The following is a 143,368-nucleotide window of genomic DNA, read 5'->3' as shown; positions in this document are numbered from 1 at the left end:
CCCAACGATTAGTGAGCCAGCCAGGGAGCCGAGACAATTCCCGTGAGCACCCGAGATGTGGGGAAATAAAAACAGGGTACGGGAAGTTGCGGGGGGTGATCCCGAGGAGGCCGTCCACTAGCCTGTAGGGCCCTGTGGCAGCTGACCACCACGGGAAATGTCTTTCTCTTCCATCATAGTGATGATCTCCTATTAACCTCAGAGTCTCTTTCCAGTTTAAAAGTAGCAGCCCCATACTCGTGGCTCATCTGACTGCACGAGGGATGGCTGGTACAGACAGACAAAACCCAAGGACCTGGATTATCTATCAGATATTTGGGTGTTATTTGGTTGGGTAAGACAAGCATACTCCCAACCCACCACCCCTAAACAACTACAGTCACAAGCTTTAGGGATATTAACTCAGGGATAGGCTTGTGCATTGGACGTGGCCAGTTACCCCGAAGGGCTTAGTTGGGGCCTGTGACAATGGCAAAATAATAAGAGTACCGTTGGGCTCCTGGTCCCACCTGTGGAAGGGGCAGAGCAATGATACAGTATAATGGAAAACAGCTATACGCCGTCTGTGATGTGTTACAACAGGTGGAAGACGTTACAAAAGGTCTACCCAAGTCGACGAGCAATGCCCAAAACCACCATTGGGGGTCTAGAACAGCTGTGCCCGATATAAAGGACCCCCATGGACATTGATAGTGACCAAGAAACCCACTTTACCATCCATGAAGTTCAGGCACGGGCCAATAAAAGTGACATACGCTGGCATTGCCACCTACCCTACAACCCCACTGCTGCTGGGCTAATTGAAAGGATGAATGGACTGCTTAAACGACAGCTGAGATGGGAAACCGGTTCTCTCCACACGTGGACACATCCCAGGAGCAATGGTCCCAGTGCCTGCCCTTGCTGCAGGATCTACCCCCAGGCGAATACATAAAATGGCCCTGGGATGGGCAGGTAAACCCCTGGTGGTTTGGGTTTGCTGCCCCATGAGGAGTAAGATTAGAAAGGCGCTTACAGATTTCACCTGTCTTCTACCCCGGCCACAAATAAGACTACTAAGGTAATTAATCTGAGCCCCCTACGGGAGAAAGGCAACATTCTATCAACCCCGTGGTCAGTCGTTTTACCACCGCTTCGGTATCTGGCACTGGCTGTGGGACCTGAGGGTGGACAGGTGGTATGGAACCGTAGGCCAGGACAAAACCACTGGCAGGGGTGGTGTTATCTCAGAATGCTGCTAGTGCTTGTATTTTGCTTAATGGTCTTGATCTTCCCTGCATTGCACCTCTTAAACATCTTACATTTTGTCCCTAGTCTGAGCAACTGGGCGACAGTGGTGGCCTCACTGCTATGATTGCTGGGTCTACAGCGAGATGCCGCTGTCATCCTCCTTTGGACTTGCATGAAAACTTGACTCAGTAAGCGCTTGGCTCCAAAGTCTGCCCACCCCTTGGACTCTGTATTGCATTTGTTTTGTATTTGGCTGCATTGCACCTCTACATACCCGACCCCAGGGATTGTAGGAGGAAGGCCAAGGTGGTAAGGGTCATGCAGGGTATGTAGGGGTGAAGTGTACGGTCAGACCACTCGAGATGGCTGTTCTCTTGCTCTCTGTGCATCCCCCGCTCGACCAGTCCCGGCTTCACCTACACCTGCTCACGTGAACGTGCTTAGCTCGTGATTGATCTAATCCTTAGGCCAGAACGGCTCCTCCTGCTAGCTTATTAAAGGGAAACATCTGCCCTCGTGATGCTCGTTAACCCGAGGGGCTGTGCGGGATATGTCCCAGCTGCTGGTTTCCCTGGTAACTGATGAACTAACCTGACCGTCAATTCCCCTATAAATGTGAGCCGCCTTCTTCCCTGAATAGCAAAGATGGCTGCCGTGACCTGCTTGCGTGCGTTACAGGCTGGAGTGGGGCTCCAGGACCTTTCGCTTCAGACATGTAAGAACCCCTACACAATAAGCCTTCGATGTCTCTGTCACTGTCTCCAGGCTCTTTCTTCGCGCTCTCGAGGCTGGCCAACTACAAGGCTTGCAGGCCTGCCGGGTGTAGCCCACCGCCCTCCCTCCTTCCCTCTCCCCACTGGTAATCACTAGTTGGTTTTTTGCATCTGTGAGTCTGTTTCTGTTTTGCTATATACATTTATTTTTTAGATTCCACATATAAGTGACATTATCGTGTTTGTCTTTTTTTTTTAATCTTATTTTTGGCTGTGTTGGGTCTTCATTGCTGAACGCGGGCTTTTCTCCGGTTGTGGCGAGCGGGGGCTACTCTTCGTTGTGGTGCGCAGGCTTCTCATTGCAGTGGCTTCTCCTGTTGCGGAGCACGGGCCCTAGGCACACGGACTTGAGTAGTTGTGGCTCGCGGGCTCTAGAGCGCAGGCTCAGTAGTTGTGGTGCACGGGCTTAGTTGCTCTGCGGCATGTGGGATCTTCCCGGACCAGGGCTTGAACCCATGTCTCCTGCCCTGGCAGGCGGATTCTTAACGTCTGCGCCACCAGGGAAGCCCAAAGCGTTTGTCTTTTTCCATCTGACTTATTTCACTAAGCATGGTCCTGTCTAGGTCCATCCACGTTGCTGCAAATAGCTGAACTGCATTCTTTTTTACAGCTGAGAAATATTCCATTGTGTATATATACCCCACACCGTAATCCATGTGTCTGTGAATGAGTACTTGGGTTGCTCCCATCTACTGGCTATTGTAAATGGTGCTGCTAGGAACATTGGGGTGCATTTACCTTTTCGAATTAGTGTCTTCATTTTTTCCACATACACACCCAGGAGTGGGGTTGCTCAATCATACAGTTGTTATATTTTTAGTTTTGAGGAGCCCCCATGCTGTCTTCCATAATGGCTGAACCAATTTACATTTCTACCAACAGTGTATGAGGGGAGGGTTCGCTTTTCTCCACATCCTTGCCCACATTTGTTATTCGTTGACTTTTTGATGATGGCCATTCTGGCAGGTGTGGGGTGTTATCTCATTGTGCTTTTGATTTGCTTTTCTCTGATGATGAGTGATGTTGCGAGTCTCTTCATGTGCCCATTGGCTAGCTGTATATTGTCTCTGGAAAAAAATGTTTAGGTCTTCTGTTCATTATTTGACTGGGTTGTTTGCTTTTTGGGTGTTGAGTTGTATGAACTGTTGTACGTTTTAGATGCTGACCCCTTGTTGGTCGTGTCGTTTGTGGGTATTTTCTCCTATTCAGTGGGTTGTGTTCGTTTTGTTGATGGTTTCCTTTGCTGTGCAGGGGCTTTCGAGTTTGGTTCGGTGTAACTGGTTTGTTTTTGCTTTTGTCTCTTTTGCCTTGGGAGACCAGGGGAATATTGCTGTGGTCGTGTCAGGTGGTGTTCTGACTGTGTTCTCTCCTGGGAGTTTTGTGGTTTAGGTCTTGCTTTTGGGTCTGTAGTTCATTTTGAGTTTATTTGTGTTTGTGGTATGAGGGAATATTCTGGTCTCTGTTCTGCATGTGGCTGTCCAGTTTTCCCAGCATTACTTAGTAAGGCGGCTGTCTTGCTCGTGTCCATTGTATATTCTTGCCTCCTTCAGTTTTTCCTCTTTAAAAATGCGTCTTTGATAAATAGTGATCGTTTCAAAATCTTCAACTTTTTAGTTGTCTGAAAAGTTTTTAAGTATGTTTGAGCTTTTGAAATGTCTTTTAGTGTAAACAAAACAAAACACACACACGCACAAAAAACCCATGAGGGAACACACCCCACTTCATTTTATGGTAAAATAATTTTGATATCAAAGTTCAATAAGGACAGTAAAAGAAATGTAAATTGCAACCCAATCCACTCATACACTGATGCAAAAAATATCCTAAGCAGGGCTCCAACATCCCACAGCCAGGGCCTGCTGGCACTGGAATTATTTTGAGCCCATGTGCTACAGACATCTCCTCTCTGTGGGTCTAGTCTGGGCCCGAGCAGGTAAGGGACTCGGGCCTGAAATGACCACGGGCTCCCTCTCTGAATCCTCCCATGCCAGAGCCAGGCCAGAGTCAGTGGAAAGTTCCAGTGGCAGTTTTTCCAGAGATGCCTCACCCAGGTGAACACCGGAGAGAGAGAGAGAAATGTCTCAGGGTGACCTTGCTGGCCCAGTCCTGCCCACTGGCACTGTGAGCCCAGGCCTGCATCCCAGGGGCAGCAGACACCTGCAGGAGCTGAGCCAGAAGGCTGTCTGGGTCAGATGTGACATGCAGACCTTGGACTGGCCATAAGGGCTGAAGCTTCCTGCCTTCTGCCCTGCAAAGGCTCCAGCGTCCCAGGGCAAGGACGTGGCAGCCATGGGAGGCCAGGCTCCTTGGGAGGGCAGTGTAAGGACAGTCTCCTGCAGAGAGCGGGCCTCCTCCAAGTTTACCCCCTCACAGGGAGGGAATGGCCTGAGGGTGCCCAACCCTGGGAGGTGGGGCAAGGGCATCCGGGAAGGCTTCCCAGAGAAGGTGCTGTCTAAACAGAGCCCTGGAGGAGTGAGCGGGCCAAGGGGAGGGTGACCAGGTTCCAGGCGAAGAGACAGAGGCAGAAGCTGGGTAGGGCCAGGGCGGGGGTGACTGCTGTAGGAGCGAGGACGGTGGAGGCCACAGGGTGACAGGCCCGGGGAAGCAGGCCAAGGAGCTGGGCGTGGAAGTCTGAGGTTAGCCTGGTGGAGACAGTGTTAGCGCCGCCTTAGGGGCCTGCGCCATGGAGTCAGGAGAACCTCGGCTGATTCCTGGCTGCCCTGCTCACTAGCTTTGTGACCCTGGCTACCTCCTTGACCTCAGCTTTCCCACATGTGAAATGGGTTCATAACAGAACCTACGGAACACAGCACTTGGCATACTGTAAGGGCTCAACAAAGGGCTACTATTTCTGTTTCGTTATTTTATCGGATCAGAGTCGGTCGGCTCCCCCGGGCGGGCTGGCGATGTGGAGCTGCCACCATCAGCAGTATGTGTCCTCCGAAGAGATAACTGAAGCCCAGGGGTGGAGGCGGTGATGGGGGCAGGGGGGAGAGCAACAGAAACGGACTCCTGTGCTCCACGGATGGCCGAGGAGTCAGAGGAGGGTCCAGCAGATGTGCTTCCTATGGGGGAACAGACTGCACACGGCTGCTAGTGCGGTCAGATAAACTGACTCCCAGCAGTGCATAAAGATGGGTGACAGTAAACATGAGGGGAAGGAAATACTTGAATTGGGGTTTTTAGTTCTCTTTGTATTCCAAACTTTCCACAACACTCCATCTTTATCACTTTAAAAAGTGGACTTTGCTCCTCTAATTTAAATTTTTTCTTATTTAATACTCAAATACTGTATTATAGAAAAATCATAAAGTACAGAAAAGACAAAGAAAGAAAATCACCCATTATTCTTCTGTCCAGTATAACTACTGCTGACACGTGGTGCAAATCCTTTCAGACTCTGTAGCTCACGTTGTCACCTGTGTTATAAGCAAGCTCTCTTAGGACTTGCTGTCCAGACTGCACAATAGATCACACCCGTCCTTTCCCGTCAGTTCCTTTCTCATGGGCTCATCATGTTCTGCTAATAGGGACCTGCCGCAATGTGCCTGACCAATCCTTGATTTGGGGGTATTTATTTTGTGTACTACCACATCCTATTAGATGTATTTACGTGCATACCGTTTATCCTTTCCTTGGGATAAATTCCACTTTTAGGCCCATGGGTGGGTTTCTGTGAAGTAGCGTACAAAATACTATGTGTACATGAGGATGTGCAGACTCTCTAAGAAGAGGGAGCATGGCCATGTCAGGTCCTTAAGGGAGCACATTTCCCAGAGACAAGAATCTCAGCTACAGAAAATATAATCTGCAGAATGTGACTTGTCTCATTCTTCATTCTCATACAGAGCAGTTTGGCAACTGGGACCCATAGGGCTTTAAACAACTTCATTTCATGGAAATAATATCCCATTTAATTAGTAATTATTATGTGCCAGGTACCATCTCACAACAACCCCATGAAGTCAGCATTACTGTTATCCCCATTTTACAGATGGGAAACTGAGCTCAGAGAGGTTAGGTGCCTGGCTCAAGGTCACACAGCAGGTCAGCAGTGAACCTAGGAATCAGACCCAGGCAGGCAGCCGTCTCAAAGCCCACTCTCTGAGCCATGGACTTGCCCCAGCATCACTGCCCAGTGTGGCAGTGCTTCCCAGAGCCAGGAAGCAAGCCCTGAAGCAGCAGTTCCCTCGCTTCTCTAGATCAACCTGTCATGGCTCTCTGGGCTGAGTTTCTACCAGGTACCCGCCCGTAAAGAGAGGCTGCGGAAAGTTAAGATCTGCCTGGTTGAAGACTATCTGCCTGATCCAGGTGGGCAAATGTTATCATGGCCTGGCTGGTCCTGTTGAAACCACACTAGCTACCCCTCTACCTGCTCAGAACAGCACCCTCTCTGGGAGTACAAGGTTGGCTGTCAAAATTCTGCTGATCTCAGACCAGGAGGGGGAAGTAGAGTGGATGGAGCGGATGCTGGGGGTCTTTGGGCAGAGCCACATGCTGTTCAGCCACCTCTTTTCACGTTGGGGCTCGTGTATGCAGCAGCCCAGACTGAGGACAGCATTGTCTGGCACAAAGCAACCAAGCCCAAATGCTGGGCAAAGGCCCAAGTTTCCTTGAGCGAAAGGAGCCCCAGTTCTGCCTGCCACGCAGGGGCCCTTGGAATTTCAGTAAGTCCTCTGGGAACAATATCAGTGATAACTTATTAGCAGTTGGATTTACTGAGCACTTACTATGCCCCACACCTAAACGGGTGACAGAGCTAGGAGATGTCAGAGTAGGGATCTACACAAAGGCAGCCTAAATCCAGAGCCCACAGCTTTCTCCCCCTAACCCTCAGCAAACTCAAGGAACTTGAAAGTTCCAAACTGGGGCTTCTGCCACCAGGCGGTGAGCTCCCTGGGGGCAGGGACCGGGACCTCCTCACCCCAACAGACTGAGCCTCCTGGATGAGGGATCCTGCATTGGACAAACCTGGGATAAAGTCCCTGTTTGCCACCTGCCAGCTGTGTGTGCTTGGGAGAGTTACTTAACACCTCTGAGCCTTAGTCTCCTCATCCGTGAATGGGGACTAGAGATAACCATTTAGTGTGGTGTCTGTAGGCAGCAAGTGAGATGATTCTGCAGAGCATCTGGCCCCCAGTGCTGTGCCTGATAAAAGGAAGTGGCTGTCGTTAGTGCTGTCGTGACTTCCATCCTGCAAGTGATTCAGCTGCTGTTTCCTCAAGTTCAGTACAAATCAGTCTCCACAAGGGAACGGGCTCAGGCTGTCTAGCTCCCAACTAGGAATAATAACGATGTAATAGTCATAGAGGCAGCTAAGATATATTGACCACCCACTGCGTGTCAGGTGCCATTTCTCAGCGCTTCACATATTAACTAGTCAAGACACAGCCCCGGGAGAGGGCAGCAACTTCCCACATTGACCCTCCAGGGAGGAGAGTCAGGGGTCAACAAGCCAGGCCCAGGCCAGCCTGTCTGTGCATCAGGCTTGGGGGATGTCCTGCCAGGAGACTCCAGGCCTCACATCTGTGTCTGAGTCCTGCAAAATGGCTTTCCCTCCCACCAACCCCTCAGGTGGCTCGGGGTTGGGGGTTGTCTGCAGAGGGCTGTAGAACAGAACGTCGGGGGGTGTTGAGGTAACCTGCTTCTAAGCCACCCCATGGCCTGGGGCAGTGCTCGATAAATACTGGTTGACTAATATTTGTTGACTGCAAGCGAGGGTTCCATTTCTAGAGCACAGGGGCTCAGGGATTGGGCTTTACCCGTCATTTTTTTACATATGCATAGAAAGAAAGACTGGAAGGATATATACCAAATGTTAACCCTGATTATCTTAATTAGGGGAGATGGGATATAATGGTCATTGTGTGTGGTGGTTTTTTTTTTTTTTTTGCACTTTCTACATTGTTGACAATGAGCAAGTGTTAATTTTATGCTCAGAAGAAAGTAAAACATTTCTGTAAGTTTAGGACTTACCCCATTTTACAGAAGAAATGAAGTCCCAGAAGGGCTAGGCCATTTGCCCAAGGTCACACAGCAAGAAGCAAGAAGGACATGGTGGTCTCTCCTTTTCCCATGACCGTGTCCTGAAAACAGCCCAATCCTGCCAGTTCCCCCAGCTCGTGAGAGAGTCCCCTGAGAGAGCTAGGGAACCCTGCAGATCTCAGGAACGTGGCCAGTGGAAAAAAACGCATGTAAGCCCCCATTCCAGCTCCACGGACTCACTGGTTATTCATAAATAAAAGAATGCCCAGGCTATTCTGGGCACCTGTAATTTTCTACTTGAATAACCAGGGAAGTGGCTGCCTGCCCGCTTCTCTGCCCTGCTCATGGCGCCAGATCGGGGGAAACGCGATCTCCCCTGGCGTAATGGGATCTGGGGCCAGGCCTTGCTGCTGATTTCCTTGCCCTTGCCCCGTTCCAGAAAGCCCTGTTGTCCCCCAGACCCCCATGGGGGGTCTGGGGGAGAATCCAAGCCAGGTTTGGATGCTGTGGACTGGGTGGTTCCTTGCAGGTGTGGGAGGCAAATCCCAGCTCTGCCACTTGGCAGCTGTGGGACGTTGGGCAAGTGACTCAACCTCTCTGAGCCCTAGTTTCTTCATCTGTACAATGGGGATAATGATAACACCTTGCACATTTGGTACAGGTGAGGTGCCTGGCTCTTTGGGTAGTTGTTGTTGGGCTGCTATTGTTACTCCAGGTATGAGGAAGGGGATGTTTGGGAAAGAGACCCGCGTGGGATTCTCGGGCGGTCATCCTGCTCTACTGTTGACCAGCTCTGTGTTCTTAGATAAGTAAATCCCCTTAATTGTTTGAAGCAAAATTATCTTTTCTATATATCAAAGTAATCATGATAAGTACTAAAAATTTAGAAAAATGAAGAAAATTAAGCATAACTCTTAACTGCTATTTATTGAGCATCTACTGTGTTCCAGGCTGGCCCCGTGCTGGGTGCTTTGCGTGCGTTAGCTCTAATTCTCCCAATTCTGCACCTGTTCATAAAGGAAAAAGCTAGGGGCTTGGAGCAGTGATGTGACTCACGTTAAGGTCACACTGCTGGCAGGTGAGGCAGAAATAAAACTCAGATCTCTCTCCAAATTCCATTGTACTGATTTTCTGTTGTAGTGTAACAAATTACCACAAAATCGGCAGCTTCAGACAGCACACATTTATCACAGTTTCCACGGGCTGGAGTCGTGGCCTGCCTTAGCTGCATCCTCTGCTCAGAGACTCACAAGGGGTTGGTCAGGCTGGGCTCTCATCTGCAGGCTTGACTGGGTGGGGAAGGATCTGCTTCTGAGCTCATTCAGGTTGTTAGCAGAATTCATTTCCTGTGGTTGTAGGACAGAGGGCCCCAGATGTTTGCTGGTTGTTGATTGGAGGCTCTCCTCAGGTCCTTGAGGCCACCCACAGTTCTAGAGGCTGCCAGCAGTTCTGGCCATGTGGGCATCTCAACATGTCTGCTCGCTTCATCGAGTCAGCAAGGAGAATCTCTTTGTCAGTGCATGCTAGCAAGACACACACACACATACACACACAGTACCATAATTATGAGAGTGACATGCCATCACCTTTGCCACAGTCTATTGTTAGAATCAAGTCACAGGTCCCACCCACACTCGGAGGGAGGGGATTACACCAAGGTGTGAACACAGGAGGTGGGATATCTCATGTTTGAATTTTCCCCACCCATTTCCTCAACCCCACCCTCCAGGAGAAAACTCAGAGCTGGCAACTGTGAAGTTACTTTCACATTGCCAACATCTAGTCATATGCTGGACCAAGAAAAGTGGCCTTTGTGGGACAATGGCTCATGACATTTAAGAAACACCTGAACCCCAACCCTTAGTACCACGGTCCCGAGGCAGAGCAGAAACGGACAGGACGTAGTGCTCAATCTCGGAAAACTTATCAGACGGTTGGAAAAATGTACCAGCCAAGTGCTCTTTTGGTTGCAGGAGCCCTGAGTTAAAAGGGAAGAAGAGAGAATTTATCAGCTCTAATAGCAGAAAGTCCAGGAGTAATGGCTTCAGGCAAGGCTGGATCCAGGGTTTTAAATTAAGTCTTCAAAACCTAGTTCCTCTCTTCCTCATGGCTTCATTCTCCTTTGGTTGATCCCGTTTCGGGGCCAGTCCCCCCTCATAGAAAGTCGGAGCTGCAGGCTTATATCATTCTTACAGCTAGAAGGGATACACAGGTATGGGGGAGAGCGTGGCTTGTGACAAGAAGTTGTGGGAAATGAAATTGAGACAGGAGGTTGAAATGTAGAAGGACGGAAAGGCAGACAGAAAGACTAGCCTTGGCTCTGTGGTCCAACATTTTCCAGTGTGTTCCACAAGATTTTAGTAGGATTCGATGAGCTAAGGGTTTTGGGGCCAGCAATCTGGGTTGAGTCTGGTTAGACAAGTTTCTTTCCTGCGGTGCCGCTACATGTTCACACTTGCAGCTGTGGGTCTTCGAGAGCAGAACTGTGGGCTCCAGCATTCCCTAAGGTGCAGGTCTTCATTCTGCATTTTGAGAAGTGCCGCTGTGGGTCACAGGGAGCCACTGAAGGCAGTAGAGCAAGAAAGGAAGTCAGCCAAAGTGTTCTGGGAAGAAAACAGTGGAAGCCCCCTTGGAGATGGCTATACTCATCCGTGTGAAGGGTGAGGATCAGCCAGACCAGGGGGTCAGTGGCAGAAACAGGAATAAGGTACACGGTGAGAAATGGGACATAGGGAAATGTATCAATGGGCTCAGAAAACGCTGTTTTGGTGATGGTGACAGTGAAATTTAGTTTTGATTTTAGCTTTCCCACTGAAAGCAGGGGTAGTACTGGGACAAAACATGGGCTCTGGAGTCCAGAAAACTAGTTTCTGGCTCTAGCGCTCTAACATTTGGGAAAGTTACTGCACCCATCCGAACCGTGGTTTCCTCACTTGTTAAATGAGGATGTCAAGTCCTTTTTCTCAGGGTCCTCATGAGCATTCCAAGATAAACATAGGGAGACTGTTCAGCTGTGAGTTGGACTTCTACTTCTGGTCATGATGAAGAACCTGGCACCAGACCAACACAAAATATTGTAACACTTGACAAAATAAAAGGCAACGGTTCTCAGGCAGTGGACCACAGGCACTGTGATTCTGAGGGAAGGGAAACTCACAAGGTGAGTCCCTCATCCCGTGGACTTTCATTCTGGGACGGCTTCCCAAGCACGGCACAGTGCAAGGGAACCCACACAGAGCACAGCAGTCCCTCTGAGTGCAGGAGGCATTGAGCAGAGTTTGGGACCACTGGGGCAACAGAAGAAGGAATGTGCAGGACAAGACACTGGAGAGGAGGGAGCTGCATAGCCGGGGTACCTCAGAAGTCTTTAAGGGTCTCCCAGGACCCACAAGTCCTTGCCCAAAGGCTGGGCTATGCATGCACAGAGTGGGACCATCCAGGGTTTACCAGAGGGCAGCTGGTAGGGGGTTGAGACCACACTGAGATACTACAGGTCAAGCAGTGCTGGGGGACATTGGAGAGACCTTAATCCCAGGCATCAAGCTGAGACATGAGAAAGGCCAAGCCCTAGAAGTGAGGATCATACTCTAGTATAAAAGCTGCTCTAAACCAGCCCGAACAGAGCCTAAAGCCAAATCTTTCAAGATCCTCAGAGGAGGGAGTTGGGAGGCAAGTCCTTTCAAGTTAGGGAGGCTTGGGAAATAGCTCGGGCTTTGCCCCTCCCTAACAAAGCATAAAACCACACCCACGGGACTTCAAAGTGTTCAACCAGTGATTGAGCTGCCTGCTAAAACCAAATGTAACACTCTTCAGAAGAAGAAAACAGAACCCAGAGTCCCTACGACACATCACACATGCATGTGCACAACGTCCAGTAAGCAAAGTTGTCTAGACGTACAAAAGGAAAAGCGAGCAGTAGACACTGATCCCGAGACGCTCCAGAAGTCAGATTTAGCAGATGAAGACCCTGAAGCACCTATTCCAGGGTTTGGCACACAGTAGATGCCCCGTAAATGCAGCTGCTCTTCTCCACTTGAGCAAAGGAATCATTTGGCCCCCAGAAAGCTTTGAAACCCAAGGGTTAATCAAGGGAAATGTACCAAGTCTTCATATACTGAGTTCCTTCTGTGTCACCACACAGGGCTTGGGGTGGGAGGGCTGCCTCGTGCAGTAATGAGAGAGATGAGTTGTGACCCCGCCACTAACTCAGTGTGTGAGTCCCTCAATGCCCTGTGCCTCAGTTTCCCCAGTCGTATAATGGGCGGGGCAGGCAGGTCATCTCAAAGGGCCCTTTCTCTCCAGGATTCTGAGTTTGTCTGGCACAGGAACTGTTTTCAGCCAGGATGCACTCTGAGCTAGGGCCCGGAAGAACCAGGCAGAGAAGGAATTGGATCTATTCCTAATACCTTGGGGGAAACACGTGCTGGGATATCTCTCCCAGGTGCAATAACTTGGGGCTGTGGGCAGAGCCTGGGCTCATTTTCCAAAGACATTTCTTGAGAAACGTCTCCTAGCAACCAGCTCTACCGATACACAGGCTTCAGGGACCTCAGCAGGAACACAAAGGCTCTTTGTGGCTCCCTTCTTCAAAAGCCCAGGTTAGAACTGCTTATCGGCCAAGATGCTAATGTGAAGCACAGGGAATAGATGGTGGGGGCACTTGGTGGGGCAGGGGATATAGGGAGAGTACCCACCCACAGCCTCAGTCCCCTTTCCCTCTATGAAATTAGCAGCAGTCTAGTTTTAAGGCTCAGAGCTAGGACTTCAGATCTGAGTTCAAAACCTGCTTCCATCTCTTATTAGCTGGGTAACCTTGGGCAAGTTACTTAACCTCTCTGAGCCACAGTTTCCCCATCTGTAAAATGGGGATGATGATAATAATATGTGGGAGGTTAGTGATCACCCACATCCCCTTTACTGGCCCAGCATACCCATCCCCCAGCTGCTGTGAGCATTGGCTGCTGACAGCTGCACTCTTCTCAAAACAATTGCCCCTGGCTGATGGGAGGTACCTCACCCGGAGATACTTGGGAGGTTGACCCCATCTCCCTGGTTATCCTTGCCCATTGGCCTCAGCCAATGACAAACTGATATGGGGGGATAAAAGCCCAGTGTCCTTGTCTCAAAGTGGGACGATGCTGTAGTATCATGTACAGTCCAGAACTCTCCATGGGGTCAGGCTGAGACTAGACTTGAGCTGAACCAACAACTTTGCTTAACTTCTCCTGCCCTTACTCTTTTACAGACTTCCCATGAGAACTCTCCCTCAACAAATCACTTACACAAAGTCCCCATTTCAGGCTCTCCTGGGAAATCCAAAGACATGAGAGTACCTATGTCTTAGGCCACTGTGAGGATCCAGTGAGAGAATGTGTGTGAAGTACCAGCCAGTGTCTGGCACGCAGTATGTGCTCAATAAATGGACATCATCATTCTCTTCCTCTTATGTTTATTATTGTAATTAAAGACAGTCCTGGGATCAGAGGGGGTTTCTAATGTGGACAAGAGCTGGGGACCATCTTGGTATGGTGGGATAATTGCTTTCAGATTGGCTAATACACTTAGAGCAGAGTTATTAGCTTTCTTTGTTTCCTAAGCTAATATTAACAATTTATTTGTTCTATTATAAAAACAACACAAGTTGATTGCAAAAACAAACAAAACCCTCAAGGAAGCAGAGAATTACAAAAAACAAATTAATGAGTAAATAAAATTCCCTATCAGTTGAGTTTAATCACTGACGACATATTCATTCATATCCTTCCAAACATTTTCCACATAAATTCACATAATATACATATATAGATACACACATATACAAATATCTAAACATGCAAACATATCATACTGATATGTGCGTACATATATAACACTAAACCTATAACCTAACAGTGCATATGTAATAATATACACTTAACCAATTTTGTTATCAAAAAATGGTAATCACAAATACTATTCTACAACCTGTTTTTTTTCCACTTGATTTTCACATATAGGAAGTGGGTATCTTCCATGTTAGTAAACACAGATCCACAGCATCAATTTTAGCCACAGATTGTTACATTTTATGGGGATAACACAGCTTATTTAACCAGTCCCCTATCTAGACATTTACCTCGTTGCCAATTTTTTTTTTACTGGTACGAACAGTGCTGGTAAATGCAAATCCTTGACCGTGTTTCTTTGCGCATGTGTTCAGTTACTAAAAACAGTTCCTAGGAATGGAATGGTATAGCTGTTGGGAAGCACGTGTTTCCCTGCAGGAGGACTGTACTATAACTCCCTGCAGGAGTGTACCAGCGCGGCCATTTCCCCACGTTAGGTATCTAGCAATCTCCAACACTAGGTATCATTTTGTTTTAATTTTTGCCAATCTGATAGGTGAAAAACAATACTCCATTGTTGCTTGAGTGTGCATTACTTGGGTTTCTGGAGAGGCCAAGTATCTTTTCTTACGTCTGTGGGCCATTTGGATTTCACTGGCTGACATGTGCCATTGTCCAGTCCTTGGCGAGGCGCTTGTGGGTGTCTCCTCTCTCTCCCCTTCCCCACCCCAAGCCACAGGCTCAGTGGCTCCCCTGGAGTGTGATTTCGTAAGCAGCAAAGCCCTGCTTGCTACAGGATTGGCCTCCCAGGGAAGTTGAGTCCTCATCCTCAGATCCCCCTTCCAGCCGGAGCTGGGATTAGTGGGGTCCAGTTCCTTGACCTCCAGGTGCCCCCTCACAAAGTCCCCTCTCTTGGCCCTGTCCACATCCCTGTGCCAAGGAGATTTTAGAAACCAGATCTGCTTAAAGAAAAAATCTTTTCTCAAATTCCAAACCCACCCAGCAAATACATTCCAGAGGTGATTATTAGCATGACTTGAGGAGTCTTTTCAGAACATTCCTTTAGAGTCCAGTGCTCCTGGGAGGTTTAAAATGAGATTGCACATATGCCAAGGTCTATCACTATTGAAAATACCCCAACTGTTAACCTAGGGATTCTACTGGTAAAAATGCTCACAACAACAAAATAAGTGGTAACATCCTAAACGTGCACCAGTAAGGACCTGCAAAAAGAGTTACAAATGACATTTACCAGGAAACATCGTGCAAACAGTAAAATAATGCAGTGAAACTGAATGTGCTTGTGTGGAAAGATGCCCTCAAGACGTGGTAAAGTGAGAAAAGCAAGTTAGAGAAGAGTGTGTTTCATGTTTGCATTTTTCAAAAGGAGAGATCAGAGTTGTAGATGTTTATGGAAGTGGAGACGATTCCTGGGTGGGCGGGTAGGAAACTACTTAGAACAGTTTCCATTTAGGAGGGAGATTTGGTATTAAAATATTTGGAGATTTTTAGGTCACACTTTATACCCATCTGCATTGTTTAAATTATTAGCATGCATATGCTCTACCTTTATATAATGAAAAAACTTAAAAGTGAGCCTATGATCAATAATAATAGTTGTGATAATAGTACGACTGTTAAATAGCTTATCAAATGCCAGTTATGTGCCGGGTACTGTGTATTCTCTCATTCACTCTTAAAACCAGCCCTATTTTGATACCCATTTTATACATGAGGAAACTGAGTCCTAGGTTAAGAGGCTTGTTAAGGCTACATCTGATTACAAAGCCCTGGCTCTTTCCTCAGGGTGTGGTTCTTGTGTCCTGAGACCTCATTGTGTGTGGGCTTTGTCAGGACCTCTGCAAGTGGGTCCCTCCTGGTGGGCTGGATGGTTTCCCATAGGGGCAGCTGCTCTGTTATCTATGCCTGTGCTCTGCAGCTCTTCTCCTTCCCCCACCTCACTCCTTAGAGTTGGACTGTCTAATGTAGGTTACCTAAATTAATGAAAATAAGACTAAAACTTCATTTCCACGATGGCACTAGTCGCATTTCACGTGGTAGACAGCCACGTGCGACTAGTGGCTACCATACTATCAGCACAGATATGGAACATTTCCATCACTGTGTAAGACTGTACTGGATAGCACTGTCTTATCACAGGTTTAGAGTCAGGTAGACCTGGGCTCAGCCCTGCTCCTCCACTTACTAACGGGGTGAGCTGAGCAAGTTATCTAACCTTTCTGAGCCTCAGTGTTCTCATCTGTAAAATAGGATGGCAATATAGCTACCTCACTGGGCTGTTGCAGGGATTGAGCTCATGCCTGTTGCACGGTTAGCCCAAGCCCTGTCACATGAGCAGCTTAAAGGGTATTGAGGCAGGTAGAACTCTGCAGTCAGACAGTTGCATGACCTTGGGCAGATCACCTTGCTGCTCTGAGCCCCTGCCTCCTTGCCTATAAAACAGGGTGGATGGCACCTACCCTGAAAGGCTGTTGTGAGCGTTAGCACATATAGTCAGTGCCCAGGGAAAGGCAAGGCCCCTCTCCCCTTTCTGAAAAGGGGTTTCTTCTGTCAGGTAAAGCATTCTCATGAGACCTGGAAATAAAATATTCCAGAAGAAGGAATCCAGAGGCCAATGTACCAACAAAGGAAGGTTCAACCCTCAAAATAAAATGATCATGCGACGCTGTTTTGTCAGCTATCAGATTAGGGAAGGGAGGAAATAGTTTGAACTTTTTATTGAAAAATACATAGAGAAACTGCACTATCATAAGTATACCACTCAATGAACTTGGAGAAACTGAAAATACCTGTGTAACCGCTACTCAGATCAAGAAACAGAATGTCAACAGCACCCCCAAAGCCCCCTCGTTCCCCTCCCAACCACTGTCACCCCCCATAAAGGTAACCACGATCCTACCTTCTAATACCATAGGTTAGTTTTTAGTACACAAACGTAGATTCATAACACCTAGAGTTCGTGTGGGTGAGACCATCCAGTAATCTCAGACACTGATGATGGGCATTTGAAATGGTACAGACATTCTGGAGGTGGTACCAAACCAAAATTTGGGTCCACTTGCCAGCTCGCGCAGTAAAGCCAATCTACTGACGCTGGGTTGTGGTGAAGGAAAGTGTAGTGTTTATTGTAAGGTACCATACAAGGAATCTGGAACAGCTAACACTCAGAAAGCCCAAACCCTCTGATGGGTTTCACTGAAGGATCTTTAAAGGCAAAGTGGGGTGGGGAGGGGGGCGGTCCCAGGGTATGTGATCAGCGTGTGCCCAGTTCTCTGACTGCTTGATGATGAGGTAAGAGGGAGGTGTCACAGGAGTCAACATTACCAATCCTTCGGCTCTGTAGGTCTGGGGGCTATGTGCTCATTGTCATTAGGTAGTTAATTTCTTCGATTTGGTGGGGGGTTTTAGCATCTGTAAACAACTCAGGAAATGTGCATCAGAGACTATCATCTAGGAACTTCAGAGAGGAGCTAAAGCTGAGGATATGGGCGGGTGGGGAGTCTGTCTTAGGAAGGCCCCACAGGGTCCTGCTTGGTTACAATTCCCCCCTTTTCTTTGATACGCCTCAATCCTGAGGAGGGGAATGGGGCGATGACTGCTATGTCTACTTCCTGCTGAACAGGGGTGAAGTCAATTTTTCAGGATTAGAGAAGGGAAAGCCAGTGACTTCCATTTCAATGAATTCTAGAGTCCCAAGCTTAGCATCAATATTTTATTTTGAAAACATTATCTCTGTTTTTGATGGCTTTGTCATAGCACCCAGACATTTGAAAATTAGTAGACATATCACAATTAGGGTAATGATCAAAATGCACCCTCGTAGTATTTCCCAAAGGAGTCTTCGTGTTCCATATGGCAAACCAGGACAATAAGTTATGGAGTGCGTCCTCTCTACAAATATCTTGTAACCAAGCAGCCTTTTGAATTATTCTGTTTACTTGGGTTTCAGTTTTTCCAGGGGTATTAATATATACCTAAAGAATCTAGTGCCTTCTGCTGGGAATCTATAGCTTGAGCTCTCTTGTCACTACTATGCTCAAAGTTAAGCGAAAAGTTTCATGGTTATAAGAGGAGACCTTCAGACAATAAGGTTGCAGTTGGCAGCAGCTAGCAAATATTGTTTTGAGAATGACTGGTGGTGTCCTTAAATCCCATACAGTTCAGAAAATTCAAGTTCTCAGCAATACACAAACATGTCTGAAATCACAGCCACAATGGCCACCTAGCTTTATCTTGGATGTCGGAACAAAAGTTATTCTATTTTGACTTTTAAATGCATTCTCCTCCTCAGTGGCCAAACCAGATGTACAAAGTGTGTTTAATAAGCCACAAAATAGGCTACTCCGGTCAGTAAAGTTTAAGTTAAACCACGTATAAGCCAGAAGGACATCCCCATACCTCAATATATGAAGATTTTCCCCTCATTTCCCCTTTTGATTGCAGATCTTTTTTTTTCTTTTTTTAATTTGAAGCAAATTTTATTTATTTTTTAAAATTAATTTTTATTGGAGTATAGTTGCTTTACAACGTTGTGTTAGTTTCTACTGTACAACAAAGTGAATCAGCTATATGTATACATATATCCCCTCTTTTTTGGATTTCCTTCCCATTTAGGTCACCACAGAGCATGGAGTAGAGTTCCCTGAGTTATACAGTAGGTTCTCATTAGTTATCTATTTTACACATAGCATCAATAGTGTATATATGTCAATCCCAATCTCCCAATTCATCCCACCACCACCCCTTCCCCCTTGGTATCCATACGTTTGTTCTCTACATCTATGTCTCTATTTCTGCTTTGCAAATAAGATCATCTATACCATTTTTCTAGATTCCACATATATGTGTTAATATATATTTGTTTTTCTCTTTCTGACTTCGTTCTGTATGACACTCTTCTCTTTCTGACTTACTTTGCTCTGTATGACAGTCTCCAGGTCCATCCGTGTATCTACAAATGACCCAATTTCATTCCTTTTTATGGCTGAGTAATATTCCATTGTATATACGTACCACATCTTCTTTATCCATTCCTCTGTTGATGGACATTTAGGTTGCTTCCATGTCCTGGCTATTGTAAGTAGTGCTCCAGTGAACACTGGGGTGCATGTGTCTTTTTGAATTGTTTTTCTCTGGGTATATGTTCAGGAGTGGGATTGCTGGATCATATGTTAGTTCTATTTTTAGTTTTTTAAGGAACCTCCATACTGTTCTTCATAGTGGCTGTATCAATTTACATTCCCACCAACAGTGCAAGAGGGTTCCCTTTTCTCCACACCCTCTCCAGCATTTATTGTTTGTAAATTTTTTGATAAACCCCATTCTGATCGGTGTGAGGTGGTACCTCATTGTAGTTTTTATTTGCATTTCTCTAATAATTAGCGACGTTGAGCGTCTTTTCATGTGTTTGTTGGCCATTGGACTGCAAATCTCTTGATAGACCAAAGTATTTGGCCCCTGATGCCATGGTGGCCCACGCCTGCCCTGGGTCCATCACGTCCCTCAGTGATAGGCCTTGCTAGGCCTACTTTTTGTTTACATATATTTGCCCAGTTATCCACGTTGCGGGGGGGGGGGGGGGACTAATCAGACATAGTAAATAGCTCAGAGGTATGTTAACAGGGGAATATTACACAGGCTATACATTTTATCAATCATACCCAATTGTCACACAAGCATTGTACATGTGCCTTCAGCAATAGACTTAAAGCAAGCCGTGTTACACATCATGAGTAGTTATACTCTGTGACAACTCTACTTCCCCTGATAAACACTGAGGACAACAGTGTGGTTAAAAGTAAAACAATAACTTTCAGTGTTGATAGGGAGACAAACATTTGGTAAACAGTTCAATTAGATTGGTATGATAGGTCTTACAGGCCTGGTCCAGACTCCTGGGTCAGCTGCTCACCACTGCTGTCTTCTTCTCATCCTGGTGTGGATGTCTGTTGGGGTCAACAGTCCCCTTGGCAGACCAGTGCAATGCAGAGGCTCTCCTCAAGTGGGAAAATACGAGTCCAAGAGTCAATTCCATTTAGCTTCACTGCACATGAGCTAGTTAAAAATACCTGACAAGGGTCCTGTTATCTAGGTTGGAGAGAGTCCTTTATGATTTCCCTTCCAGCATGCACAATCCCCTAGCTGCAAATCATGGGGCATCCAATACTCATCCAAAGATAGACTGCTGTGATGAGCTTCAGGAACAAACTTAGAGTAGCCTCTTAGTAACTCAACCAAACTTTACAATAATAAAGCAACAAAGAGCCATCTGGGAAGTGAGTCTTAGGCAGTAAATACTGACCTCAATTAATAAAACTAGAATATAATGTCCATTGAAACATAATCTTTTTCTAAAATTACCCTCATTTTTATCAATATGGCCGAGTTAAAAATACTTTGTTTACAAAATAAGTCTGGTTAATTGATCACATAGGCTCTTTTATATTGGCTGTGCTGGAACTTTTCATAAGGAATTTCAGATTGAACTTTTAAAAGGCCAGGAAAGCCACACCAAGGGCTTGTCATATATTTTATCTTACAGATTTGGGTGAATTCCTCCCTTTCCAAGGTCCCAAAAACACTTTGAGATTCTTGCACCCATTAGGAGGTGGCCTTCCTTATTTACCTGATAAAGCTTCTGGGAACCTAAAGAGTTTTCCAATTTCTGGAGGAATAAGGTAGAGAGAAAAGATAAATGTTTCAATTCTACTTACAAAGGTATAATTGACCAAGTTGCTACAAGTCATAATTAGCTTAAGGGGAAAGGTCACCTACATTTGGAAAACACATTAAAAGCCAGTAATATTTCAGACAAAACCAAAAAATTATAACCACATTCTTGAGTTTACCTAATCCCATGTAACTAATCCTTTTTGCTAGGTTTTATGAAATCAGAGTTTCCATTAGACTTTTTAAGTTTCTTACCCAAGTTCAGCAGTATGATCTGTAAGTTATCAGAAATGTGTACTCATGAGAAAGTCCTTTCTATGAATCTTCTTGAAGATGAAGCATTTTTGCAAAGCATCAGCTTAACTGTCTGTGAATAACAATACTTAAAAAGACAGGGTTAAAGATCTGATGACAATGTTATTCACAAAAGAAGCATAAACAAGTTGCTGTGACATATAATATTTTAAGGTAACTAGGTTTATGACTGATAACATTATACCAGGACATATCCAAATTTCATAAACTTTATATGATTTCTAGAATGTCTATATTAATAACATTTACCTATAAAGTATAATATGAGGAGGTTTATCAGTCATTTGACAATGCTTTCTGTGTAATTTAACATACCAAAGAATCCTAGTTAGTTTAATATTTCTCTCTGAGATGACTTAGGGGCCCTCTGAAGCATCCCAAAGTTAGCTGAGGTCAAAAGAACTTTAGTTAGAATTTGATAGGAAGTTTGTCAAAAACATCAAAAAGTTTCAAAACACTTGGTCAAATAGGATCAAAGGTCACTGTGAATATTTATTCACTTAACCGAAGTGACAAAAGATTTCAAAAGCAGGTACAGATCACTTAAAGGCAAGAAAATTCATACAATCTGTTACCAAAAGTGACATTCTAAGAAAACTTTGTTCTCTTAACTGAGAGAAACCAAATCTAGTCCTGCACCAGCCTACTTTTAATAACAAAATCCATTTACCTAATTAAATTTAATCTAATCCCAGTCCGACCATGCACAAAACTCCTTTTTCAGGGCTCCCTTTCTACAAACCTTCCATAACTTTCTGTACCCATATTAGCTTGTCCCTTATTTTTACATCCAGAAACAACCAGCTCTAAAATAAAATTACCTTTTTTTCCCCTTTGACAAAAATGTATTTTCATTTTTCACACCTTCTTTAACTGAAAGTATACATCCTACCTTCCTGGAATACTGAAATATTTCCTTTATTATTTTAGTAGCTTTCATTACATTTATTATAATTTAAAATCTTAATCTCTAGCAAACACCAAGAAGCAAGCAATTTTTAAAAATGTTATTTCCAGTGTACTTTTTTCTAAAATTAATTAATTAATTAATTTTTGGCTGTATTGGGTCTTCATTGCTGCGCGTGGACTTTCTCTAGTTGTGGTCAGTGGGGGCTACTCTTCATTGCGGTGCGTGGGCTTCTTATTGCGGTGGCTTCTCTTGTTGTGGAGCATGGGCTCTAGGCGCGTGGGCTTCAGTAGTTGTGGCGTGTGGGCTCAGTAATTGTGGCTCGCGGGCTCTAGAGTGCAGGCTCAGTAGTTGTGGTGCACGGGCTTAGTTGCTCCGTGGCATATGGGATCTTCCCAGACCAGGGCTCTAACCCATCCCCTGCATTGGCAGGCGGATTCTTAACCACTGTGCCACCAAGAAACAAGCAATTTTGAACTGTCATACCAGCACTTCCTGATCGGGACTTATGAACATATTCCATAACCTCTGTTTGAAATGACCTAGATGTTCAATGAATTAACGAACAATGAATGTTCATTATTTAACTTAGCAAAACTTAGGTTACCGAAAGTCTGGAGAAAGTATTTTAGATAGACATACCTACAACATAATTATTCCTAAAAAGAAAAAGTTCACCTGAAAACTCTTAACTCATTTACCTTTATTTTATAACTTATGAAACTCATAGCAAGTTAATATTCTGACAAACTCTGTAACAAAAATAACATGAACTTACTGGCCATTAGTAAACCTAGGAACAATAAAAGTAAGACATGTCTGTATTGATTAAATGAACAAGTTTAAGCTAGCTTTAATATCAGATACCAATTTCATATTGAATATTTCCTAGATCATGTGAAATTGAAACTTTTTCTGGCCAGTTTCTGTTATAGTTAGAAGTATTTAATTTGTAAGAGCTTACTAAGTCAATTAAATGAGCTCATTTACAAGTTAATTTTTACATAAAGACAGAACCAGAGATCTCACAGTTTTTCTGCTTCAGATTAAAAATACCTCTCTTTTTCCCCTTCAGTCTCAGGGACTACAGAAGATCAGATAAATTCCTGAGAGTCCAGGCAGAACATTTACATTTTAAAGGCTTAGGGAGAGAAATGCAAGTTCCTCATAGAAAACAAGCTTCCCCTAACTGCATATGCAAAAACCCGTCATCATGGCCATTTTCAGGGATTTTTTTCCCTCCGTTTCCAAATACTCAATTCAGTTTAAACAAAGAACAGTAATCGACAATAATACATCTTATTCACTCACATGCACATGCCTCACTTTCAGAGGAATATGAATCAGCATTCAAGTTACTAGACCCTTTAATGAAGGTCAAAACCAGGAAGAGAGAACAGGATTTGGACTCAGGTACCAAAATACTCATGCACACACACCCAAGATAAAAGTCAAAGCAATTCCAAAAGGCTCACTTTCATATAATAGCAGAGCCATTAGGGGCCATTGTTCTCTAGATATCAGGGAGTACTGAGGCCAAACAGAGTTACAATTTAAAAAAATCATTTTCTTTCATTTATGGGAGCATAGCTGAAGGTCTTCCAGTTTTGCAAAATCCACCCTAGGGGCACTATGAGATAGAATAGTTATGCTTATCCATACTTAATTATTCATGGCAGGTGTTCTCAACACTCAAGCAAACCAACCAAAGCAATGCAGAATAGTCTCTCAGGATCACAGTTCTTTAGCCCCAGAAAGGGAGATTCCCAACCGATGCCCCATCAGTCAGAGACAAAGCCAAATGACTGTGCTTGAGTCCGAAGGGGAGAACCCCAGCCAATGCCCCGTCAGAGATGAAGCCAAAATGACCAAGCCTTAGTCCAGAAGGGAAAATCCCAACAAATGCTCCGCCGTACGCAAAACCAATGCAATAGGGAAGAACACCCTGGTGTTGCCATATGCGAGCCCCATTACTTACCAAAGATGTCTCAACCCGGCTGGCGGCAAGTGCTCAGGTCTGTCCCTGAGACACAGGTGCTCAGGCAGCTGCTGGACAGGACCCGGGAGCCACCTGTCAGGGCACGATATGCCACAGGGGAGACATCCACTCAGGACTACGGCCCCACATTGGGTGCCACAATTGTTACTGAACCAAAACTTGGGTCTGCTCACCAGCTCGCAGTAAAGCCAATCTACTGATCCCAGGCTGTGGTGAGGGAAAGTGCAATGTTTCTTGTAAGGTGCCGTATAAGGAGTCCAGGACAGCTAATGCTCAAAAAGCCCGAACTCTCTGATGGGTTTCACCAAAACATTTTTAAAAGCAAGGTGACAGAGGAGGGTCCCAGGGTTGTGATCAGCTGGTGCGCAGTTCTCTGACTGGTTGATGGTGAGCTATCAGGGCGGTGTCACGGGAGTTAACATTATCAATCCTTAGGCTCCAGTAGGTCGGGGGCTACAAGCTCATGGTCATCAAGTAGTTAATTCCTTCCGTTTGGTGGGGGGTTTTAGCATCTGTAAAACAACTCAGGGAATGGGCATCAGATACTATTATCTAGGTACGTCAGAGAGGAGCTAAAGCAGAGGATGGGGGGGGAGGGAATCTGTTCCAGGAAGTCCCCATAGGGTCCTGCTCGGTACAGGGGTAGTTTGGTGGCATCTGCTAAAATTTAAAATATATGTACCCTTCGGGCCAGCATTTCTACGTCACAGTGTCCGCCCTAGGGAAACACATCCATGCACATAGAGGCAAGCACAAGGATGTTTGGAGCAGAATTATTTGCAATAGGGCCAAACTGGAAACAACCTAAATGTTCAACTAAAGGGGATTTGTTTAAAAAAAAATTACGGCATCATGCTGTACTGTATGCTGCGGTAGGTAAAAGAGGAAAGTGGATATACATATATTAAAATAGAAATATCTACAAGACATATTGTAGAGCTTAAAAAGCAAGCTGCAGAAAAATGACCCAAACACACATACGGCGTCAAAAACAGTGATAACTCTGGGGAAGGGGTGACATTGAGGCTGAGAGGGGATAGAAAGGAGAAATGTTTTAAATTTATATGCATTGGGTTGTTCCAGATGTTTAAAGCAGCAATGGATTTATATATTGCGGGAACTATTTTACAAGCTTTTAAGGCAAATTAAACAGCCCACCTGCCAAGTGCAGGTGAGGAGAGGAAGGTACTGGCCCAGTACCTCAGCCTGGTTCCAGGAGGGCAGTGCTCTGGGTCTCTGAGGCCTGAGGGGCTGGAATGAATGGACAGTGAAGAGACCCTGGAGGCTGCCTTTGATGGAACCCAACACCAGTGTGATGTAAATGGACCCCTGGAAAGGAACAGGTCCCAGGGTTTCACACCTTCTCCAAACAGTGCCCAGCACTTTAAAGGAAGGATGGCTGGCTTTGATTCTCTCTGTCCCTGGGGATGGAAGCGAGAAGCAGCAGGTGTCACCTCACACAGCTCGGTGGCTTTTAGACAGTGAGGCAGAGGCTCGTGGGGTGTGGGGCGTGCTGTGAGCCCTGTGTTTATGGGCTCAGGAATGGGGAACGGGAGGAGGGTGTGTAGGAGCCAAGGGTCACGTTAAAAATACTCCACCTTTGGGGCTTCCCTGGTGTCGCAGTGGTTGAGAGTCCACCTGCCGATGCAGGGGACACGGGTTCGTGCCCCGGTCCGGGAGGATCCCACATGCCGCGGAGCGGCTGGGCCCGTGAGCCATGGCCGCTGAGCCTGCGCGTCCGGAGCCTGTGCTCCGCAACGGGAGAGGCCACAACAGTGAGAGGCCCGCGTACCGCAAAGAAAAAATACTCCACCTTTAAGAATTAGATTGGTGGGGAGGCTGCTCCAGCTGAATCCACGCAGAAGGGTTCCTTAACCTCTCTGAGCCTCAGTTTCCTTTTCTGTAAAGTGGGTTGCAGGCTCTTGCCCACACCCCGCCCCCCCGATTTGTGAATGTGGCTAAGGCCGCAGGCTCCCGAGTCAGACTGCCTCCAGTCTAATTGCAATGCTGCCACTGCCAGCTGTGTATCTTAACCTGTCCAAGGCTGCAGCTTCCTTCCTGATCCACAAAACAGGACCCCAACTTTTCCCTAATCTCAAAGGACTATGCATGATGAGATTTAAGTGAGACCACATCGGTAAAGTCTTAACACAGTGCTCAGCTCTAGGACGTGCGCAAACATTTGCCACAGTCATTAAGGTGGTTTTTCTTTACTAAGCACCTGTGTGCCAGGAAATGTCCTGAGCATCGAAGATACACGCCTGAATAAGTCACAGTCCGTGTTCTCATGGTGTTTCCAGTTTAATGGGGGCTAAATAAAGACATGCAGAGACACACCTCACTGTGATTCACTCCAGGCTACAAGGACAAATACTCTGAGGTCCTACCCTCATCTCTCCTAAAGTCAGAATTCAGGCCCTTCTATGTTTCTCTAAGATGCCATTTTGGCAGTTTGCCCCCTCTCTCCCCCACCAGTCCAAAGGCAATACGCCAGCAAAGATCCAGGCGGCTTTGCCTTGGCAAGTGGAGCGTTTTCTTGGTCCCCGAACTCCAGTCACTTCAGGGAGAGGACTCTTCTGGGGTCACTGAGTTTTACTGAACACAAGTCGGCCTGACTTCCAACAAATCTTTCATGCAAGGGGGGTTGGCGGGCGTGCAAGGGACAATTCTTTGAACTCCAAGTCCAGGGAGCTGCTCCTTAGGAGAGTCTGGCTTTGTAATGCTAACGTTGCCCTTGGGACCCAGCCTCACTTCCCTGGTGTGTGTGGGGAGATGTGAGAAGAAGCTCAGATCCCCCTCCAGGCCTCTGGAGCATGTCCTTTTTCTTTGTCCCAGAATTTTCTTCTACAGATGAGGTTACTTGTCCTCTTACTCTTTTTGTTTAAACCATGAAAGAGGCTTGGCCAAATCCCAGACACCCTCCCTTTTCTATGCCCTCCTTGGTGGCAGAGCTCAAAATTGGAGCACGCCGGGGGAAACATCGGGACCCCAGGCCCTTCTGTCCACCCCGAGTAATCCTTGGGCAGGCAGCAGGGGGCCTCCCTCATTCCAGCCCTGATTAACTCACTGTGGAATCACCCACTTTCCTCATAGAGCCCGGGGTTCCCAGTGTGGGCGCATTCATTCATTCACTCATTCACTTCATTCGTTCTTTTAATAAATCATTATTGGGCATCCAATCGAAGCCCAGCTTTGGATCAGGCCTTGGGGAGACAGCTGTGAACAGGTTCCAGCTCCCCCTCAAGGCGAGTACAATCTGGTGGAGGAGACAGGGCTCAAACAATCACAACTGAGTGGTGACTATTAATATAAGGGCAATCTGGGGTGCTGTGGGATCATGTATGCGATCATGGGGGACTTCCTTGAGGAAGTGGCATTTCAGCAGAGACTTAAAGGATAAAAAGGAATAGCCAGGCAGAGTTGGGGAGTGCCCCCTGGGTAGAGGGGCAGCTTCTGAAAAAGTGGGGAAGTTAGAGACAGCATGGCTTTCAGGGAGCCCAAGTGGTTCCCGGTGGCTGGAGTGTGGGGTATGAGGGAGGCGGCCCCGTTTCCTCGCTGACCTTCCCTCCTATCATGGTCCCTGCGTTCCCTCCACTCCAGCCACTCTGGCCACCTTGCTGTTCCCTGAACTTCTGGCACACTCCAGCCTCAGGACTCTTGCTCTAGCTGTTTCCTCTGTCTGCGACCTGCTTCCCCAAGACACTTGTGTGGCTAACTCCCCGGCTTCCTACAAGTCTGTGCTCGCATCTCGCCTTCTCAATGAGGCCCCCCAGCAGTCATTTATTACCGCGCACTGCCCCCATTTACCACTTCCCACTCCTCTCCAACTCTAACTTTCCTTCTTTCCACGTACCTATCACCTTTTAACACACCATCTACTTATTCATTATGCTCATTGTCTATCTCCCTCGCTAGAATGTCAGCTCCACAAGGTCAAGGACCTTTGTCTATTTTCACCGAGGCATCCCAAGTCCTTGAACATGTGGAGGAGCAAATAAATGGGATTTGAGAGGCTGGCAGGGAGGGGACAGGCTGCAGAGGCCTTGAAGGTCAGGGGGAAGGCAGGTGAGTTTGATTCCAAGTGCAAAGGGAAGGAACAAAGTGTGGTTTGAGTAGGGCCGGATAGAGTCTGTGTTACATTTTAAAAGCTTGCTCTGGAATCTGTGAGGAGAATGGTTTGAAGGAGGGCAAGCTACTGCAGACATTCAGGCATGGGGTGGGGAGGCACGTGGGCTAGGGTGGGGGCATTGGAAGAAGTGGGTGGGTTGAAGAGATCCCAGGAGGCAGCTGGGTGAGCTGAGGACTATGGCGTTGCAGGAAGACAGGGCAGGGCAAACCCCAGACTCCTGCCTGAGCCGCAGGGCTGGAATGGGGCCACTTGCTAAGATGGGAGGACAGAGGGGGAACAGGTTGGGGGCTGGAGTGGTCAAGAATTCCATTTGGGCTCTGGTGAGTTGGGCCTATTAGACTTTCAAGGGGACATGTCAAGTAGCCTGTTGGACAAAGTTTAAATAAGCTCAGAGTGAAAGTCTGAATTCGAAATAAACATTTGGGAATCATTGGCTTAGAGTTGTTTTTCAAGTCATGACAGAGTAGAGGGAGAAGAAAAGGTGCCTAAGAAATGACACTGACCCTGAAGCCTTCTGAAATTGCTCTTGAAGCATGAGGAGTTTGCCAGGAAGGCAGGGAAAAGGCAATCCAGGTAGAAGAAACAGTGTGGATGAGATCTCACATACCAGAACGTGGCTCTCCGTACTCTTCAAAACTGTCAAGTTCATCAAAAGCAAAGAAAGTCTGAGAAACTGTCACAGACAAGAGGAGCCTAAGGAAATAAGATAACTAAATGTAATGTGGTATCTTGGATAGATCCTAGAACAGAAAAAGAATATTAGGTAAAAACTAAGGATATCTGAATAAGGTCTGGACTTTAGTTAATAATAATGTTATAAGCGATATCATATGATATCGCTTGTATGTGGAATCTATAAAAAGGGGGTACAAATGAACTTATCTACAAAACAGAAAGACTTACAGATGTAGAAAACAAACTTATGGTTACCAGGAGGTAAGCAGGGGTGGGATAAATTGGGAGATTGGGATTGACATATATACACTACTATATATAAAAATAGATAACTAATGAGGACCTTCTGTATAGCACAGGGAACTCTACTCAATATTCTGTAATTGGGAAAAGAATCTAAAAAAGAGTGGATATATGTATATGTATAACTGACTCACTTTGCTGTACACCTGAAACTAACACAAGATTGTAAATCGACTATACTCCAATAAAAGTAAAAAAAAAAAAAAAAAGGCATCCTCACACCCAGTCAGACTCAATAAAGTGATTTCCATCATGAATTGGGGGGAATTCAAAAATAATAATAATGTTATTAGTTAATAATTAGTTAACAGTTTAATAATTAGTATAATTAGAAAAGATATGCCATACTGTGTACATGTACATCTACATATATGTAGGATTTTAATAAGAGAGAAATAACAGAAGTTGGATGCAGAGTATAAGGAACTCTCTCTACTATCTTCTCGATTTTTCTCTAAATCTAAAACTGTTCTAAAAAATAGTCATTTTAAAAAAAGAGCATGAGCCTCACAAATGATGCACACACACACACACACACACACTCACACACTCACACTCCAAGGACTATAGTACTTTGTTTCTCTGGAGAGGACTTTGACCCTGGCCAGGGTCACTCTGAATATCTCTTCACTCCTCCCCCTGGCAAGGAACAGAGGGTCCTCACCTCCACCTACTTTCTTTCTGTTCACAGAAAGAATACTCTCCTGGGGCCATATTTCATAATGAAAATGAGAAGCAGAGACTAAATGGATCAGGTAAGTCAGACCCGCCTAGAATTCCTTGGGGATGCAACCAGAGTTAATCTTTTGGTAATGCTCTGTCAAAGCACATTCCTCAGTCATAATTTTCCTAAACCCGCACCTTGTTCAATAGCTGGCTTGGTTTTCCTCCTGCAGTAAAAGCTTTGGCACCATCTGGGTTCAAATTCCTTCTCCACGACTAACTAGTTATGTGATCTTGGGCAAGTCACTTGAGCCTTATTTTCCTCATCTCTAGAAGGGGCATAACCATGCTTGATCAAAGAGTGGGTTAAATGAGATGAATGGTACATTAGATATAATTTCATCCTTTGAAGAATGGATATGAGATAGTGAATGCCAAATGTCTGGCATGGTGCCTGGCACTCGTGGTGGCTGGTTGTTGATAAGAAACATGATCAGTCTGGCCAATGACTGAGGTATCCAAAGATCAAAGTGTGTCACTTTGGTCCTTGGGATTCTGTGTGATGACAGGGACCTCTGAGTCAGAGCAGAAGCTGGGCCTGGGCAGTGCTCAAGGGAGAGCCAGAGACAACTTGGTTGGCAGCTGGCCTAGGTGGCACCAAGGCTGGAGAGGACCCAGAGGCAGAGGGAGGTGGTACTGTGTGGCCAAGGCCCCGGCAGCCAGCTCAAGACTGATCCACAGACACAGCCTTAAACAGAGGCCATCCAGTACCCTGGACAGCTCCGGGGGGCGCCGGCGGTGTGTGTGGAGAGCAGTCTATAGATTTCAGGGGCATTGGTTTTGTGGGTGGAGAACTGAACTGGATGTTGATTCCTCCAACTAGCTCTTTGAGCATGAGCAAGCCACCTCACCTCCCTGAGTCTCAACTACATCATCTCTAAGGTGGTATCTTGGATGGGATTCCTACATTCATGTTAACATACTTACCTTTCAGTGTTTTCGTGAAGAGTAAATAAGATAACGGAGCGGCAACAGGGTGGCCCATTTCTGAGGTCAGACCATCTGAGTTTGTATGACAGCTCCACACTGTGTGACCTCAGATAAACTGCTTAACCTCTCTGAGCCTGTTTCCTCTTCTGTAAATTGGAAAACTAATAGGCCCTAATTCATAGGATTGTGAAGATGAAACAAAATAGGACATAAAGCACATGAACATTAGTTTTTGTTTTAGAAGAAACTTAGCACCAGACACAGGGTAGATAATCAAAGTTGTTGTTCTCTTATATTTTCCAAACTATCTGCTTGACTTTGCCCCTCCACCTTTAGACTCTTGGTTGGTCCTCCCATTTCTGGATGTTAAAGGAATTTCACAAAGCCAGAGAAATCAGTCTTGTGGAATCCCACGGGCTTCCCATCCTAACTTTCTTCCCCCAGCAAAGCCCCCACTTCTCAGTGTCACCCACCACAGGATGCCTTGGAACACTTTTCAAAAAAATACCAATATATAGTGTTCTGTGCTAGCCACTGTGCTTAGAGATAGAGATAATGTGTTGGTTACCCTCATACCTGAGAGATGAGTACCATGGTTATCCCCATTTTACAGATGAGAAAACTGAGGCTCTGTGAGAATAGATAACTAAATCGTAGGGTCACACAGCTATTAATTAGTGGCGCTGGACCTGATCCCAGGGGTGGCACTTCAGAACCCCACACCCGCTTGTAGCATTCAACAAGGCCAGCGGCCAGGGAAATAGAGAAGAGTAGGTAGGAGACCGAGGCTGGAAATCAGGACACCGGGTTCTCACCTTGGCCCTGGAACCCTGAAGCTAGGAGTCCTCATGCCAGACGCTTACCCGCGCCCAGTCTGCTGCCTGGGCAGGGATACCTACCTGGTCCCTGCCCCTGTCCCTCCCCCGCGGGCGCCTCTGGGCCTGGCCCTCTGGCAGCCACTGTAACCTGATCCGCGGCGGGGTTTGGTTCTCGGGCAGCGTCACCGTCACGGAGGCGCTCCGACCCGGGACTGCACTCCGCGGTGCGCTCCCAGCCTGCAGTGCCGGCTCCGCAGACCCGTGCACCGGCGCATGGCGCAGAGGCTGAGCGAGCGGGTCCGGGGGGCCAGCGAGGCCACCGGCCTCTACCGGGCCGTGCTGCTCAGGTCCGGTAAGTGGGGGCAAGTCTACCCGGCCCCCCGCCTCCGGGAGAGCGCGAGGAGGGCATGGCGGGAGCACTGCCCTCAGCCCCTGGCTAGCAGGGCGCCTCGGTCCTTCTTTACTGGTCTGCTTTCCTCCTTTCCTTTCCTTCCATCCTCCGTTCTTCCATTCTTTTTAATTACTTTTTTTCTTCTTTCCTTACTTTCATTCCTTCTTTCCTTCCTACATTCGTCCTTTTGGGGATCTACCCTTATTAGATATATTGCTTTATTCCTTTGTATGCACTTGCGGTGCGCGCGCACATACGCACACTCAGTGTTCCCTGACTACAAAAGTCCCGCAAGCTTCCACCTCCTGGCCAGCCCCTTAAGCAGAGACTCACACAAAGTGGGGGAGGGAGGCATTGGTAGGCGTGGGAGAACGGACATGGGTAAGACTGGTAGCGCGCGGTGGGGCGTAAAGAAGCGCAAGCCCGCTGGTGAAGGACTTCCAATGTCCAGTGAGGGGAAAGGGCGAGGGGAGAACAAGTTACAGGAAGGTGAGGAACGGGTTTTCTATAGGTATGCATTTAAGGAGAAAACGATTTGGAAAGAAACGCCTGGTGATTGTTTTCGAGTATGCGAGTTGGATAAGTGTTTTTTTAATTTGTGTTTTTACTCATTTGCAGTAAGCACATACTACTTTTCTACTCTGGACAATAGTTTGTTTATTTAGGAAAATGAAACGAAAGTAATATAGGGCCAGTGTGAAAATAATTTGGTACGTACAGGGATGTAGAAAGAAGAAAAATCATGCCCACTGTAAGCATCTGGGGTGTTTCCTTCCGGACTCTGTGCTTGGAGAGAGACGTTCAGAGGGGGTGAAAATCGGTCTCCTGCCGGCTCCCTGCCAGCTGGGGGTGTGTGATTAGAAAACCTCAAGGGCCTTGGGCTCCCGAGGCAAGCTAACCTCTGCCTTGGGCAAGGAACCTACCCCACCCGGTAGTCCTGCCCACTGACGCCTGCAGCCGAAAGCGCTAGGCGAGCCGGAGCGGCTGGCCGCGGGCCTGCAGGAGCGGGGCTCGCCCGCCGCCCGCGCGTAGTCGGCTCTGGGACCGATTGGCGTTTCTTCCTTAGGTTGGCCCCGCCCCGGGGAGATCCCGCCGCGGAGTTACTGCTTGGGAGCTTTGAAACAACGGTTCTCTAAGTCCAAAAGCACGGTCTAGGCAAGACTTCAGGACTGGCGGCGCCTTCCTGGAGCGGGGTACCTTAAACCTTGGCTGAGCCAGGGCAGGCAGGAAGCGAGGAGCTCGATAATTCGAAGAGGCTGATTTCAAACCTCAGCTCCAGAAATGTCCCTACAAAACACTCTTCCTAGGTGTCCCTATCCAGTTCCTTTCTTTTCACTGAGAATAGGGTATCTCTAACCTGAAGATCCTGTGTTCCCTCAACCTGGAACTGCAGCTGTGAGGCTTCCTCAAACAGTCACATTTTCCACTCGCAACACAGCCAGAATAGCAGACATACCAGAGTCGTTCCAGGGGCCACATGCTTGCCCGGCAACTGTACCACACACAGCTGTAAGTCAGGAAGGCAGCAGAGGCTGGTTACTGGCGCCTCATGGAGGGACCGCTTGCACTGTGCTACTGACTCAGTCTTCACAATCCTTCAAAGTCACTGCTGATTGTCATCCCCATTTCATAGATGAGGACACTGAGGCTCAGAGAGCTCAAGCAGCGTGCCCAGGGTCCTGCTACAGGAACTCTTCTATCCCACTAACATGTAGAAAGCACGTTCAAACTTTGGTCCATCTATGCGAAGTCTGCCCGTCTTCTGAGAATAGTAATAATGGCAAATGATTGCTGGTCACTAGCTATTGCCACTCTCTCTGACAAATACTGTAGATCTGTCTTCTCATCAACTTCATTCATTTATTCATTTAACCAATATTGTTGACCACTATTATGCACTAAGCCCTATGCGAGGCACAGGGATGTGCTGATAAATTAAATGGATAAGTCCCTCCTCTCAGGGAGGTAAGTACTATTAACCTCTATTTTAAAACATGAGGAAACGGAGCCTCAGAAGGTAACTTGACTTGTCTAAGGTCACACAGCCAGTCAAGGGTGGAGCTGAGATCCAAACCCAGGGCCATGTGCCTCTGCAGCCACTACTCTGGCTTGTCTCACACAAGGAAGAGCAAGAAGTAAGAGTGGGGTGAGGAGCCAGCTGGGCCATTTACTGAAAGAGGCAAGAGCCTCCTTCTTTTAGAAGCCCCCAAGGATGGGATTATAGAATCAAACCCAAGACGGCAGCCATGTTCATTTACAGTAGCCTGGAAGCATGCAACAAGTAATACAATGCTTCGAGAAAATTTTTCATTCCAAGTTACTTTAAAATAATTTCTTAGTATTAAAGTAATACATGTTCATCATGAATGTTCTGGAAAATGGAGACTGAAGAGGGGGAAGCCTTACCCATAATCACACTCACCATGAGCACCACTGGTAATATCAGGGGAGGTCTCCTTCCAGTTTTGCTGTGCGAGACTTGTGTGGGGTTGTGTGGTTCACATTGCTGAGATTGTACTGACTAATTTTTAATCCCATTTTTTTTCACTTGCATAAAAATCTTACTGTTTTTAAAAATCTTACTGTTTTTAAATGGGTTACTGAGATAACAGCTACCACTTTGGAACACTGACGCTGTGGCAGGCACTGTGTGAAGGGCTTCCCATGTCATACCTCCTTTATTCCTCAAAAGAATGCCCCATTTTAGAGACGAGGAAACAGGAAGTTGAAGGTCACCTAGCTACCCAACAGTGGAGCCAGGATCGGTATCTGGGTTGACACCAGAGCCCATGTTCTTAACCACTAAGATGGAAGGGTCACCTCTGGGGAATAACTCATGCTTGGCCATGCCTGGTAAGCTATGCAGTGCTGTAGTAAAGGTCCACCTGAGACTCGTTTCCTACCTGGAGCTCAGCCCAGGTTCCTGCTAGGGAGGGAAGCATCTCTCTGCAGCATGGACTGAGGGACACCTCCCCAGATGCCTGTGGGCATCAGCAACTGTGCTTCTCTGCACCCAGAAGGGTGGTCATAGCTTCCACTGCTGCCTGCCAAGTAGGGATGCCAGATAAAATAGTTAAATTTGAATCTCAGATACACAATGAATATTATTTTAGTGTGTGTCTCAAATATTATATGGGTATGCTTATGCTAAAAAACTATTTGTTGCTTATCTGAAGTTCAAATTTAACTGGACATGCTGATTTTTTTTTTTTACCCATATATACACTCTTTTTTATATTCTTTTCCATTATGGTTTATCCCAGGAGATTGGATATAGTTCCCTGTACTATACAGTAGGACCTTGTTTATCCATTCTATATGTAATAGTTTGCATCTACTAACCCCAAACTACCAGTCCATCCCTCCCTCTCCACCCCTCCCACTTGGCAACCACAAGTCTGTTCTCTATGTCTGTGAGTCTGTTTCTGTTTTGTAGATAGGTTCATTTGTGTCATATTTTAGGTTCCACATATATAAGTGATATCATATGGTATTTGTCTTTCTCTTTCTGACTTACTTCACTTAGTATGATCATCTCTAGTTGCATCCGTGTTGCTGCAAATGGCATTATTTTGTTCTTTTTATGGCTAAGTAGTATTCCATTGTATATATGTACCACATCTTCTTTATCCATTCATCTGTTGATGGACATTTAGGTTGTTTCCAGGTCCTGGCTACTGTGAATAGTGCTGCTATGAATATAGGGATACATGTATCTTTTTGAATTATAGTTTTGTTTGGATATATGCCCAGGAGTGGGATTGCTGAATCATGGTATTCTATTTTTAGTTTCCTGAGGAATCTCCATACTATTTTCCATAGTAGCTGCACCAACTTACATTCCCACCAACAGGGCAAGAGGGTTCCCTTTTCTCCACACCCTCTCCAGCATTTGTTATTTGTAGGCTTTTTGATGATGGCCATTCTGACCAGTGTGAGGTGATACCTCATTGTACATTTGATTTGCATTTCTCTAATAATTAGTGACGTTGCACATCTTTTCATGTGCCTACTGGCCATCTGTATGTCTTCTTTGGAGAAATGTCTTAGATCTTCTGCCCATTTTTCAACTGGGTTGTTTATTTTGTTGTTGTTTTATGAGCTGTTTGTATATTTTGGAGATTAAGCCTTTGACAGCTGCATCACTGGCAAATATTTTCTCCCATTCTGTAGGTTGTCTTTCCCTTTTTTTATGGTTTCCTTTGCTGTGCAAAAGCTTTGAAGTTTAATTAGGTCCCTCATTTGTTTAGTTTTGTCTTTATTTCTATTGCTTTGCGAGACTGGCCTAAGAAAACATTGGTACGATTTGTGTCAGAGAATGTTTTGCGTATGCTCTCTTCTAGTTGTTTTACGGTGTCATGTCTTATGTTTAAGTCTTTAAGCCATTTTGAGTTTATTTTTGTGCATGGTGTGAGGGCGTGTTCTAACTTCATTAATTTACATGCAGGGACATGCTGCATTTTTGTTAGCTACATCTGGCAACCCCACTGCCAGGCATTATGGAAGTTTGCTTGGCTTGACAAGCCATGGTCTGCCCAGGTTCCCCTCTACACACACCCACTCACATACTCACATCCCTTTCCCCGTGCCTCGATCTACTGTCCATATTTTGTCTAGCTACAAGTAAATTCAAATATGCTGGAGGTCGGGGGCACCCCAGGGTCCTTCTGCAGCTAAGAGACCAGATTAACCATGCCTGACTGCAGCTGGGTTGAGAGCCAGCTTTCTGAAATAAGACTCTTGGTTCTTCCCCACTCCCTTGCACTTTCCTGTTTCCATGCTTGAAATCCCTCCACCGGGTAAATTCTTCCTGGTTCAAACTCGTTGTAAAGGCAACGCTCATTCCTTTTATAATCTCTCCACGGATCCCATGACAAGTTTTCTTGCCAGTACAGCTTCTCCTGCCATGTCCTTTGAAAAGAGCATGTTGGGGGTGGGGGAAGGTTGGATCCTAAGGCTATTTTGTGGGTGGCTTCTCAGAAAGCTCATTAAGGCCTTGAAAAGGGGCCTTGGAGATATAGACTGAATACAGGGCTGAGGAGGAAGTTTGGAGTTGCCATGGAAACTTCTTGTCTGATGTTTGTAGGCCCAGATAAGCTGCTGCAGGTGCCTGTCAGCTGGGAGAAAGGGGGAGCAAAAATTAAAGGAAAAGAGGTTTTCGGAGTTTTTTAATGCAAGCTGCAGCCCTAGCCCACTATAGCTACAGGAAAATTCCTCAGCTTCCACACATGAATGCCTCTCCTGGTCTTCACTACCCCCTTCTTTTTAGCTCCTCTAGCTCCCAAGAAAACGAACTTCAGAGGGACAGGAGGGGAGTGTGGGACAGGTGTGCTCAGCCTCCAGGATCCCCTTTCATTCCTCCAGGGGCTGAGCAAAAATTCAGATCCTCAGGCCCCTGCAGTCCAGGGTCCTACCTTATGGGAGAATGGGAGGGCCTCCGTCAAAAGCCACACAGACCAAGGCAGGAGGCAGGAACTGGGGTTGAATTTGGCCATTACCTGGAGTAAACTCTTAAAAGCCTCATTTGACCAAAAGGCCTCTATTTTCCAATATGCAAAATGTACATGACTGAACCAGATGTGACTTTTAACTATGGTTGGTTGGAAAAGGTTGCTCTTTCCCATATTTTTCACCTTTATTGTTTTGTTCTGATAACAAAAGAAATGTATGCTTTTTTTTTTTTTTTTTTTAAGCTACAAACGTTACAGAAATATTGGGACAAAGGATAAAGGCCTGTCATGTTCTGCTGTAGAATAGTGGTGCTCAGACTCCTCAACGTAAGCAGATCCCCTGGGGACATGTTAAAATTCCAGACTCCTAGGCCCCTCCCTCATGGATTCTAATACAGTGATCCAGAAACATGACCCAGTAATTCCATTTTAACCCTCATTCTGACTGAAGGCTAGTAATGACATTTGAGATACGTTGGTCTAGAACTGACTTCCATTAAACAGTTCAGTGTATATGCCTCCAGATTGGTTCTCTATGCATATACTAACTTTTTTATCTTGGAAAAAAAGGGTAGAGGAATCAGACTATATATGATTTTGCTCTTTGATTTTTCACCAAACATGTAGAAGACATCTTTTTAGGGTAATAAATAGATGTGCTATTGATGGCATCCCATTATGGGCCGTAGCATAATTTCTTACTGATGGGGTATGGCTTGAGAAATGGTGGCTTGACCTCATATACAGTTACATGCACACACACGTGCTCACACACATGCACAGACACAGCAAGATGATGCTGTCACAAGCTCAGGGACATCAACATCTTTGGTGTCTGCAAGTCAATACTAGTTATTGAGCACCTTGCTACTGGGACAGGAATACTAAGAGGAATAAGGTGAGGCCCCGGCGCTCAGGCTGGCGGTCTGGTGGGTGAGGCTGGTGGGTTTGTGCACAGGTTGGACCATGAGAAGAGCTTTAGTGGAAGAAGTACAGTGAGTCCCAGCTGCCTGGGGAAAATGGCACCCAACCTTGCGGGGTTCCTGCCCAGCTCTCCTTGGTTCTCAATTGCTCTGGGGCTGCCATCAGAATCTTCCAAGAAAGGGAACACAAAGTGGGGATGGAGGACATGACTGGTATGAGGACTGAGAGTCTGCTTCTCTGGAGTGAGAGCGACTGTGGGGTCTGTCTGCCTCAGGCGGTGAGCAGAGTCCTCCCGCCCAAGGATCCGTCTTGTTCCACCACCTGTCAGAGGACACTGGGATTGGTTCAGACAAGCCACTGTGGGCCCTGGGACATGCCCCAAGTACTAGTCATTTGCACAGCAGGACAACACGTGGGTGGGGACCAGAGGCAGTGAAGAGTGCTTGACAAGAATTTGGTTGCGGTCTTCCACCATCAGAATTCAGTGAAGTTAAGCCACAGCAGGATGGGGAGCTGCGGGAGGCACCATTCAAAGTACATTAAGAGAAACAATTAGGAAGGAGAAACAACTCGAGGATTTGGGACCCTGCAAATTGAAGTGGCTCCAGAATGGGGGGCTTGGCCACAGCTCCCAGGTCATGCAGACCTGCCTGCCCCTTCTTCCTTCCATCTCCCTCATACCCCGCACTCCACCCCACCGGCCTCCTTCCATCATGCCCAGCTCCTTCCCTCGCTGGGGCCTTTCCACTAGCTCTTCCCACTCTCTGGAATGCTCTCCTCCTCACCATTCCAGCCTCCCTAAAATGTCGCCTCCCCACTGTCCACCCTACCTGAGTTCCCAGTCCCTCCCTTGCGCCTTGCCCAGTCTTCCTTTCATCACAGTGTTCATTGCAGCTCTACATTTTCTTGTCTGTCTCCTTATTTTTTTGTCTGAACCCCATCTTGAAAGTAGGTTACCTGAGCACAGGGATACTGTCTCATTTACACTGGGAACAGTGCCAGGAACACAGTAGGTACTCAATAAATGTTGGTTAAATGAATAACATAGGCCAAAGAGGATCAAAACTGCATTTTTAGAGTTTATTTACAATACTGTGTTAGTTTTAGGTGTACAGCAAAGTGATTCAGTTATATATATAATATGGCTGAATACATGTACACATAAATCTATTCTTTTTCAGATTCTTTTCCATTATATTATAAGATATTGAATGTAGTTCCATGTGCTATACAGTAAATCCTTATTGTTTATCCATTTTAAATATAGTAGTGTGTATCTTTTAATCCCATACTCCTAATTTGTCCCCCCACCCCACCTCATTCTTTGGTAACCATAATTTTCCTTTCTGGGTCTGTGAGTCTGTTTCTGTTATGTAAATAAGTCCATTTGTATTACTTTTTAGATTCCACATTTAACCCAACAATATTGGGTTGCCCAAAAAGCTCGTTGGGGTTTTCTGTAACATCATAGGAAAAACCCAAATGAACTTTTTGGCCAACCCAAATATAATACGGCTCTTTCCCTGTCTGACTTACTTCACTTAGTATGATAATCTCTAGGACCATCCATGTGGCTGCAAATGGCAACATTTCACTCTTTTTTTTTTTTAAATTTTTATTGGAGTACAGATGATTTGCAATGTTGTGTTACTTTCGGGTGTACAGCAAAGTGAATCAGTTATACATATACATATGTACATATACATTATATATTATACATATACATATATGTATATTATACATATACAGTTATACATATACATATACATTTCACTCTTTTTTTTTTTTAGATTCTTTTCCCATATAGGCTATCACAGACTATTGAGAAGAGTTCCCTGTGCTATACAGCAGGTTCTTATTAATTATCTATTTTATGTATAGTAGTGTGTATATGTCAATCCCAAGCTCCCAGTTTATCCCTCCCACCCCCATCCCCTGGTAACCATAAGTTTGTTTTCTACATTTGTGACTCTACTTCTGTTTTGTATATGTTTGTTTGTACCCTTTTTCTTAGATTTCACATATAAGTGGTATCATATATTTGTCTTTCTGTGTCTGACTTACTTCACTCAGTATGACAATCTCTAGGTCCATCCATGTTCCTGCAAATGGTATTATTTCATTCTTTTTTTATGGCTGAGTAGTATTCCATTGTCTATATGTACCACATCTTCTTTATCCATTTCTCTGTCAATGGACATTTAGGTGGTTTCCATGTCTCGGCTGCTGTAAATAGTGCTGCAGTGAACACTGGGGTGCGTGTATCTTTTTGAATTATGATTTTGTACGGATGTATGCCCAGGAGTGGGATTGCTAGATCATATGGTATTTCTATTTTTAGTTTTTCAAAGAACCTCCATACTGTTCTCCATAGTAGCTGTATCAATTTACATTCCCCCCAACAGTGTAGGAGGGTTTCCTTTTCTCCACACCCTCTCCAGCATTTATTGTTTGTAGACTTTTTGATGGTGGCCACTCTGACCGGTGTGAAGTGATAGCTCATTGTAGTTTTGATTTGCATTTCTCTAAAAATTAGTGATGTTGAGCATCTTTTCATGTGCTTTTTGGCCATCTGTATATCTTTTTCGGAGAAACGTCTACTGAGATCTTCTGCCCATTTTATGATCGGGTTGTTTGTTTTTTTGACATAGAGCTGCATGAACTGTTTGTATATTTTGGAGACTAATACCTTGTTGGTTGCTTTGTTTGCAAATATTTTCTCCCATTCTGTTGTCTTTTTCATTTTGTTTATGGTTTCCTTTGCTGTGCAGAAGCTTTTAAGTTTAATTAGGTCCCATTTGTTTATTTTTGTTTTTATTGTCATTACTCCAGGAGGTGGATCAAAAATGATATTGCTGTGATTTCTGGCAAAGAGTGTTCTGCCTATGTTTTCCTCTAAGAGTTTGATAGTATCCAGCCTTACATTTAGGTCTTTGATCCATTCTGAATTTATTTTCGTGTATGGTGTTATGTTCTAATTTCATTCTTTTCATGTAGCTGTCCAGTTTTCCCAGCACCACTTGTTGAAGAGACTGTCTTTTCTCCACTGTATATTCTTGCCTCCTTTGAAGTAGATTAATTGACCATAGGTGCATGGGCTTATTTTTGGGCTTTCTGTCCTGTTCCACTGATCTACATTTCTGGATTTTTTGCCAGTACCATAAAATTTTGATAATGTAGCTTTGTGGTATAGTCTGAAGTCAGGGAGTCTGATTCCTCCAGCTTCATTTTTCTTTCTCAGGATTGCTTATGCTATTCAGGATCTTTTGTGTTTCCATATAAATTTAAAAATTTTTTGTTCTAGTTCTCTGAAAAATGCCATGGTAATTTGATAGGGAATGCACCAAATCTGTAGATTGCCTTGGGTAGTATAGTCATTTTGACAATATTGAGTCTTCCAATCCAGAAACACAGGATATCCTTCCATCTATTTGTGTCATCTTTGATTTCTTTCATCAATGTCATATAGTTTTCAGAGTACAGGTCTTTTGTCTCCTTACGTAGCTTTATTCCTAGGTATTTTATTCTTTTTGATGTGATTGTAAATGGGATTGTTTCCTTAATTTCTCTTTCTGATCTTTTGTTGTTACTGTATAGGAATGCAAGACATTTCTGTGTATTAATTTTGTACCCTGCAACTTTACCAAATTCACTGATGAGCTCTAGTACTTTTCTGGTAGCATCTTTAGGATTTTCTAAATAGTAAATAGTATCATGTCATCTGCAAACAGTGGCAATTTTATTTCTTCTTTTCCAATTTGGATTCCTTTTGTTTCTTCTCTGATTGCCATGGCTATGACTTCCAAAACTATGTTGAATAAATGTGGTGACAGTGGACATCCTTGCCTTGTTCCTGACCTTAAGGAAATGCTTTCAGCTTTCCACCAATGAGAAGGATGTTAGCTGTGGGTTTGTCATATATGGCCTTTATTATGTTGAGATAACTTCCCTCTACTCCAACTTTTTTTTTATCATTAATGGGGGTTGAATTTTGTCAAAAGCTTTTTCTGCATCTATTGAGATGATCATACGGTTTTTATTCTTCAGTTTCTTAATGTGGTGTATGTACCACACTTACTGATTTTCAGATATTGAAGAATCCTTGCAACCCTGTGACAAATCCCACTTGATCATGGTGTATGATCCTTTTAATGTGTTGTTGGATTTGGTTTGCTAGTATTTTGTTGAGGATTCTTGAGTGTATGTTCATCAGTGATATCTTTGTGTGGTTTTGCTATCAGGGTGATGGTGGCCTCATAGAATGAGTTTGGGAGTGTTCCTCTGCAATTTTTTTGGAAGAGCTTTAGAAGGATAGGTGTTAACTATTCTCTAAATGTTTGATAGAATTTGCCTGTGACGAAGCCACCTGGTCCTGGATTTTGTTTGTTGGAAGTTTGTAAGTCACTGTTTCAAGTTCAGTACTTGTGATTGGTCTGTTCATATTTTCTATTTCTTCCTGGTTCAGTCTTGGAAGGTTGTATCTTTCTAAGAATTTGTCCATTTCTTCTAGGTTGTCCGTTTTATTGGCATATAGTTGCTTGTAGTAGTCCCTTATGATCCTTTGTATTTCTGTGGTGTCAGTTGTAACTTCTCCTTATTGATTTCTAATTTTATTGATTTTTTTCTTGATGAGTCTGGCTGAAAGTTTATCAATTTTCTTTATCTTCTCAAAGAACCAGCTTTTGGTTTCATTGATCTTTTCTATTGTTTTCTTTATCTCTATTTCATTTATTTCTGCTCTGATGTTTATGATTTCTTTCCTTCTACTAACTTTGGGTTTTGTTTGTTCTTCTTTCTTTAGTTGCTTTAGGTGTAAGGTTAGGTTGTTTGTTTGAGATTTTTCTTATTTCCTGAGGTAAGACTGTATTGATATAAACTTTCCTCTTAGAACTGATTTTGTTGCTTCCCATAGGTTTTGGATCATCATGCTTTCATTTTCATTTGTCTCTAGGTATTTTTTTATTTCCTCTTTATTTCTTCAGTGATCCATTGGTTGTTTAGTAGCATGTTGTTTTGCCTCCATGTGTTTGTGTTTTTTACAGTTTTTCTTCCTGTAATTGATTTCTAATCTCAAAGCATTGTGGTTGGAAAAGATGCTTGATATGAGTTCAATTTTCTTAAATTTACTGAGACTTGCTTTGTGGCCCAGCATGTGATCAATCCTGGAGATCATTCCATGTGCACTTGGGAAGAATGTGTATTCTTCACCTTTTGGATGGAATGTTCTATAAATATCAATTATGTCCATCTGGTCTAATGTGTCATTTAAGGCCTATGTGTCCTTATTGATTGTCTGGATGATCTGTTCATTCATGTAAGTGGGTTATTAAAGTCCCCCACTATTATTGTGTTACTGTCAATTTCTCCTTTTATGGCTGTTAGCATTTGCCTTATATATTGAGGTGCTCCTGTGTTGGGTGCATATATGTTTACAAATTGTTATATCTTCTTCTTGGATTGATCCCTTGATCGTTATGTAGTGTCCTTCCTTGTCTCATGTAACAGTCTTTATTTTAAAGTCTGTTTTGTCTGATATGAGTATTGCTACTCCAGCTCTCTTTTGATTTCCATTTGCATGGAATACCATTTTCCATCCCCTCACTTTTAGTCTGTATGTGTCCCTAGATATGAAGTGGGTATGTTGTAGACAGCATATACACAGGTTTTGTTTTTGTATCCATTCCGCTAGTCTACGTCTTTTGGTTGGAGCATTTAATCCCTTTACATTTAAGGTAATTATCGATATGTATGTTCTTATAGCCATTTTGTTAGCTTATCGTTCTGAATTTATTTTTGTAGGTCTTTTTTCTCCCTCTTTTGTTCTCTTGTGATTTGATGACTATCTTTAGTGTTGTGCTTGGATTGCTTTTTCTTTTTTTGTGTGTGTATCTCTTGTAGATTTTTGGTTTGTGCTTACCATGAGCTTTTTTTTTTTTTTACCATGAGCTTTTGATATAGCAGTCTCTCTCTCTCTCTGTCTCTCTCTGTCTCTCTCTCTCTCTCTCTATATATATATATATAATTTCTCTGCTGTCTCATTTTGTCAAACTTTCTGTGTCTGTGGTCTCCTTTCCAGTCTGTAGGATCGTAGTTCCTCTTGCTGCTGGTGTCTGGCCCCTGGTGTGTGAGGTTGGCGCAGGGGCTTCCTGCAAGCTTCCTGGTAGGAGGGACTGGTGCCTGCCCACTGGTGGGTGGAGCTGGGTCTTGTCCCTCTTGTGGGCAGGACTGTGTCAAAGGGTACGTTTAGCGGTGCCTGTGAGCTCAGTACAACTTTAAGCAGCCTGTCTACTGATGGGTGGGGCTGTGTTACCCCCCTGCTGGTGGTTTGGCCTGAGGCATCCCAACACTGGAGCCTGCAGGTTGTTGGGTGAGGCCAGGTCTCAGTGCCAAAATGGCAACCTCTGGGAGAGCTCATGCTGATTAATATTCCTTTGGCCTCTGCCACCAGTGTCCTTGCCCCCACAGTGAGCCACAGCCAACCCCCGCCTCCCCAAGAGACACTCCAAGACCCACAGATAGGTCTAGCCCAGGGGCCAGTGAAGTCACTGCTTTGTGCTGGGTCCCAGGGCACATAAAATCTTGTGTGCGCCCTCCAAGAGTGGAGTCTGTGTTTTCCCCAGTCCTGTGGAGCTCCTGCATTCAAGTCCTGTTGGCCTTCAAAGCCAAATGCTCTGGGGGCTCCTCTTCCCAATGCCAGACCCTCCGGCTGGGGAGCCCGACGTGGGGCTCAGAACTCTCACTCCTGTGGGTGAACCTCTGAAATATAATTATTTTTCAGTTTGTGGGTTGCCCACCTGATGGGCATGGGATTTCATTATATCACGTAAGTGCCCCTTCTACTGTCTTATTGTGGCTGCTGCTTTGTCCTTGGATGTAACATATGTGTTTTGGTAGGTTCCAGTCTTTTTTGTCAATGGTTGTTCACCAGTTTTTTGTGATTTTGGTGTTTTCATGAGAGGAGGTGAGCTCAGCTCCTTCTACTCCACCATCTTGTCTGGAATCGAGGGGCTGCTTTTAGTTTGGATGCTTGATGCCTCTTTCCTCAGTATGTGCTGGCTGTTATCCCCTTGATATGGGGTGTGTAGGTGCAGTGGCCCCATGCACACTCCCGGTACAGTGGAGGTGGTGATTGGCACCTGTGTGCAGGTCTCCCAGAGGTGTCAGTGGCCTGCATGCCCCTGGGACAGCAGGGGCAGCAGCTGGCACCCACTCCCATGTCTCCCAGCAGTAACGATGGCCCACATACTCCTGAGACAGCAGAGGCAGTGGTTGACGCCTCTTTGCCACCCATGCACACTCCCCAGATGGCAAGGGCAGTGACTAGTGCCTGCTTCTGGGTCTCCTAGCACCTGCTCTGACTCTTCTAGCGGCGGTGGCAGCAGCCCGTGCCCTCCCAGGACAGCAGGAACAGTGACCAGAGCCCACTTGCAGGTGTCTTAGCAGCGGCCATGGCCATGCCCACCTCTGGAACCCACCACACAGGTGGTGGCAGCTTGCACCCACCTCCAGAGCTCAGGTAGGTAGTGTCCTATTGCCTGAGAGAGTGATCACAGGGAAAGAAGCTCCTATGGCAGTCCTGCCCCTGTTCTCACATGCCCTCCAACATGATGCCTTGCCTCTCTGGAGGGCCCAGGCTTCTTCCGAGTGCACCCTCAGTTTCCACACTCCAACCTCTTCAGGCTGTCTCCATGCAGCCAACCCCAGTCCTCTCCCTGAGTCTGACCTCCAAAGTCCAAGCTTCAGCACCCAAACCCTGCCCACAGCGGCAGACAAGTGTCTCAGGCTGCGGGGTGCAGGGCAGTGATACTGACCATCTGTGCAGGTCACTCTCCATCTTGCCTTCCACAAACCGGTTGCTGTGCTCTCCTCCGAGGCTCCCCCTCCATCCAGGTTGATCTCCCCGCTGGTGAGGGGACTTCCCAGGGTGCGGGAACATTTCCTCCTTCTCAGCTCCCTCCCTGGGGCACAGGTCCCATTCTGATTCCTTTCCCTCTTTTTTTTTTTTTTTCTTTCTTTTTTCTTTTGTCCTACCTGGTTACATAGAGGTTTTCTTGCCCTTTCGGAAGTCAGAGATCTTCTGCCAGCGTTCAGTAGATGTTCTGTGCGAATCATTCCGCTTGTAGATGTTTTTTTTTTTTTTTTTTTGCGGTACGCGGGCCTCTCACTGCCGTGGCCTCTCCCGTTGCAGAGCACAGGCTCCAGATGCACAGGCTCAGCGGCCATGGCTCACGGGCCCAGCCGCTCCGCGGCATGCGGGATCCTCCCGGACCGGGGCACAAACCTGCGTCCCCTGCATCGGCAGGCGGACTCTCAACCAGTGCACCACCAGGGAAGCCCTTGTAGATGTATATTTGATGTATCTGTGGGAATACATGAGCTCCACGTCCTACTCCTCTGCCATCTTGATTCTGCTTTTCTTTTGCCTCAGGAAACTAATCTAAGAAAATATTGCTACAATTTATGTCAGAGAACATTTTGTCTGTTTTTTTCTGTGAGTTTTTTGGTGTTTTATGGTGTCATGTCTTGTGTTTAAGTCTTTAAGCTTGGGTTTATTTTTGTGCATGGTGTGAGGGAGTGTTCTAACTTCACAGCTTTACGTGCGGCTGTCCAGCTATCCCAACACCACTTGCTGAAGAGACTGTCATCTCCCCATTGTATATTCTTGCCTCTTTTGTTGAAGATTAATTGTCCATAGGTGTGTGGGTTTATTTCTGGGCTCTTTATTCTGTTCCATTGATCCATATGTCTGTTTTTGTGCCAATACCATGCTGTTTTGATTATTGCAGCTTTGTAGTATTGGGAGAGTTATGCCTCCAGCTTTGTTCTTTTTCCTCAGGAGTGTTTTGGCAATTCTGGGTCTTTTGCTGTTTCATATACATTTTAGGATTATTTGTTCTTGTTCTGTGAAAAATGTCATGGGTAATTTGATATGGATCACATCAAATCTGTAGACTGCTGGACTTCCCTGGTGGTCCAGTGGTTAAGACTCTGCACTTCCACTGCAGGGGGCATGGGGTCAATCCCTGGTCAGGGAACTAAGATCCCTCATATGCAGTGTGGCTAAAAAATAGAAAAAAAAAATCTGTAGATCGCTTTGGGTAGTATGGACATTTTAAGAATATTAATTCTACTAATCCAAGAGCATGGGACATATATCCATTTCTTTGAATCATCTTGATTCCCTTTATTAATGTTTTATATTTCTAAGCCTATAAGTCTTTCACCTCCTTGGTTAGGTTTGTTCCCAGGTCTCTTTTTATTTTATGCGATTTTAAATTAGATTTTTTTAATCTTTCCCTTTCTGATATTTCATTGTTAGTGTAAAGAAATTCAACAGGTTTCTGTATGTTAATCTTGTATCCTGTTACCTTGATGAATTCATTTATCAGTTCTAATAGTTTTTGTGTGGAGTATTTAGGGTTTTCTATATAGAGTATCAAGTCATCTGCATATAACGACAATTTTATCTCTTCCCTTCTGATTTGAATACCTTTTATTTCTTTTTCTCATCAGAGTGTCATGGCTAGAACTTCCAATACTGTGTTGAATAGAAGTGGTGAGAGTGGGCATCCTCCTCTTGTTCCAGAATTTAATGGGAAAGCTTTCAGCTTTTCACTGTTGAGTATTATATCGGCTGTGGGTTTGTCATAAATGGCTTTTATTATTGAGATATGTTCCCTCTATACCCACTTCGGCGAGAGTTTTTACCATGAATGGATGTTCAATTTTATCAAATGCTTTTTCTGCATCTATTGAAATGATCATATGGTTTTTGTCTTTCGTTGATATGGTGTACCACATTGATTGATTTGTGTATGTTGAACCATCCTTGTGACCCTGGAATGAATCCAGCTTGATAATGGCGTATGGTCCTTTTTATGTGTTGTTGAATTCAGTTTGCTAATATATTTATAGAAGCAAAATTGCATTTTAATGCCTGCATTCATACTTGATGTATGTCCTGGGCCTAATCACTTCCCAGCCAACCAAGACTCTTCACGAGGCAGTAAAGGTGGGAAGAGGGCCAAGTTTAACTGGTAGATGCCAGCTTCCTTGCTAGAGGATTAAGAATGACAGCAAAAGCCAGAAAACACTTCCACGTTTTCAGGTGAACACTGATTCTGAAATTAGGAGAATGCCTTTGTTATCTGTAAGTACCCATGTTGGCCTTCAGCATCTACACACGTTCTTTATTTTCAGACTCACACATTGACTTATTGAACCAAGATCTATGGAACACAGATTCTGCCAAGCACAGTGCTGCATGCTGGGGCCCTGCCCTCTGATCACACTGAGTCCAGCTCTCTCTGTAGGAAGAGTCCTACTTGCTGAGCATTGACTACATGCTTTCACAAATGTCATATCATCTGTGTTTCCTCTCAATCACCCTGTTCTCCACATTTGACAAACACAGAAACCAAGGCTCAGGGGTGTTAACTGGCTGCCAAAGGGGCTGGTGCCCAAGCCGAGCAGGGAATTACACGAGGACCAGCCTGGCCCAGAGCCGGTCAGCTTCTACTGCCCTGCTCTCTCCTGTGCAACGTCCTGTTGGCTCCTGTCTGATGTTCAGTTGAAGTTCAGGGTAACGTGTAAATAACATGGATGGAGTTTCTGGCCCATAAGTGGATTACCTGGACCTGACCCAGCATACTTTCCCCTCCTTTTGCACTGACAGCCATTTTCTCCTGAAGAGTTGAACACTGCGGCAGGAAGCTTGGCTCCCTCTCCATCAGGGAAATACCAGAATGCATTCTTGCTGACTCTCCCATTAGAAACAAGGGAAATGCCTCTACATGAGCTAGGTCGCTCAGAACAAAGCTTGGCGCGTTCTTATTCCTCAACAGTCTGACAAAATCAGTATTTATTTGTGCCTCCCCGGCATGTGGCCTGGACACGGTGTTCCACATCAGGGAAGTGGCCAAGTACCAAGTGCAATACCCGTTACTATAGTAACAGTTCCTTTTTATTGATACCAGAATAAACAGGAATGTGGAGCTGCCTCACTTGGTGGCACGTTTCATCCCCAGGGCTTTAGGAACCGCCCTTGGAGGCGGCCCTCCTTGCTAGTCTGGAACTCTGGTGGAGTGAGGACCCAGCAACACTGCGCCCGAGTTCCCTTCCCAATGGCACAGGCACAGCTGAGAAGTAAGACGGTTTCTTTTCTTTTTCACCTGCTGCTGAGCTGGGTGCAGTGCAGGGAGGAGGTGTGGGGGATGGAGGGCAGCCTCGGAGCACCAGGTGGGCTGTCAGGGGAGCAGAGCTCTTTGAGCCCAGGTACCTGTGCTATGTCCTCTCTCTGTAAAATGACTTGGTGGTGCCCCCTGGCACCCTGGGTTTGGGAAAAGGACAGGAGATGAAGTGCAGGGAGTGCCCAGATTCAGCCCACCATTCTGGTTGATCTCTTTCTTCTAAATGCTCAGATGACTCTGAATTCATGCATGATGTGACCTCACCTAAGTCTATTTTCATACAGTATAGCAGTTTTAATTAAGAACTGATAGATAAAATGCCAGAGTGTTGCGGGTGGCACAGTGGAGAGAAAACTGGTCAAGCATCTTGGCTCAGACTCTAGAGCCTTTCTTTGCTGGCTGTGGGATCTGGGAAAATTACATGACCCCTTGGAGCCTCAGCTTCTTCATCTGTAAAAAGGGGTCTCAAGAGTACCCATCTCCTCAGTCTATTGTAAGGATTTCATGAAATACGGCTGCAATGCTGAGCACAGTACATGGCACGTGGTGAGTGCACGGCAACGTGTTACCTGCTTGCCTTCCTTGGTGGAGTTGGCTTCAGCACTTTGCAGTATGAGGCGAGGCTGGTATTGGGCCAAAAATCAGAAGTTATAGGATTGGGTGTGTCACTTTTTTGAACTGCTACCAAACCCAGTGGTTTCCCAGTTGTGAGCCAGCCCCAGTACCTGTGTCTCTGGTCAGCCTGGATCCTGAGTGGCTCTTAGCTCTGTTGGTGCTAAGTCCTGCCGGGATCTCCCCCTGGAGGCATTTGCCAAGTGGAGTGGCTGGCATCATGCCACCGGTGGGCCAGCACGAATATCTGATCTGCTGACACGGTTCCCTGGCTAGCTGCACAATACTCCCCACCAGCCTCACTAGCGACCTCCCATGTCCAGCCTGGGACTCTGCTATGGAATTGACTTGAAACCCTGAATGCCCACCCAGACCTTCTCACAAACTAGGGGGTCACAGTGGACCCAAGCCAACAGGTTCAGGAAGTTTGTCTCGAGTCAGTTTCTCATGGTGTGGGGAGGCTGCATCCCAGTGAACAAGCAGCTCTGACAGGGGCTTGCAGGCATTGGCCACAGGCAGCTGGAGATGTGGAGGAGGTTCCCAGATACGCTGTTCTTTGGTTGCTGGCCAGTGAAATACAAATGGGTACTTTCCCCACTGGGAGGAAAAAAGCAAGAAGGGTTAGGAAATCCTGTGGCCACGCTTGTCACTTTTACTGAATGCCTCTTTTCTTTGGTCAGTAGTTATTTTAAAAGGATCTCTTCTCCTCTGCCCCTCCACCCCATGAAATGTTGAACCAAGAAGATCCCTGGTTGTGTTCTAAACACAGCAGCTTGAACAGTAATAAGGAACAAGGGCAGGGGGAGGGAGGGCAGAGGAATGAAGACTTTGACCAACACCCTCGGGAGGAAACACCATCAGCTGGGCCCCCTCCTAACAAAAATCAGCCACGGGCAGACAGGCCTGTGGATTCTGGCTTAAACCCAAAGCAGCTGGCGCCCGGCTGGGGCTCCCCAGTGAGAGGGCGAGGAGTACTCCAGTTACCGCCCTCCATTTTCTCATCTATATAATGGGCTCACACTGCCTCTTTATTGGGGTTTCTCAAGTGTGCAGAGAGAAAAGGGATGTAAACCTGCTTTGCTGACTGAAAGATGCATTGCACCTAGAAGACAGTGGAGTGGTAGAAAGAGCACTGAATCTGGGGTCTAAAGGTTCTGGCTTTGCCATTTATTTTGTGTATCTTGGCCTCTCTGAGCCTCAGTTTTCTCATTTAGAAAATGGGAATAATAAAACAGTACCACTGGCTGCCTCCTGGGGTGATTGTGAGATCCAGATGCAGGTGAGTGAGCCTTCATCAAATGTCAAGTGCTCAACACAGGTCCCCTTAGGACAGGAGGAGTATCACTGCCAGGCACTGGGCTAACCATATCTTGCACATTATATCATTTCACCCTCCAAACAGCCCCGTGAATAGCCCCCACTGTAAAGGGGCTCAGAGAGGTTAAGCTATTTGCCCAACGTCACACAGCTAGGAAGGGGGTACCATGATGATTCAAACGCAGTCTGACGCCTCCAAAACATCTGCCTAAACCACTTTGCTTTACTGCCTCATGTGTCATTTGTTATAATTGATGCCATCAAAGACAAAACCAGAACCACCAGGGCAGGGGAAAGGCAGATGAAGGGGACACTAAGCCTTAGCTTAGGGTCCCATAGCCATCCTCAGGATGAACTGGGACCTAGGTCTCCATCAGCACTACTTCCCTTCTGTCTCTCCTTATTGCTCTCCTGTGGCCAGCAGGGCGCCAGTGTTTAGTTTCAAAGTTGCCACCCTAGCATTAGCCACATAGTTCATCAGCCCCAGTGGCCTGATGAACTCACCCTGGGAGAAATTAGTGATCCTAGCTGAGCCTTGTCTGGCACTGGGCTGACATGTGTGGAGCCTCTGGGGAGGAGCTGTAGGACCTCCAGGGTCATCAGAAGAGCCATGTGCCTCTTGGCAATCTGTATGTTTTCTTTGGAGAAATGTCTATTTATGTCTTCTGCCCATTTTTTGATTGGCTTGTTTGTTTTTCTGATATTGAGCTGCATGAGCTGTTTGTAAATTCTGGAGATTAATCCCTTATCAGTTGCATCGTTTGCAAATGTTTTCTCCCATTCTGTGGGTTGTCTTTTCGTTTTGTTTATGGTTTGCTTTGTTGTGCAAAAGCTTTTAACTTTAATTAGGTCCCATTTGTTTGTTTTTGTTGTCATTACTCTAAAAGAGGATTGAAAAAGATATTGCTATGATTTATGTCAAAGAGTGTTCCGCCTATGTTTTCCTGTACGAGTTATAGTATCTAGTCTTACCTTTAGGTCTTTAATGCATTTTGAGTTTATTTTTGTGTATGGTATTAGGGAGTATTCTAATTTCATTCTTTTACATGTAGCTGTCCAGTTTTCCCAGCACTATTTATTAATGTCTTTTCGCCATTGTAAATTCTTGCCTCCTTTGTTGTAGATTAGTTGACCATATGTATGTGGGTTTATTTCTGGGCTTTCTATCATGTTCCATTGATCTATATTTGTTTTTGTGCCAGGACCATGCTGTTTTAATTATTGTAGGCTTGTAGTATAGTCTGATCATGGAGTCTGATTCCTCCAGCTCAACTTTTCTTTCTCAGGATTTCTTAGGCTGTTTGGGGTCTTCTGTGTTTCGATATAAATTTTAGAATTTTTTGTGCCAGTTTGGTGAAAAATGCTATTGGTAATTTGATAGGGATTGCACTGAATTTGTAAATTGCCATGGGTGGGAATGTTAATTTCTCTTTCTGATCTTTCGTTGTTAGTGTACAGATGCAAGAGATTTCTGTGCATTAATTTTTTTTTTTTTTTTTTTTTGCGGTACACCAGCCTCCCACCGCCGTGGCCCCTCCCGTCGCAGAGCACAGGCTCCGGATGCGCAGGCCCAGCGGCCATGGCTCATGGGCCCAGGCGCCCCACGGCACGTGGGATCCTCCTGTACCAGGGCACAAACCCATGCCCCCCACATCGGCAGGCACACTCCCAACCACTGCGCCACCAGGGAAGCCCTGTGCATTAATTTTGTATCCTGAAACTTTACTGAATTTATTGATGACCTCTAGTAGTTTTCTGGTAGCATCTTTAGGACTTTCTGTGTAGAATCTCATGTCACCTTGCAAACAGTAACACTTTTACTTCTTCTTTTCCAATTTGGATTCCTTTTATTTCTTTTTCTTTTCTGATTGCCACAGCTAGGATTTCCAAAACTATGTTAACTAAAAGTGGCGAGAGTGGACATCCTTGTCTTGTTCCTGATCTTAGAGGAAGTGCTTTCAGTTTTTCACCATTGAGAATGATGCTTGCTGTGGGTTTGTCATATATGGCCTTTATTATGTTGAGGGAGGTTCCCTCTGTGCCCACTTTCTAGAGAGTTTTTTTTATCATAAATGGGTGTTGAATTTTGTCAGAAGCTTTTTCTATTGAGATGATCATATGTTTTTTATTCTTCAGTTTGTTAATGTTGGTGTATCACACTGATTATTTTCAGATACTGAAGAACCCTTGCATCCCTGGGATAAAACCGACTTGATCAAGGTGTATGATCCTTTTAATGTGTTATTGGATTCAGTTTGCTAGTATTTTGTTGAGGATTTTTATGTCTATGTTCATCAGTGATATTGGCCTGTAATTTTCTTTTTTTGGGATATCTTTGGTTTTGGCATCAGGGTGATGGTGGCCTTGTAGAATGAGCTTGGGAGTGTTCCTTCCTCTGCAGCTTTCTGGAAGAGTTTCAGAAGAATAGGTGTTAGCTCTTCTCTAAATGTTTGATAGAATTTGCCTGTGAAGCCATCTGGTCCTAGACTTTTGTTTGTTGGAAGATTTTTAATCACAGTTTCAATTTCAGTACTTGTGATTGGTCTGTTCATATTTTCTATTTCTTCCTGGTTCAATCTTGGAAGGTTGTACCTTTCTAAGAATTTGTCCATTTCTTCTAAGTTGTCCATTTTGTTGGCATATGGTTGCTTGTAGTAGTCCCTTATGATCCTTTGTATTTCTGTGGTGTCAGTTGTAACTTCTCCTTACTGATTTCTAATTTTATTGATTTGAGTCTTCTCCCTTTTTTTTCTTGATGAGTCTGGCTAAAGGTTTGTAAGTTTTGTTTATCTTCTCAAACAACCAGCTTTTAATTTCATTGATGTTTTCTATTGTTTTCTTCATCTCTATTTCATTCATTTCTGCTCTGATCTTTATGATTTCTTTCCTTCTACTAACTTTGGGTTTTGTTTGTTTTTCTTTCTTTAGTTGCTTTAGGTGTAAGGTTAGGTTGTTTATTTGAGATTTTTCCCGTTTCTTGAGGTAGGACTGTATTGCTGTAAACATCCCTCTTAGAACTGCTTTTGCTGTATCCCATAGGTTTTGGATCGTCATGTTTTCATTGTCATTTGTCTCTAGGTATTTTTTTATTTCCTCTTTAATTTCTTCAGTGATCAATTGATTATTTAGTAACATATTGTCTAGCCTCCATGTGTTTATGTTTTTTACAGTTTTTTCCCTGTAATTGATTTCTAATACAATAATTAGATTTCTAATTTATTAGAATGATTTCTAATTTCATAGCATTGCAGTTGGAAAACCTGCTTGATATAATTTCATTTTCTTAAAATACCAAGGATTGATTTGTGATCCAAGATGTGATCTATCCTGGAGAATGTTCCGTGTGCACTTGAGAAGAAAGTGTATTCTACTGCTTTCGGATGGAAAGCCCTATATATGTCAATTAAGTCTATCTGATCTAATGTGTCATTTAAGGCCTGTGTGTCCTTATTAATTTTCTGTCTGGATGATACATCCATTTGTTTAAGTGGGGTATTAAAGCCCCCTGCTATTACTGTATTACTGTTGATTTCCCCATGTATGGCTGTTAGCATTTGCCTTATATATTGAGGTGCTCCTAAATTGGGTGCATATACATTTACAATTGTTATATCTTCTTTTTGGAGTGATCCCTTGATCATTATGTAGTGTCCTTCCTTGTCTCTTGTAACACTCTTTATTTTAAAGTCTATTTTGTCTGATATGAGTACTGCTACTCCAGCTTTCTTTTGATTTCCATTTGCATGGAATGTCTTTTTCCATCCCCTCATTTTCAGTCTGTATGTGTCCCTAGATCTGAAGTGGGTCTCTTGTAGACAGCATATATACGGGTCTTGTTTTTGTATCCATTCAGCCAGTCTGTGTCTTTTGGTTGGAGCATTTAATCCATTTACATTTAAGGTAATTATTAATATGTATGTTCTTATTACCATTTTCTTAATTGTTTTGGGTTTGTTTTTGTAGGTCTTTTTTCCTTCCCTTCTTTTGTTCTCTTGTGGTTTGATGACCATCTTGAGTGTTGTGTTTGGGTTGCTTTTTTGTGTGTGTGTGTATCTATTATAGTTTTTTGGTTTGCATTTCCCATGAGGTTTTGATAAAGCAGTCTATATACACATACATACACACAAGGTTGTTTTAAGTTGCTGGTCTCTTAATTTCAAATGTAATTCCCATTTCCTGCATTTGTACTCTCTTCTCACAGTTACTGGTTTTGATGTCATACTTGTATATAGATGATTTCCTGCTTTTACTGTATTTTTGCCTTTACCATTGAGCTTTCCCATTTGTGATTTTCTTTTTTTAGTTGTGGCCTCTCTCGCCTACCCCCAGAGAAGTTCCTTTAGCATTTGTTGTAATGCTCGTTTGGTGGTGGTGAATTCTCTTAACTTGTCTGTAAAGCTTTTGATTTCTCCCTCAAATCTGAATGAGAGCCTTGCTGGGTAGAGTTTTCTTGGCTGTGGGCTCTTCCCTTTCATCACTTTAAATACATCCTGCCACTCCCTCTGGGCTGCAGAGTTTATTAGTATCAACTGATAATGTTATGGGAATTCCTTTGTGTGGCATTTGTTGCTTTTCCCAATATTTTTTCTTTGTATTTAATTTTTGTTACTTTGATTAATATGTGTCTCGGCATGTTCCTCCTTGGGTTTATCCTGTGTGGAACTCTATGCGCTTCCTGGACTTGGGTATTTCCTTTCCCATGTTAGGGAAGTTTTCGACTATAATCTCTTCAGATATTTCCTCCGGCCCTTTCTCTTTTTCTTCTTCTTGGACCCCTATAATTTGAATGTTGTTGCATTTAATGTTGTCCCAGAGGCCTCTGAGACTTTCCTCATTTCTTTTCATTCTTTATTCTGTTCTGTGGCAGTGATTTCCTCCATTCTGTCTTCCAGCTCACTTATCTGGTCTTCTGCCTCAGTTATTCTGCTATTGATTCCTTCTAGTGTATTTTTCATTTCACTTACTGTGTTGTCATCACTGATTGTTCTTTAGTTCTAGGTCTTTTTTAAACATTTCTTGTATCTTCTTGATCTGTGCCTCCATTCTTTTTCCAAGATCTTGGATCATCTTTACTGTCATTACTCTGAATTCTTTTTCAGGTAGATTGCCTATCTCCTCTTCATTTAGTTCTTATAGGTTTTTATCTTGCACCTTCATCTGCAACATATTTCTTCATCGTCTCATTTTGTCTAACTTACTGCATTTGTGGTCTCCTTTCTGCAGGCTGCAGGATCATAGTTCCTCTTGCTTCTGGTGTCTGCCCCTGGTGGGTGAGGTTGGTCCTGAGGCTTGTGCCATTATCCCCTGGATAGGGGGTTTGACTGGTGTTCTGGTGACCAGAGCCTGCCCTGGCTATTGCGTGAGGCCTCCCCTTTGCTCTGTGGTTGTCACTGCCCTGTCAGGGGCAGAGTCTGCTCCCTAGTTGTTGGAGTAGAGGCCCGTAAATCTGTTTCTTAGCTGTGTCTCTGATCTGCAGTGTGAGGTGAATGGGACTGGAGAACTCCCAATGGTAGAGAAGCCACTGCGTAGTCCTCCTCTGGAGCTGTTCACCTGTGAACGTGCTCTGTTGTGTCCCCTTTCGCCTGTTGTACAGGCTCACAAAGTACACTTGCTGGCACTGCTCTCGGTCCCACCTTAACTGCGGGTATGCCAGCAATTGGCCTTGTTGACTCTTAGACGTTGTTTTCACCAGGCCACTGGTGCAGGTCCACTGAGGTCAGGTCCCAGGACTGCAGTAGTCGTGCACCTGGACCCGTGGTGGGAGCTGTGGAGGCAGCTCAGACTCTGGCCCGGCCCAGCCCCCAAGTGTACGTACCCACAGAGCCCACAGCTGCTAAAACCAGACCCGTCCCAGCTGCAGGAGCCCTTGCTGTCCTTTCTGATGTTTCGCAGGTGCTGAATTTAGGAAGCCGTCAGTGAACGTGTATCTGCATGGTTCACACAGCCACGAGGAGAGATTTCAGCTCTTCTTCCTTAGTCACAGGGCCCCTGGCCCCTTAGTCACACAGTGCTCGGCTGTGGTTTCAGCGCCGCCTCTGTGTGTGTCCCCCCCACCAGGGTCTGCTCCAGAGCATGCCGGAGCACACGAGCCCATCGGGCAGGAAGGAGCCGAGGCAGTGCTCAGGGAGAGCAGGCTGCCCAGGGCAGGAGCTCCTCAGTCCTATCCCCTCAGGCTGTCTTCTCACGGCCAACAGCACTCCCCTCCCCAGGTCTGCTCTCCAAACCCCACGTTCCAGCCCCCGTGAGCACCGGTGGACACCCATCTCAGGCTGGGGCATGCAGGGCTGTGGCACAGACCATCTGTGTAGGTCTCTCCCTGTCCTGACAGCCACAGACTGGTTGCTGGGCTCTCCTCCGAGCCCCCGAGGCTCCCCTTCTGTCCCAGCTGATCTCCCTGCCGGTGAGGGGCCTTCCCCAGATGCAGCAACCTCTCCTCACCTTCAGCTCCCCACCAGGGGCACAGGTCCCATCCTGCTTCCTCTCCTCTTCCTTTTCCCTTCTTTTGTTTGTCCTACCCGGTTATGTGGGGATCTTTCTTATCCTTTTAGGGTGTCTGGGGATCCTCTGCTAGTGTTCATCAGGTGCTCTGTGAGACCTGTTCCATTTGTAGATGTATTCTTTTTTTTGCGGTACGCGGGCCTCTCCCGTTGCGGAGCACAGGCTCCGGACGCGCAGGCTCAGTGGCCATGGCTCACGGGCCCAGCCACTCTGTGGCATATGTGGGATCCTCCCAGAGCGGGGCACGAACCCGTGTCCCCTGCATCGGCAGGCGGAGTCCCAACTACTGCACCACCAGGGAAGCCCTGTAAGTGTATTCTTGATGTGTCTGTGGGGAGAGATGAACTCCATGGCCTCCTCTGCCACCTTGGAAAGTCCTCTCCCATGATGTGATGTGACATCTGGCAGCTCCAAACATCTGGGTCTCGGTCGCCACCCAGGATGCTGGTACAGTCACCCAGCATTCTTTTGTTGACGGTTGTTCAGCAGTTAGTTGTGACTTTGGTGTTTCCATGAGAGGAGGTGAGCTCATGTCCTTCTACTCTGCCATCTTATCTCCACCCCCTTGGGGAGTTTTTTAAAATCCCAAAGGCCAAGCTGTCTCCCAGGCCAATTAAATCAGAATCCCAGGGTAGGACTCAGACATTGGTATTTTTTAAACTCCCTCTCATGATGTCAGTATGCAGCCAGGGTTAAAATCCACTGATTTAACTAGTACAGTTTTTAAGGAGAATGCGCAATCCAAGACTAGAAGTTGGATATTTTAATCGTGCTTATTAATAACGGCTAACGAGGTGGCCCCACTCATAGCTTCATCTATAGGAGTGAGGCCCTGGAGTTGTTCAGTGCACAACCTGCCTCACTGTATGTGGCAGCTCTAGTAGCCGGCACTTACTGAGTGCTCCACTCAGTGCTAGGCACTAACTTGCCAAGCACCATGCAAGTATCACCTCCTTTGTTTTGTAACAACCTCATGAAGAAGCGTGCTGATCAAGAGCAGCTGTCACACCTCCTCAACGCTGCTGTTCTAGAGGAAGCAGCCGCACACAATAAGTAATGAGTGGGTATGGCTTTGTCCCAAAGGGGTTGCATTTGACCCAAAGACTATAGTTTTTGGACTCCTGCTGCAGAGGATAGGTACACTTGCCCATGGCTAGGAACGGGCTGAGCCAGCATTCAACCCAGGTTCTAATGGCTCCAACATTATTCTGCCTTTCTTTGCCAACCAGTGAAGGATATTCATTAGCTACTCAACTTTCTCCTCAACTGGTCTTCTTCCCTGCCAGCTCTTCCTTGGGGCGTTCACCTTTTTCTTTTCAGAGATGACCTTGGGCTCACCTTACCTCACATCTTTGCCCCATCACGGCCACCTCCCCAAAAGTCTCGGATCTCTGAGGACACCCCAGCAGCCTGAGAGACCTGGCCAGAGCAGCCCTGAGAATGGACCCCTCCTCTGCTCAGAGGGCCCAGCTGATCCCCAAGAGAGCCCGATTTTCCTGGCCTAGCTCCTGTGCTTTGCTGAGCAGCCTCTTTTATTCCAACACCTATGTGAGGCCCTTCTACATGGAGGCCTCTTTTAATTAAATTAAAGGCAGGAAGGTTGGCTCAGCAGCTGTCTAAACCCTGGGGGCCACACACACACGTCCATGGATCTCACACATGTTTGCTGGAGTTTAGAACCCTAACTGGCAACAGCAGCAGTTTTCCCAAGTTGCAGCTCTGAGCTGAAGAACCAGCCACATCCTACAGGATTCCTGCCTCAGTGACCACACCACCCTGGTCTCAGCAAAACATCATCTCCCACACCTCACCACTGATTTTTTTTTTTTTTTAATATGCCTAGAGCAGATCCTTGAACCAGAGCTGCAAATTGATTGGACCTGGGGTGCAGGACTGGCTACATAATTTGCAGGGCCCAGTGCAAAATGAAAACGCAGGACCCCCTTGTAAGCACGATCCTGTGTGGTCCCTGCTGGGCTGAGGACTGGCCCCGGGGCGGCCAACTCATTGGCTCGCGGATGACCTTCGAAATGAAGGTCCGCAGCCTGGCCAGTCAGATGTTTTTCCTCGAATTTAATGGGAAAGACAGAGGCTGCCCATTGGAAGTAAAAGAAACCAAAGTCATATCAAAAATTCCCAAAACCTGCTCACAGTTTTTCCCCCACACAGCAGTGAGAATGACCTTCTTAAAATCAAATCAGAGGCGATCTTTCCCCAACTTGAAACCACCCGTCCACCCTCACTCCACGCTCTGGGTCACTCCCTCACGCCACTGCAGACACACTATGCCTTTTTGTTTTCTGAACAGACGTAGCTTGTTCAAGGTACGTGAGTCACCCATGCTGTTCCCTCTGCCCCACACAGGCTCCCTCTTCCTTCTCAACCGTCAGATCTTAAAGGTCACCTCCCAGAGAGGCCCTCTTGCTGCACCTGGCTGAAGGAGGGTCCTCCTGTTAGTCTCTGTCCTAGCGCCGCCCGCCACCCCCCCAATTCCCTGAGCAGGCTCCTCGCGACTTGCAATCATTTATTTTTGTTGGTTTGTGTACATGTTTGCTGTCTGCCTCCCTAGCAGAATGTCAGCTCTGTGGGAGTGGGAGCCTTGCCTGTTTAGTTCATCTCTGTCTACCACCATACCTGGCAGATTATAGAAACTCTAACATATGGTAGGATGAATGAATAATTGTATGATTGTGTACTTTCTCAATGGCCATTCCTGTTATGCAGGAGCTCTTGGTTTTGTGGACCTGGTTTGTATCTGGCCACACTTGAATTTTCTCATTAGTTCCAAAAGCTTTTCTGTTAATCCATTTGGGAATTCCGGGTGCATATAGTGATATCTTATGCAAATATTAATTCTGCCCTCTCCTTTCCTAAAGTTATATAATTTATTTCTGTTTCCTAACTCATTGCTTTGGCAACATACAGTTAGTTGTTTTAAAGATGGTGTGACTGATAAAAAATTATGAAGCTTTGGAAGGTTTGGGGCACACAGGAATTAAGGGCAGGACGACTAGCCAAGGAGCTGAAGCAATTAGTGTGGTGTGATAATGGGCTGGGAAAGATGAGAGCTGAGCACATAGGAAGAAAAGAGTGTAGCTAAGAATTACTCAGATAAAGGACTGGTGAGACTTGGTAATGGGAAAAGGCAGTGGAAGGGGGAAAGATTCCCCAAACTCCAATCTGAATCAAGATATTCTAACACACTGGCTCCCAAACAACTTAATCTCAGACTAAGAAAATATCCACATTTTTAAAGGAGGAGGGGGTTGATATAGCCAATTGTTTGTTTTTAACTAACTACTAAACCCTACCACAATCATTTTTTAAGGACCAAAAAATTAAGAAAGATATAACCTGAAAAACAAATAGCCTTCTGAAAAAAGAAAATTAATTAGAATTCTCATTTTAGAAGTTTGGAGAATGGGAATTCAAGAAAGAAAATTAGCAACCATGTCTCTAGGCTCTGACACTTAATTATTATATTTTGGATGTAGCAAGATTAACACTCTTCTCAGTTTACACAGCATCTTTACAAATGGGGTCTCAATCCTCCTCACAGCACCTGGCAGTAGGTAATAAGAGAAATGCCAAACATGTGTCTGGAGTGCTACCATTTGCAAAGCATCATCTCCCCTTTGATGCCCACATTCCCTAACATGTCACCTTGCAATCTGCACCCCATCAAACCCCCTCCTCCTGTGTTTTCCAACCCCACTGACCTATTACCCACTTCCAGGTTCTTGCACAGACCACCATCCCTGTCTAGTTTACTTGGAGAACTCCTGTTCATCAAGCAGAAAATGGCTTTCATCCTCTTCCCAGTGGGAGGGAAGAAGTGAGGGTCTGTCCACAGGCAACATGGTGGTTGGTGGTTTTTAAGAGGGGGACTAGAGCCTGACGTATGCAGTGAGAACACAGCCCCTCAGTTGCATCATGGAAACCACATGCCTTAAAGCACTGGTTCCCCAAGACCAACCTCCCTGAGCATCAGTTTTCTCATCTGTACAACCTCAAAGCTTTTATTTTAAATTGCCAACAAATATTTATTGAGTGCCTACTATATAACAGACCAGACACTGCCAACGCCTAGCGTATAGTAGAGGCTCAACCTCAGAAAAGCGGGACTCATGAAGGGAGCAGAGCCAAGGCCTAAATTTTCACTCTAAATACTACATGCAGCTAATGGCCAGTCTGTGTCACCCTCTTGAGACTTTTTCTTAAAAATCCTCACCCTCGGGCTTCCCGGGTGGCTCAGTGGTTGAGAGTCCACCTGCCGATGCAGGGGACACGGGTTCGTGCCCCGGTCCAGGAAAATCCCACATGCTGGGGAGCAGCTGGGCCTGTGAGCCAGGGCCGCTGAGCCTGCGCGTCCGGAGCCTGTGCTCCGCAACGCGAGAGGCCACGACAATGAGAGGCCCGCGTACCGCAAAAAAAAAAAAAAAAAAAAAAATCCCCACTCCCACTCTCACCCCTTTGTAAGTAGACATGGCAGTCCTGGGATTTCACACCCTCCTCTTTGGTCTGGAGAAAGTGAAAAGCTGGACATGTCCATGAGGAAATTTGGAACTATAGATAGGGAAGTTGGACAATAAGGGGAGATATTTTCTTTTGATCACTGCATTTATCCAAATTATCCCTAACAAGTACATAGTGCTCTTTTTAAATATCGTTTCTTTTTCTGATACAAGCTCAATGAGAAACAGAATTCCGTTTATAGGAGGGAAAAGTTTTTTTCAAAGTCAGACCAAAAGCATTTGCATGCGTCAACCCATACACTTTGTGACCCCACTTTTAGGGGTTAAGAAAAGTAGCACTTTTCTATACCCCACTTTACAGCCATCATCTCCAGTCCTTACAACCCTGTGCACAGGCTCAATTATCTTCATTTCATAAACGAGGAAACCAAGGCTCGGAAAGGCAAGTCGCTTGCCCAGGGCCGCACAGTGAGCTGAGATCCATCTAACACCAAAACCCTTGCCCTTCAGCTGCGCCCAGGAGAATGGGTGAGACTGGGCCCAGCTCTGACCAACTCCCCTGTCACTTCTACAGCCTCCATGTACTCGGAGATCCAGAGGGAGCGGGCGGACATCGGAGGCCTGATGGCCCGGCAGGAATACAGAGAGTGGAACCCGGAGCTCATCAAGCCCAAGAAGCTGCTGAACCCCGTGAAGGCCTCCCGGAGCCACCAGGAGCTGCACCGAGAGCTGCTCATGAATCACAGGAGGTGGGAGTGGAGTTCGGCTGCCTAGTCTGGCAAGCACCCCCTCAGGCCTGCTGAGGCGCGGGGAGGTGCCCCTCATGAAAGGCAGGCCTGGTAGTCATCCTGGGGCTCCTAGAGGCTGAGGAGGTCAAAGGGCGCCCCACATGGTCACCAGCAGACACTGGGAAGGTCCAAAGGCCCTGTTCTCCCACCCAGCTACCTACCTGTAGCTGCCCTCCAGGTGCATTTACCATGTGCGAGGCACCGTGCCCAGACTTGGGGCTACAAGAAGGAATGGGACCCAGTTCCTGCCCTCACAGAGGAGATAGATGCATACCAGGTGGTAGGATGGGTGCTTGGATGGGGCCATAAATGGGCCTGCGACCCCAGAGGAGCCGCCAGGCAGTGTTCCAAGATACCATCACTTCCTCCATGAGGTCAAGGCCCGAAGGGTGGGCACAAGTCAGCCAGCTTAGGAGGGGGACACTGGCCGGTAGAAGCAAGTATGTTCCCAGCAGATGGATAAGCATGTGCGAACAGACAGGAGACGAGTAGCTCAGAGTGGCTGGAGCAAAGATTGTAAGGTAGGCCAGAAGAGACATGTGGACCTGTGAAGGGTCTCAAGCAGGGGTGTCACAGTCGTGGAGGGGGTATGAGTGGAGCAAGGAGGCCAGGAGCATGCAATGAGCAAGGCAGGCTTGGGGCATCAGGGCTGGGACTGGATTATTGAGAGAGATTGTGGGGAAGGGGAGAGGGAGGCTGAGCTTTCCGGCCCTCCGAGGCCGGAGCACCAGGACGAAGGCCGCAGTGCCTTTGAAGCTCCCTCTACTGGCCGTTTTTGGTATTGGCGCTGGCTGTGATTTTCATTCTTGTTTTCAGTTGTGCGCAACATCCCTTCCTCAGATCTCACTTTGCCTCCTCCGTGTTGTGCCCACCCCCTCCTCCTAGTCACAGCAGTCTCTCTGTATCCACAGAGGGTGGGTTCCGGAACCCCCCACAGAACCCCAACTCCACAGATGCTCCAGTCCCTTATGTATTTAAAATGGCATAGTACAGCCAGCCCTCCGTATCGCCGGAGTCAGCCAACCACCGATCTGATCCGCGGAAACAAAGGGCTGACTGTGTATTATGAGTATTTTCTCAGGTTACCTTTTAGAGTCATCCCGTTTAAAATCACCACAATTAAACAAAAGCCTAAAGACAAATCAGGGGAAATATTTGCAATATAAATGATAAAAATATATATGTACCTCTTATAAATTCATAAGGAAAAAATGATAGGTATGGTTAGGTCGCAAAAGAAGAAATGCAAGTAGCTGGCAAACATCTCCAAGGCTGGTCCATGTGACTAGCAATCAAAGAAACAAAGGAAAACCAGATATTTTTTGCCTACCAGATTCTCAAATACAAAAAGATCGGATAGTGACAATAGGGAGAAACAGATGCTCTTGTATACTGTTGACGGAAGTATAAAGTGGATAATCTTTTCTAAGGAACAAGACGGGAATATGTATCCAAAATCTTTTAAAAGCGCCTGACCCAGCAGCTCTACCTCTAGAAACTCATCCTGAGAAAATAACCAGTAATATCATAAAACCTGGCCTCTGAACTTAGACAGGCGTAGGTGCAAATCCTCATTCAGTCCCTTCATAGCTGTGACTTGGCCCCGTGTCTTAAATCCTAGGAGCCTCGCTTCCCTTCCCTGTATAACGGGACAGTAATTGTTTCACCTCCCCGGGCTAGCAGGAAGATTGCACAATGTAATGGTATAGGTTGATGTCTGTGCAGGGTGTAGCCCTGGGTGGGGAGAAGTTGGGGGTCTCCTAACAAACACCTCCTCCCGCCACCCGAGGGGCCTGGGCGTGGACAGCAAGCCGGAGCTGCAACGTGTCCTGGAGCACCGCCGGCGGAACCAGCTCATCAAGAAGAAGAAGGAGGAACTGGAGGCCAAGCGCTTGCAGTGCCCCTTTGAGCAGGAGCTCCTGAAACGGCAGCAGAGGCTGAGCCAGGTGGGTGGGGGCCCCCAGACCCGGCCCACGCCTCCTCCAAGACTGTCCTGGCCCAGGGAGGAGCTCCGTATGCGGCCACAGCTGACCACGAGGTTGAGCAAAATGGGGGCTGCACCAGGAGTCCACCCCTGGCCTGAGTCCTCACTCTGCCACTCCCTTTGCTGCGTGACTTTGGGCCAGTGGCTTCCTCTCTCTGAACCTCAGTTTCCTCATGGGCCCAATGTATTGCATGCTGATTCTGATTGCCCTCTCTCAACTGCCCCGTGAGCTCGGTGGAGTTCCCATTTTAGAAACGAGGTTAGCAATCTGAACCAGGCTTCACGGGGAGAAAACAGTCTCATGCTGTGTTCCCCCCAGCTACCAGGCTGGGGGCAAAACTGATCCCCATTCTGTTTCCCCAGAGAGGACCCTTGGTCCAAACCCAGTGGCTTTTGAGAATGGGAATTCCCCTAGCCCACCCACTTCACATCTCTGTTTCTCTCTCCTTCAGCTGGAAAAACCACCAGAAAAGGAAGAGGACCATGCCCCCGAATTTATTAAAGTCAGGGAAAACCTGCGGAGAATCACCACCCTGACCCGTGAAGAGAGAGCGCTTTAGAGCCAGCTGCTGGAGCTCCAGCGCCCCCTGCAGCCCACCCCTGGTCCCCACACCTTCCTGCGGCCCTGCTGTAGCCGGCAGCCCTGGGCCCCTGGTCTTGACACATCTGTGATGTTCACACTCGCTTCTGTAAAATGCGTTGTCCCAGAGGGCCGCCCTCCCCCCAACCCCCCGAAGATGGGGGCTCCTGAGCTCCCAGCCTTTTCGTTCTGAGTACTCATCCCTCCTGCTCCAAGAAGAAGCCACTGCTGGGAAAACTTTCACCAGGCACCTCTCCCTGAGGGGGCTTCTGAGCTCTGCCAAGATTTTTCTGGCAGAGTTGAGAAGGGACAGGGGCATCTCTGGCTGGACAAGCCGTCCGTTCTGCCCAGGCCCCATGGGGCCCTGCTTCTCTGGGCAGCCCAGCTCCCAGGTCTCCAAGAACGTCCCTGCCTGGGGTGGTCTCTGCATCCCGGTGTGGGGCAGCTCAGCAGAGCATCCCGGGATGCCTGCTCTGCAAGCCGCCTGAGGGGAGGACGGGTCTGTCTAACGATGACAGCTTCTTTCTCAGACTCTGCCAGCCTTTCCCCACCCCCATGCCTTTATCTTCTCCTCTCCACAGCCCTACCCTCTCCAGGCCCTGTAACCACACCTAGCCAGGGCTGCAGCCCTTCCGCTACTGGACGGCTAGAACAGTGCTTCTCAAACTTCACAGTGCCTATAAATTACTGGGGATCTTGCTAAAAGACTGGCTTTTGGGTCAGTAGATTTGGGGTGAGGGCTGAGATTCTCATTGCTAAGAAGCTCCTAGACTGCTGGGCTGAGGCCCACACCGTACCCGGCAAGGCTGGAGCATCCAGGGGTGGTCAATGAGGCCATCTCTGCCCCACAGCGCCCACGGCCCCCTGCCCTGGAGATTCCCACCTGCCACCACGGCCCCCAAGGGCTCCTTATTTTCCACCCACCCCAGGGACCTCAGGCCTGGGAAGGCTCTTGCCTAGCAAATTGTGTTATGTGACCAGAAATGTATGTAATCGCCAATCTGCATTTCTTACCACACTGATGCAATTCTAGCCAAAGACTCCCACAAAACTTTTCTTTTAAACCTTTTCCCGAAGGCTATGAAGAGCAAATTATAAAGTGGTTTCCAATAGGCTTCTGAAAATATAAAAAACGGTTTGAAGACCCTACAGCCACCCTTCCAAACTGGTCCCGTTGAGTCCCCATTTCCAGCCTCTGCACCTGGGACCCACCCCTATTTGGTTTCCATCACCTGGGCCAGCTTCAGTGACTTCACCCATTCTTCCTCAAAACGCCCTTCCCAACGCGAGACCAAATGTTTCAGCCTTTTGCTCCTATCCCATATTTAGAGACTAAACCGGGCCTGTTTCTTTTTCCCCTGAAGTCCCTGCCTCTGGCTTTGTAAACCCATCATTCAAGGTAGCAGGGCAGTGCTAGAAAAGCATTTCCTTTCACACCCCAAGACTGGCACAGAGCTACCAGAAAGAGCTACCGCTGGGATGCCCTTTTGATACTTGGACCAAAGGTGGGAGGAAAGGGATCATCCTGGTCTTAGGCCTAACTGGGTGGCTGGAGAGGGACTAAAGACATCATCCTTTTCCTGTGGGGGGCGGCGGCTCTAAAAGTCTCTCAAATGTGACAGTCTCAGTGAGAAGATGGTAATACTGTTTTAAATGTCTGCCAGGTGAGAGAATGCTAAAAATGCACAGTCCCTAAATAAAGGCCACCCCTTCCCCAAAGAAGCTGTCCCCTGTGTGTGGTTCAGACAGGAAAAGCAAGACTGAGTATCTAGGATGAAGTAGGCCCCTCCAAGGGGAGGCTTGGGATTTCACTCTGTGGGCCCCATAGGTGCTCCACAGAGGTGGCAAATCATGGAGACAAAGCCCCAGAAGTAGACGGAAACTCAAGTACCATGTCGTCCATGGAGCCATGGCAGACACCCTTGATCACTCCCCAGCGGTCAGCCCCAACTCCTTCTCTCCAGCCATCTCCCATTGTAGAGGCCGTAAATACAGAGTCTCACCGTTACAGCCTCCTTTACAGCTTGGGGTGACCATGTGACCAGGTATGGCCAGTGAAATTTAAGACAAAGTCTACAGGGGCTCCTAGGAAAGCTTATGTTTTTCTGATAAAAGAGACAGATTGGGTAACAACTCCCTGCTCCTCCCTTCTTCCTACCTTGATGATGGGATGCCTGGAGCCACAGCAGCCATCTTGCTACAATGAGAAAATGGCCAAGAGAATTTTAGAAACATTGACCTGTCGTCCCTTGACCAAGCCAATGCCAGCAGACATCCTCCTCCAGAATTCTTGTAAATAAAAATAAAACCCTCTTGTTTAAGCCATTGCTGGTTGTTCTCTGTTCCCTGCAGCCAAAAGCATTCCTAGCTGACACAGAAGGCCAACCCTGCTGCCCAGAATTACCTGCAGACTGTACTGAAAAGCCAAATTCCTCTTTGCCATCAGAAACCTACTGGATCAGGATCCCCAGCAACAGTGCCTGGGATCGGTTTGTCTACACTTTTTCCATATAGCCTACACGGCACCAGTCTGAGAACCGGTATTTGGGCATCGCTAATTCACACGTCATTCAGTAAGCATTTGTTGAGTGTCTGCTCTGTGCCAGGAAACATGCCACGTGCTGGGGGCACAGTGGGAAATAAAACATCGGGATTATTGCAGTGGCCTCCTCCTACTGTTCTCCCTGCTTCTGCCCCTGCCCCCTACAGCCTATTCTCAACAGAGCAGTCAAAATGTTAAGAGGTTAAAAATCCCGTTAACGTCTAAGGCAGATCTGTCACTCGTCTGGCTCCCAATAGAGTCGTTCCTGTGACAGAGAAGGTCCTAGGCGTCCAGCTCTCTTAACCTCGGCCCCACTTCCCACTGCCTTCCTCTTCCTCACACAGCTCCAGCCAGCCCAGCCTCACACCCACCAGGCATGTGCCCCCCGCCCCCCAGCCTTTTCACCTGCTATTTCCTGGCTGGGAGTGTTCTTCCCTCACAGAGCCACACAGTTCACTCCCTTGCTTTCTTCAGGTCTTTTTCATGCTCTTTCTAAACCAGGTCCCCTTGGTCGCCCCTCCTAAAATCTCAGCATCACCTACACTCTTCCTATCCCTTCTTTCCCTGCCTTATTTTTCCTCCTTACCACTTATCACCGTCTAACATAGATTTTACTTATTTATCTTGTGTGTCTCTCTTAACGATAATGTCAGCTCCATGAGGGCAGAGATTTTTGTCTGTCTTGTTTATGGCTGAATCCTAAATGGCCTTCCTCCTTCCTCCTTGCCTGCCAGCAAGTGGCCTAGCCTGTGCCATGCTGGCATCTAGGCTCCAGGGAAAAGAATCCCAGCCCCATCCCACTCACGGTTTTGAGAAAAGGCATTTGGCCACTTGGGGCATAGGGCAGATAGCAGGTGCTTACTAAATGTTTGTTGAATGAATGAGTGAATGAGAAGCCCCTTCTCCCTCTTCTTCTTTCTGCAATACATCCAGCCTCTTCCCAGGTTCAGCCCCTCTCATCACCATCACTCACTTGAATCCTTCCTCCACAATGTCGACCCTGGCCCAGAGGTGTCAATTTGGTCCAGAAGCTTTCCTTTGGCCTCTTGGGCTTTTGTCAGTATTCCTGGGCCCTACTAGCACTTGTGCCTTCAGAACTCGTATTGGAGCTGCATGGCTCCTCCACACCTCCTTCCAGGCATCCAGAGAGTTAGCTCATCCCTGAAGGCAGCGGTCAGGCCATCACCCAGTCCTGGAGACCCTGGAGAAGGACAAGGCTGCAGCAGTAGCTCTGATGGCAGACCCTGCCCTAAATGGGAGCCGACAGCAGCAAGCCCTGTTCTCACTGAGGCCACACTCTCACACCCAGCAGACCACAAGTCCTGAGGCCACACTCTCACACCCAGCAGACCACAAGTCCTGGTCTCACTGAGGCCACACTCTCACACCCAGCAGACCACAAGTCCTGAGGCCACACTCTCACACCCAGCAGACCACAAGTCCTGGTCTGGGTGTGGAGACACCCTCTTCAAAGGCAAACCAGCACTAAATACAAAACCTGGGAGAGAGACAGAAGAACTCAGGAGAAGAAGGGACGCTCCCTCCCTGGTTCTGCAGTGTGTGCTCCAAGGGAGTTTTTGCAGGCCAACCTCACCACACTTGAGATTATCCAAATTCCAAGCCTCATGAAAAGAGGGACCCCTTCTGACTCTGCTGATCTTTACCACTCCCAGCCAGGACGGACTCTGCACATAGTAGGTGTTCAAAAAAGTTGTGAATGGGTATCAGTAATGATCACTGCATTTATGGAGAGCCAGCAATGTCACCACTCATAACAATTTGGTATCATCCTCCCCATTTTGCAGATGAAGAAACCAAGGCTCGGGTAAACTAAAGGACTTGCCAGAAGTCACAAAACAATTCCTGGGGAGAGATGAGATTCACACAGAGCCGTCTGTCGGCAAAGCCTACATCTTTTCCACCAGAGCCAGGCTGTGCTCTTAGAAAGGGCTCCTAGGGGGTCCCTATGCCATCCTAACCTTTTGACACAAGATTCAGGAACATATCTCACCTTCCTTTTGTCCATCTGAACTTGAGAGATTTGGCTAACATAGATGCAGGCCATCATAGACTGACATGAGTCCTGGGGTGAGGAATATCTACACACTACAGACATGGCCCCATCCCCAATATCATACCCCCACCCCCAAAGCCAACCAGTCTCTGGGGCCAACCAACGGGTTAAGATCTACCATCACGGGGACTTCCCTGGTGGCACAGTGCTTAAGAATCCGCCTTCCAATGCAGGGGACACGGGTTCAAGCCCTGGTCCAGGAAGATCCCACATGCCGCGGAGCAACAAAGCCCATGCGCCACAACTACTGAGCCTGCGCTCTAGAGCCCACAAGCCACAACTACAGAGCCCGCGTGCCACAACTACTGAAGCCCGTGCGCCTAGAGCCTGTGTTCCACAACAAAGAGAAGCCCCTGCAATGGGAAGCCCGTGCACCACAGCGAAGAGTAGCCCCTGCTCACCACAGCTAGAGAAAGTATGCAGCACCGAAGACCCAACGCAACCAAAAATAAATTAATTAATTTTAAAAATCTACCATCACAGCCTGCCCCCTTGCAGAACTGTACCTGCAGCTGAGCAGTGGCCTAAACCATTTGATGTTCCATTGCTCCCAAAGACCCATCAAACCCAACCACGCTGCTCCCACCAGGGCCTTGTTTTACGGTGCCCCCTTTTGCTGGGCCTCATGAGAACAGAGCCCCTACATCCCAGCGGTTGCTGTCCTCATCTCAGCCCATCACAGTTATTTGAGTTGATGATCGGCTGGCACTCGCCCAGAGAGGACACGGGGCTGGGCTTGTTTTCCAAATCTGGCCCTCTCATTAAGTGTGCCCATCCACTTCCCAGAAAGGACCTGCAAAGAGAGATGAGCAGGATTGCCCAGGGAGGGACCCTGGCAACTCTCCTGGGCTGCCTGGCAACAGCTATGCTAGCCGGGGGTTCCCCGCTCCAAGGAAGGGCTTCCCATGGGACCAAAGCAGCTAGCTCACGCTTTTGTGTGCCTGAACTGAACTGTTCATTTCCCCCTGCAAGGTCAGTCCCAGGCTTGCCCTGTAAAGAACTAATTCTGTGCCTGGATCTGGAATCAAGCCCCACCTTCGCCAATCGCTCCTTGTCACAAGTCTGGGCAACTTGCTGAACGACATTTTCCACATCCGTGACATAGGTAATGATATCTGCTCTTACCGAACATTTAGTGTCTGTGCCAGGGACTGGCCTAAACACTTTGTGTGAATTCTCTCGTTTCAGCCCCCAGGATTGTCATTACCTCCATTTTACAGATGGAGCATCTGAGGTTTAAAGAGGCAAAGCTATTGCCCAAAAGCACACAGCCAGCAGGTGGCAAAAGCCAGATGTGAACTCACACCCACCCGCTGGAGCCTGCGCGTTCATATTGGCACATCAGCGTTTGCTGATGGAGGCTCAGGAGAAAGTTTTGCAAAGCACCCACGTTCAAGCCTTCCCATCTGTTGCCGGAAATATTCTGCAAGCCTGCTGAGGCCAAATGGCCAGCCACTTTCCTCCTTCCTCCTCCTCTGCCAGCAGGGGGCCCGGCCCAAGCCAATCTGGTAAGGCAGAGTGGGCCCCAGGGACATTCACGGCTTTGAGAGAAGCCAGTGGCCAAATGGGACACAGGAGTCCACATGCCTGCTCTTGGCCCAGGAAGCTCAGGGAAGGAGCAGGAAGGAGAGAAACACGCATTAAGCACCTACTATATGCCTGGTAGGTCCTGGAACATGTGAGAACAGACACAGAGCACCTAGCCCAGGGCCTGGCACATTTCAAGGGATGAAAGTTCCCTCTCCCCACCTCTCTCTCCCCTTGTTCGGATATCGTGACAGGTAGCACAGCATGGCTGTTAAGAGCCCAGGCCACAAAGTCAGGCAGACTTTAGACTTGGGGGTTGGGTAGGGGATCTGGCTCTGCCACTCACCAGATGGGTGACCTTCGAAAAGTTACTTAACATCTCTGAGTTTCTCATCTGTTAAACGAAGGTTCCAATAGTACCAGCCTTACAGACTGTTAAGAGGGCTGAATTAACAAATATAAAATATTTGTTAGGCACAGGCACATGACCAGCACTCAGTAAAAGTTAATTATTGTTTTCCCTTTCCTTGGTAGTTTCATTCTGTCTGTCATATCTGCCACTGCGGACCCCTCCAAGCTCTATTTCCACTCATTTACTTCTCTTAGTCCCTAAGCTTGTCTGGCATCCACCCCTCCCTCATGGCTGGCCACCCCAAGACACTCTGCCCTTCTCCCAGTCCCTTTTGTGGGGGAGGTGTCGCCCATACCTTCTCATACCCCAACCTAAATTGACGGACATTCTGAAAAAAACACCTCACCAGTACTCCTCAAAGTATCAAGGTCATAAAGACACAGAAAGACTGAGGAACTGTACCAATTGGAGGAGACAGGACAATTAAATGCAGTGTGGGATCCTGGAATGGATCCTGAACCAGGAAAAAGATATTAGTGGGAAAACTGGCAAAGCTCAACGTGCAGTAAATGACTAACTCTGCAGGATTTCAAACCCTGCACGTTCCAAAGAAAGCACTGGCCCTTGATAGCTCCTGGGAGCTAACCTCTAAACTCTTAGAATATCCTGCCTGAAAAGAGCACCTCTGTCCACCTGGGCCCTTGGGCCACGCCAGGCAGTTTACACCAACAATGTGATGTACGGGTCATGCTGTATCAGTGTGGCTTCTGGAGCGGCTGGAGACTGAGTAACTAAGGTCAGCCACACCAGCATCCCAGGGCTCTATGACTCACGCCCTATAACCTTGGACGCCAAGGCTGGGGTGAGCTTCCCTGGTTATAGGTACAGTGTGCGTGTTGCCACACAGGGAGAATTAAATGCTGTCCATACAACTCCACTGGGAGAGGACGGACAACTGGAAGGTCGCGCCTGGTCTCTCCTGGACTCCACCTTATATGTCTTTTCCTTTGCTGATTCTAATCTGTATCCTTTCGCAGTGATAAACCATGATCATGCGTGTATCAGCTTTTCTGAGTTCTGTGAGTACTTCAGGCAAGTCACTGAACCTGAAGTTCATCTTGGGGACCTTCCAACACACTCAAATAAGTTCTGAAGATTAGTTAATAGTAGTATGTCATGATAGTTTCTTGCTCTCACTAACCGCACCGCAGTTATGTAAGATGTCAACACTGGAGGTGGCTGGGTGAAAGGCGTACAGAAACTACTACTATTTTTTGCAAACTTCTGAAAGTCTAAAGTTATTTTGAAATAGAAAGTCAAAAACAAAGAATAGGAAGACATGAGATGATAAGTGTTAAAGCTGAGTGTTAGGTACTTGTGGAATCATTATATTGCTCTCTCCAGATTTGGACAGGTTTTCAATTTTTCGTAATAAAAAAAAATTAAACTAGAGGATTCAATAGTTTGGTACAACAAACTGAAATGATCACATCCAAAAACATGTAAAGCAGAGTCAGCACCAAAGTTGATAAAGAAATTATTTAAACACAGAATTTACCAAACATTGAAGGAAACTGCACCCTGCCCTCCCCATGCAGCAGTGGCTTGAGCACCCCAAGCCCAGCCTACACTGTGGAGCTGCCAAGCCACAACCTGGCCAGGCGAGTGTACAGTGTCCTGCCCTGCCCACCCCATGTAGCAGCTCCAGCCCTGCCACATGAGGGACACTCCCTTGAGTGGCTGGTACTGGTGGCCAGAGGGACTGTGTATCTGGGCCCCACGAATCATCTCCTACACAAGAACACTCCTTCAAGACTGGGAGAGGTAGCTGTTTTGCCTAATACATATAGACAAACACATATAGTCAGGCAAAATGAGAAGACAAAGGAACATGTTCCAAACCAAAGAACAAGATAAAGCCCCCCAAAAAAGATCTTAATAAAATGGAGGTAAACAAACTATCTGATAAACAGTTTAAAGTAATGATCATAAAGATGTTCACCGGGACTTCCCTGGTGGCGCAATGGTTAAGAATCCGCCTGCCCGTTTAGGGGACATGGGTTTGATCCCTGGTCTGGGAAGATCCCACATGCCGCGGAGCAACTAAGCTCATGCGCCACAACTACTGAGCCCACGAGCCACAACTACTGATCCCGTGTGCCACAACTACTGAGCCCGTGTGCCACAACTACTGAAGCCTGCGCGCCCTAGAGCCCGCATGCCGCAATTACTGAGCCCACGTGCTGCAACTACTGAAGCCCATGAAAACTATAAGACACTGATGACAGACATTGAAGAAGACACAAATAAATGAAAAAATATTCCATGTTCATAGGTTGGAATAATTATTGATAATATTATTAAAATGTCCATACTACCCAAAGCAATCTACAGATTCAATGCAATCTCTATCAAAATTCCAATGGCATATTTCACAGAACTAGAACAAATAATTCTAAAATGTGTATGAAACCAAAAAAGATCCCAAATAGTCAAAACAATCTTGAGAAAGAAGAACAAAGCTGGAGGTATCACACTCTCTGATTTCAAACTATACTGTAAAGCTATAGTAATCAAAACTGCATGGTACTGGCATGAAAACATACACACAGGTAAATGCAACAGAATTGAGAGCCCAGAAATAAACTCACACATATATGGACAATTAATTTACAACAAAGGAGCAAAGAACACACAATGGAGAAAGGACTGTCTCTTCATTATGGTGTTGGGAAAACTGGACAGCCATATTCAAGAGAATGAAACGAGACCACTATCTTACATACAAAAAACTTAACTCAAAGTGGATTAAAGAATTGAATGTGAGATCTGAAACCATAAAATTCCTATAAGGAAACATAGGTGGTAACCTTCTTAATATCAGTCTTAGCGATGTTTCTGTGGATGTGACGCCAAAGGCAAGGGAAACAAAAGCAAAAACAAACAAATGGGACTTCATCAAACTGAAAACCTTCTGCACAGTGAAGAAAACTATCAACAAAACGAAAAGGCCATCTAACTGAATGGGAGAAGATATTTGCAAATCATATATTCAACAAAGGGTTATATTCAAAATAGATAAAGGACTCATAAAACTCAACAACAACAAAACAAACAACCTGATTTAAAAATGGGCAAAGGACTTGAATAGACACTTTTCCAAAGAAGACATACAGATGGCCAACAGACACATGAAAAGATGGTCAACATCACTAATTATTAGGGAAATGCAAATAAAAGCCACAATGAGATATCACCTCACACCTGTTAGAATGGCCATCATCAAAAAGTCAAGAAATAACAAGTACTGGAGAGGGTGTGGAAAAAAGGGAACCTTCACACACTGTTGGTCATATTGTAAATTGGTGCAGCCATTATGGAAAACAGTATGGAGATTCCTCAAAAAATTAAGGATAGAACTACCATATGATCTAGCTATTGCACTTCTGGGTATTTACCTGAAGAACACAAAAACACTAATTTGAGAAGATATATGCACCACTATGTTCACTGCAGTATTATTTACAATAGCTAAGATATGGGAGACAACCTAGGTGTCCATCGATGGATGAATGGATAATGAAAATGTGGTATATCTATATGCAATAAAATACTACTCACCCATAAAAAAGAAGGAAATCCTGTCATTTGTGGAAACATGGATAGACCTTGAGGGTGTATACTAAGTGAAATAAGTCAGAAGGACAAAGACAAATACCATATGATTTCACTCATAAGTGGAATCTAAAACAAAACATGAAACAAACAAACCTACAGATTCAGAGAACAGGTCAGTGGTTACCAGAAGGGTAGGGGGCTGCAGGGGTGAGCAAAGGGGTAAAGGGGGTTAACTGTATAGTTACTGATGGTAACTAGACTTTTGGGGGTGGTCACTTGGTAGTGTACACAGATGTCAAATTATAATATCGTACACTTGAAACATATAATAAAATACACATTTAAAAAAATCAAGAGCTTTATCTCAAGACAATCAATATGTGGAAACTATGGCAGAGAGAAATTAAGTAATTTCCCATAGTCGGTAACAGCATAAATCCTTGGCAGAGCCAGGCTGGAACCCAGAACTTTCCCCTCCAAACAGCAGGGTAAAGGCCACCTTCCCTGAAGCCACCACCTTGTGTATGGCCATTGCCAACAGCAGCAGGAGGCCCAAGGGTCCAGGCCCCCCAGTCCCAGCAGGACCTGCTAGGTGATGTCTCAGAGTTTGGATCCTGCCCCTTCCTCAGGACACAAGCTGGGCGCTACCTTGGGGATATGGTGGACAGCTGTGAGGCCCCTCAGTGAGCAAACACTCCACATTACAGATAGGGAAGCAGAGACCCAAGAGGGGAGGGCGCCTGCCCAGAGTCAGCACACCTCAGAAGTCCTGCCAGGACAGGAGGCCTGCATCTCCTGATTTCTTTTCCAACCTTGCACAAATGGGTTAAGAGACAGTCTTTACAAAAGACCTGGTTCAAATTCCAGCTCTGTAATCTACTTATTGTGCAAACCTGGGCAAGCGACAACACCTCTCTTGTCTCCTCCCCTGCAAAATGGGGAGCTGCATCCTACCTTCCAGTGTTGTTATGCAAGGGGAGTGAGGGAACCTATGAACACCCCACCCCACTCACAGAGGCCAGGTTCCCCTCTGGGTCCCACTCAAAGCAGTGCCCAATCCACTGCAGATACTCCAAAAATATCTGTCCAGGGAATGATGGCTAGGGGTGTACAAATACTAATGCTAAGCATGAATAAGACAAGCCAAATTTTAGAGCAGAAACATGGGGAGAGAGGAAAATCGTTCACATTACAAAGCAATTCTTTCACTGAAGAAACATGTGAGGGGAGCCTTTTAAGCTGCTGGGATATTAACAGCTTGAGTTCCTGAAGGGCACAAGATGGCAGGAGCCATCAGGAAGGACCAGGAGAGGCAGCAGAAAGGTCAGGATCACTTTGGAAACGTAGCTGGGTATACAGCTTTTTTAGTCCCAGAGGAATCCAGCTTTGAGATTAGAGGACTGGATCTCAGGTCGGGGCATGCAAGTAAGTACAAATAGGGTGGACATGTGCATGTGCACACACACACATACACACCAACCCTCACCTTTTAAAAAAGTGTCATAAACAAATAGGACCTAATTAAACTTAAAGCTTTTGCACAGCAAAGGAGACCATAAACAAAACTGAAGGACAACCTATGGAATGGGAGAAAATATTTGCAAACAATGCAACCAACAAGGGATTAATTTCCAAAATAAACAAAGAGCTCATACAACTCAATATCGAAAAAACAAACAACCCAATCAAAATGTAGGCAGAAGACCTAAATACACATTTCTCCAAAGAAGGGATACAGATGGCCAACAGGCACTGGAAAACATGCTTGACATTGCTAATTATTAAGGAAATGCAAACCAAAACCACAATGAGGTACCACCTCATGCTAGTCAGAATGGCCATCATCAAAAAGACTACAAATAATAAACGCTGGAGAGGGTGTGGAGAAAAAGGAACCTTCTTACACTGTTGGTGGGAATGTAAATTGGTGCAGCCACATGGAGAACAGTCTGGAGGTTCCTTAAAAAACTAAAAACAGAGTTACCATATGATCCCGCAATCCCACTCCTGGGCATATATCCGGAGAAAACTGTAATTTGAAAAGATACATGCACTCCAGTGTTCACAGCAGCACTATTTACAATAGCCAAGACATGGAAGCAACCTACATGTCCCTTGACAGATGAGTGGATAAAGAGGGTGTGGTACATATATACAATGGAATATTACTCAGCCTTAAAAAGTAATGAAATAATGCCATTTGCAGCAACATGGATGGACCTAGAGATTATCATACTAAGTGAAGTCAGTCAGAAAGAGAAAGACAAATATCATATGATATCACTTATATGTGGAAACTAAAAAAAAAAAAATGATATAAATGAACTTATTTACAAAACAGAAATAGACTCACACACATAGAAGACAAACTTATGGTTACCAAAGGGGAAAGAGGGGGAGGGATAAATTAGGAGTATGGGATTAACATAAACACACTACTATATATGAAACAGATAACCAACAAGTGTTTACTGTATAGCACAGGGAACTATATTCAATATTTTTAATAATCTATAACGGAAAAGAATCTGAAAAAGAATAGATTTATATATATATACACACACACACACATATATATGTATAACTGAATCACTTTGCTGTAACCTGAAACTAACACAACATTGTAAAACAACTATACTTCAATTAAAACAGTAAATAAATAAAGGAAAAAAATTCAAGCAGAAAAGAGTCAATACAAAATAAAAAAAAAAAAGCGCCAAAATTCCACAGTCCTTCCCCAAGCATGGCCACGCCCTTGGGATAGAGAATCCTGATGGCTCCTGCCAACCTTTGTTTATTCATTCATCCACCAAATACTTGCTGAGCGCCTACCCCGGGCCAGGCCCTAGGCTGGGGCTGGGACCACATTGGTGACCAAGAACAACACAGTTCTTGCTTTCACCGGTGATTTAGACAAAAACCAATAATTAAAGAAAAAAATAGCCACCACTGTTGTGGGCATACCAAGGGTGTGTTGTCTCTTTCTACCACCACTTGTGACACCAAACGTGTAGTCTTCCCACTCCAGCAACAAGCAATTCTCTGATTCCCCAACACTGGATGTCCCACATTCAATTCTGACACTAAGTCTTGGAGTTAGCGCAGATCCCCACAGGTTTAGGGCTCAGTCCTACAAGACTCCCCCAACTTCAGACAACAATTGCAAATCTCAGTACTTCTGACCTACCAGCTATAAATTCAGGGGTTCCCATAACCCCCGCCCCCGCTTCAATAATTTGCCAGAATGACTCAAAGAAGTCAGGGAAGCACTTTACTTGCATTTGCCCGTTTATTAGAAAGGACACACCTCAGGAACAGCCATTGGGAGGGATGCATAGGACAAGATATGGCTGGGAGGCCACCCTCCCAGCACCTCTATGTGTTCACTAACTCAGAAGCTCCCCAAACCCCACTGTTTAGGGATTTTTATCGAGGCTTCATTATGTAGGTATAATTGATTAAATCATTGACCATTGGTGATTAACTCAATCTCCAGCATCTCTCCTTCCCCGGAGGCTGGGGGAGGGGGAGGGGGGGAGAACTGAAAGTTCCAACCCTCGAATTAAGGCTTGGTCTTCCTGGCAACAAGCCCCCATCTCGAAGCTATGTGTGGGCCCCCAGCCACAGACAAAAAAGACAGTCTTATCACTCAGCAGATTACAAGGATTTTTTTAGAAGCTCTGTGCCAGGAACCAGGGATAAAGACCAAATCTATACATTTTATTATACCATAAAGTGTAAAAGTTTGGAGCTAAGAAGGCAAGGCCAGGAGCTTCTAATCCAGACTGGGGTGACTTCCCAAAAGAGTGTGACATTGTAGTGAGACGAAAAGACACAGGAGCTGGACAGGTAAAGCGGGAAGGCCCTGGGGACTTTGGTAGCAGGAAGAGAGGGCAAGACGGTTTTAAGTTCAAAAAAGTTCTAAGTTCATTAGAAGTGGCTGTGAGTATCCCGCTAGGTTTTCCTGCCCATTCCTACTGTGATGATCTGTCTCTCCAGCAGCCCCCCTGACCCCAGCCTGGAAGGTTCCCAAGGGCAGGGGACTAGTATAGCTTTGTTTTCTGTGGTTTGGGCTTCCTGCTGTGCCCCAGTGCTTAGATCACTGTGGACATTCAAAAATAAATATTGACGCGTAACCAAATCAGTGCATCCTGTGCGACCCAAACCCTCACACACCTGCCCACAGAACTCTCACCAGCACCCTGCCACACAGAGCAGGAAATTCTACCATTAAACATCACTCCTGGGAATGAAGAAATTCTCTCATGGGGAGCTAAGAAAACAGTAATACTCTCAAGTTACAAATGCTTGGGGCTTTACAGTTTATCAAGAGCTTTCCTTCATACCCTGTGAGTTATAGTTAAGGCAAGGGAAGCTTAGAGAGGGGAGGTAACTCAGAGTCATACCTCCAGGATTTGAACCCAGGTCTCTGGACTCCGGGTAGAGGCCTGTGGTGTTTCTTTCTGCAGAGTGAATGTGTGTGCATCTGACCAGCACAGGCTCTGGGAGGCGGGTCGGATAGGCAGGGAGAGAAAGGGAGAGACAGAGGCTCGGTAGCTGGCACTCACTAAGCTGCCCAGCCAGCCTCGTGCTGAGCTATCTATCCTGCTTCACACCCTCCTAGCAATCTCCCAGGGTAGCCCCCGACCAGGCACAGCGCGGTCACAACCACCAGAGGGAGGCAGGGGGACAGGAGAGTACATGCAATGAGCTCAACCAGGGAGAGCTGGGAGCCGAGGGCCTGCCAGGCCGCGCCCCTCCAGGGGAGGAGAAAGGGGCCGGGCCACCCGTGAGAGGCCTAGGCCTGCAGCTAGAGGCCAGGCCAGGCCGACTGTGCAGACACAGGACAGAGGTGAGTCGGGTGAACCGGGCCATGGGGCCCAGGAGGGACTGGGAGGCTCCTGAGGGCTGCACCCTCCCCGCAACTCCTACTGACTCTGAGAGCTGCCTTCTTCCAGTCGACCCCTATTTCCTAGACGCCACCTGTGAGCCGGGCCCTGTGCTAAGTGTGAGAGCCACAGCACGAATGTGACAAAGATCCTGGCCCTCTTGGAGTTTCCCTTTAAGTAGGTAGAGACAGCAATAAACAAAAACATAGCAAAGGAGCAAATTATGTTACGATAAGTGAAAAGAGCAGAGTGAGGGAGACTGGGAATGCTGGGGGAAGGGGCTCGGGATTCTAAAGAGGGTGGTCAGGTGGGCCTCACTGAGAAGGTGGCACTGATGACGGACTTGCAGAGGTAGTGAGGGAGCCATGGGCACATTGGGGAAGGAGTGTTCCAGGCAAAGCACACAGCCCTGGCCTCTAGAGGCTGGAGGGTGAGGGGCGAGGCCTGGGTGTTGGAGCACAGCAAGGATGCAGCGGCAGTTAGAGCGCAGGAGGAAGACGCAGGGAGAGAGGAGACAGGCTAGAAGGCCTTGCAGGGATCCAGGGGGCAGCTGACGGGGGCGCTCCTTGAATGTGCCAGGCCCTCTGTCAGCATCCCACAGCCCTGTTGCCCACTTAAGGGTGTCGGTTTGTAAGCCTGTGGATGAATCCCATGTGCTATCGTACGTGTGGCTACGTGACCTTACAAAGTCTCCTCTCTTCCCGAGGCTCCTGTCCTCTCTATAAAATACTTGTAACGACTGCAGTGTATCTGCAGGGTCGTGGTGGAGAAGAACAGGAATCAAAATAGTGGCCACCTGCAGGCTCTTGGGACCCCACAAAAGCAGAGCTGGCCTCCCCAGGCACTCACTGCCTTGGGACAGGGACATTCGAGTGAATGAGGAACTGCTCCTATTGTCCACTCTAATAGCACCCAGTGGGGGCACCGAAGGGCTGCTCGGTTCTCCCAGGGGGCACTGCCATCGGGAAGGCTTCTTAGAGGAGGTGGCCCTGGAGGCTGGGGCTCACTAGGAACACCAGGGGAAACAGCGGGGGCAAAGGGCAGGAGGAGAGGGAGAGGAGGCCTGGGTAGGCGGAGTGGGTGGATATGGGGCAAGGGGCGAGAGGTGGTGAGATGGCAGAGGGCATGGACTCCATACAACAAACAGCCGGCCCCAAGCACCAGACTCCCAGCAGGGTACGAGGTCAACAACGTGACCGCAGTTTAGGAGCTCACCCTGGCAGCCAGAAGAGCAGATGAGAGGCACTGAGGCCAGGCGAGCGACGAAGGTGGCCGAGGTGGTAGCCAAGGGAATGGATGGAACACATGGATCTGAGAGACTCGAGAAGTAGAAAGGACTATACCTGCTGGTCGCCGGGCTGTGGGGAAACAGGGGCTCTGAGAGGCTGAGGGTTTCTTGTGAAGGACGCAGGGCCCACCGTGGCTGTGGAGGACACACAGGGGTCCCGGGGGAACATGGCACAGGCAAGGGGCAAGCTTCCTCCCCTCAGCTCCGCAGTACCCCTCAAGGCTCACGGAAATGGGCCAAATGAGTCTGGGACTTAGTCCCCCAGGTGCGGCTGTAGCATGGACAGAGCATGTGTTCTGTGGTCGGACCCGGGCCAACTCCTGGCCAGCAGTAGCTGTGCAGCTAGAGGCCATGCACTTAACCTCTCTAACATGAATTTCTTCGCACGTGACCTTCATTGACTTTATGTGAGAATTTCCCCCAGGCAATCAGACCCTGTCCAAATCTTGGCTAGAACGCACTGAACTACCGTTTACTGAGCAGTTACTGCATACAGTCCTGGACAGTGCCTGGTACACAGCCAAGGGCCACAGGGGAGAGTGCGGGGGTGGAGTGGCACACGAGCATTTAAGGGAGGTTGCTTTCCTCCAAAGCAGGCCTCAGCTGACACTCAGCCCTGGGCAGTTCCTCCTGCACACAGGTTCTTAGCACAGCCCAAGGCTCAGAGCACCCAGGCCACAAGTCTCTCTTCTCAGACACCAGGCAGACCCGGGCTAGGATGGGCAGTCCAGTGCACCGAGTGTCAATGGGGGACACCTGGAGCAGGCAAGTGCACCCTGACATAGAGAGCGAGCGGCACATGCAGTCCTTCTGCGTGGAGGAGCTCACCAACATCCTTGACGGAGGGGCCCAGAACACTGCGCTCCGGAGGGAAGTCGGTAAGAGGAGGCTGGGGAATGGAGCGTCTGCTTCGTGTCCATACGCTTTTCTTGGAAGAAGAGTCCCTCAATAGCAGTCCCACCTTCAAATAACAAACTCTGCTCTCAAAATTCCACTATTAGAGATTCATTCTTTTGGACTATGAAGGCATCTTTAACGTGTCAATATTTCCTGAGCCCCTCTCTGAGGGACAGAAGAGTCCTAGGCAGCAGAAGACCTGGATAGAGTCCTTATTCTTCCACTGCATAGCTTTGTAACCTTGGGCATGTCACTTTGCCACCTCTGGACCTCATTCATTGCATCTGTAAAATGACAGCAATGTCTGACTTCCTTTCCACATCCATGAGGCAAGTGGATGGGAAGATTTGAAGGTACCAGGAACCTCACCCAGGACTCTAAGCCCTCTCTCTGTTCTCTGTCCCTGACAGAAAGCATCATCCACAGTGACCCAGAGCTTAGCCTGAAGGATAATTATTTCATGACCCAGAATGAACGTTATGAAGCCGCCATTAAGAAGAAATTCCACGTCCAGATGTTAGCACAGCGCCTGGGCTGGTCTGAAGACAGTCGTGAATTATATTACGCTAACAGGTGCTCACACCCAGGGCAACCCCACCAGAGAGGAATTCACCTGGGACCCCCCAGAAAACCCAGCCCATGAGCTATTTTCCCCAACAAAGGTACTACCTGTTGGGAAAGAAGGATATCAGGTGCCCCTTCCCTCCTGCACCCTGCCAGCCTGAGGGTACCGGGGCCCTTGTCTCCAATGGGCTGTTCAACCACTGTGTCTCTCCCCTGCAGAAGCCTTTCTGGAGATCTGGGCTTAGCGTTACAATTCGTCTTCCAGAAAGCGCTCAGGAGCCTCGGCTCAGAGGAGCAGATTGCCAAGTGGGACCCACTCTGCAACAAGTTACAGATCCTTGCGACATACGCCCAGACAGAACTGGGGCACGGTGAGCCAGGGCTGCTGGGTGCAGTGTACAGGTGTGCACTGCACAGTTCCAGAGGGCCCATTCACATCTCACTAGTCATAGATTTATATATTTAATATGAAGATGTTACAGCAGGTGGCAGTTAAAGGTCTTGAGGAGGGGGTGATTTTTTCTAATTTACATGAACATGTTGTATGATCTAGTGGTGAGGCAAGGTGTTCCTTCTGGAAATGTCAGCCACCATTCCCTATCATGGGCTGGCCATGTGTCCCCCAAAGAGCCCACCGGTGAAAGGAGAGAAATGCCTGTGAGTACAGCTGGGAGCTACCCCGACTCCATACTGCACTGATGCCTGGGGGCTCCAGGCCGACCTAGACACTGCGCCCCCGGTGAGATTCCAACCATGGCCCAACGTCTAACTGCCCTCCTTGATGCCCAGGGACATATCTTCAGGGCCTGGAGACTGAAGCCACCTACGATGCAGCCACCCAGGAGTTTGTGGTGCACAGCCCCACGCTGACTGCCATCAAATGGTGGCCTGGGGACCGTGAGTATAGTATCCCTTCATCCCCCCAACCCCCGCCATCTGCCCCCAAGGAGAACAAAGCTGGACCGCAGAATAGCACTGACTTTGATGTTCAACAGACCTCAGGTTGATTCCCTGTTCTAGGCTGGTGACCTTGGGCAAGTGAATACGTCTCCCTGAGCCCCAGGTTCTTACGTAGTAAAACAGGAGGGATACGAAGAATTTCATCAGTGAGTGGCTGAGAGGCCGCCAAGGGAACTTTGAAATAGCTGAGGAAACTAACCCAAACTTTGGGGGCTGACGGTCAAGGTCTCTCTCACATGCACACTGCCCCCACGCCCTCCACACACAGCACTCGCCACAGCCCCTGTTCCTCTCATCTCCCAAGTTAATGATTAAGCTTGCCACCAGCCAGCACACAGGGTACAGTCAATGCGAAAAACGTCCCTCCCTTCCCCTGCTCCAGACACTCAGAAGGGCTCAGGCCCACCCCCAGCGCCAATCAAGCCACCGGTGCCACACAACCCCCTGTGGCCACCAGGTGCAGGCCGCACCCACCGTGCTTCCCAGAGTCTCAGTGATTTGCCAAGCCCCAAGGAGCAGGGTTCCACCAGGGCCCTCTTCCTCTGATTTGAGAATACATCTCTGAGGATACATCTGTGGCACTTGGGGACCCATTAGGTGAACACTTATATGGGAAAAAAAAAATACAACAAGTGTGAGGAGTCCAGCTAAAGCAGAAAGAGAGAGAGGGAGAGGTGAGAGACAAGCAGAGAGGGAGAAAGACTGAGAGAAGGAGAGAGAAGTGGAGAGACAGGCCAGAGAAATAAGAGAGCGATGCTCGGGGCGGGGAGGTGGGGCGTGGTGATCAATGACCACTGACAAAACTGCAGAAAAAAAGAAACCAGCTTTTGAAATCAGGCAGGGTTCAAACCTGGGCTCTGCCCCGTTCAGGCCAGTGACCTTGAGCACATCACTCCGTTCTCTGAGCCTCAGTTTCCTTTTCTGGAAAATGGGACTTCAGCTTACCTGTCCTGCAAAGACCGCAAAGCACCAGCACAGGGGCGGTACCACCTGGATTTTGGTAAATGCTAGTTGTCTGTATTCATATTATTAGGCTGATGGCAGAGAGAGTCATTAAGAAGTTTGAGGACAGAAAAAAAGCAAGCTTGTTTATTTCACAGTGCCCTTTGCAAGTCGCTGCTAGGTTTGTTTGGCTCTTTGGGGGTAGTTCCCCCTCCTTGTGAACAGGGACTTTTTGAGGTCTCAAAGGTGCCCATCTGCTAGGGTGGGCAGCAATGCGCACATCTCCCTATGACTTGGGACCCATGTTCTGACCACAGATCCTGACATACGTACCCCGGCAGCTACGATATAAAAATCCTGTCTCCTTGATTCCAAAGGAAATGACTCAAGAGCACACACTTCAGTCAGAAGACTGTAGTAAGACCAAGTTTTAAAAGATGCAGAGCTTTTCCAGATTGCTCCATTTGGGGTGATTTCATTAAAATCCATAGCCTTTGTCAAGCTTTGCCTTTGGAAGAAAGAGCGGCCAGAGGGCATAGAGGGCTTTCGTCCCCTCAAGATCTCCATCAGCCTCCTTGAGCCTTCCCTAGCCCGTGGGGATCCTGCCTGTGTATTGTAGGGTGGTTCCTATACAAACCTGACATTTAGACAGAACCCCCCCGTATCTCCAGCCACCAACCCAGTGCATTCTAGAGCCAGACACTCACATTAAAGCTCTCTGGATGGTTCCAGTCATTTCCAAGGACGAGTAAAGGCCTTATGAATCAAGGGGTATCCTGACCAAGCACCCCTTGGCTGCCTGGCCCCACCAAGCCAGTCCAGTCCTCAAGCTTCTGAGCAGGCTGTTCCCTCTGCCTTGCATACCCTGTCCTGTGCGGCTCTGCTAGAAAACACCCTCTGTCCTCCAGGCTCCTCGTGCCTCCTCCCCTGACCCACACCCTCCAAGGTAGTTCAAACAAAGCCCCATTCCAGCCTCACGGAGTGTCCTGCCCTTCCCGTACCACCACACTGGTCCTCACAGACTAGGCCCACACCCAGGGTCCTGATGGGGAGGGTTAGCCTGCCTGCTCTGTACATCAGGGATCACGCTGGGCTTCTCACCTCTCTACCCTCAGTGGGACGGTCGGCCACCCATGCCCTGGTCCAGGCCCAGCTGATCTGCTCAGGAGCCCAGCAGGGCATGCATGCCTTTATTGTGCCCATCCGGAGTCTTGAGGACCACAGTCCACTGCCCGGTAAGCTCATGCTGCTTCCTCCAGGACCCCTGCCAGGAGACCCCACCAGGACTCCCTGTCCTGGGGGCCCCAGAGGTCCATGGGAGAAACTGGGGCATGTCTCCCTTGGGCAGGGAGGGGTCCAGTTGTACAGGCCTGGCGCTAACTGGCTTGATGACTATGAGCAAGGCCCAGCACCTGACCTCAGCTTGGTCCCCTGCAAACAGGTATGATAACCCCAATGTCACAGGCTGCTGGCAGGCTCAGATGAGCTGGAATGTGGGTGTTGGTACCTAACACACAAGCACTCAAATGATGGACATTCCTACCTCTGTCTCCTCCTAGGAATCACCGTTGGAGACATTGGGCCCAAGATGGACTTTGACCACTCGGATAATGGCTTCCTGCAACTGGACCATGTGCGCATCCCCAGGGAGAACATGCTGAGCCGCTTTGCACAGGTGGGGTCCTGGGGAGGCTGCAAGCCTGCACTGCCTGGAGAGGGGACAGAGGCACCCTGTAGACTGCTGCTGCCTCCGGGCCCTTCTCTACAGAGCTGAGTTTGGGGCACTCCTCCCAGAGAGGCTCTGCTGTCCCACAGACCTGAGTAAAACCCCAGCTTAGGAGCTTTATGATTTGGGGCCAGTCACGTGGCCTCTCTGAACCTCAGAGTTCTCATGGGTAAATGCTCACCTCGTGGGGTGGCAGCGCAATCGTGGGGTAGGGTGGCAAGGCAATCTGAGGAAAAGAGGAACGGGCTGAGGACGATGTGCATATCGACCTACAGCGCAGCCTGGACACAGCCAGTCACTGCACAGCCAGCAGCCAAGTGCTGGAGCAAGTTCTGGAGCTCTCCATTTTGCCAGGCGTTGCCACGGAAGTGTGGGGAGCTGTGGATTGTGGGGAGGCCTGGGGTGTCACAGGAGAGGAGCAGTGAACCAAGACACTTGGGCAGCGGCTATGTAGCAACAAGCACAGGAGCGTTTCAGTTTTAAGAATCAGCGTGGCCACACCAGCACATTCTGGCTGGCGGCTGGCTGTGTCTATCCCGGGTGAGCAGTTTGAGGACTGTGGTGCTTTCAGGGCATGGAGGGCCACAGTTCTGGGTGTGGGGAAGGCTGGGGAGCCCTGGCTCAGACCCACTGCCTGTCCTCGGTCTACCAGGTCTTGCCAGATGGTACCTACATCAAGCTCGGAACAGCAAAGAGCAACTACCTCAGCATGGTGGTGGTGCGGGTGGACATGCTGTCAAACGAGGTCATACCACTGCTGCAGAAGGCCTGTGTCATTGCCATCCGCTACTCCGTCATACGCCACCAATCCCGGCTCCGGCCCAGGCAAGCGGCGCCCAGAGGAGCCACCGCAGCCCGGGCTACCTCGATCCCACAGTGCCTACCCACTGACACCAACCCTCTGCCAGAGTGGGGTGCTGGGAGCACACGTTACCCCCCCCTTGCACACACATCCGCCTGGACCTGGCCCATCGGGTCTGTGGGGTCTCTATCTGGCTCTCTCTAATCCAGGCTGACCAGCTGGCCCAACCTATGTCTGTCAGTGTCTGGCCCCATCAGGCTCTGTGTGATCTTGTGTCTCTGGCCCTGTACCACCAGATCTGACTCAGTCTGTCCAACAAACTCGGACTGTTTCCCAGTTGGGTATGGCTGTGACTGGCTGAGTGTATCTAGATCGGCTGGGCACCAAGCTGTGGGTGAATGGGGCTCCCGAGATTGTTCTGTCTGCCCAGTGAGTGACTGTGTCTGGAAAAACCCAGCTGTCACGTCAGGCTGTATTTGGCTACAGTTGATTCTGTCTGGTTGTGACTGCCAACATCTGACCATGGTACGTCCACGTCTGCACCCATTTTGTTGTATGTGGTTCTGTCTGGCTAATAGCTCTACTCCATGGCACCAAAGGGCTCACTGTACCCTCTGCTTTGATGTGAGTATGTGTACACATGCATGTGCACACACACACATACAAGGTTATCAGATTCAGCAAATAAAAATACAGGACTGCCAGTTACATTTCAATTTTAGGTAAACAAATAATTTTTTAGGATACATATGTCCCGAATGGGCACATACCCAGCATGCAGCAAACTGGAGCCTGGGCATATGGGGCCGCAGCATGAGCACAGGGAGAGAGGGTGGGGCTGGACACAGCATAACTGACCGAACTCATGGAGCAGAGACGAGCTTTAACCTGGCAGTTCTCGCCCCAACTATAGTAAGCGCCCCTTGGCAAGTCCTTTGCCCTCTCTGGGCCTATCTTCTCACTTGTAAAGGAAAGAGTGAGGTTACCAGGACTAGAACTTGAGGATGTCTGGCTCAAGAGGCCGGTGGTATTCCACACCATGGGCTCAAGGATCCAGAGTTCTCTAACGCAAGACGGGCTGAGGGTCGAACACCAGGCAGACCCGGTGCCACCCTCAGCTCCGCCACTTCCGGGAGCTTAGATTAGCCACCCCACCCCTTTGTCCCTCAGCTTCCTCGTCAACTAAATGGGCGTGACAAAAACGCTCTTCCAGGGTGGTGCTAGGGCTGAAATGCAGTGAAGCATGCCAGGCCCTCAGGCCAGGGTCCTTTACTGGCAAACCCAAATCACCCTCAGCCAGCCTGGCTTCAGAATCCCGGGCTGAGGGAGTCTTCTCTGGGGGACAGGGGAGTTGGGAAGGAGGTATTGCCAATGGCATCCTGTCGGAGCCCAGTCTTCTGGGTTGCATAAGACTGGGATGGTTATAATAGTACACGTCCAGGTGAGGGGCTGCTGGCCCAGAGAAGAGACACCAGGTTTCTCCCCATCAGCCACGGGAGGCGTCTCACATTCACACTCTGTTTCAATCCACTAATAGTTACCGAAGGCCCCTAATGCTGAACAGAGTCTCCAGCACTGAGAACACAGCAACGGACAAGGCGGGTGCAATCCTACCTCGGAATTCCATCCAACCCAAGTTCACATCCTCAGTTATCAATTAGGTTCCACATATTTCCCAGCACACAGCACATGCACCTGGACAGTGAAAGGTCAAGGTTCAAATAATCAGGGCTTCAGGGCCACAACCCCTCACCCAAAATCCTTGAAGCCAGATCTGCTGGAATTCAGAACTTTCCAGATTTTTAGCAGGTTAATACGGTGCGTATACTGTAAACCTCCACAACGGGCAGCACCCATAAGCGGACATGTTAATATTTCTACAGTGAAATGTGTGGATATTCATGTTAGATGGAATTTTAAGATTATTACTAGCGTCACGTCAGTCTATGTCAAATTTTGCAGTGAGCTATAAAAAACTGTCCGTTTTTAAGGATTTTATGGCACTGGGAATATGGGAAGATGGATGTGGCAGGTAGCAAATCTTCTGCTTTTCTTCCCCTCAGTGACCCAGAGGCAAAAGTCCTGGACTACCAGACGCAGCAGCAGAAACTCTTTCCTCCGCTGGCCAAGGCCTATGCATTCCACTTCGTGGCAAAGAGCCTCTTGGAATTCTTCCATCGCTCCTACAGTTCCATTTTGGACAGAGACTTCAGACTCCTGCCTGAGGTATACCTGCTTTCTCTGGGGGGCAGGAGCTGGGACCATGGCTGAAATGGTCCTCCCACTGGGAAGCAGCCCCAATCCTGCCCCCATGGGCTCTTTCCACTTTCTCCCTCTGCAGACTTCCAACATCCCAGGTGAACTGTACCCTGACATATAAATCCACCTACAACTGGCCCCCAGGAAGCTCCAAACATGTTAGAGGAAATGATCGCAGATAGTGTATAGAACACAGGTGCACAATCCCTAGTGTGTTTTTTTGTTTTTATAAATTTATTTATTTATTTATTTTTGGCTGTGTTGGGTCTTCGTTGCTGCGCGCAGGCTTTCTCTAGTTGCGGCGAGTGGGGGCTACTCTTCCTTGCGGTACGTGGGATTCTCATTGCAGTGGCTTCTCTATTTTTTTTTTAATTTTATTTTTTTTTATACAGCAGGTTCTTATTAGTTATCTATTTGATATATATTAGTGTATACATGTCAATCCCAATCTCCCAATTCATCACACCACCCCCAACCCCGCTTTCCCCCCTTGGTGTTTGTTCTCTACATCTGTGTCTCTATTTCTGCCTTGCAAATGGGTGCATCTGTACCATTTTTCTAGATGCCACATATATGCGTTCATATACGATATTTGTTTTTCTCCTTCTGATTTACTTCACTCCATATGACAGTCTCTAGGTCCATTCACATCCCTACAAATGACCCAATTTCGTTCCTTTTTATGGCTGAGTAATACTCCATTGTATATATGTACCACATCTTCTTTATCCATTCGTCTGACAATGGGCATTTATGTTGGTTCCATGTCCTGGCTATTGTAAATAGTGCTGCAATGTACATTAGAATGCATTTGTCTTTTTGAATTATGGTTTTCTCTAGGTATGCCCAGTAGTGGGATTGCTGGGTCATATGGTAATTCTTTTAGTTTTTTAAGGAACCTCCATACTATTCTCCGTAGTGGCTGTATCAATTTACATTCCCACCAACAGTGCAGGAGGGTTCCCTTTTCTCCACACCCTCTGCAGCATTTGTTGTTTGTAGATTTTCTGATGATGCCCATTCTAACTGGTATGAGGTGATACCTCATTGTAGTTTTGATTTGCATTTCTCTAATCATTAGTGATGTTGAGCAGCTTTTCATGTGCCTCTTGGCCATCTGCATGTCTTCTCTGGAGAAATGACTATTTAGGTCTTCTGCTCATTTTTTGATTGGGTTGTCTGCTTTTTTAATATTGAGCTGCATGAGCTGTTTATATATTTTGGAGATTAATCCTTTGTTGATTCATGTGCAAATATTTTCTCCCATTCTGAGGGTTGTCTTTTCATCTTGTTTATAGTTTCCTTTGCTGTGCAAAAGCTTTGAAGTTTCATTAGGTCCCATTTGTTTATTTTTGTTTATATTTCCATTACTCTAGGAGGTGGGTCAAAAAAGATCTTGCTGTGATTTATGTCAAGAGTGTTCTGCCTATGTTTTCCTCTAAGAGTTTTATAATGTCTGGCCTTACATTTAGGTCTTTAATCCATTTTGAGTTTATTTTTGTGTGTGGTGTTATGGAGTGCTCTAATTTCATTCTTTTACATGTAGCTGTCCAGTTTTCCCAGCACCACTTATTGAAGACACTGTCTTTTCTCCATTGTATATCCTTGCCTCCTTTTTCATAGATTAGCTGACCATAGGAGTGTGGTTTTATCGCTGGGCTTTCTATCCTGTTCCATTGATCTATATTTCTGTTTTTGTGCCAGTACTGTATTGTCTTGATTACTGTAGCTCTGTTGTATAGTATGAAGTCAGGGAGTCTGATTCCCCCAGCTCTGTTTTTTTCCCTCAAGATTGCTTTGGCTATTCGGGGTCTTTTGTGTCTTCATACAAATTTTAAGATTTTTTGTTCTAGCTCTGTAAAAAATGCCACTGATAATTTGATAGGGATTGCATTGAATCTGTAGATTGCTTTGGGTAGTATAGTCATTTTCACAATATTGATTCTTCCAAACCAAGAACATGGTATATCTCTCCATCTGTTGCTATCATCTTTGATTTCTTTCCTCAGTGTCTTATAGTTTTCTGAGTACAGGTCTTTTACCTCCTTAGATAGGTTTATTCCTAGGTATTTTATTCTTTCTGTTACAATGGTGAATGGGATTGTTTCCTTAATTTCTCTTGCTGATCCTTCATTGTTTAGTGTATAGGAATGCAAGAGATTTCTGTGCATTAATTTTGTATCCTGCAACTTTACCAAATTCATTGATTAGGTCTAGTAGTTTTCTGGTGGCATCTTTAGGATTCTCTATGTATAGTATCATGTCATATGCAAACAGTGATCCAGTTTTACTTCTTCTTTTCCAATTTGGATTCCATTTATTTCTTCTTCTCTGATTGCCGTGGCTAAAATTTCCAAAACTATGTTGAATAATAGTGGCGAGAGTGGACATTCTTGTCTTGTTCCTGATCTTAAAGGAAATGCTTTCAGTTTTTCACCACTGAGAATGATTCCTGCTGTGGGTTTGTCATATATGGTCTTTATTATGTGGAGGTAGGTTCCCTCTATGCCCACTTTCTGGAGAGTTTTTATCATAAATGGGTGCTGACTTTTGTCAAAAGCTTCTTCTCCATCTATTGAGATGATCATACAGTTGCTATTTTTCAATTTGTTAATATGGTGTATCACATTGATTGATTTGTGTATATTGAGGAATCCTTGCATCCCTGGGATAAATCCCACTTGATCACGGTGTATGATCTTTTTAATGTGTTGTTGGATTCTGTTTGCTAGTATTTTGTTGAGGATTTTTGCATCTATATTCATCAGTGATATTGGTCTCTAATTTTCTTTTTTTGTAGAATCTTTGTCTGGTTTTGGTATCAGGGTGATGGGGGACTCATAGAATGAGTTTGGGAGTGTTCCTTCCTCTGCAAGTTTTTGGAAAGAGTTTGAGAAGGATGGGTGTTAGCTCTTCTCTAAATGTTTGATAGAATTCACCTATGAAGCCATCTGGTCCTGGACTTTTGCTTGTTGGAAGATTTTTAATCACAGTTTCAATTGCGTTACTTGTGATTGGTCTGTTATTTTCTATTTCTTCCTGGTTCAGTCTTAGAAGGTTATACCTTCTAGGAATTTGTCCATTTCTTCCAGGTTGTCCATTTTATTGGCATAGAGTTGCTTGTAGTAGTCTCTTTTGATGTGCTGCGGTGTCTGTTGTAACTTCTCCTTCTTCATTTCTAATTTTACTGATTTGAGTCCTCTCCCTCTTTTTCTTGATGAGTCTGGCTAAAGGTTTATCAATTTTATCTTCTCAAAGAACCAGCTTTTAGTTTTATTGGTCTTTGCTATTGTTTTCCTTATTTCTATTTCATTTATTTCTGCTCTTATCTTTATGTTTCTTTCCTTCTACTAACTTTGGGTTTTCTTTGTTCTTCTTTCTCCAGTTCCTTTACGTGTAAGGTTAGATTGTTTATTTGAGATTTTTCTGGTTTCTTGAGGTAGGATTGTATTGCTATAAACTTCCCTCTTAGAACTGCTTTTGCTGCATCCCACAGGTTTTGGATCATCCTGCTTTTGTTGTCATTTGTCTCTAGGTATTTTTTGATTTCCTCTTTGATTTCTTCAGTGATCTCTTGGTTATTTAGTAATGTATTGTTTAGCTTCCACGTGTTTGTGTTTTTTATGGTTTTTTTTCCCTGTAATTTATTTCTAATCTCATAGTGCTGTGGTCAGAAAAGATGCTTGATATGATTTCAATTTTCTTAAACTTACCGAGGCTTGATGTGTGACCCAAGATGTGATCTATCCTGGAGAATGTTCCATGTGCACTTGAGAAGAAAGTGTAATCTGTTGTTTTTGGATGAAATGTCCCATAAATATCAATTAAATCTATCTGGTGTACTGTGTCATTTAAAGCTTGTATTTTCTTATTAATTTTCTGTCTGGATGATCTGTCCATTGGTGTAAGTGAGGTGTTAAAGTCCCCCACGATGACTGTGTTACTGTCGATTTCCTCTTTTATAGCTGTTAGCAGTTGCCTTATGTATTGAGGTGCTCCTATGTTGGGTGCATATATATTTATAATTGTTATATCTCCTTCTTGGATTGATCCCTTGATCATTATGTAGTGTCCTTCCTTGTCTCTTGTAACATTCTTTACTTTAAAGTCTATTTTATCTGAAATGAGTATTGCTACTCCAGTTTTCTTTTGATTTCCATTTGCATGGAATACCTTTTTCCATTCTCTCACTTTCAGTCTGTATGTGTCCCTAGGTCTGAAGTGGGTCTCTTGTAGACAGCATATATATGTATGTATATATATATATATATATATATATATGGGTTTTGTTTTTGTATCTATTCAGCAAGCTTATGCCTTTTGGTTGGAACATTTAATCCATTTACATTTAAGTTAATTATCGATATGTATGTTCCTATTACCATTTTCTTAATTGTTTTGGGCTTGTTTTTGTAGGTCCTTTTCTTCTTTTGTGTTTTCCACTTAGAGACGTTCCTTTAGCATTTGTTGTAGAGCTGGTTTGGTGGTGCTGAATTCTCTTAGCTTTTGCTTGTCTGTAAAGCTTTTGATTTCTCTATCGAATCTGAATGAGATCCTTGCCTGGTAGAGTAACCTTGGTTGTACATTCTTCCCTTTCATCACTTTAAGTATATCGTGTCACTCCCTTCTGGCTTGTAGAGTTTCTGCTGAGAAATCAGCTTTTAACCTTATGGGAGTTCCCTTGTATGTTATTTGTCATTTTTCCCTTGTTGCTTTTAATAATTTTTGTCTTTAATTTTTGTAAATTTGATTACTGTGTGTCTTGGTGTGTTTCTCCTTGGGTTTATCCTGCCTGGGACTCTGCACTTCCTGGATTTGGGTGGCTATTTCCTTTCCCATGTTTGGGAAGTTTTCGACTATAATCTCTTCAAATATTTTCTCTAGTCCTTTCTCTCTCTCTTCTCCTTCTGGGACCCCTAAAATGCGAATGTGGTGTGTTTAATGTTGTCCCAGAGGTCTCTTAGGCTGTCTTCATTTCTTTTCATTCTTTCTTCTTTATTCTGTTCTGTGGCAGTGAATTCTACCATTCTGTCTCCCAGGTCACTTATCTGTTCTTCTGCCTCCGTTATTCTGCTATTGATTCCTTCTAGTGTAGTTTTCATTTCAGTTATTGAATTGTTCATCTGTGTTTGTTTGTTCTTTAATTATTCTAGGTCTTTGTTAAACATTTCTTGCATCTTCTCAATCTTTGCCTCCATTCTTTTTCCGAGGTCCTGGATCATATTCACTATCATTATTCTGAATTCTTTTTCTGGAAGGCTGCCTGTCTCCACTTCATTTAGTTGTTTTTCTGGGGTTTTATCTTGTTCCTTCATCTGGTACATAGTCCTCTATCTTTCTGTGAATGTGGTTTTCTTTCCACAGGCTGCAGGACTGTAGTTCTTCTTGCTTCTGCTGTCTGCCCTCTGGTGGATGAGGCTATCTAAGAGGCTTATGCAAGCTTCTTGATGGGACGGACTGGTGGTGGTAGAGCTGGGTGTTGCTCTGGTGGGCAGAGCTCAGTAAAACTTTAATCTGCTTGTCTGCTGATGGGTGGGGCTGAGTTCACTCCCTGTTGGGTGTTTGGCCTGAGATGATCCAGCACTGGAGGCTACAGGCTCTTTGGTGGGGCTAATGGCAGACTCCGGGAGGGCTCATGCCAAGGAGTACTTCCCAGATCTTCTGCTTCCAGTGTCCTTGTCCCCGCAGTGAGCCAAGCCAACCCCCGCCTCTGCAGGAGACCCTCCAACACTAGTAGGTAGGTCTGGTTCAGTCTCCTATGGGGTCATTGCTCCTTCCCCTGGGTCCTGATGTGCACACTACTTTGTGTGTGCCCTCCAAGAGTGGAGGCTCTGTTTCCCCCAGTCCTGTTGAAGTCCTGCAATCAAATCCCACTAGCCTTCAAAGTCTGATTCTCTGGGAATTCCTCCTCCCAGGTCCTTTGCCAGACCCCCAGGTTGGGAAGCCTGACGTGGGGCTCAGAACCTTCACTCCAGTGGGTGGACTTCTGTGGTATAAGTATTCTCCAGCTTGTGACTCACCCACCCAGCGGTTATGGGATTTGATTTTATTGTGATTGCGCCCCTTCTATTGTCTCATTGCAGCTTCTCCTTTGTCTTTGGATGTGGGGTATCTTGAACTTTTTTGGTGAGTTCCAGTGTCTTTCTGTCGATGACTGTTCAGCAATTAGTTGTGATTCCAGTGCTCCCGCAAGAAGAAGTGAGCTCATGTCCTCCTACTTCACCATCTTGAACCAATCTCTCTTCTCTTGTTGCGGAGCAGGGGCTCTAGGCACGGGTTTCAGTAGTTGTGGTACACAGGCTCAGTAGTTGTGGCTCGCGGGCTCTAGAGCACAGGCTCAGTAGTTGTGGCACACAGGTTTAGCTGCTCTGCAGCATGTGGGATCTTCCCAGACCAGGGATCGAACCCGTGTCCCCTGCACTGGCAGGCAGATTCTTAACCACTGTGCCACCAGGGAAGTCCCCCCTGGTGTGTCTCTGAAACCTGGAAAGCTCTGAAAACCAAAAGTCATTTAGAACTCATTTGGTGGCACAGTTTGACCTGAATTAACCTGATTTATCCCACTGAGTGTGAATACATTTTGCAGCCGAAAATATTAATACATTGGATCACTAGGGTCTCCCTGGACTCCTCTAGGGGTATTATATATAATCTACCTTAAATGCGCTGCTTTACCTTTCTAAAATTCAAAACATATCTGATTACAAAACGCATCTGGACCCAAGATTCTCAGATAAAGGACGGTGGCCTTACATACAGATTTGGTCTGTCCAGGCTCTGTGCTTTGTAAGCATTGCTTCAGTAATCCTTCCAACTATACCGCAGGCACCATTTGTATACCCATTTTACAGATGAGGAAAGTGAAGCACAGAGAGGTTAAGGGACATGACCCTTCCTCCCAAGGACTTGAAAGTGTGAAAGATGGGTAAGGGCTTTCAAGAACCAAAAACTCAAACCAGGTTGGCTGCCTGGCAGCCCCTCCTACAACCCAGAGCAGCGGGCTGATGGTGGACCTGCATCCTCACAGACAAGCCCTCCAAAACCTCTGCCTGCCAGCAAAATCCACAGCTCCTGGATAATGGTGAGACCAATCCTAGAAGCACTCTCTTCCCAAGATCCTGGAGACACTGGTCTAGACAGTTTTCCTTCGTTCTTATTGCCCCTACAGCAACACTGCCTCTTTTTATGACCTTGGGTGAGTCACGTAACCCGAGTCTCAGTCTTCTCATTCATAAAGTTGTGAGCTGAGGAAACAGTTCTTATCTCACAGAGCTGTTCTCAGCATAGAGTGGGTGCTCCATGAGTGGTAAGCATGGCTGTAACTGAAGGGCCCCTTAGGCCACCTGACCCCCTTCCTGTTTTTGCAGCTTCACGCACTGAGTGCAGGTATGAAGGCCTTGGTGTCGGACTTCTGCGTCCAGGGGGCTGAGCTGTGCCGCAGGGCCTGTGGTGGACATGGCTACTCGAAGCTGAGCGGCCTGCCCTCCCTGGTCACCAGAGTGACAGCCTCCTGCACCTACGAGGGTGAGAACACGGTGCTCTACCTGCAGACAGCCAGGTAAGGCCCACGTCTCTGTCCAACCCTCAGGGACCCCACCAAGCTTCTGCCTGGGTTGAAGCACCATCTGATGCCCACAGAGGGAGCAGACTTTGGGGACCACCGTCTGCAGACTGTCCAACTTCCACATTATGTCTCCAATCCATCCACTTCTCCCCAGACTCATGCAGCTCCCAGCCAGGCTGCCACGCCCTCCACCGGGACAACATCAATCTCCTCACTGGTCGGCTGCTTCCACCCTGCCCCACTTCCGTCCTTCCTCCACAGGCAGCCAGGGGGATTTTTATGAAGCCTAAAGAAGATCACATCTTTCCCTTGCTTGAAATTCTTCAATGGCTTCCCACAGCTCACAGGAAAATGCCACAGTCCACACTGTGGCCTGCAAGGACCTTAAGACATGGCCCCTGCCTCCCCTCCATCCTCTCACAACCTTCTCCTCTGCTCACTTTGCCAGCCACACGTTTCTTCTTCGGGGCCTGCACACTCACTTCCCTCCCCCTAATCCCCTCCACCGCCAGGCTCCTCCTCATCTTCAGGTCTCAGCTAAAATGACACTTCCTTCAGATGCCCCCCCCACTGCGTCTCTTTTTGTGTGACGGGCCTTGAGGGCAGGGAGTCTGCCGGCCTTGTTCACTGTAGCATCCCCAGGTTCAGCACAGGGTCTGCACCAGGAGGCTCCAACCTGAAAGGCAGAGAGGAATGGCTGATTCCCCCTCCCCGCAACAGGCGGTTTCTTTCTCTCTCTCTTATGTCTGTGGGTCTCGTGGTTGACCAGGTCTTTCACGTGCGTCTATCTCAGGTGAGTAGACAGGCCAAATACTTCTCCAGGCAGGGAGAAAGGACCTGCTGGCAAATTGGCTATGTAACATTTCTTTTAAAAAATTTTAAACATACATTTGTTTTTTCTTTTCAAATTACAAAAGGAATACAAAATCATGTATTAGATACTCTATGCCCCGCACTGTGCCAAGTGCTCTGCAAATATTATCTCATTCAGTTTTCCCAAACCCCCTCTCAGGTGACCCCATCCTCATCTAGAGATGGAGGCACTGAGGCTGAGGGAAGTGAAGTCACACAGGTCTGTGTGGAGCTGCAGAGGAATCCAGGGTTGTCTGACCCAGAGCCGCTAACCATTGGATTAGCACAAGGAAGAAGCTAAGAGTCACCTGTAGTTCTCCTATACATGCTTGCAATCTTGCATCTATCCTTTTATGAGCTAAGAAAATTTAATTTCCGCCATCACTGTACAATTCATCATAAATCCCCGAATCATAAGATCTTAACCAAGAGAAAAGATTCTGTTTGTTCAGGTATCAAAAGAATTTATGTTCATGGTCTGAGAATGTCTGCAGTCTACAGCTCCAGCTCCATTTCACTGTGAAAGAAGCTACAGCCTCGGGATGCATTTCGGCTTTTGAGTGAAGAGTAGCTATCAGTAGGGACCTGGGAAAGAAAGTGGGTGGCCCTGGTTCTCCCACGGGGAGCATAAGAGTGCATGACGCTGGGAGAGGGGTGCTGGGCTGTCCCTCAGGGCTCCCCACCCTCTCACCTGCTGGTACCCCTGCCCCCTAGGTTTCTGGTGAAGAGCTACCTGCAGGCTCAGGAGTCCACATCACAGAGGTCTCTCCCTCAGTCTGTTGCATACCTGACTGCACCTGACCTGGCCAAGTGCCCAGCCCAAAATGTAGCCGACTTCCTCCACCCAGAGCTTTACACCACGGCCTGGGCACACGTGGCAGCCAGGTAAGCCAAGCTACGAAATCAACCATCCCACCTGGGGGCAGGCTCCTTCCCACTAAGGCCTTTGGGACTGGCTGGGTGGACATTCTAGGATACTCTTCCAAAAACCACCCCCTTCCCCAACCTCCTCAGTCCTCTCAGCTCCTGCCACCAGGGGCAGAAAGGAGAATTCACCTGTCAGCCATGGACCACTATCACTTCCCCATCCTGGTCAAGATAGTAGGAAGACATCACCCCTCTAGCCAGTGCAAGGAATTTTTAAAATCTTAGGTTCTTACTGTGGTTTGCATTACAAAGAATGTACCCATATGTAAACACTACATATGTATTGGTACATAAATACTAATAAATAAAGCAATACAGTCATCCATCTGTATCTGCAGGGGATTGGTTCCAGGACCCCTGCGGATACCAAACTCCCAGGATGCACAAGTCCCTTCTATAAAATGGGATATTTGCAGATTTGCAATATTATGTGTAGGTATTTGCATATGCACATCCTCCCATTTACTTTAAATCATCTCTAGGTTACTTATAATACCCAATAAAATGTAAATATTATGTAAATAGGTGTAAATACAATGTAAATGATATGTAAATAGTTGCCAGCATGCAGCAAATTCTATTTTTGCTTTTTGGAACTTTCTAGAATGTTTTTTCCCCAAATATTTGATTCTTGGTTGAATTTGAAGATGTGGAAACTGTGGATACAGAGGGACAACTGTGCTCACATATTCGAAATATCCCACAATCTAAAAATAATTTTCAAAAATGTGACTATAACAAGGGATAGTATATGTTTATTTCCAGGGTCTAGTAGGCTCCAGGTAACACAGACAAGACCAAGGACTCCTCCATTCTGTCATCCAGCAAATATCGTTGGACACTTACTGTATGTCAGGAATGTCCAAACATGCCAGGGGGCTGGGAATAAAGACACCATCATGGAAAAGGTGGAGAGATTTAGCTACCTAGAAAGGAAACCTTCTGAGCCCCTCCCCAACTAAAACACCAAAAAAACCTGGACAAAACAGTTTCATTATATAATATGAGGTCTTATATCCTAACCTGTGGTCTCAGGGATGGTTAATAGTCATTTCAAGATCACAAGCAACTTGGGACATTCATTTATGTTTTTCCACAAATATTTAGTACCTATAATCTGCCAGGCACTGTTCCAGTCACTAGGGATCTATCAGTAAACCAGTCCGACAAAAAGCCCAGGCCTCGGGCTTCCCTGGTAGCACAGTGGTTAAGAATCCGCCTGCCAATGCAGGGGATATGGGTTCGAGCCCTGGTCCGAAAGATCCCACATGCCACGGAGCAACTAAGCCCGTGCGCCACAACTACTGAGCCTGCGCTCTACACCCCACAAGCCATAACTACTGAGCCTGCATGTTGCAATTACTGAAGCCCGTGAGCCTAGAGCCTGTGCTCCACAAGAGAAGCCCCCGCAATGAGAAGCCCACACACCGCAACGAAGAGTAGCCCCCGCTCGCTGCAACTAGAGAAAGCCTGCACGCAGCAACGAAGACCCAATGTAGGGAAAAAAAAAAAAAACCCAGGTCTCACAGAACTAACATTTCAGTTGGAGCAGTGGGGCAGGCAAAATAAGGCTGCTCAGGGTAATTAAAATGCCATCAAAGTTGGTCTTCCATATCCCCAGATGCAGAACCTGTGAATAAGGAGGGTGACCATACTACACTTTTATACCGGGACTTGAGTATCTCGATTTTGGTATCTGTGGTGGTCCTGGAACCAATCCCCCCGGAGATACCAAGGGACGGCTATATATTGCTTTTTGCTTAGAACTCAATGTGACATGTGCTTATCTATCCCATGACAAAGCAAAATAAGTATTGCTTAATAAACAGTTTGTTTTGCATACAAATTCCAAGGGTCATGAGTGGATGGGCAGGGAATAGAAAATAAAAGAATAAAGGTTAACTAAATGGCAAATTACCAATTTCGTGGTTTGGAGAACAAGGATTGGTTTTCTTTTCTCCTCTTTTCTTTTCTTTTAAGGTCCCTTTGGTAGAACTTAGAGCAGACTGGGTGACTGACAGGCTTCACCAGCCTTTAGAGGAAAACCACTCTCCTTGCTCAGCCATAGGAAGTCAGCCAGTTGAATGGCCTGAAAACACTGGTATCAGGATGGAGTCTGCATTAGAAAGAAGGGATGGTGCCCGGGCCCTGAGGCTTTACAGCCGGGAGGTTAAGAACAGCTCCACTCCTTACTAGCTACGTGACGCTGGACCAGTTAATTAGCCTCTCTAGCACTCAGTGTTCCCCACTGCAAATTGGGAATGCCTACTCTTAAAAGGGTTAAAGAGATAACGTATACCAAGTATTTAGGTTTGTAACACAAACAAATGGTCAATAAATTGGTATTATTTCTACTTCTGTGGGACCCCAGGCAGCCTGGGACCAAATGCCACCCATCTCTTCCCCACTTGTTCAAAAACAGAACCTTTTTTCTTTGGCCTTTAGGCTCATAAAGGACTCAGTGCATCACTTACAGACTCTCATGCAATCTGGGGCTGACAGGCACGAGGCATGGAACCAGACCACTGTCATACATCTCCAGGCCGCCAAGGTGAGCTGCCCAGCAGCTAAAGCTGAAACAGACCTGCTTTGTTTCCCCAGCAGGTTGTCCTGCTGAGAAAATCAGAACTCTGCCATTATTCCCCAGCCCTGCTCAGTGGCTGCCTTCATTTGACTTTCAAGGCTTTAGTCCAGGGTATTTTAATTAAAGGACTTAACTCCAAAGCAATCTTACTGGCAGCTCTTAGGGAAAAAGTGTAATGAGGCAGTGTTATTGGATTTGCCTCAGGTTGTTCAAATATTTCCTCCCAGATAGAAAAGCAGGTCAAGTCTCTCCTCAGCCCCACAGGCAATCCTTAGATGTCTGATTCCATTTCCACTACGTTTTGTGTTTGCGCATAATTCACAGTCAGTCAGCAAATATTTGAGCACCCACTCAACATCAGCCATCAGGCTGGGTACTGGGGGCTCAACAGTGTCCACAGACGGCTGCGATCAGGAAAGCACTGTCACGGGGAAATACAGGCTGCCACAAGATCCCAGAGCAGGTGCAAGTCTACCCAGCTTGAGGAGTCAGAAAGCCTTCTCAGAAGCGGCGTATAGGCCAGGACTGCAAGGATGGGCTGAAATTAACCAGGCAAGGGGTGGAGGCTGTGGCTTTGGACAGGAAGGTGTCCCAGCAAAGGGATGAGGAGGTGTAGAAGGAGGAGGCAAGAAAAGGCATGGTGCTTGGGAGGAGATGTACATCCTTCCAAGGAGAACCTAAAGGAAGAAGACAAACCAGGACAGGAAGGAGGATAGGGGAGGAGGAAAGATAGGCAAGGCCTGGCACCTTCTGCACCACTGTGAGAAGTCTGACTTCTGTTTCTCATTGCAGTGGGAAGCCTCTGCAGGGTCTGTATCAGAGGAGCGAAGCGATCAGTTTCATTCTAGAAGGATCATACAGGCTTCAGGGGGTGGAATGGACTGGAGGCTAGAGGCCAGTACGGAGCAGGCAGCAGCAGTCTGGGCAAGGGCTGAGGGTGATCCAGACCATGAATCTGCCAGAGGGCACGGAGAGAAGTGGGTAGATGCAGAGATATTAAGGGTGTAGGAGAAAGGGACGGGCTTCAGGGAGCAATGCGGTGGGAAGGAGGTAGGAATGACTGCTGAGCTCTAGCTAAGGCAGCTGGGACTCTGGCCCTACCTACAGCTGGAAAACCAAGGCGTTCCCTTCAATCCTCAGGCAGCAGGCCCCAAAAATAGCAGGCTAGAACAGGGGAGCCCAGAAGCGTTTTGCAGCCTCCCTCATGGGTCGGGCGGGGCAGGGCTGGTCAGGCAGGCTGGGCATGAGCGCCACCTGGTGACCTGCCACCTCCATCACATCGGCTGGCGCCGGTATTGACTCTGCCACCCTCCATTCCGCTCCGGCCGTCACAGAGGCACCCCCTGCTGTGTCAAATGTCCGGGTCAACACAGAAGAGGGTAAGCAAATGCTGTGCTCTCACCAGACACCTAAAAAGGAGCCACACCTGCCCATGATTCGCCTGCTTTCCAAACCCATGGCCGGCCATGCACCAGACACTGCTTGCCAGGGTTACCTCATATTAAATGACCCTGCGAGGGAAAGTAAGCATAGCCTCAGTTTTAAGGATGAGCGGCTTCCTGGGAAGACGGTGCCCAAGCCAAGTCTCTAAAGTCATAATGTGCAGGGAAATCTGCGCTTTCTGGTCTTTGGGCTCTGGGAGGCCATCTACTCTACAGAAACCTCAAGTACCCAACTGGGTCTCATCTGGAAACCACAAATGTGTAGGTAGAGTGATGGCAACACAGCGGCGGGGTGGGGGGGGAACAGTGGCAGAGGGGTGGAGAAGGAGGATCGGACCCTGGCCTAAGTTCTGGTCCCAGCCCATTATAATCTCGCCTCAGTCTCTGGTGGCTTTGGCAACACAGCACAGCGGTTAACGGTACAAACTTAACCGAGAGGCAGACTACCCTGGTTTGGACCTCACTGCCACCACTCACCAGCCAGTGCTTGGGCAGGCAAGGAACTTAATCCCTCAATGCCTCAGATGCCTCATCTGCAAAATGGAGCTACTGATAGTACCTAACTTGTAGGATTATCGTGAAGATTCAATGAGTTAATACCTGTACAACTTGAAGAGCCACCTAGGCTATAAATGCTACACATCCCACCCCACCCCTAAATTAGGCAGGAAGCAAGACTGAAACAGACACACACACACACAATAAATAAAGTTCATTGTGTTCAGAGCATGGTGCCGAGGTTTGGCTCAGCCTTTGCCCAAAGGAAGAGGCCACTTTCCTCTCTCTGGTCCTCCTCCTGCTTTGTGAGGCAGAGGCCCCTGGGCAGCTCTTCATCACTCTACTCTTAAACCCAGGTCCCTGAGAATTTAAGGATGTGGCTCTCGGATTAGAAAAGGGGAACAGGGCCTACGTGAAAAAAGTGAGGCTCTCCAGCTTTGCCAAACTGGGTCCAGTTTGAACACCAAGGGCTGTCTGACCCAGCAGAGGCAGCAGAGCACATCTTCTCCTTTTCCATATTCAAATGCTGCAAACCCAGCATGGCTGTGAGCACCCCAGGTCCAGGTGGCAAAGTGGTATTGTTAGCACCCACGTGAGGCCTCCCTGGGAAAGGCAGATCCACTCCAAGTGAGAAACCTCATCAGGTCACTGGCCTGTTGAAGACTCTGGTGGCCCCCTGACCCCCACAGAATAAAATCCCAACCATGTCATTCACAGCCCTTCATCGACCTGGGTCCCTATTGCCCGTCCACCCTAACTTTCACAGTTCCCTGTCATCACCTCACCTTACCCTTAAATTGCTGCAGCCTCCTGAAAGTATAGCCCTGTGCCCGTGCAGTTCTCCCCTGCCTAAGAATGACTTTACCCTCATTCCTTGTCCCTCGGGTAAATTCCTTTGATCCCTCGAGACACTCTAAGCCTTGCTAGTTCAAGTCACTACCAGCAGGATGGGCATTACTGGGGAGCTATTCCAAAATCTGCATTTTGACAAAATCCCCAGGTAATCTGTACACACATAAAAATTTGAGAAGACCTAATATATATGCTCTCCTTTTCTCTCTCCTCCCATAGAACTCGTATATCCTACCAGATAAAAATAATGTGCATTTGTCTTAGGGAGAAGGGTTTAATAACCAGTAAGGCAGGAACAGCCACCAATCAGAAAGGACTTCAGACCTAAGGGAGGCAGGGTCCTTAAAGCCTCCTGCTGGGTCGGGCTGCGTTAAACCTTTAGTTGCTGGGCTGTGTGGAGGAGGGGGCATCCCTGGGAAGAAGCCTGGCAGAGGGGGTTCTCGCCAGATGAAGGCAGTGGTCACTTACCAACCAGCATCAAAGTATTATTTTAACCACCGACGAAGCCGGACTGTTGTATATGGGCTAAATAGCTTATCTCAAGGAGTTTACAGTCTAGCTAGGATAAATTTCGTGTACATCTTGAACCTCTATTCTCTCACTTCAAGGCACACACATACATACACACACACACACACACAACCACTGCCTTGAACACGGCAGACAATAAGTAGCTGTTTTCTTGAGAAAAGCAGTGCTGTCCTCCACTGTCCCCAGGTCAGCCTCCAATACTGCTGTATTCTCTCTCTCTGCTTTCAAACCTACTTGAGTGGCCCAAGGAAAATGAGGAAACTAAGGGCCAAGTTCCAGAGCCCACCAGCCCCCAGCACGCGCACACACACACGCGTGCACACACACGCGTGCACATACCCCTGTCAAAAAGGCTCAGTTAGACGCGGTGAGCTAGTAGAAAGGCAGCTGCTTGTCAGCCTGCTGGGAAACACATGGCCACAGCAATCTTATTCCAGCAGTTTTGCCGAACTTCCAGGATGACTTGTCGAGGCAGAAATCAGAGGCTAACGCATCTCTGTGTCTTTGTAGGCACACCTCTACTATGTCACTGTGAAGATTTTTACAGAAGCTCTGGAGAAACTGGAAAATCAACCAGCAATTCAGCAGGTGCTCAAACGCCTCTGTGATCTCTATGCTTTACACGGCATCATGACTAACACGGGCGACTTTCTCCATGATGGCTTCCTATCCGGCGTCCAAATAGATGTGGCGAGAAAAGCCTACCTGGACCTTCTCCTCCTCATCCGGTGAGTGGCTGCCCTTCGCCCTAAGCCCTTTGTTCACTTCAAACTCCAAAACCTTCAACTCTAAAACCTTGTTAAAAGGGGGTCTGGCAAAAGCAGCACCAGCCCTGGACAGGTTTACATCCTAGCATCATTACACCAACGTAAAGCATTATGAATTAATGAAAGGAAAAAATGGGGGGGAAATCACAACTAAAAATGCTTAAGAATAAATTATCTAGCTACCTCAATCGAACTCTTCAACATTGTCCAGAAATGACAGAATCTACAGAATATGAATAAAAGCATACTACATATTAATAATATGTATTAATTAATAATATTAATGAGCCTTGGTCTTAGCTAATACTTAAGGAACACTTATGTGTGGCAGGCACTATGCCAAAAGCTCTTATATACATCATCTCATTTAACCCTGACAGGGTTCTGAAGTGGATACTATTACGCTCCCCATTTTACAGGGGAGGAAATTCAGGCTTAGGGCCCAAGGTCACACAGTGAGCCAGAGGAGGGTCTGGGTACAATCGAGGACCTGTCTGCCTCCAGAGCATGTGCTCTTAAACGGTATGTTAAAGTGAAGGTTGGGCTATTGTTTATTTCAAATATATCCTTATCTTTGTTGAATATGCTTAGTTGACTAAGCTCACTTTAATACTCCCTCAGCTTCAAGACGACATTTTTAAAATCTAGTAATTCACATACTGATTTGTAACACAATAATATAGTTTTTATATGCAGCATAAGGCGGTGCAGTTTAGGGTCATGACATACTAATGCAATACTTTCATCCTGTCACTTTATATATAATCTAAATGATCACTTTAAAAACATATAAAAACCAAAGCCCCAACATGACCAGGGTACTGGAAGAAACAGAAATTAATACTAATTAGTAACCATTGTCCATAAGATGGAAAATGAGCTAACTTGATAACACAACCTTTTCTGAAAAAATAGGATGCCTGTTGTGTATGTTGGGGGCTGGATGTGGCATGACACATGTGTATATGACTTTTCCCCTAGAACCTCCAATAGTTCACATTATCAACAAGACTAAGAACAAAAAGAAAGGGGAATTCACTGGTGGTCCAGTGGATAAGACTCTGCGCTTCCACTGCAGGGGGCATGGGTTCGATCCCTGGTCAGGGAACTGAGATCCCGCATCCCACGCGGCCCAGCCAATAAATAAAGATTTGAATTTTTTTTATATAATAAGATATTCATGAAGGAGGTTTATAAAAACTAGACCAGGTTCTTTTTCTTTCTAACAATATGCAACATGTTACATATGACTCCAAATAAGCACCTAACAAATAGTTGGTGGTCAGTAAATGTCTGTTCAATTAAATCTTCAAAAATTATCAAAAACTACCTTTGATATAATTATGCCCCGGGTATTAAACTTTCCCTAATATAGAGAATCCAGTGGTGGGAACCATTAATAGCATGATTGAGTACTGCACAGTTCAAGCCCAAGTGTATCTAACTTTCTGAAACGCTTGGCATTTAAAAGCACATGAAGACAATAATGTTCTAGCCCTGACTGCCAGTGATAATGAAACACAAACGATCACCTTAATACCTATAAGCATGATTTTTTAAATCTCCAACAGCACGCTAAGTGCTTCCCATGGCCCCAGAGGCTTACAATTCAAGACAAGAAAGACAGCACTGACACAAATAGACAACTTATGCATGCAACAAACCCACAAACTGATTTACTCACATTATGGTTCCTAAGTAACCTTCCGACTACCACAGGGTAATTAGGTATGTAACAGACTCCATGCTTTTAACAGTTCTGTGTTCCATGCCTCGATTATTCAGTATCGCCCTCAGATTTCTGAGATGACAAATGAAGGATGGCACACTATTCTAAGTGACACTGAGAACCAGCTCTCTGTGTTATGGTAATTAACTGACCAAAACAGTTTTTAGTTGTTTAAATGGTCATAAAATCTCAGGTGGGAGACTTCCAGGCAAAGATGGCAGATTGAACATATGCATTTATTTTTGTTCCCTCCTGAAACCCTACTAAAACGTCAGTAAATTAATTTAAAAATTAATAAACCCATAAAAATTTAAATTTTAAAAGGCATTAACACACAAAGAAAGAGAACTGGAGAGGAAACATGAAATTTGGAGAGAAGATGGACTTAGCAGACCTGAATAAACTGAATCATAAACCAGCAGTAGGAAAAGCCAAGAAGCAAACAAGTGCCACCAAAGAACCTCAAGAACTACAGCACCAGGTGCCTCTGGCAATGGGGGTGAAGGTAAACGTGACAGGATGGGTTGGAAGTCTATTTCAGGAGGAGTTGAATCCCCAGTTCCCCTTCTCCTGTCCGAGTAGTTTTAAGGCTTTCCCTGACCGCACCCTGGCAGGAGGGTAAACAGAGGGTCTACAGACTAGGGGACATCAGGCACAGTTGAGGATGAAGAACATCAGGCTACCCTACAGAAAACAGGGGCTTGAATAAACGTTTATAGGCCAATGCTGACAGCCCTCTCCCCCAGCCCTCTTTTCCCACCGGTTCCCAGCAAATTGGCAGCCAGGCTCGTGTCCTGCAGGAAAATGATAACATGATCCTCCTCTAGAGAATCTGACCAGCCCAAAGGAGAGAGAAGTAAAGACACTGACACCGAGGTCCCCCAATGGTATACCCAGTTCACCCCACAGGGAACCCCACACTGACAAGCACACCCAGACTTCTAATCAGCTAGTTAATGCCCCACTCTTAGCTATGATCAGACACTCAGGGATCACCAGACACCTGAGGAAAGCCCTTGACATAAAAGACAGAGACCAAGCAAGAACAAGGCAACTCGAGGCTCACAAAAGAATCTTCACAGAGAACTTTTTTGAAAGATCAGTAATATCCTCAAAGAGTTAAGAGGAGCTATGGCAACCACAAAACAAGAATGTCATTTCTTAAAAAGTAATATTCAGAGAACCAAAAAAAAAAAAGGGCTCTATGAAATTAATGATAGTGAAAATGAAAAGCTCAATTAAAGGACTGGAAGACAAAGCTGCAGAAATCTCGCAGAAAGAAAGCAAAAAGGCAAGAAGACAAAAATAGGAGAGAAGACAAAAATAGTAAGAGGACTGATCCTAACTGTCCATCATCTAAAGAACAGGTCTAGAAAGAGAAGAAAAAGAAAGCAGAAGGGAGCAAATCATTAACAAAATAATTCAAGAAAATACTCCTCAAATGAAGGATATGAGTTTCAGATTGAAAAGGCGACAGACTGGAGAAGAGGAAACAAACACACATACACAAAATAAGTCAAACATATAGCGTGCAAAGTGGTAATAAACGCTACGAAGAAAAAGAGAGCAGGGAAGGGGGATGAGGAATGCTGGGGGTGGGGGTGGAGGACTGTAGTTTCAAATAGGTTAGAGAAGGCCTCTCGGGGAAAGTGATGTCTGAGGAAAGATCTGAAGGTGGGGAGGCGAGAGAAGCCATGTGGTTGGCTGGGAAAAGTGCATTCCAGGCAAAGGAGAAGTACAAATGCTGGAAGCCAGAGAGTGCCTGGCATGTCCATCCAGCAAACAGAGGAGAGGCCGCAGCAGCTGGAGTGGCATGACTGAGGTGGAGAATGAGAACAGAGGTCAGAGAACTAGGGGTGGACTGGGAACGACAATGGAGTGGGTGTAGGTCACTGCAAAGACGTAAGACTTTGACTTTCACTTTGTGTGAGAACAAGGAAGGTTCTGAGCGTAGGACAGACACAATCTGAGGAGATCTGAGGTGTGTTTCTAAAGGATCACTCCAGCTGCCATATTAAGAATTGACTCGGGAGGGGGACAAGAGTGAAAAGCAGGGAGTCCAGTCAGGAGGCTGCTGCAATAATCCAGGGGAGAGATGCTGCTGGATTGGACCAGGGTGATAGCACTGGAGGTGGTGGGAAGTGGTAGAAGTCTGGATATATTTTGAAGGTAGAATAAGATTTGCTGACAGATTAGATATGGAATATAAGAGACAGAGAGGAGTTCAGGTTTTGGGCCAGGACAGAGTCCCCATTTACTATAAACGGGGAAGACTACAGGAAAGCCAGGTTTGGGCAGGATGGATAGAAGGTCTAGAAGGTCAGGAGTTTGGTTTTGAATACATCAAGTTTGAAGAGCCTGCTAGAAATCAAGTAAGATGTTAGTAAGCAGGAGAGACTGGAGAGAAAAATTTCGAAGTCACTGGCATATCGTTGGTATTTAAAGCCATGAGAAGGATGGTATCACAAGGGGTGAGTGTATGAAGAGAAGAGGCCCAGGTACGGAGTCTTGGGACCCTCCAAAGATGATGATGAGGTGACCTCGACAAGAGCTGCTTCAGTGGAATGGTGGGAGTGAAGACCTGAACGGATCTAGTTGAGAAGAGGCGGAGAAGAACTGGAAAGAGCAAGCATCAACAAGCAGAACTCTTTCAAGTTTTGTCACAAAGTGGAGCTAAGATATGGGTCAGATGATGGAGAGGGAAATAGAGTCAAATGATTGTTTTTATTTTCATTTTTTTGCGGTACGCGGGCCTCTCACCGTTATGGCCTCTCCTGCTGCAGAGCACAGGCTCCGGACGCGCAGGCTCAGCGGCCATGGCTCACGGACCCAGCCGCTCCGGCATGTGGGATCTTCCCGGACCGGGGCACGAACCCGTGTCCCCTGCATCGGCAGGCGGACCCTCAACCACTGTGCCACCAGGGAAGCCCCAAATGATTGTTTTTAGGTGGGAGAAATGACAGCTTGTTTGGAAACTGATGGAAATGTTTCGGGAGAGAGGGGAATTTTGACGTTATAGGGGAAAGGCAGGAGGACTTCTGGAACATTGCTCTCTCTACTAGGCAGGAGGGGAAGGCATCTAGTGGACGAGGAGGGACTGGTCAGAGCTGGGGACCTGGACAGTTTACCTGTACTATGAGAGAAAACCTCATATGTTTAAATGCATGGGTGGGAACTTGTGGAACTCTTCTTACCACTTCTATTTTACCAGTGGAATAGGACTCAAAGTCATCTAGGTTGAGAGAGATGGGGAGGTGAGCAGTGTAGATCTGAAGATCAAAGAGAAGGTGGGAGATAATCATCTAAGAGAATGAAGGAGTAAATGAATTAGAATGTGATATGACTGCCGGGTAGCAATAAGGGCCCACTTGGGTCCTTATTACAACAGTCAGTATTGGTTTTTCCAGCCATATAGTTACAAAGGTATGGGGCAAAGTCGGTGGAAAACTGGAAATGACGAGGAACGGGGTTTTGCTAAACAAGTATGACAAAGCAAGAAAAATTGTTGAATATTGTTTGGAGGGAGTGAATATAATAAATAGACCATGGAATTTCAGACAGATGAGGGAAGCGAGACCATGTAGATGAGGGACTTTAAATAGGCAGTAGGTGCCAGGAGGGTCAAAGAATCATGAACAGCCCTGTAGGAAAATCATTTCATAATAATGATTAAAGGCCATCCAGAAAGGATGAAATAAGTACAGTATCTCAGTCACCGCAAATACTCTGTGAAACGAGCGTTAAGGAAGAGTATAAACAAACAATCACATATTTTATTTTATATCCTCTGCTAAAAGAGGAAGGGAAGCATGTGAACAATTATTTTAATATTTCATTCCATAGGTTAAAATAATTTTGTCGCTTGAAAGGGAAAATAAGAATCATAGAAGTCACAATAGTAGAGGGAGTAAGCTAGAAAGAGAGGAGACAGTGACAAGAACATGGCTGAGACTATGGTGAGATGCAGGTGTGGATGACAAGGCCTGGTGCGTGACCTTGGCAGACAGTGACAGAGCGAGGCTGTAGAACACGGTCAATGGGGAGAAGATTCAAGGAACTGAGAAATCAAGTTTTAGAGGAACTTCCCCACAGACAGTGAAATCACTAAGAACTATGACAGAAGTGCTGGAGAGCGACCCCTAGAACAGGAGAGATGTGGTGGGAACGTGGCTCCGCTGTGAACAGAATACATAAAGTCATACTAACGTACAGGATACATACAGTCATAACAAGGGAAGCACTGAACATCAGTCTGGCCAACACTGTAATTATATTGGGAGGCAGGAAGGCCGTGGGGAGGAAGCAGAGGTTGGGGGATGATCGGTACTGCTGAGGAGAGTGGTGCTAAAAGAAATCCGTATCTTCTGTAATAGTCAACAGATGATATCTAGCACCAATGAATATGAGGTAGCGATACAAACAAGACGTTTAGAGTCATTCGGGTAAGTTCCCCAAATATCAGCTAAAAGACTAAAACTGATTGCCTCTAGGGGTAGGGGGAAGAAATGGAGGGGAGAGGCAGGGATATGCTGATTTTCAATAACAAGCCTTGAAGAACTATTTGACTCTTTATGCTGTGCTTATATAACTGATCAAAAATTAAAACTTAAAGAAAAAAAAAGCCGAGTTGTTCGAAAAGTGGATAATGATGCAACTTCTAATTAGGTGTTGTTATTCACCATCCCAGATTAATCAGATTCGCAAAAGCAATCTAAAATACGACTCTTTTGTTTTTTTCTCTCAGAAAGGATGCTGTCTTGTTAACTGATGCTTTTGACTTCACCGATCAGTGTTTAAATTCAGCACTTGGTTGTTATGACGGAAATGTCTATGAACGTCTGTTCCAGTGGGCTCAGAGGTCACCAACCAATACTCAGGTAGTTGAATAGAACACATTATAAATTATGCAAGAGAGCCGAGAGCAAGCAGTGAATATAACTCCATGTTTTCCCATTTTAATTGATTCCCATTAGGTTAGAAATTGCTTGGCATAGCATGTCTATTTAAAATATTTTGAGAATACATAAAAGAAACCTGGAGCAGGGACGTGGCCTGGTAGGAACTCTGAGTCTGAACTGTAATAAGCAAAATGCATTGCTCAGAATTTGGTAAAGGGAATTTGGAGAAAGGCCCAAGCTCTAAATCACGGCTTGACATACACAAGGGCATACACACATAGTGGCAAAGTGGCTTTTAAGTAACAGAAATAAAAAGGTAAATCACTGCACTGATTTAACCATCTTAATTTCAGCCTTTTAACTCTTAGTTTCGTGTTGATACAGTAGGTATTCAGGGGTGATAGGAAGCTTGGGGGTGGGGGTCTCTCTCTCAGCCCTCACTGCCTGCTAGAGATGCCTCCTCCCTCTTCTCTACAAGGAAGAAAATCCCAGGGACAAAGAAGCCTGCTGCACTGCCATCAGTATCCCAGGAAAGCCAAATAAATGACAATTACAAGGGTTATGGCAAAAAGATCCCCAGCTGTCCCAGGAGAGAACACGAGAACTCATTAACAGAAGAAGGGGGAGGACTCATAAAATCCTAACAGTCTACAGCCAGCATCCCAGACTCTCTGCTATGAGCCTCATTGGGAAACATTATGAATATCAACGCCTACATTAACTGGAGTAGAGAAATAAACCCTGTATTTACAATTTGGGGAACCAACATTTACTAGCAGATTTGATACAGATGATCAAAACAAAGACACTCTATAGCTATACAACAGGTTATTTTAAGTTCTATAATGCAGATATGTAATTCAGATGATGAAGTCTAGTTTTTTACCTCTTTCCTCTTCAAATTTCAGAAAAGGTGTCTTAACACCTCATCAAATTGGCACCTCTCAGGCTTTCATTCACACTTAGCATGGTGTTAGACTTGCTCTTAACATTCTGCATCCTGTCATACCTCATAGCTTAATTTAACATGGTTATCTAAAGTTGCAACACAACGTTACCCCCAAGATGGTTGTCAGCTAGAAGGCCAATCCCGGTCTCCAGGAAGGCATCCTTTTAACTCAACAAGGAAAGATAAAGAACTTAACTAAAGATGGTACAATACATTTACTGCTTAGTACAGTTAAGCTACTTCTAGTGTGTTACTTTTTCTAATGATTAGATCTCTCTACTTTCTAACATTTAAATCCTGGCATAGAACTACAGCAATCCTGCCACTCCAGATTAGCCCCTGTGGTCTAAAGAAACACACGTGCCCTTTGGTACTTGAGAGAAAAACCTACCCTGCCTTAACACCTGTCAGGAAACACTGACATATCTAGCTCAAACCTGCTTTACTAGCAACACAAGGAAACGTGCCAGTTCTCCTGATTCCTCGTATTCACCGAAGAACACAGGGGCTTCCTTGTCTTTTACTTGTTTCTACTCTTCATCTTGAAAGAATTTAATCTGGACACTATATGAGGGCAGGCTTGTCTAGATGAGGGGCATGACTGACCCACAGCATCAGCAGACTTGGTAAGATGGTGATGCACGCCATCCCATTCACTCTTCCCTATCTCCTGCCACGTGACTGTGAACAAGGATGGAGTTTTCATCTTCCCAGCTCCAGGGTCTATCACAGAGTAGATACTCTGCATTTACGGAGTAAATGAACATGGTTCTGTGACCTACGCAGCGGAACAAGGACCCTGCTGCATACCCAACACTGCAAACTTTTGCCATCCTAGCTTACATTACCTTGCACCAAAGGTGACAGGTACAGCAACGTGACTCTTTCATGCACAGCGATTTTAAGAATGTGAGATTGTAAGTGACCTTGAAGAATGCTTCCAGTTAGTTAAAACGACACTTTGTTGACAACTAATATATGGCTCCCTAATCTTACATTTCTGGCTCCTCTAGGCACCACCAAAATAGCCCTTTTAAAGTGTAGTTTCTAATCTGCTGTAGGTAATTTTTGAAACTGCAGTTAGAGACATTTTTCCTCATTTGCACTGGCAGAAAAAGGAACACTACAGGTATTTCAAATAAATTAAAACAAAAGCTACTTTGAAACATGCCTTGTAGACACAAAAGTACACACAGGAATTTATTTCACTGACATTTCTACCAAAAGAAAAGTGCTATGCTGTGTTGAATGTCTTAGAATTATAAGAGTCTCTCCTGTCTGGGGCAGGTTAGGTGCTGAGCTTTATCCCCAGACAGGATGATGCACTTCCATGGTTTACTCTCGCTATGGTGTTCTGCCTTTTGGCTTTTTTCCTGATTTGGATGCTATTTCAAGACAGTTTCTCCGAAATGAACTGCAAAAGACTGTTCCTGTTCCCCACGTGCACTCCTATCTAAGTGATTCCCTATAGATGCAAGCAGTGAAAGAACCACTGGGGATAATTTCAAAATAAGAATCCCATTTCTCCCCAATTATTCTATTGCAGAAATTTATTCAAGTAGTTGCCAGATGCAACTACTGATCCATGCATTCATTCAATCATTCAACAAATAGTTACTGAGCATATGAGGTATGCCAGAAACTATTCTAGGTACTGAGGACACAGGAGAACAAAAGAGTCATAGACCCTGTCGTCAAAGAGCTTGCAGTTTTAACTGAGACAGGCAAAAAAGTAAACAAGTAAATACTATAAAAGATGGGGGTAGAGCTGTGAAGAAAAGAAATCAAGACATGACATTAGAGAATAATGGGGATACCCAATTCTGACGCAGAATATTGCTTACCTGATTTCACCTTCTGGCTCCTTGCTTTGTGGTTAACACGTTCAATTTCAAAGAGCCTCAAAGAGTCAAGCCTTTCATTTGTATTAAATCCCAAAAGCAAATGATAGCTGTGTTTTTTTAATTGGCCACCTGCATCCACAATTTAAAATCTGCATGAGAAAAGGAAGGATGCCCTTTGGAAAAAATGTTTCCCCATATGTTCACACAAAATGAATTTTAAAAATAAATTAAAATATTAAGAATCGTATGTAATGTTACTTTTTTGAAACTAAAAACTTAATTTGAAAGTAGAAGTCATTAATCCTGGCAGAAATAGTCTGTCTTAACAATGCACTTTTTTCTACAAACAGGGGAACCCTGCCTATGAGAAATATATAAGACCACTATTACAAGGCTGGAGATCCAGGCTATGAAATAATCAACAGCATTCAGGAGGCACCACCACGTGGTAATGGTACTATGGCATGTGCATCATTAAAATCTACAACTACATATGTATGTATTTTTTAAAAAGGATCATTATCTTCCAGAGACACAGACTGAAGCAGATGAAATATCTGTGATTTATTTCAAAATAATCCATGGGAAGAAAAAGGGGGAGTGAATCATTGTTGAAGCTATTCAATGGGTACGTGGGTGTTTACATTATTCTACTTCCGAATATGTTTGAAATTTCCCACAATAAAAAAACAGCAGCACTATCCACTTGCAGCTTCTATTTTGTTAAATGCCAGGATTTGCTTTAGAGCTAGCAAAAGCCAATAGACTCATTAGTTATCACTTGTGTCCTTATAGCACACATTTATTTATCCCAGGGCTTAAAAGAACACATACACACACACGCACACATGCACACAAACAATCCTCTTCTAAAAGTGCCTATACTTGGTATAATCTAAATAAAATGTAGATCACCACACACCAATCAGAATGGCTGTCATTAAAAAGGTAATAAATAACAAGTACTGGCAAAGATATGGAGAAAAGGAAACACTTGTGCACTGCTGCAGGGAATGTAAGTTGGTGCCACCTCTATGGAAAACAGTATGGAGGTTCCTCAAAAAATTACAAATAGAACTATGATACAATCCAGCAATTCCACTTCTGGGTATTTACCCAAAGAAAACAAAAACACTAATTTGAAAAGATACATGTACCCTTACGTTCACTGCAGCACTATTTACAACAGCCAAGATCTGGAAGCAACCTAAGTGTCCAACAACACATGAATGGCTAAAGAAACTGTGGTGTACATAAACAAAGGAATATTACTCAGCCATAAAAAAGAATGAGATTGTGCCATTTGCAACAACATGAATGGACATAAGACGGTACTGGCTAAGTGAAATAAATCAAACACAGAAAGACAAATACCATATGATTTCACCTACATGTGGAATCTAAAAAACAAAACAAATGAGCAAACAAAACAGAACAGAAACAGACTCATAGATACAGTGGTGGTTGGCAGAGGTGGGGATGGGATATAGGTGAAAGGGATTAAAAGGTACAAACTTTCAGTTATAAAATAAGCAAGCCACGGGATGTAATGTACAGCATAGGGAGTATAGTCAATAATAGTGTGATAACTTTGTATGGTGACAGATGGTTACCAGACTTACAGTGATCAATTCGTAATGTATATAAATGTCGAATCACTATGTTGTACACCTGAAACCAATATTATATTGTACATCAACTATACTTCAATTAAAAAAATGAAAAGGAAAAAAATACAGCCTTAGGAATACAACTAACATAAATGTTTAAAAAATCAACTCTTCCAAAGTAAAAATGATTTAAAGTTTCATAAAAGACATAATTGTCTCAAACTACCCAAATATAACCAACCTACATTTTTCACATCATTTTCAACTACCCGAGTATATAAAACACTCAAAATTGAATACCATCAAACAAATTAAATTGCAAAAAATCTCAGCAGGCTACTTTTCCTAATTTACTCATATAAATAATCACTTAATTGTTAATAATTTATAAATCTGAGAAAAGTTACCAAAAGCAAACTTATCTCCAGTAATCTGGACAAGGAAGAGACCTCATAGATGTTTTACTCTTAAAACCTTGGAACAATTATTCATTCCCATTTCCATACCTGTTTTCAACCCAAATAATTTCATCTTTCATTCACCTCAGCTAACTCAACAACACATAGCTGGCTGGGCTGTTCCTTTTCTTGTCTCTTTTTTAGGTAACCACTAATCAGTTTGAAGGAGGAGACCATTTTCTAAAAAGATAACCTCATACTTAGTACATTTACTGAAACCACAGCAACCTACCAATAACATTAAGGGATTTTAGTTTGAAGATGGTAAAAATGGGGTAGTTACAGGTTTCTGGATATTGGTCATTTGTCAAATCTTAAGTTTTCAGAGAGACGTGGGCAGAAATGGATGTAAGTAAATATTCTCATCCTTCTTTGAAAGAGAATTTCAGAATCTTCTCAGAGGAGAAAAGGAGTGAGCTTCCCCAGTCACACAGCCTCAGTACTCTACTCCTCCCTTAGACAACGGGGAAGAAATTTCTGAACTCTCTTTTAAAAGGTGTTCTAGCAAACTAGGAAGTTTCACTACAGCTAACATAATCCTTCCAGTGAGTAACTTCCAAGAAATAGAATCAAATGAACTTATGCAAAATCAAATGAACTTATGCAAAATAAGACTACAGTAAAATTCTAAAAAGTACATGATATTTCCAACTGTTCTAGATCCTTCATTCACTGCAGTTTTCTTCTCCTCAGAAATTTAACCTTAATAACAAAATACATTTGTGGGTCACCATAATATATGAGAATAAAATGGCTAAAGAGTCGGTTTGTGCCTGTGCTCGATAGATACAAAGCTAGAATAAGGGTCATAGAGCAATGACAACTGGTGGCTTACTGAAGAAAAATCTATAATCTTCAAAGTAAGTCCTATTTGAAAAAAATTTGTCAAACTGTACGTTCACTGTCCAGATATGCATTCTTTTAGACAAAACTAATAATTCCATCAATTCCCTGCTTCAACAGCATAGTAGAATTCTATAAACCACATCCTAAAGTTCCACTGAGTCCTCCTGAATCAAATACAAATGTGCTATAGGCAGCATTTATTGGGACATAAAACAATGCATATTTTAGACAAAGAATATGATTTCCCCCCTTAACTGACAATAATCAATAAATACAAACCTAATTTTCACATTTCATTTATTTATTTATTTATTTATTCTGGTAGACAGTACACTTGGGAATTATACTGCACCAGGCATAAGAAGTAAGATTTCTACCACAGGGACATTTTGTATTCAGAAGCCAATATAAATATTTCTAGTCAGACATTTCCATGGCTACAGATATTTGGTTGCTTGATTTATATGCATAGAAAGAAACAGTTGTCATAACTGTAAAAAGCAGTACTTAACAAGTACTTTTAAATGATTGGAACAGTTTTCCTTTAATATTATAATACTGCTTATTGGTTTGAAAACTAGGTCACCCTACATGATGTTTTGATTTTTCCCAAAGGCATCATGAGTACTCTGTTTATTCTTTCATTCCTGCATTTTTAGCCTTCTAGTTGAGTTAGGGACTATTTAATCAGAAATCATTTTAGCACTGTAATAAAAAAAAGCTGTTAAGGGTAGATTATATACCATAATGATTTTCAGACTTCTTTTTATAAAAAAGGTATCTGGAGGCTCTGAACAGGCACATGCATACTCAGGGTGAAGGGAACAAAACATAGAGGAGTCTGCTGAAGCACAAAACTTCCTTCCTTCTGGTCCCCAGTGCCTTCAAATAAATACAAATATTAAAAAAAAAAAAATCTCACACTGTGATTTAAAAAAAAAAAAAAAATCAGCCTCTTCGATCTCCTGGAGAGTCCATTTCCAGGAACTTCTCCCAGTGCTGGAGGTCAGTCATCTGTCTTCCGGGCCAGCCTGCAGAAAGTCCAGTTGTGCTCCACTGTGTTCTCGTTGGCCCGCTCACTCATGTGATGCACTCGGGTGTTTCGGATTGTGAAACCTTGTTTTGTAATGTATTCCATCAGGTGGACTCGGAGAGAAACTTCCTGGTGATAATCACAGGGTCCAAAAGTAAAGGAAACCTGGCAATCTCTGGTGTCCATCATATGCTTATTCCACTTTGTAAAATAGTTTGATATACCTTCTAGTAAGGAATGGACCTTGGTGGTGATGGTTAATTGGGTTATGATGACAGCTACTGGATTGGAGTACTTAGAAAGCTTCCGAGTACTAGATAACTCCACAACTTCTTCAAAAGTATCCATAGGATACAAAGGCTTGGGGTCATTGAGACACTGAATCAAGGGCTCAATCTGATAAAAATCTGCTTCTTTCCGAAGCAGATCAAATTCCTTAAAATCCAGGGGTAAGGTCAACTCTGAAGTTCTCAAGAAGTTGAGGACATATCGGAAAAGAGGTCCATCTCGATCAATGAAGTAATTGCCTTGAGGGTCTCGAGCTGTGGGGAAGTCCCCCCCAAACATAGCTCCAAGCATGGAATCCGGGTAACGCGTCAGTGTGGTGAGAGACGTTGTGTACAAGTGTCCACCTACATTTAACGTGACTGGGTCAGTCATCTGCAAGTTTTTAAAAAATGATCAGTCATCTGAAATGTTTTTAAATCCTAACTTTGACAGATTAAGAAAATTAGTGGTAACAAGCAAAGCAAAAGATTCACGCTACAACACATCTAGCAATCCACTGATGCAAAATATAGCTTTATTTTCAGTGAGAAACCCACCCGGATGAAGAGATCTAACATTTGCTTTCAATAGAGAAAAGGGATATGTCCAATTCTTCAAAGCCGTACACTAAAAAAGGAGGACATGGCTTCCAAAGGCACTTTATTTCAGGCCCAGTATCTAGAGAGTTTTCAGGTCAGAGTATATTATGGGAGGAGAGAGGCCAAACTAAAATATACTCATTTAAGTTTTTTTCAGATTAAAAAAAAAAAAAACTTTCATTTTTCTTAACTCAATTTAACATAAAATAGAATAAAAATGATTTGATAACATAAAACATCTACTTTCAATATTTCTTTTGTCTTTTCCCCTTCAAAAGGAGGCGGGAAATCATGAAATTTATTTTAAAAATAAAAATTTGTGTAGACCTAGTTTTCCTAACTTTTTCATGGAAATACCAGTATCAAATACTAAGTTAAAATACACAGTTTGGTCAACACAATCTCATATACCCAAAGGCTAATAGCAGCTTTCAAACTTCATAATCTGATAGTATATTCACTTTTGTAACATTAATGTTGCAATCTGGCCTTTAATTTTGAAAAGCAAGCTTCTCTAAATAATACACACCTTTGGTTTTTAAAATCATATTTAAGAAATAAAATAAGACAAATAAAGACAGGTACTATACAAATAAAATATTTCTTAGCAAAGGAAAAGGAAAATAGGAAGACACATGCACATGCGAGAAAAAGTGCTAGTGGGAGAAGTGGCACCTTCTCAACCGTTAACCTTCCCAACCACAAGAAAATGTCCTCTCTACCCATTACCTACTAGACATTTAACAGTCACTACTCTATGATGGAAGAGTTTTAAGGGCAACATACTTTAAAGATCAAAAACAAAAATGATTATCAAAAGTTACATAGAGAGTCCATGTTGAGCTTGCTTACCTAAAAACACCAAAGTTAAAACACCCAAAAAATACATCTAAACTAATTGGCGGGGGGGCGGTTTGCACCACTGATAATTTTCATTCTTATGAGATGTATTATACCTAAAAATACATAAGAGGCGGGGAAAGACACACAAAAATAATTTGCCAGCCTTCAAAATGCATCTGCAAAAGCCTCTCACCATATAGCCCCAGTCTCCATTATCCATCTGCTCCAGTGCTGCGTCTCGGGGAGCCCAGGTTCCAGGGAAACTTGGGGAAGAGAAAAAGACATGTGACAGTGCATGAAACTATGAAAACAGAATAGAAAAGTTTTCTCACCCAACAGAGCAGGCCAAACACCAGAAAACTACTCATCTTTGCTCAACTAAAACCTGCTACAAGGCAAAGATCTGGGGAGGAAAGGATTCCTCTAAGGCCTTCTATGGGTCCCCAAGAGACTGGCAAATCTTTACAGATAAAGAGTTATCCTATACTTAGAGAAGGTAGAGAGCCTAGTGAGTAAACCAGTCATTCAAACTCTACCTACCTTCTCCGAAAATTCAATTTTTAGAATTCCTACAGGAGAATATGATTACCTCTACAACCTTATCCTGGTACAAACCTGTGATGATCCTTATCAAAAAGGTTAAGAGAAAGAGAGAAAGGGAAAACTTTTTCATCAGCATTTCAGCTATATAAACTAAACACCATAGCAAAAGCATTAAAAACTATAAACCTCCAAGACACCGGTATCTCTTTCCAGGAGAAGTATGTCAGAATGGTAGCTCTTTTGTAAAATAGAAAAACTAATTATATTTTTAATAATGATACATTTCATTTTGTACAATAATCAAAACAAATAGAAAACAGTTAAATGCCAAACCATTAAAGCACAATTGGGGGCAAAAAGAACCTTACACATCTGAGAGGCAGTCCCCCGGCGCTTATGGAGAGCCGGCCTGAAGACACTGATAAACACCCAGATACTGAAGATGCCAGTTTGAATTTATTTTTATCTACAATTCAAAAGCACTTAAACAGTTTCCCAGTTACTGAACTGCTTTAGTCAGTTCTCCCTCACACACATCATTTCCCCAAATCACCCGGCAAAGCAAACTCCTGAGCAAATTTCAAAAGCTTTGGCAAAAGACAGTAAGAAACATGGAGTTATCCGTATTTATCCAGGAAAAGCGCTGTTTCGGTTGCTTTGTTTTTTTTTTTTTTTTCCTTAACGTGGTCTTTGCACAGATTCACTTTTCCCACTTTTAGAGGAATCTGGCACACTAATTCCCAGAACAGGCCCTGGCTACAGAAGATCACAAAGGCTCTTTCTCAAAAGGTCACTCAGGCATGTAGGGAACATTTGCATAGCACAGCAGGGGCTGAAATCAGAGCCTGAAGCATCTATTTCTCTACCTTGCAAATTCTTCAAAGCAAACAAGCTAAAATGTGGACCAGACAACGTGGGGTCAGTTTTTATTCTCCACACTCAGCAGTTGGATATAGATAGGTCTCCACATGCTATAGGGTGAGAAATGGAACAAATTCAGGGCTGTTGTGACAACCTTTCATTCCTCTGACTTGCTTCATAAACACTATTTGAAGTAACAGAACCAAGAAATACGTTTTACCAATTTGTATTACGAGCACCTGATTCAGTTACTGATGCAACAGACAGATCAGTAGATCAGCAACTGAGCGATTTAAAAGGCCAGTCATCCCAAAGTTCTGGTAAGATGCCCATCTTTGGCATTTTCCCATCACCTGAAGTATTCATTACTGACAACCTCAAAAATAATTCAGTCAACCGACATTTACTGCAGGGTAGAGCGAGGAAAGGTATGGTCCTTGCCCTCGTGGAGCTTTCAATCTATGAAGAAAGGCAACAAGCAGCAACTGAAGGACAGAATAAAATTCAAAAGTACTACATAAGGGCTTCCCTGGTGGTGCAGTGGTTAAGAATCCACCTGCCGATGCAGGGGACATGGGTTCGAGACCTAGTCCGGGAAGATCCCACATGCCTCAGAGCAGCTAAGCCCGTGTGCCACAACTACTGAGCCTGTGCTCCGCGACAGGAGAAGCCACCGCAATGAGAAGCCCGCGTACCGCCACGAAGAGTAGCCCCTGCTTGCCTCAACTAGAGAAAGTGCGCGTGCAGCAACGAAGACCCAACACAGCCAAAAATGAAAACAAACAAACAAACAAAAAGTACTATATAATAGATGGACTGGCAGAGACCTGAGCAAAGGAAGACCAAGAACCATTCCAAATGTGAAAATGGAGGACTTCCGGGAAGAGCTTACTCAGTGGAACTCTGCAGGCATATTAGCACAACCTGAAAAGGGATTCTTGAATAAAGAAACAATTTAAGTAATGGGTGGGGGCGGGGAGGGGGGAGTGTCCCCCCAACATTCCTGATACAGTAGCAGAGTGTGAATAACTATCCCCCTTTTAGAGATGCAAAAGAGAGAACCGGCAGATTAAGAGACTTGCTCAAGTCCCCACAGCTAGAAAGTAACTGAACAAGAGCTTGGGTTTCCCGACTCCTAGTCCAGATCTTTCCATAAAACCCCTCCTTGGATAGAAATTGAAAGAACAGAATCCAAGAAATGAGAAATCGAAAGGATTAACTTAAAACACCCCTTCAGCCATCTATTAACCCTATCCACCTAGTAGGGGTTTATTATTTAACAGTAAACAGTAACAGTAACAGTAACTCAAAGTGAGCAATCACAATGGGTTTGTAAAAATTCCCCTGAAGCAAACTAGCAAGAACCTACTCACTAGTGTAATTGAAGGCTGCTATACACTGTCTTTTCTTTTTTTTTTTAACTTATTTATTTTATTTTTGTCTGCATTGGGTTTTCATTGCTGTGCGTGGGCTTTCTCTCTAGTTGCGGCGAATGGGGGCTACTCTTCGTTGTGGTGCGCGGGCTTCTCACTGCAGTGGCTTCTCCTGTTGCGGAGCACGGACTCTAGGCACGCGGGCTTCAGTAGCTGTGGCACGCGGGCTCAGTAGTTGTGGCTTGCGGGCTCTCGAGCTCAGGCTCAGTAGTTGTGGTGCTCGGGCTTAACCGTTCCGCAGCATGTGGGATCTTCCCGGACCACAGCTCGAACCCATGTACCCTGCATTGGCAAGCGGAGTCTTAACCACTGCACCACCAGGGAAGCCCTGTCCTCTGTCTTAAGTGAAGTAAAGAACTCCACTCCATGAATATCCGAATGGTAAGAAATGGGAGACCAAAGACATGTAAAAAAACAGACATCATCAAAGTTACAGCTGTTATGCAAGGACTGTCCACTATTAATCCTTTTTTTTCTTTTTTACTGCTAAATCAAAACAAGATAACTTTTTGAGCAAACACACACACACACACAAAATTAGATGATGCCCCGAACCTGTTCCACAGCAAAAGCCAAGGTTCTGTTCCAGTACAAAGATGTAATAAAACATCAAACTTAATAATTCAGAAAAGCAATTATGGGAATCTATATAAGCCCATGTTTCTTAAAAAGTACCCAAAAGCCTCCCTTCATTTGTGTGTAAGATACATCAAATTAAAATGAAGTTACTATTAGTCACTTCCAATAACAACTATTAAACTATCCCCCCAAATCAAAACATTCACTAAAGAGCTCTAAGGGGAAAAATAGTATTGATTAGTTTAAATTTTATCTCTGCACCTTACTTCTAAACATCCTCTGTGAAGATGCTCAGATACAGCAAGAAACAAACCAAAAACAGGCAGAGACTCCTGGTCAACCAAGAGCTGGATAATCAACCTCTGAATTGATGACTGTTAGGACCGTCTCAGAGACAATGCAGATGAATGAAAGCAAAAGAATTTCCGAAATAGCTTCAATTTCCAAGTCATCTTCCAGAGCTGCTAACAGTTAGAAAATGATTCATTTGCTTTTCATCTTCTCTCCCTTCTGGCACTCTCCAGTGGAGGGCTTAATGAGAAATTAAAGGACCACAAGACAGGCAGCAGAAGGAAGATCTTGAAATGGGCATTAAATGGGCCTGTTTTACTTGATGAACACAAAGAAAAATCACAAAACTGTCCAGGAATGGAGATTATGAAGGTAACAATGAAAAAAAATTTCCTTTAAAGTGACTTTCCTTTCTAACAATCATTTTAAACAACAGTGAATGCAGCCAAGCACAAACAATTGTAAAGTTCAAAGAAAGACTTCTGACCCTATAAAATCAGTTCACCTGAAAAGAGCTGACCTTTGGCGCAAATAAAATACATGTGGAAACAACCAGCTGACCGTTCCCAAAGAATGTAAAGCAGTACTGAAAATTATGACTAATGTACAAAGTCTGACAGTGTAACGTTAGCAGAAAATTACGTTAAGGAAAACACACACTCAAGAATTTATAAAAGTCTTAAAAGAAATCGCTAAAAATTTTCCATAGTAGCAAATGTGAAAACTACACAATTCAACAAGTTAATGACTTAAACAGTAGCATAAGAACACCTGAAAGTCATTCTCCTCACCACTGCAGAACTCAATTACAGGCTTCATGGTTATGATGAACTAATTTAACACAAATATTCTGGGTTTATCATTTCTGCTACAGACTAAGAATTCTCCCGGCTAAAAGTCCTGCTCCTACATAATAACCTATACACTGCAATACACACCTCCAAACTTGAATAAATAATAAAAATGTATAACTACTGCCTTCCCAAAGTTTCCAGGTAGCCCTTTTAAAACACCTTCCTACTGAAATCTTTGTGTCTGGCTTTCAGAAAAGAAGACTCAATAAATTCCATCTATACATACCCTCTGAGTTACCTTTGCGCTGAATTTCTCTGTTCTTGAAATGTGGGAGTTTGAAAGTGAAATACTTTTTATAGTAACTAGTTCAGCGACATCTAAAGGAGTCTTTTGGGTTAACATTCACGTACAAGGTGGCATAGGTAGCCAGGCGCACAAGGGGAATGTGATTATGGTGTTAGGTTTATCCCAGCCATAACCACTGCAGAAATGGATTGTTTTGTCCGAAAACTAATCCTTTTGTGGTCTAGAAGAAAGGCGCTCTACGTTGAAATGTGACTTTAGTACTAAAGAGCTGCCACAAACAGTCACAAAACCATAAAATTCCTCTTATCCTCAGTTTCTGTAAAATAAAACGGAATAACGGCACCTTCCCAAAAGTAACGATACCACTTGGGCACAACACAAAGGCGACAACTGGCCTACAGGGTAAAAGATCCGGACTAGAATTCTGAAGTCACAGGCAGGCCAACGCAGAAGAAAGAGAACTGGTCACCGGTGAGGATCTGTATCCCAAGTCGACTCCATTACTAATTATGAGACTGAGTAAATCACTCTTATGCCCAGCTGCTTCTTGCAGAGAAGAAAATGAGGTCATGAATCAAAAACCATTGGTAGGACTTCCCTGGTGGCGCAGTGGTTAAGAATCCACCTGCCACTGCAGGGGACACGGGTTTGAGACCTGGTCCGGGAAGATCCCACATGCTGCAGAGAACTAAGCCCGTGCGCCGCAACTACTGAGCCTGTGCTCTAGAGCCCATGAGCCACAACTACTGAGCCCATGTGCCACAACTACTGAAGCCCGTGCGCCTAGAGCCTGTGCTCCACAACAAGAGAAGCCACCGCAATGAGAAGCCTGCGCACCACAAGGAAGAGTAGCCCCCGCTCGCCACAACTAGAGAAAGCCTGCGCACAGCAACAAAGACCCAACACAGCCAAAATAAATAAATTTATTTTTTAAAAAAAAACACTGGTAAACTGACAAGTATCAAACAAATGTGAAAATACTAGTGGCAGTAGCATAAATAAAATTTCTGTGGTAAATTGAGAAACTTGACAGTGTGAACACAAGTAATTTAGAGCATGGGCATGGAGACAAGGCACACATAAAGAGAAGGCCTCTTAATCTACTTCCAGTCTCCCCTACACCATCCTCCTTTCCCCCGAGCTCCAGAAGGGAGACCTACAGGTAAAGGGAAGCATCTGGCTTCCACAGAGACCACCAGACAGCTGAGCTCTTCATCACAGAAGGAACTTCTCTAAAGCATGACTCAGGATTATCTCCAAGGTAAAACCAAATCCAAATAAATACGTGTATTCCATTTTAAACAGACTCCAAATATCAAAATCCAAGAAACACTGAGGGATTCATAGAATGCTAGAATTCCTTTATGCAGTAATGCTTTAAAATATGATTTATGAAAATTCAAATCCCACAAACCTTAGAAATGGCATCTATGGCGGTCCCTGACCATCAATCCTTAATATCTATGGTGTTAAACAAAATGAAGTATTAGTATGGCCTGATAGTTCTCAGCCAAAGGGCAAGTTCTCTCAGCCTGCCAACCATGCAGGTAAAAAGATTTTCCTTTTCCTAGCTACACATCTGTTCATTTGAAAACATCTCAATCTTGGGCTCAGTCCTGTGCTAAATGCTGGCCCCTCCCTTCTTTCCTATCTTGGGATCACTCATGTACCTAGGCATTTGTGACGGCAAGAAAATGAACATGCCAAGGGGAAAGGGTAAGGGACACTTAGGCTACCCCAAACATTCTTAGCCAAACCAGGTCACCTCGGGTCTCTTGACCACTCAAACCTCTTCTATCACAAAGCCCTAAAATTGGAATTACCAACTTGTTCTAGAACTGGTATACTTGCAGAAACATGATAACTTCAGCAGAATATCCAAACAGGATCCGTTTCATTTCTCGAGTCCCACTCCCCAGACACAGCCTCCACCACTGACAGCCCGGCAGGTGCTTCAGGGGCTCCCCCTTTCCACGGCTATTTATCACCTCTGACATCCAGCATTAAAAATGCCCTGACACACACAAATCTGAGCATAAAGAACTCAGCTGCAGTCAATCTCTTTGGGGCGGAAAATCTCCTAAGGCTGGGCTCAGAAGCCCTGCCGTAGGCTTTAAATTAAGGCAAACGGTGGCCAATAAGCACCACCCCAAACAAATCATTTTCGAGCAAACCTCGAGGTACTCCCACCCGGGCAGGGCTTCGCTGTTGCCCGCAGGCGGAGTCCCCCGCCCCGATCCGGCCCCGGCGTGGGACGGGAGACTCTCGGGGCCGGGAGGGTGGCACGCACCCGAGCCTGGAACCCGGGTCCGCCGAACCCGCACGTCCCCGCACGTCCCCCCACACCCGGGCGGGGCCCGGAACCTCCGCCCAAGGCCGGCCCCCGGCCGCAGCCAGCCCGCCGCGAGCTCGTGCCAGCCCCGGAGCGCGCCGCCCGGGCTCCCCACGGTCCCTTCAGTGCGGCCCCGCCGCCGCCCGGATTCCCCTCAACCCCGCTCCCCGGGCTACTCCGCGCGGGTTTCTGCTAGTGCCCGGCCCTCCCGAGCCGGGCCCCCAAGCCGTGGGCCCGCCCCTACTACTCACTGCGCTGCAGCAGCGGTGGTAGCCGGGCCGGGAGACGCCGGCGGCCGGAGAACGAGAACGCGTGGACGAGTGAGCCCGCGCCCGGCGGCGGCGGCAGTGGCGGCGGCGGCGGCGGCGGCGGCGGCGGCGGCGGCAGAAGGGACGACTGAGCCCGCGCCCGGAGTTGCGGCTCCTGCCGCCCGGCGCGGGCGGCGCCTTATCAGCCGAGACGCGGCGCCACGAGCGCAGACGCCCCCTAACGGCGGCGTGGGATGGTGGCCGGAGGGCCGAGCGGCCAGAACAACTCAATCAGGCGTAGACTGGGCGCCTAGGTCAGACTGACTCCGCAGCAGCCCCGAAGCCCCGCCCCGACGCCCCAATCGAGCCCCTGAGGCTCCGCCCAGATTCCCCCGCGCTCCGCCCAGAATCCACCCGACGTCCCGCCTCCGCCTGTAGATTGGGATCAGCCCAGACCCCGTCAGTTTTCGCTAAGTTCTCAGGCCTAGGGTCCCCACAGTTGTTTCTCTTGTCATTTCACGAACTCTCATGGGGCCCCGAGAACTCCCATGTTCCAGGCCTGGAGAGTAAAGCGGCCACCAAGAGGGCGGGGCATCCTGAGAGGAGAAAACAGAAAAGACCCAAGGAAACAGCCAGTAGCCAAAATAATGACAAGTTATAATTATAAATGTTGGGAGGTACATGAATCAGTTGGAGAATAAGGGGAGGGGACCTCTGTTTCAGATACAGTGGCTATGGAAGATCTGGACTCTAGGACTGTGGCCAGAGCACCTCCCGACATTGCCTTCTGTGGGATAGGTAGTAAGGTCACCTCTCCAGCCTTGTCAGCGGAGTAGTGAAAGGCAGCCAGGTGGGGAGAAGGGCAGAGTGACTTCAGCAGAGGAAACGACTCGTGCAAAGGCTCTGAGGCCTGAAGGAGCCGGCCCTAGATGAAGCTGGCGCCGCTACCGCCACGAAGGAAGCCAAGACTGCAAAGAGTGGGGAATTACCTAAAGTCTCAGAGCTAATTGGTCTCCAAGCATAGCGTCTTTCCAAATCCCATTCACTTCCTGCTAATCAGATCTCCATCCCTTTCCAGGTGGGACCAGGTATGTGATGTTGGTTTTTGCCATTTCCCCTTCAGCAGGATAACCACTTGCCTTGGAAACTCACCTGCGCTTCATGGCTGCGATTGCGTGAGCTGCCTCTGGGGTTTAACTTTTATCTGCAGGATCATCACAGTCATATCTGCTACTTGGTTTTTCTCTGAAAACTCAACAGGTTAAATAAATGGCATATGCTTCACCAACATAACTGAGTGCTACATTATCATATTCAAAAAGACTAGGTGAGGATACAGGGAAATGTGTGTGAAAATAAGCAGTGCACAAAATGGTATACATGGTATAATCCTAATTTTATTTTTAAAAATGTAAATATACACAGGCAAAAATTTTGAAGGAAATACACGAAATCGTTGATCCTGGTTCTAGGGAGTAGGATGGGAATATTAGTGACTTAACTACTTACAAATGTTCTTCTGAATTTTCTATATTTTCTAGAATGCATGGATGCTGAATTTATAATCAGAAAAATACGAGTTTTATTTTTTACAAAAGAAAGGTAATGCTGAAATTACCCAACACAGATCTCCAGGATTTGGTGCCACTTAAAATCCAAAATTGCCCCTGGCTTACTGGTGTCCTTGGAGGGGTCATTTCTCCTCTCGGGGCTTCTATTTCCTCAACTAAAAACTGAGAGGAATTAATTTTGTCAGTGGTTTTCTCAGAACAATTCCTACACATCTCAAAGTTTTTAATACTATTGTAAATTATATTTTCAAATTTGTATTTTATAAGCTACTGATGGTTATTGAAATGTAGTTCGTATTATATAATAATCTTATACCCAGCAAACTTTTTTAGTTCTAATTTAGTTCTAGGAAGTTTACAGGCTTTCTTGAATTTTCTATGTAAGTATTTATAGAGTCTGTAGGTAATAACATTTGGTATCTTCCTGTCCAGTCTTTATTTCCTTTTCCTTATTTTACTGCACTGACTAAAATCTCCAGCACAATGTTGAGTAACAATGATGATAGTGACATTTCTATCTTGTTCTTGACTGCTTCTAATATGGCACCATTAAATATGGTGTTTGTTGTAGATTTTTGGTAGATACCCTGTATCAACGTAAGGATGTACCATTCTGCTTTATTATGAATGGGTGTTGAATTTTATCAAATGTGAAATTTTCCCCCCAATGTAATTAATTACACCATGGATTTTACTATATTAAACTCTCCATGCATTCCTTGATGATGTGCTTTTTTTTCCAATATAGTGCTGGATTTCATTTGCTAATAATTTAGAGTTTTTGTGTCCACATCTATGAATGAGATATGCCTACTATTTTCCTATCTTATTCTCTCTTTGTCTGATTTTGCTATCAAAGTTACATGAGCCTCATAAAATAAGTTAAGGGGGGACTTCCCTGGTGATCCAGTGGTTAAGAATTCGCCTTCCAATGCAGGGGACGTGGGGTTCAATCCCTGGTTGGGGAACTAAGATCCCACATGCTGCAGGGCAGCTAAGCCCATGTACCACAACTACTGAGCCCGAGCGCTCTAGAGCCCGCGTGCCACAATGAAAGATCCACATACTGCAACAAAGATCCTGTGTGCCGCAACTAAGACCGAGGCAGCCAAATAAATAAATAAATAATTTTAAAAAATAAATTAAGGAATCAGTGTCTACTCACTAGAGCAGCTTCTATAAGACTGGGGTTTTTTGGGCTTCCCTGGTGGGGCAGTGGTTGAGAGTACGCCTGCCGATGCAGGGGACACGGGTTCGTGCCCCGGTCCGGGAAGATCCCACATACCCCGGAGCAGCTGGGCCCGTAAGCCATGGCCGCTGAGCCTGCACGTCCGGAGCCTGTGCTCCGCAACGGGAGAGACCACAACAGTGAGAGGCCCGCGTACCGCAAAAAAAAAGATTGGGGTTTTTCTGTGGTTTGGATTTTCTATAGGATTCTCCTGTAAACCATCTTGGTTTGGGGCTTAGGGGTGGAAAGTGTTTACCCTTATATACCGACCCACAGCTTTCAATCTGACCTTAGGGCCCACTTCTCCACCTGCACAGCTCTCGTGGGGCCACCAGAAAACTCATTGTTGCTGAATCCAAAAGACACTCCTCAGATCTCCTCTCAGGCCTCCCTGCAGTGATGTCACTGACCACACTCTCCTAGGGACAACCTCTTCCCCGAGCCCTGTTCTAGTTTTCCTCCTTCCTCTTAGGCTCATAGAGATGCTCCTCCTCTTGCTTTACCCACTCCTTAAGCCCAGGTTTCTGGCCAAGGCCATACTCTCTTCTCTATGTACTCCTCCCTGTGGACTGGCTCAGTCACCTCTGTGGATTCCATTCTTGTCTCTAAGCCCAAAGATTCCCAAAAGATTCCCAAATCCATAACTCCAGACCTACAGATGCTGCATTTCCTAAAGCCCCTACTATGTGCCAGGCGCTATGCTAAGTGCTTTTATCCTCTGGATCAGTCCTCTATTGCTGCATCATAAGTTGTCCCAAAATTTAGGGGCTTAAAACAACAAACCTTTCTTTCTTTTTTGGCTGCACCACGCAGCTTGCAGGATCTTAGTTCCCCGACAAGGGATTGAACCCAGTCCCAGGCAGTGGAAGTGCCAAGTCCTAACCACTGGACCGCCAGGGAATTCCCAACAAACGTTTCTTTTTTTTGTTTTTTGTTTTTGTTTTATTTTTTTGGCTGCACGCGGGCTTTCTCTAGTTGTGGCGAGCAGAGGCTACTCTTTGTTAAGTGCTCAGGCTTCTCATTGTGGTGGCTTCTCGTTGTGGAGCACGGGCTCTAGGCACACGGGCTTCAGTAGTTGTGGCACTCAGGCTCAGTAGTTGTGGCACACGGGCTTAGTTGCTCCGTGACATGTGGGATCTTCCCGGACCAGGGATCGAACCCGTGTCCCCTGCATTGGCAGGCAGATTCTTAACCACTGCGCCACCAGGGAAGTCCACCAACAAACGTTTCTCTTTTTTTTTTTTTTTTTTTGCGGTACACAGGCCTCTCACTGTTGTGGCCTCTCCCGTTGTGGAGCACAGGCTCCGGACGCACAGGCTCAGCGGCCATGGCTCACAGGCCCAGCCGCTCCGCAGCATGTGGGATCTTCCCGGACCGGGGCACGAACCCGTGTCCCCAGCACCGGCAGGCGGACTCTCAACCACTGCACCACCAGGGAAGCCCAACAAACGTTTCTTATCTCAGTTTCTGAAGGTCAAGACTCTGGAAGCAGATTAGGTAGGTAGCGGATCTTGCAGTCTAGATGTCAGCTGGGGCTGCAGTCAGCTGAAGGCTTGGCTGGGGCAGGAACATTTGCTTCAAGCTCACTCATGTAGTTGTTCGCAGAATGCAGTAGCTCCTCTTCACATGAGCCTCTCCTGACAACCTGGTAGCTGGCGTCCCCCAAAGCAAGTAACCTAACAGAGAAGCCACAATGTCTTTTACAACCCAGCCTTGAAAGTGACATACCCATAGTCTCTTGGTCTCACAGACCAACCCTATTGCAGTGTGGGAGGGTACCACACAAGGACCTGAATACCAGGAGGCGGGGTCATTAGGGGTGACCTTGGAGGCTTCCCACCACACCCTCACAACTATGAAGACGACCCACATCATCCCATGAATACAGGTGAGAAAACGAAGGCAAGGAGAGGTGAAGTCGGTGATCAAGGCCACACAGCCAAGTCTGAGAAGAGAGATTTGAACACAGCTCTGCTTGTCTCCCCTCGGGTTTCTCCTCGTTCACAGTCTGTCCCCCGTGGTCCACCACCAGCTTCCTCACCTTCAACATGTGCAAACCTGAACCCTCTCGCCTCACCACCCCCAAGCCTCCCAAGTCCCCAGCTCAGCTCAGCAAGTGGTGCCACCATCCTCCCATCTGTCCAAACCAGAAGTTTTGAGTCATGCCTGCTACTCCCACCCCCTCACGTCCCGGTGCCAGACCACCCAGCCCTGCCAAGTCTTCCTCCTCAGTGCAGCCTGGCTCCATCTCTCCTTCCCTCTCTCTCCATCTCCACCACCATCGCGCCGGGCCAAGCCACCAAACTGTCCATCCTGGGCATCTGCAGTAGCCGCTCCTGGCCTCCCTCATTCTCTCTGCTGCCACACTACCCATCCGTCCTCTTCTCTCCACCGTGAGTCACCTTAGAGAACACAGAGCTGGTTGTGTCACCCTCCGTGCTTTAAACCCTTCAGTGGCTCCCACTGCCTTCAGGATCTGGCCCCTGCCCACTTGTCCAGCGCCCTCCTCTGCGCCTCTTCTCGCTTTCAGGACCCCAGCCCCTCTGCCACATTTTGGCATCCGGGACCCGCTGCACATTTTTTCACTTCAGGGCCTCCGTTATGCTGTTCCCTTAGCCTAAAACACGCTTCCCCCAGCCCGGGGCAAGCCTGTCTCCTCGTCCTTCAGCATGTTGTCAGAGAGGCCCTTCTGACCTTCCCTGACCTCCCAGCCAGGCTGATGTCCCCCAGCTATAACTTCCACAGTGCCTGTCCTTCCCTCCTCCCCTCACTGCTGCTCAGCTGAACCGTGGGCTCCCTGAGAGCAGAAGCTGTGTCTGTCTGGCTCACAACAGTACCCTAGATCTTCACAACGTGCCTGGCACCTAGCACATCTTCAACAACCAGGTGACAGTTCAGTGCCTTCTCTCTGCCCCCTCCCTTTCCCCTTGGACTCCATGCTGCAGCCACTGGACAATGTTCAGTTCCTTAAGTGAAGCATGGTCACCACCAGGTCTTTGCACATGCTGTTCCCTCTACAGGATGCCCTTTCCTCCTGTCCCTCTGTTTACTCAGCTAACTCCTGTATATTCATCAGGAACTAGGATTGCCAGGTTTAGCAAATGAAAACACAGGATGCTCAGTTAAATCTGAATTTCAGATAAACAACAAATAATTGTTTAAGTATAAGTATGTCACAAATATCGCATTAAATACAAGCCGTTCTGTATTTTATCTGGCAACTCTAGCACAAACCAGCACCAATTCCCCCCTCCTTTGGGAGACCTCCCTGGCCTCAACCCTTCCCCATCTCTGGGCTCCCAAACCACCCCCCCTGCTCGCCCCCACTGAGCATAAACACTCACTCCATTTATGACTGTCCATTACCAGCTGGAATGTGACCTTGTTGACAGAGAAGGCTGTGTCTCAGTCTTCACTCAGGGTGTCCTGCTTCACCTGGGACAACCCTGGCCATAACCCTGGGCAGTATGGTTTACTGAGTAGAGAAATGAAAGAGCATCAAAGAGAAAACAGTAAACAAGATAGGAAAAGGAACCAGCAAATGAAGCTCGGCCCCCAAAGCAGCATGAATCTCTTGGATGATTACCCACAGCGGGGAGCACCCCTTCCCACCCCACCTCACCTCTGTCACTTAGAGCCCCTCACGCCTCTGTTGAAGTCCAAGCAGGTCACCTGGGGGCTAAACCTACACTCAGCCACCTGAGGTCATTCAGTTACCTCCCACCACCCCTCCCAAGATGGACACGGATGGTTCCAAGGGACCCCAAGAGGAAAGGGACCTGAAAGCAGCTAACTGCATGGATTATCTGGACCCAAGACTTTGCTGAACTCCTCCCAACTACCCTCCTGGGGTATTCTGAATAGCCAAGTGGATGGCCAGTGGAGAAACCCACTCAACTCAGCCTTTCTTGGTGGTGGGTCCTGTCTCTTTTGTGTGTGTGTCTCTCAGTCTCCCCCTCAGTCGCCTTTGGTCATTGTGCCACTGGTTTCACCAGCTGAGGTTCTCTTGGGGCTGGTAAAAGGCTTTCCTTAGCCTTTTACCCACTGGCTGCTGACTGGGAAATACGCTTCTAAACAGTCTCCCCGCTCCACCCCTGGGAACCAGCTCCAGTCCATCTGCACACTTGCCCCAGCCTCTAGGCCAACGGCTGGCATAAGTGGCCCTTGCTGTCGGCGAGGTTTCCAATGCCTTCCCCACTTCCAGCCATGCAGGTGCTTTGGTAAATTTGATGAGAGCATTTTTCCTCTTTATAAGGTTTCTAATTACCTATTATTACTGATTTTCTCTTTAATCAGCTTCCAAAACTCTGCTGGGAGCTACAGAACCAGGGGAAGGAATCTGGTTCTCACCAGTGGTGAGAGGCCCTGTGGTCGTCCTTGGATGTCACCATCCTCTTCACCATTATGACTCTGTAATTAAAGGGATCAGAAGATCTGGCTTCTGTCTTTAGTCCTGAGTGTCTCTTAGTGTGCCATATCTGCGAAGTTCACAGGCCTTGAGAGTCCATAAATGCCAAAAGGGAATAAAGCTGCCTGACCATAGCACGGCCAGCTGGCACACAGGAGGCAAGACAACTCCAGATTCTGAGTTCTTATTCTCCCTGACAGCTCAGTGCTCTAAATGCTTGTTAATAACACATTTCAGGCCTTGGTTGTCCTCCTGCCCCATTCCTAATCCAAACCACTTCCTCCACATGGGTTTGCTAGTTTAGCAAGAGACTTATTCACTTGAAAAGCACAGCTCCTGTCCCCTCTGTCCTGTCCCTCTCAGACTGGGTCTCTTCTTCCTAATACATCCAAGTCCTCTCTTTCCACACGTCTTCTGCCTGGATGCCCTCTCCCTCCCGCAATGCATTGAGGGAGCACCTGTGTACACCGCCCCCCCGACCCAAATGCATCACTTTTATAAGGAGTCCTGTGGGACTCTGCCTAAAATACAGCTGTATTACCTTTAGAAAGCCCCTATGTTTTATACAAGGTGCAAATAACAATATTTGTAAAGCTTCCATAATACAAAGCTTCCATAGTACAAAGCCCCTGTTAATATCCCAGGGGCTTCTGAAATAAAAGGTCTGATTAAAAGGCAGGAACACTATTTTAAACCTACCGAAATGTCCTCAGGTTTCATGATGATGGTGGAGGTTCAACACCTCAATGGCTAATAGTGGATCCATTGTTATCCTGGCAAAAAACAGGAGCATCGTGTAGAGAAGTAACTATAGTAACCATGTAAAGAGCCATGTTTTGGGATTCAGAATTCTACACGTGCCACTTATTTCCTGTTACTGACGTCAGGTCCCAGACAGAGCAAAGCACACTGGGTGGGACTCCAGCTGGCTCTCTGGCTCTGTCACTCACCAGCAATGTGGGCCTGGACCCCTCTGCCTCAGTTTCCTCTACTATAAAGTAGAATAAAACAACTCTGTGGCAGGGTTGTTGTGAAAATGAAGTGAGGCAATTAAAGTATGAAAAACTCTGATAATGCAGGGCCTGGCATAAAGTCGGCACACAATAAATTGGTAACTCTTATTATAATAACGAATTGCTATACTGCTGATTTGAAGAGATAAATATAGAATTGAAACTCTGGCAGGCAGTTGGAGAACTGGGCTGAGAGATGGGGTTACTTTTTGAGACTGATGATTTGATTGTTCCACCAAGGTCTCTTAAAACATCTATTTATTTTGGTTGCAAGTTGAATATTGTCCATGTTGATAATTGCAATGAATAATTAAGAAAAAATTGCTTCCACTGACATTCTTACAGCACCTGTGTGAGTAGCTAAACGTATCTTTTTATAATCCTTTCTGTATTAAGACACACAAAACCTGAACACCTAACATCATGAAACTAAATTGGCAGGGCAATGTGATTATACAAAATAATAAACAGGAAAGTAATAACTTTTTATTACTTGGAAAGAAATGGTGTCCCTACCTTGGCTGATTTTTTCTTCTTTTTAGTAAATTTTGTTACTGGGATATAACATTCATATAGAAATGTGCATAAAGCATAAATGAATGGTTTGATTAGTTTTTCACAAAATGAACACACCTTGTGACCAACACCCAGATCAAGAAACAGAACATCACCAGGACTCCAGAAGCCCCGTCTTGCCCCCTCCTTGTTGATTATTTCTTTTCTTTCTTCTTTTTCTCCTCCTCCTCCTTCTTCTTTGAGATACAATTTACAAAAGATTCAATGTATCCATTTTAAATATAGAGTTTGATGAATTCTTCTAAATTCATACAGTGTGCAACCATCACCACCATCCAGTTTTAGAATGTTTCCGTCACTCCAGAAAGTTCCCTGGTGCCTGTTCAAGGTCAATCCCCACTTCCATCCCTAGCTCCAGGCAACTACTGTTGTTCCTTCTATCTCTAGAGTTTTGCCTTTACTAAAATGTTCATATAAAAGCATACACGGGTCTTCCCTGGTGGCGCAGTGGTTGAGAGTCTGTCTGCCGATGCAGGGGACGCTGGTTCGTGCCCCGGTCCGGGAGGATCCCACATGCCGCGGAGCGGCTGGGCCTGTGAACCATGGCCGCCGAGCCTGCGCGTCCCGAGCCTGTGCTCCGCAACGGGAGAGGCCACAACGGTGAGAGGCCGGCGTACGGCAAAAAAAAAAAAAAAAAAAAAAAGCATACAATAGTAGTCTTTTGTGTCTGACTGGCTTTTTATCATAAATTATGTAAATATGAATAAGTAAGATTAGAGATTCCCAAGTGTGTCACATAAAATAAGCTTAGGTGTCACATAGGCAATTATTTGATATCTTGTGTATTTTTTCTAAGATACATGAAAATAACTAGCACATAAAGCCCCCGATGTCACAGATACTACTGCATAGATCTAGAATAGGTTTTAAAATGAATCAATTTAAAGAAACATGTTAGTAACAACATAGTGCATAGGTAATGTGAAAATTCTAAGGGTGTATGCAGCAAATGTTGAAGCCAGTTAAACGGTGACCTAGATTGAAAAAGAGAAATCATTTCTCTGAGCCCTGAAAATCTCTGCATATCAATCAATATGCAGCCTTTTAAAAATAATGTTCAGAATTTTAAGGCTATTCAGGTGTTTTATTGACCATTTCTACACTTTTTCATTGAGTGCCTTCTACATGTCAGGTGCTAGGTAAATGTTCACTTAGAGATTCTAGTCATACTGCTTTTGCATCTATATCATGGATATCTTTCACGGGACTTCGATGATTTAATTGCAGTGACACCCAGGAGTGTGTGGTTATGCACACAAAGCAACTGGCACGAAGGTTCTGGGCTGACATGAAGAACCAGAATTCAGGGAAGGGAGAGAAGGTGTGTTTGAAAGATGAGGGATTTGGCTCAAGGGAGGGGGAATTTGGACAAGTGGAGCAGAGAGGAGGATGGTTCTAGCAAAAGAAGAAGCAGAACAGAAAAAAGCACATTCCAGACTCAATGAGTTGACTCTACTGGCTCGTGCAGAGTTGAAAAAGGTGAAGAGTTGGCGACAAGACTAGAAGGGCTGATCCAAATGTTGACCACTCACAAACAACTATGAGCTGGACACCATGGAAACCAACCAGAGAAGCAGAAAGAGTGTCAGTCTTTTGTGGAAGATATAGAGGATGGATGGATGGATGGATGGATGGATGGACGGACGGACGGACGGACGGATGGATGGATGGACGGACAGACGGACGGACGGATGGATGGATGGACGGACGGATGGATGGATGACAGAAGGCAGGAAGGGATGGTTGCTCAGATGGATGGTCATCTGCCACATACATATATCCCACATCCATCCCTGTGGTGTTAAGCCCTAACATTAAAGTTCAATATTATGTGCTGCCTTGACATCTGATAAAATTGGGAGGACCTTAAATGGCCTAACTGCAAGTGCCCCTCCCCACTATACTGCAACCATAAGGTCCCCTAGCCATGTAACCCTTCTTGTCGAAGGGACCAGGCACAGTTCTTGCTTATCCCTGAGAAGTGGGCTTCAGTTCCTGCCAGCCCACGGAATTATTCCAACAAGCCAATCACATCCTCCTGCAGCAACTAAGGGGCACCTCACCTCTTGTGACTACTGATACTGTGTTCCCGAGTGTACCTCCCATGTGGCCCTGCATGGTGTGTGGTGTCCTCCTCCCCAAGGCTGAGTATAGGTGACTAATAAACTGCTGTCAGTCTCATCTGCCCAGTGTCAAGTATCGTGTGTTTGGTCACCCCCATAACCCTACAGTGAGAATCCCTCCTCACTAACAGGGTGAAGAGGAGGTGATCAAAACAATCCTCCCCATATCCCTTTGCGAATGGAACCTGGATTTCATTCAAGGAGCTATCCTCCCCAACGTGACTTAGGAAATGCTCACCTCATCCCTAGCTTAGAGAGAAATCCTAACTGGCTTAATTCTATCTTAGTCATCTCATTAGACGACTCATTAGTTTAATTCTCACTAGTCATCTCTAGCATGCGACTCAGTTCTGCCCACTGAAATGTAAGGATATATCTGATGGGACGTTTCTAGGAAAGGTTTTCTGGCTCCAAAGAAGAGGACACTGGAATAAAAGCCCCCTTGTTTTACCTCTGGATATTGCTGTGTCTAAGTATGATGCCTCTACCTGCTGCTCCAGTTACCTGTGACCACGAGTAGATACAGCCTACTCTAGAGGAGGCTGAGAGACAGCAGGGAAACCTGGGTCCTTACCAACACCAGTAAGTCACTGAATCAACCATCACACCATTGGGTAACATATTTTCTTATTATTTATGCCAGTTTCGGTCAGCATTTTCTCTTCCTTGCAACTGAAAACATCCTATTGAAACGTCACCTTTAAGCTGTATTGGTAAACATGAATTCCTAAATCCATCCATCCATGGCATTCTTTACTTAGTTTGCAGAAGGACCTTAAGTTTAATGTTTAAATTGATAGATTCAATTAATAGAGGTAAGAACTAGAAATTGAGTGCCTACTATGTATACTCACAATATCTCTGAAGTAGGTTTTATTATTGCTCCTGTTTTAGGGAAATTTTGTGGAAACTCAGAGAGGTATATGATGAGCCCAGGTCAACCAAATAGCAAGTGTCTGAGCCAGGATTTAAAGGCCAGTTCTGGGAATGCCCTGGTGGTCCAGTGGCTGAGACACCACGCTCTCAATGCACGGGGCACAGGTTCAATCTCTGGTAGGGGAACTAAGATCCCACATGCCTCACAGCCAAAAACAAACAAATAAATAAATAAAGGCCATTTCTTACTGTCTTGCCAAAACCCTGCAGGGCATCCCATCCTGAGTGAGTCTGGCTGGGAGCTAGGAAGCCCAAATGAAGGAGGAATTGAAGAAGTCTCAGTAGGCCAAAAAAAAAAAAATTTTTTTTTAAACAGACCTAGAAGGGTATTTCTTATTTTTTAGGGAAGACAGTACCACCAGCAACCTCTCGCTTTTTCTGTCACTTCTAAACCAGAAACAAAAGTATTTGAAAATGCAAAGTTTTGCATTTGAGATGTACAATCAGTCAGTCAACCAGCTATGGCAAGAAGAATTCAGAGTTGCTTGTTCTCAGGAGATTGGGGTAGATACAAGGCCCATAGATTCCAGCAAGGAATAGAAATGAAGGTAAACCGTAGTCACCTCTACAGGCCTATCACCTGGAGGAGAGCACACGTTTGGTCTGGGCTTAGGCACAAACAAGGAAGCAAATGAAGGAGGGGAGGAACAAATAAACACACCTGGCAGAAAAACCACCATTAGGGGGCTTCCCCTGTGGCACAGTGGTTAAGAATCCGCCTGCCAATGCAAGGGACACGGGTTCGAGCCCTGGTCTGGGAAGATGCCGTGGAGCAACTAAGCCCGTGCACCACAACTACTGAGCCTGCGCTCTAGATCCCATGTGCCACAACTACTGAAGCCCACGTGCCACAACTACTGAAGCCCACGCGCCTAGAGCCCGTGCTCCGCAACAAGAGAAGCCACTGCGATGAGAAGCCCGCACACTGCAACAAAGAGTAGCCCCTGCTCACCGCAACTAGAGAAAGCCTGCGCACAGCAACAAAGACCCAACGCAGCCAAAAATAGCTAAAAATAAAAATAAATAAATTTATAAGAAAAAAAAGAAAGAAAACCGCCATTATTCACAGCCTTTCACACCCAATTCTTATCAAATCCAGAGATTTGGGTTTGCAGCTAGGGTTTAGCAATTAAAACTATGTTGCAACACCTTTCGGTTTAAAGTGGAGAAAGCATAAGGCCTGTGAATTTGTAGACTTGACACCACAGCCTTCCCTGCAAACATCTGACTCACTCCGCCCCTCGGGGGGGAAGAAGCCAGCTCAGGTTTCACTATTAGCCCCCAAACCCCGCTGTGGATGTCAGTTTTTTCCCAGAAGTAAACTGAACTACCAAATCTCTTTAAATCAGTGCTGACAGACTAAACCCAAGTTTATGAAGCTGCAGGCCACAGAGGAGGCCCTCTGTTCCAGGGCTGCACCATGAGGGGTGAGCAGCCCTGATTCAAATGAACCAGAGCCTAGATTTCACTGTTTTCATCACTTTAACATTTACATTCTGAGAGCCTGGGGAAATGGATCTTTGAGACACAGCACATTAACCTTTGCTATAGCAAAGTCTTGCCTGTCTTCAAACGCTTCACAAAAAATGGTACTCCTTATCTCCATTCTAGCCTCTAGTCTGCTGGAAAGGTCACAGCATGGGAGGAGTTCTGACAGCAGTGAAATCTCAGGAAATCGTAGAGCTTACAGGGACTGCAGCGCCCATCTAATTCCACCCTGACATTTTATGCATGAGTAAACTCAGGCTGAGGAGAACTTAGGGAACTTTTGCAAAGTCACATTACTGGATGGTTGATGAACAATGACTGGAGTCCGTGTTACCTGAGTCTGTCTATTCATTTACCATAATGAACATCTGCTGGTTACTATTTGGAGACCTCTGTGGTCGTGTGGGTCATAGAAGGGAACAGGGCCCCAACTTACCCTATGGAAGTCAGAGAGGCCCCATATCCCTCTCCCCACTTCCTGAAAGCAGGGGTGTAACCTAGACTCATCCAATAGGACACTCCCATCCAGCTCTATCATAATAGCCAAACTGCCCGTGGCCGCCATGTTGGTTCTACCCTAGGAACAGACTACTCTGACCAGAGCCACATGTCCTAATGATAAATTACCTAGTGACCAGTTTGTTCATTGACCAACTTGCATAATGAACAGTTTGCCTAAAATTCAGACAAATACTCTTTTGAGTATTTTTGCATTCATTCAGCTGCCATCTTTTTTTGGGGGGGCCACCTTTTTTGGCATTTTTACAAATTAAAAAAATTAATTTCCTCTAAGGGTTTTTTCCCCTGCTAAATTTTGTATTTCTGATTAAGTATTTATGAACTATGTTGCCTTTTATAAACAATGAAATTTTTTCTTATTGTTGTGGGAGTCTTTCTATAATATATGGACCTTTGAACACATTGTTAGGGACTTTTTTGCAAGTTTGTATAAAGACTCTTTTTTTCAAAGCTGTTACAGCAAGAGATACTTTCTGAATCTGACATTCAAGATATTAAATTCAGGGGACTTCCCTGGTGGTCCAGTGGGTAAGAATCCGCACTCCCATGCAGTGGGCCTGGGTTCAATCCCTGGTCAGGGAATTAGACCCCACATACATGCTGCAACTACGAGTTCACATGCCACAACTAAGAGTCCACATGCCACAACTAAGAAGCCTGCATGCTGCAACTAAACATGCTGCAACGAAGATCCCACGTGCCACAACTAAGACCCAGAGCAGTCTAAATAAATAATATATATTTTTTAAAGATATTAAATTCAGAATAAACCTAAGTGTTAAGAACAAAATGGAGTGACTTTGGTCAGCAATTTATCTGACTTTAGCAATGGGATAAACCAGCACACTCCTAACAATGGCAATTAATGGCTGACTACAATGAATGAGACTATACTAGACCAGATGTGTAATACTGGGTTCATATTCCATTCAAGTCCACAAACAAGTATTGAGTTTAACTACAATAATGAAATAACTAACATTTCTCAAGGGCCAACTACATGCCAAAGGCTGGGCTGAGCACTGTAGTTATGGTCTCCTCTTTTAGTTGCACTCCCAGAGGGCAAGGCCTCCTC

General features: G+C 45.9%; 3 protein-coding genes across 18 annotated transcripts; 2 read left to right on the top strand and 1 right to left on the bottom strand.

The window, feature by feature from the left end:
• Positions 1-31,452: 31,452 nt before the first annotated feature.
• FAM107A (family with sequence similarity 107 member A) lies at positions 31,453-67,835 on the top strand. 3 transcript variants are annotated; one of them, XM_027121250.1, is made up of 4 exons: positions 31,453-31,654; positions 62,733-62,907; positions 64,736-64,892; positions 65,383-67,835. In XM_027121250.1, exons 1-4 carry the CDS (start codon positions 31,576-31,578, stop codon positions 65,488-65,490), a joined length of 519 nt encoding a protein of 172 aa, XP_026977051.1. In that variant the 5' UTR covers positions 31,453-31,575; the 3' UTR covers positions 65,491-67,835. The 3 variants fall into 3 exon arrangements, with proteins under 3 accessions (XP_026977051.1, XP_026977052.1, XP_026977049.1); XM_027121251.1 differs by lacking the exon at positions 31,453-31,654 and adding an exon at positions 48,773-49,212; XM_027121248.1 differs by lacking the exon at positions 31,453-31,654 and adding an exon at positions 57,977-58,732.
• Positions 67,836-80,369: 12,534 nt separating this feature from the next.
• On the top strand, positions 80,370-116,092 carry ACOX2 (acyl-CoA oxidase 2). 9 transcript variants are annotated; one of them, XM_027121241.1, is made up of 16 exons: positions 80,370-80,475; positions 82,496-82,678; positions 83,108-83,270; positions 83,481-83,632; positions 84,051-84,158; positions 86,279-86,398; positions 86,723-86,838; positions 87,542-87,714; positions 89,755-89,917; positions 97,318-97,508; positions 99,081-99,251; positions 101,739-101,844; positions 105,711-105,928; positions 112,441-112,573; positions 114,943-115,052; positions 115,738-116,092. In XM_027121241.1, the coding sequence occupies exons 2-15, from the start codon at positions 82,519-82,521 to the stop codon at positions 115,012-115,014; spliced, it is 2,046 nt and encodes a 681-aa protein (XP_026977042.1). In that variant the 5' UTR covers positions 80,370-80,475; positions 82,496-82,518; the 3' UTR covers positions 115,015-115,052; positions 115,738-116,092. The 9 variants fall into 9 exon arrangements, 8 of the variants coding, with proteins under 8 accessions (XP_026977042.1, XP_026977043.1, XP_026977046.1 ...); XM_027121242.1 differs by lacking the exon at positions 80,370-80,475 and adding an exon at positions 80,536-80,689; XM_027121240.1 differs by lacking the exon at positions 80,370-80,475 and having other exon boundaries at positions 81,642-82,678.
• A 2,489-nt stretch (positions 116,093-118,581) lies between these two features.
• KCTD6 (potassium channel tetramerization domain containing 6) lies at positions 118,582-130,936 on the bottom strand. 6 transcript variants are annotated; one of them, XM_027121234.1, is made up of 4 exons: positions 128,435-128,698; positions 127,266-127,312; positions 121,237-121,306; positions 118,582-119,994 (listed from the first exon to the last, which is right to left on the bottom strand). In XM_027121234.1, exons 2-4 carry the CDS (start codon positions 127,277-127,279, stop codon positions 119,308-119,310), a joined length of 771 nt encoding a protein of 256 aa, XP_026977035.1. In that variant the 5' UTR covers positions 127,280-127,312; positions 128,435-128,698; the 3' UTR covers positions 118,582-119,307. The 6 variants fall into 6 exon arrangements, with proteins under 6 accessions (XP_026977035.1, XP_026977036.1, XP_026977037.1 ...); XM_027121235.1 differs by lacking the exon at positions 128,435-128,698 and adding an exon at positions 128,026-128,403; XM_027121236.1 differs by lacking the exons at positions 127,266-127,312; positions 128,435-128,698 and adding an exon at positions 129,584-130,936.
• Positions 130,937-143,368: the final 12,432 nt, after the last annotated feature.

This window comes from Aethalodelphis obliquidens, unplaced genomic scaffold (assembly GCF_003676395.1).
Source record: "Aethalodelphis obliquidens isolate GAN/ISIS:26980383/991018 unplaced genomic scaffold, ASM367639v1 scaffold22, whole genome shotgun sequence".
NCBI lineage: Eukaryota > Metazoa > Chordata > Mammalia > Artiodactyla > Delphinidae > Aethalodelphis > Aethalodelphis obliquidens.
This window is presented reverse-complemented; position numbering and strand designations above follow the sequence as displayed.

What these genes read in the sequence shown, in the direction of transcription:
- KCTD6 (XM_027121234.1), bottom strand. An exon ending in ATGGAGACTGGGGCTATATG is followed by an intron (nt 119,995 to 121,236) that starts GTGAGAGGCTTT and finishes AAAAACTTGCAG; the next exon opens with ATGACTGACCCAGTCACGTT.
- FAM107A (XM_027121248.1), top strand. Translation starts at nt 58,621, where the DNA reads ATGCAAGTATCACCTCCTTTGTTTTGTAACAACCTCATGAAGAAGCGT. An exon ending in AGAGGAAGCAGCCGCACACA is followed by an intron (nt 58,733 to 62,732) that starts ATAAGTAATGAG and finishes TCACTTCTACAG; the next exon opens with CCTCCATGTACTCGGAGATC. An exon ending in GGCAGCAGAGGCTGAGCCAG is followed by an intron (nt 64,893 to 65,382) that starts GTGGGTGGGGGC and finishes TCTCTCCTTCAG; the next exon opens with CTGGAAAAACCACCAGAAAA.
- ACOX2 (XM_027121241.1), top strand. Translation starts at nt 82,519, where the DNA reads ATGGGCAGTCCAGTGCACCGAGTGTCAATGGGGGACACCTGGAGCAGG. An exon ending in ACTTCAGACTCCTGCCTGAG is followed by an intron (nt 89,918 to 97,317) that starts GTATACCTGCTT and finishes CTGTTTTTGCAG; the next exon opens with CTTCACGCACTGAGTGCAGG. An exon ending in GGTCACCAACCAATACTCAG is followed by an intron (nt 112,574 to 114,942) that starts GTAGTTGAATAG and finishes ATTTCAAGACAG; the next exon opens with TTTCTCCGAAATGAACTGCA.